Source organism: Chenopodium album, chromosome 8 (assembly GCF_948465745.1).
Source record: "Chenopodium album chromosome 8, dcCheAlbu1.1, whole genome shotgun sequence".
NCBI lineage: Eukaryota > Viridiplantae > Streptophyta > Magnoliopsida > Caryophyllales > Amaranthaceae > Chenopodium > Chenopodium album.
In genome coordinates this window covers 69,328,737-69,451,389 of record NC_137841.1, presented here as the reverse complement: position 1 = coordinate 69,451,389, position 122,653 = coordinate 69,328,737, and the positions used below count along the sequence as shown (strand labels likewise).

The 122,653-nt window shown below is 33.5% G+C and overlaps 9 protein-coding genes across 14 annotated transcripts in view; 4 read left to right on the top strand and 5 right to left on the bottom strand.

The window, feature by feature from the left end:
• Positions 1-23,206: 23,206 nt before the first annotated feature.
• LOC145642135 (uncharacterized) lies at positions 23,207-30,801 on the top strand. 2 transcript variants are annotated; one of them, XM_081693230.1, is made up of 6 exons: positions 23,207-23,492; positions 25,038-25,251; positions 25,668-26,041; positions 26,366-26,458; positions 26,582-27,996; positions 28,740-30,801. In XM_081693230.1, the coding sequence occupies exons 2-6, from the start codon at positions 25,094-25,096 to the stop codon at positions 30,354-30,356; spliced, it is 3,657 nt and encodes a 1,218-aa protein (XP_081549356.1). In that variant the 5' UTR covers positions 23,207-23,492; positions 25,038-25,093; the 3' UTR covers positions 30,357-30,801. The 2 variants fall into 2 exon arrangements, with proteins under 2 accessions (XP_081549356.1, XP_081549355.1); XM_081693229.1 differs by having other exon boundaries at positions 26,579-27,996.
• Positions 30,802-33,371: 2,570 nt separating this feature from the next.
• Positions 33,372-37,752, bottom strand: LOC145556430 (L-gulonolactone oxidase 3-like). Its single transcript, XM_081618085.1, has 4 exons — positions 37,454-37,752; positions 36,512-36,946; positions 35,424-35,679; positions 33,372-34,668 (listed from the first exon to the last, which is right to left on the bottom strand). Exons 1-4 carry the CDS (start codon positions 37,718-37,720, stop codon positions 33,818-33,820), a joined length of 1,809 nt encoding a protein of 602 aa, XP_081474211.1. The 5' UTR covers positions 37,721-37,752; the 3' UTR covers positions 33,372-33,817.
• A 14,006-nt stretch (positions 37,753-51,758) lies between these two features.
• Positions 51,759-53,225, bottom strand: LOC145556429 (uncharacterized). Its single transcript, XM_081618084.1, has one exon. It carries the CDS (start codon positions 52,921-52,923, stop codon positions 51,850-51,852), a length of 1,074 nt encoding a protein of 357 aa, XP_081474210.1. The 5' UTR covers positions 52,924-53,225; the 3' UTR covers positions 51,759-51,849.
• A 929-nt stretch (positions 53,226-54,154) lies between these two features.
• On the bottom strand, positions 54,155-60,343 carry LOC145642134 (uncharacterized). Its single transcript, XM_081693228.1, has 12 exons — positions 60,116-60,343; positions 59,896-60,023; positions 59,739-59,801; positions 59,027-59,148; positions 58,646-58,755; positions 57,744-58,551; positions 56,188-56,919; positions 55,802-56,023; positions 55,604-55,699; positions 55,319-55,513; positions 55,121-55,234; positions 54,155-54,710 (listed from the first exon to the last, which is right to left on the bottom strand). The coding sequence occupies exons 1-12, from the start codon at positions 60,214-60,216 to the stop codon at positions 54,450-54,452; spliced, it is 2,952 nt and encodes a 983-aa protein (XP_081549354.1). The 5' UTR covers positions 60,217-60,343; the 3' UTR covers positions 54,155-54,449.
• Positions 60,344-63,268: 2,925 nt separating this feature from the next.
• On the top strand, positions 63,269-68,620 carry LOC145556428 (putative beta-1,4-xylosyltransferase IRX9H). Of its 2 annotated transcripts, XM_081618083.1 has the most exons (5): positions 63,269-63,320; positions 63,435-65,041; positions 66,288-66,528; positions 66,933-67,126; positions 68,054-68,620. In XM_081618083.1, the coding sequence occupies exons 2-4, from the start codon at positions 64,095-64,097 to the stop codon at positions 67,101-67,103; spliced, it is 1,359 nt and encodes a 452-aa protein (XP_081474209.1). In that variant the 5' UTR covers positions 63,269-63,320; positions 63,435-64,094; the 3' UTR covers positions 67,104-67,126; positions 68,054-68,620. The 2 variants fall into 2 exon arrangements, with proteins under 2 accessions (XP_081474209.1, XP_081474208.1); XM_081618082.1 differs by lacking the exon at positions 63,269-63,320 and having other exon boundaries at positions 63,341-65,041.
• A 2,584-nt stretch (positions 68,621-71,204) lies between these two features.
• On the top strand, positions 71,205-78,585 carry LOC145642133 (tocopherol cyclase, chloroplastic-like). Its single transcript, XM_081693227.1, has 10 exons — positions 71,205-71,768; positions 72,859-73,103; positions 73,569-73,648; positions 73,922-73,998; positions 74,662-74,831; positions 75,374-75,471; positions 76,419-76,520; positions 77,246-77,362; positions 77,586-77,735; positions 78,243-78,585. Exons 1-10 carry the CDS (start codon positions 71,467-71,469, stop codon positions 78,417-78,419), a joined length of 1,518 nt encoding a protein of 505 aa, XP_081549353.1. The 5' UTR covers positions 71,205-71,466; the 3' UTR covers positions 78,420-78,585.
• Positions 78,586-83,902: 5,317 nt separating this feature from the next.
• LOC145556427 (bark storage protein A-like) lies at positions 83,903-87,240 on the top strand. Its single transcript, XM_081618081.1, has 5 exons — positions 83,903-84,134; positions 84,346-84,413; positions 84,582-84,737; positions 85,152-85,394; positions 86,842-87,240. The coding sequence occupies exons 1-5, from the start codon at positions 83,921-83,923 to the stop codon at positions 87,196-87,198; spliced, it is 1,038 nt and encodes a 345-aa protein (XP_081474207.1). The 5' UTR covers positions 83,903-83,920; the 3' UTR covers positions 87,199-87,240.
• A 5,120-nt stretch (positions 87,241-92,360) lies between these two features.
• On the bottom strand, positions 92,361-95,441 carry LOC145556426 (protein NRT1/ PTR FAMILY 1.1-like). The gene is made up of 4 exons (XM_081618080.1): positions 95,128-95,441; positions 94,628-94,845; positions 93,861-94,417; positions 92,361-93,372 (listed from the first exon to the last, which is right to left on the bottom strand). The coding sequence occupies exons 1-4, from the start codon at positions 95,273-95,275 to the stop codon at positions 92,493-92,495; spliced, it is 1,803 nt and encodes a 600-aa protein (XP_081474206.1). The 5' UTR covers positions 95,276-95,441; the 3' UTR covers positions 92,361-92,492.
• A 21,959-nt stretch (positions 95,442-117,400) lies between these two features.
• The window catches only part of LOC145642132 (protein NRT1/ PTR FAMILY 1.2-like), a 6,196-nt gene continuing 943 nt past the window's right edge, over positions 117,401-122,653 (bottom strand). For 2 of the 4 annotated variants that reach the window (XM_081693224.1, XM_081693223.1), the window contains 3 exons: positions 119,946-120,163; positions 118,932-119,503; positions 117,401-118,483 (listed from right to left, as the gene is read on the bottom strand). In XM_081693224.1, the coding sequence (XP_081549350.1) occupies positions 117,613-118,483; positions 118,932-119,503; positions 119,946-120,116 (1,614 nt within the window). In that variant the 5' untranslated portion in view covers positions 120,117-120,163 and the 3' untranslated portion in view covers positions 117,401-117,612. The remainder of the gene's footprint in view (positions 118,484-118,931; positions 119,504-119,945; positions 120,164-122,653) is intronic. The other 2 variants (XM_081693222.1, XM_081693221.1) reach the window with 1 other exon arrangement.

Genomic DNA, 122,653 nt, shown 5'->3' with positions numbered 1-122,653 from the left:
TTATGAAAGAAAAAATTGAATTGAATAATTATACAATTTAATATTTGAATTTAATAATTATTAAATTTTTTATGGAGTTAAGTTATATTAAATATTGTTTAAATTATATTAATATTTATTGTTCATTCATAATTTACTATATATCATATTATTCATATAACTATATAAGTATTAGACAAAAATTAAATAACAATATAACATATTCCATAAAATTAAAAGTTGAAAAAATTCATTCATAAAAATTTATTAAGTAAAAGATAATATGAAGTACAAGGGTACAACTAACAATAATTGATGAATAACTTATTTTGTTATTTTATTATACGGCTAATGTTAATAGAGTACATAGCCAACATAGGAAATACTAACATATTCACTAATTAATAGAGTACATAGGAAATACTAGAATTTTCGCTAATTAATATTAATTCTCGAGTTGTTGGTAATCTTCAATCAAGGTCTTCATTATCTTCTTCGTCTTCATCTTCGGCTTCATGTTCACTAGCTAATGCGGAGGAGCTAGTTGAACCAGAACGATCGGAACCATCGATGTTGTCGTTGGCCGTAAAAGTACGATCTTGGATGCGTTCTTGGGCATCCATCCAATCCTTCAAGCAAACACACATTTCTAGTGTTTCGGGCTTCAAACTTGTTCTTCTATCGTCTAGAACCCTTCCCGAAGCACTAAAAGCTCGTTCCGAGGCAACGGAGGAGGCTTGGATGCTGAAAATATCACGTGCCATTGCCGCCAAAATTGGATGCTTTGTGCTTTGGGATTTCCACCAATCTAGGATGTCCATCCCCAACCTCGAATCTTCGTCCAAGCCTTTCATGAAGTCGTAGTTTAAGTACATTTGCAACTCCGAAACATCGCTTTGTGTTCGCCTTGATGATGATCCACTACCTGAAAACTTAGATAACATGTTAGCAGCTTGGGCCGCCAAACTTTTGCCCGTTTTACTTACGCTTTTGGATGTTTGAGAAGGGGCAAAATGAGTGACGGTTCCATATTTAGATTCATAAACTCTATATAACTCAAAAAATTTATCTTTCACATGATTTTTATATTGTTCGACACCATCACCGAGTTGCATGCATTCATAGTAAATATCAATTAGCATAAATGTGCCATCATACTTTGATCTAGGATCTAAAATAGAAGCAAACATATAAACCATAGGAAGCTTAGTGTAATATTTACGCCATTTAGCCTCCATTTGTGGAACATAATCATTGTAATCTTGTTGTGATCGATGTTCATAAAGAAGTTGAGCAAATAAACATGCATTTTGAAGGAAAGAATGAATGCAAGGAACATAAACAGAAGAAAAACAGTGAGTCATACTATATAATAATTGTAAAAATTGCATATATTTTTCACAATTATCCCAATCGGAGTCTGCTATCATGAATTGTGGATACTTATTATTGTAAAACAATGAAAATGGAACTCTATACGAAAGTGCCTGACTCAACATGTCATAGGTGGAGTTCCACCTAGTTGGACAATCCGTTTTAATTCTAATAGGCTTTATCTTATTTTGCTTAAGATATCGCCTCCATTCCTGATACCTACTGCTAGAAGACATAATAGACAAAACAGCATTTCGAATTTTGGAATAGTATGGACCAATTGCTTCTTGTCCATCCTTAACACACAAGTTTAAAACATGACAAATGCATCTAATATGTAATGCATCTCCATCCATTATGACATTATGCAAGTTTGGTTTAATTAGATTAGCACTAGCTGTCATGGATGTTGCATTATCAAACGTCATGGACATGATTTTGTCCCTAAGACAATATTCATCAAGAGCACTCATAATACAATTAGAAATATTAAAGGCCGTATGGGGGTATTCAAGCAATTTGAAATAAATAATACGTTTTTGCAATAACCATTCACTATCAACCCAATGACAAGTAACACACAAATAATGTAAACCATAACCACCATCCCATGCATCAGAAGTTATAGAAACTCTTGAAGTAAGAGTTTTAAGTTCTTCAATTAATTTCATTTTGTATTCTAAGTAAGTTTTCATGGCAGCTGTTTTAACGGTTTTTCGGGAGATTTTTTTGTGTTGGGGTTGTAGTGCTCGTTTAATGTAATTGTTAAACGGATCACTTTCAGCAAAAAGAAAAGGTTGTTCGGCTTGGACTATCATTCTCCCAAGTTCATCCCTATCCCTCTCATAATTGTAAGTGAAGCCATAAGGATGGAATTGAGAAATTTTTGGTTGAGTTGGGTCAGTACTAGGGGCACCACATTTTTCACTGTGTCGGTTTAGGTGCCCCGTACCGCCTTTGGCTGGAGCCGAATAAATATTACCACAAGTTTTACACTTGGCTTTTTCACCATCTCTACTTAACAAGAAATATTGCCAACATTTACTCTTTCGGTTTTTCAAAAGGGTCATTTCTTCTTCGGTGTACCATTCAATGAATGGGTTATCAGATGGGGGAATAGTATTTTGGACGGATGGGTCACTAGAGCCGGCAGGTTGTGTGTTGCTTGCTTGAGTTGTCTGATAGTTAAATTCAAAAGGCATATCATGTGCGGAGGCATAATAAGGTGGAGATTGGGTGCTTTGCCATGGTTGGAATGTCCCTTGTTGATCTAATCCGGTGGGAAAACCGGTAGAAAACCCGGGGTGGGTGGGATTGGCCATTGTAGGGATTTGCATAGTAGGGATTTGCATTGTAGGGGGGGGCATAGAAGAGTCTTCCAATGGTCGTTTAGATTTGGCTTTTTTAGAGGAGGATTGGTTCGGGTTTGATGCCATGATTAATTAAGATTATTAACTAATAAATAATAATTAACAACAATATTAACAATTATAACAAATTAACAATTATAAGTTTATAACACTAACAAAGTAACAAATTATAACAAATTATAACAATTAACAAGTATAAGTAAGTTTTTTTTCTAAATTATTACTTAATTAGTAAGTTAATAAATTTTCAAAAATAATTATAATAATAGTAGATTATCTAAATCAATGAGATCCCAGGTAGGTTATGGTTAGGATCGACGTTGTCCAGAGCCCAAATCCCGCCTTAGACAGATTTCAACAATCCAAATAACCCACAATTAAAATAGAAAGTAGTTTTTATGTAATTAAGTAGTTCCAAGTATACAACAACAATAATAATAATAATAATAATAATAATAATAATAATAATAATAATAATAATAATAATAATAATAATAATAATAATAATAATAATAACAATAATAATAACAATAACAATAACAATAACAATAACAAATTAAAATAAAGTTGAGTTAGATCTTACAATGACGCTTCAATGCTTTCCCAAATTTATAATTTCTCGAATTTATAATTTCCCGAAATTATAATCTCCCGAATGTAAATATAACAATTTTTTTTTTTTTTTGGTAGTAGACTAATAATATTAAAAATGTAAAATTTATAATAGAATAAGAGATTAAGAAATATTAAGAGATTATAATTTATAAATTATAATATATGAGAATAAGAGAGTAAGAGAATGAGATGAGAAGATGAGTATTGAGTTGTGGAAAGAATTGGAAGTTGAGGGTGGTATTTATAGGTGAAAATAGAGCCGTTTATAGCCGTTTATAGCCGTTTATGGCCGTTGGAGGGAAAAAACAAGAGCAGCGCCAGTTAGCCGTTAGCCCGCGGGCCGTGCCTGCGGGCCGTGCCTGTGGGCCGTGCCTGCGGGCCGTGCCTGCGGGCTATTGGCCGGGCTCGTGCCGTGCCGGGCCACTTTTTGGGTTTTTTTCACCGCAGCCCGCACGAGGCACGAGGGGCGTGCCATCGTGCCGGGCCGGGCCTGCCGTCGGGCCGGGCCGTGCCGGGCCATCCTCGTGCCGTGCCCGGGCCGCCCGCGTGCTGACCCGGCCCATGCCCAGCTCTATACGGACATGCTTCACTTTCTTCTTGCTAGTGCCACCTGGAGTTTTTTTTTTTATTATTATTTTTTTTTTTTAAATTATATATATTTAAAAAAAAAAAAAAAAAAAAAAAAGAAAAAGGTTGTCTTTATTTGTTAGGGTTCTTTTGTCCCATTGCTGAATTATAATGCTAGGGTATCCTAAATCATCGTACTTAAATTAGACAACCTTTATTTTTAAAAACTTTCCGGTTTATAATATTTGTAAATCGGATCTTCAGCAAGCATTTTGAGAGTGAGATTTAAAATGGTAAATGAATATGGAGTATATAATTAGTCTAGATAATTTTAGCACTGATAAGAGGAGTTTATTGGGTACGAGTAGTATAAACTTATTTATAGTTAATGTATTCATTTATTTCTCTCTTTTAATCTCTATATGTTAAAATGTGTGTCAAAAAGATTGATTGCAAGCCTTGTAATTTTTACAAGTACTTTAAATGGATAACGGAAACAAAACATATTTTAACATGGATCATAGCTTTATCATTATTGTTTCTCTATTTTTACTAATCTCTTTCAATTTACACCAATTTTTTTGTTATTTGTAATTTGCATTTAAAAAAAAAATAGTTTTATCATTATTGTTTCTCTATTTTTACTAATCCTTTCAATTTACACCAATTTTTTTTGTTATTTGTAACTCCCACAACCAATTGTAAATATACTCATTATTAACTTCATTTGTGCCTTACATTATATCCATTCCCATGTACTATAGAGTATTTACTACGTACATGTTTTTCTAAAACTACGGGTAAATACAACTGCTATAAAGTTTTTAAAATAGATACTTCCTCCGTTCTTTATTACTTGACCCACTTTGACTTTTACACTATTCACCACCTCTCCTTTGATCGTCTTTTGTGAATAATATGTAAAAAAAAATATATTCATGTATGATCTTTTTGGATTCGTCTCAATAAGTACTATCATAATATATAACATTTATAATTTTTACTTATGGAGAATTTAAGTTATTGATCGTTAAAATTTTGAATTGGCAAGCGTGATAAAAGAAACAGGTCAAGTAAAAAAGAATAGAGGAAGTATGATAAATATTAAAAGTTTTTTTTTTCCTACCATTTTTGACACATGACCCACGTTATTTTATAACTTCATTCTTTTCTCATCATTTTTGCCCCACTTTACCTTATTTTATTAATATTTTTTACAACATGACATCACTATACATTATTATATTATTCTTTTCAAAACATTTATTCCACAATTTCTATTACTTTAAACATTCCTCAATTTATATTACTTTACTCGCTCGTATTATTCTTCCTTATACAAGTAACATTTAACTTTTTTTTTTCTCTTGCCTTCCAATCATTAAAAATAAATGTAATCATTACACCGAAATGGATTGAGTATATGGTATGAATAAGTATGATGTGTCTAACAACATTTACAAATGATGTATTGACTTAAGGTTTTTTTTAAAAAAAATTATTATTAAATTTAATGTTAAGAAGGGGATAAAAGTTATAGGGTAAATAAGATGACATGTGACATTGTCAAGAAGATGATTTGTATTTTTAAATACTAAATATAGATAGATAGATAGATATGTCGAATTGGTAAGAATAAAAGTAACCCGACCCACAAAGAAATCGGGTTGGTTACTCCTTTTTACTAACCCAATGACCACCTTTCCGTAATTTAATTTACTTAAAGTTGTAACAAAAATGTATGTCAGTATTCATGAGTAAGTAAACAACATTTTTACCGATCTTGAAATAAGAACAAATAAGAACAAACCAACTCATAAAGTTGAAATACTTAAGCCTTAATGTGTTTCACTTGGTTACATAACATAAACATCTTAATAAAACTACTATATTGGAAATCTAGAAATATCATTAACGCAACGTAATTTAAAATTTAAAAAACCCAAGCCCTAAAATACATACTTCGTAGAAAGAGTATTGATAAACTATCAATAAAAATTTGATAAATTTCTCGGGAAACCAAAATCATAATTTCGAAATCCGTTTGGCTAGATTGAATACATCTACTCAAAATATTGGCATGTATAGATGTCGGCAGGTACTTCTACAATCATTATAATTAGAGCTGTCAATTTGGGTAAATGGGTCGGGTTTGAGTCGGGTTTGTGTGGGTCGGGTCATCTCGGGTCGGGTCAATACGGGTTAATGTTAGGACCTATGTGGGTCGGGTTCGGGTTGGGTCATGCTTGAGTCGGGTCACGTGGGGTCATATATCTTTTCGGGTTCGGGTCGGGTTTAGGTCGGGTCAATAAAAGGTCGGGTTACATTCGGGTCGGGTGAAAAACAAGTCGGGTTAAATTCGGGTTTTTACGGGTTTGAATGAGTTAGGGTCGTGTTCGGGTTCGAGTCGGGTTCGGTTCAAGTCAATTATTTTCGGTTTATAATCAGGTCGGGTCATTATCGGGTTTGAGTCGGGTTCGGTTCAAGTCAATAATTTGCGGGTCATAATCAAGTCGGGTCATTATCGGGTTTGAGTCGGGCTCTATTCAAGTCAATAATTTGTGGGTTATAATTAAGTCGGGTCATTCTCGGGTTCGGGTCGGGTTCGGTTCAAGTCAAAAACTTGCGGGATATAATCTGGTCATTTCCAAGTCGGGTCATTCTTGGGTTCAAGTCGGGTTTAGTTAATAATTTGCGGGTTACAATCAAGTTGGGTCATTTAAACTTGTCTGGTCATTCTCGAGTTCAAATTGGTAAGTCAATAATTTGCGGGTTATAATCATGTCGGGTCATTTCCAAGTCGGTCTCGAGTGTGGTTCAAGTCAAAAATTTTCGAGTTATAATTAGATTGGTCCTTTTCAAGTCTTTTTATTCTCGTATTATAATAATCAAGTCGGGTCATGTTCGTATTCGGGTATCAAATATTGGATTAATAGGGTTTAAGTTTGATATCAGGTCGGTCATATTGGGTCCAGTTACATTTTTTTTAATTTTTTTTAATTTATTTAAAACTCCAAATTAAATTACGTAATTTAAAAAATTTCCAAAAAAAAAAAAATTAAATAGACATGTGAATAATAAAATTTGAATTCCCTTTAAAAAAATAATAATAATAAAAAAGGCCACTTTTGTTTTTTTTTTTTTATTTTTTATTTTTTTGTTTAATTTTTTTTTTCTTTGGCTGCTGTCCAGTTTAGTTTTTCTTTGACGAGGATTATGTAAGAGATAAGTCAAGTAAGATGAGAAAGGCCACTTTTGTTTTATAATTGGAATCCATGTTAATAAATTGAAAAAAAGCCTGAAACTCAATAGTCAATACGGAGTACTCTTTTTATCCTAAAAATTCGAAAATCCTAAAATTCGGGTTAGTAATAGGTCGAGTTTAAATTCGGGTCGGGTCAATAACAAGTCGGGTTGAATTAACAAGTCGAGTTGATTTCGGGTCGGGTTTGTAACAGGTCGGGTTTAAATTCGAGTCGGGTAAGGAACGGGTCGGGTTGAACTCGGGTCGGGTTAGTAACAGGTCGGGTTGAATTCGGGTTTTGACGGGTTAAATCGGGTTTGGGTCATTCTCGGGTTCGAGTCGGGTTCGGTTCAGGTCAATAATTTACGGGTCACATTCGGGTCGGGTCCTCTTTAGGTCGGTTCATGGTCGGGTTCGGGTCTCAAATACTCGGGTCAACTCGGGTCTAGGGTTGGTTTCAGGTCGGGTTAGGTCGGGTTCGGGTCACCATTTTTTTCGAGTTCAGACGGGTTAGGGTTAGGGTCGGGTTAGGGTCGGTATTTCGGGTCGGGTCAACTTTTGACAGCTCTAATTATAATGTACGTAGTATGATGTTTTAGATTAATTATAAGACTTTTTTTTTTTTTTGAAAGCATATTAATTATAAGACATACATTACTCAAAATTAATTTTTTTTATATGAAATTACTTGTAACTTTGTATATCCTTCACTTTTGTTTTTCTTAAAAGTAATTAATTTGATAACTATATTACATTATTAATCAATCCAAATCAAATTAGAACTCTTAATGAGATGGTACTAAAGGACGGAACACATCACATTATGAGCAATTTATTGTCAAACTAAACCAAACATGCATGTATGGCTCAAATTATTAAAGTGTGTACCTCTCCAATTTACATTTGAAAATAAGCTATAAATCATAAAAAGACCATTTCCTTATTACGAATTGATTTAGACATGTTGAATAGTTGAAGATATAGGTATGTAAAAGTATCTTATCCAAAGTTGAAAACTGATTGCAGAATAGTATTGTATGTATGAATTATTAATATGTACTACGTATCTTACTAACTTTGTATGGAAATTTAAAGTTAGTATAAGTTTGCGAAGTAAACTTTTTATGATCAAATTACATGTTTTAGAAGATGGTTTCTTGTGAGAGGGCCGGAGTTGAGGTTCTTTACAAATTAAAGAAAGGTTGTTGATACTTTTGGGAATCTCACGAAACTTATTGGATTGTTGAAGTTGTCATAGTCAATTACGAAAGCAAAAATAGAAATCTTAAAGCATAGTACAACTATATTCGTGTACGTATCACTAATAAACTAAACAAGACCCATCGAAAAACATAGTGGAAAGTTGTATGGCTTGATATATAAAAAGTACATAGGATAGAGATTGCTAACTACAAAGTAAAAGTATTATAAATTACAACTTCTATAACAAAACGTACGCTCTTCTATGGAAAAAGCTCCAAAAACAAGGCATCATAAAATTCTAATGGTAGACAATTCTTAAACGGAAGAATTACATATATAGTATACAAATATATAACATAATACGGAATATTAATTTTAAAATAACTCTCTCTGCTTTTTAAAGCGTTTTATCGGTAGTTTTGACACTATTTATATAACCTTCTTTGACCAATAGTTACAAATTATATATGAGAAAAAAATATACGAGTAGTTTTGTGAGTACGCAGGGCCTGTTCTCATTGACTGAACTTAGCTGAACTGAACTGAATATTTTATAAGAGAAGGAAATTTGGAGCTGAACTGAACTGAACTGAGCTGAGCTGAGCTGAACTGAATTTCAACGTAAAAGAACATGCCCGTACTTGTTAAAATCGTCTCAATGAGTATTAACATTAAACTGTAAAGTATAATTTTTAATTATAGATAATTAAAGATATTATTAGCCAAAATTTTACATCATTATATAAAATATAATCTACTTTCACTGTCCTATAAGATATAATATACGGAGTATTATGAGTTTATGACCATTGAGTTCTCGTTATTCTATAAGATATAATATAATCATATGAAATTTTGCTTGATTTATCTCATTATATATTTTATTAATATTACTTTTTTATAATATTTACGTGTAGGAAAATAAAAATACAAACATTTTAATATGTAACTTGTACACATATTAATGTAACGAATTGCTAATGCTTACGAAGTATATTTTATTTTTTATTGAACAAATGGCAACAAATAAACAAATGCGTCCTACTTGGCTACTTGCTGACCTATGCCTCTGCCATGTGTCTTTTACTATTTACGCACTATAGGATATCATAAACAGTGGATTTGACTCCAATTTTTTTTTTGTTTTCCCCTTTATTTCAAGTATTGTGGGAAAAACAAAATCGGAGAATTTATTAATTCCAAGCAAATCAAAATAGTGATAGAAATTTCCACTTATAGTATGAAATTAAATTTCACTGAGTAAAGTTATGTTAGTTTCTCTAAATCTATGGTTATTTATTATTATTATTATTATTATTATTATTATAGATGTTGTATGACTATAAGGGGTTATTCATATTTATTGAACAGACTGGAAGTGAAATCAAAATTTCATGAGAGAAAGAAATAAGAAGCTGAAGAGAATTGATTGGAGTTGAATTAAAATTAAGCTGAAATGAACAGGCCCTTAATATTCTTCTTTATGTCAAAAAAAAATTCTATAGAGTTGTCGACCACGAATTCACGATCAATTCTATGCTAGGTCAATTTTTGAAATTTAATTGACTAAGAATTGTCAAAATTTTACAAAACATGAAAATTTAAGCAAATCCTTAATCGATGTATGTTTGGGGTTTGTTTACCTTATTTTCACTTATTTCAGATGTAATAAGTTCAAATCAGTTCAAATAAGTTTTAGAAAAAATAAGTTCTAATAATGGTATTCAATTACAAATTATAACTAAAATAAGTTTTAAAAAGTTCTGATAAGTTCAAATAAGTAAAAAAATCAAGTGAATAGAACACAACAATAAAAAAATGTTTCGTAGTTGTTTGAAATGATTGATGTTTGAAACGTATGCATATCCTCTTGATTAGATAATGACCTTTTAGCGAGCACACTTAATAATACATCTTACTCTTATGAATTGTGAAGTTATTGTCATAAATGTATAATTAGTCGTTGTGGTCGTGTGGAGATGAGGATGTATAAGCGTTTTCAAGGTGAGGGGAAAAACCGGAGAAGGAAATGACAAATGGGGAAGGGCGAGTGTTCAAGGGTTTTGATGAGGGGATAAATGTGGGAGGTATCTATATTCTATAGTATGTACATTACTCGTATTATTTATTTTGACATGCGTCACTTGTATTAAACCTCTAATTCTAGAATATTTTTTAAAAAATCTGTTCAATACTTGAACTTGAACCAACAAACAGGTGAACCTCGCCCTCAAGTGTTTTTAGGAGGGTGCGTCTCTTATTCCCAAAGCCCTAAGGAGAAAAAGAACTATACCAATTGATTAATTGAGGCAACACCGACCTTAGGTGCTAGCTAGCTAGCCAATTCAATTAAACCAACGTTTAAAACATACTCTTAATTTGGCCTATAAAAACTACCAAATTTTATTACTTCCTCTATTACATATTATGTGCAACATTTATCAAAAAGGGAAACTACACATTATGTCCAACAAATTTTTTCTTTACTTTTTTTATAAGGCTTTTAAAAATGAAATTACTATAAGACTCCCTGTTTACCTTACTACAAAAAAGGCCTTAGAGAACTGTTATAATAGGCCTTATAGAACGCCTTAGAGGCGTTCTTCTGCTAAGCGATGTGTAAAGTTTACAGAACGGGTGCAAGAGGCGTTCTATATGCAAGAGAAGAGAACGGTTACAAGAGGCGTTCTATATCCAAGAGATAACCGTTCTCTAGCCTATTTTATATGTTTATATAAAATGAATAAAAGAGAACGGTTAGCTAAGATAACCGTTCTCTTTGTCAATTTTTCTTTTTTAAAAAAATTATTAATTTTGCATCACAAAGGTTTCATATAGAGCTAATAGCACTAGTTTACTTACTAATTTAAATTAATTAGATTACTTAATATTGATAATTAAAAACCCCTTCTCTCCCCTACCACCACCATCATTGACCACCACCATCATCGCCGACTACCCATGAGAACACTTCGACACCAAACCACCAACACCAGTTCGAAACCAGACCACCGACGCCAAATCAAAACTAGACCATCGACACCAGACCACCAACACCAGTTCTAAAGCTAGGGATTTCGCAGGTACGGTTTCCCGTTTTCGTGGTGGATTTCGCTACTGGTGGAGGGTTTCGGAATAGTTTTATTATGAACTGAGCTGAACTTATTAGAGCCGAACTGAACTAAATATTTTACGAGAGAAGGATATTAAGATAAGAACTGAACTTATTAACTATTTTTACTATTCCTCTTAAAATTCCATGTCTGAAGAAGCAAATCAATTAATCAAATACGAAGGGAATAACTTTTCTTTAATACAAAAATAACAAATAAGATCATATTCTTTCGAGCTTTGTGGGCAGAACAGGACAAATTTCAGCAGAGCATAATAGGTGTCAACAAAACAACAGATTGAATTAGTAAAATAAAGTACAATTGAGCAAATCAGCTCTAAAAAACCAAGACTTTAACTTTGAAAATGAAATTTTACCGTAATTGGTTAACAAAAGTGATTCAAACAAGATTTAACCATGGGAATGTTTTTTTTCACCTAACCTGAAAAAAAAAACAGGGCCCACTGAGAAGTGGGATAAAGTAGTTCTTTACTTCGGGATGCGCACTAGGATGAACCAATTCATTTTTAAATATTAATTAATTCAAGATTATAAAGTTAATTAAAGTGAAATCAGGACTACCAGTTTTCTGCGTCAAATTACAACTTAACTTTTAACCTTTTCTTCATTATTTATTTAATTATTACGTACATTTTTTTTTAAACTCCGTAACCTATTCCATATATTTTACAGAGTATTTTTATAATCTGTACTAGATGGTAATTAATGAGTACTCGTATAATATATTTGACACAAAATAATTAATTACGAAATACTTTGTAATAATTAAATAAGGATAAAAAATTCTTTCAAAAAAAAAAAAAAATTTAAATAAGGATAATTATCTTATTAAATTATTTCCCACCGTTCTTGTTTCACTCTCTGTCCTTAATCACACCACATCTCACCACAATTCTTTTCCTTCGCCCAAAAAATATAATTATAATTTCTAATCATAAGAAGTATAAAATAATTAATAATAAAATTAAATTTTTTTTTTTTTGACATTTTATTTATTTTAATATTTGTATTAGACGAGAACTGGTGGTTGACGGTGGTCAGGTGGTGCGTGACTTGAAAATTGATGAAAGATCTCAGATTTTTTTTTTTTTCCCCAAAAAATAAAAGTCAGATTAATGTGTTTGGTTGGACCAAATTAACCCTTAATTTGTGATTATTTGAAAGTTAGGAGGATGTTTTGTTAATTAATACTTGTAAATGTTAAAATTTCTAGCATTTGCAGTATGTGTTTATTGTTGGAGGATGGTGTTGGTGATATTTGGGATGTTGTTTTCAATATTTTTTTTTTGAAGAAATGTCGTTTTCAATATAATTTATAATTTATCATAACAAAATTGTAGAAGCTACTACAGATTTGGAACAATATTGGTGAGATTTGGGTATCACCCATTTCAGATCTCATTTTTGTGCTTAAGTTTTTTTTTTTTTTTTTTTTTTTTTTTTTTTTTTTTTAAATTGTAAGAAATTATTCATACTTAGTTTGATTTTTTTTTTTTTTTTTTGTTTTTCACATTTCGTGATTGGTTTCTTCTTCTCCTTTTTCATTAGTTGATCTTTGATAATTTTCTCGATTTTATATTCGATCGAGTTAATTAAAATCTAAGAATTTGAAATGACACGAATCTAATAAAATCAAATCTGAAAGAAAAATTACATTGGTAAGCCGTGGAAAAAAGTGTTGTTGTTGATGATGATAAAAACTTTCCTCATAATTTAAAAGTAGGGTAGATTATTGTAGATTCTCATCCTCTTAAGACCAAATACAACGGTATAATTCCCTCAAAAAAAAAATAAAAATAAAATACAACGGTATAATAATCAAAGAAAAAATGAACCAACCTAGCTACTTAATGATGCTTTCTAATATAATATACCAAATAATTACCAATCCATAGTTAATTAATTAGGTTTAAAATAAAGTAGATTTAGTGTATTATGCTAATCCATCGTCAATTTCATGTTCAAAAGTTTAGATTTTCGTCCAACCCTAGTGAGAGCTATTATTATTGTTTGCCTTTATATAGTTTAGTCAAGTTTTAGGATGTTATTGAAATGTGATGAAGTCCTTCCTCGTAATTATATAGTCCTAACTTAGCTTGTTAAAAATTTGTAATTTATGTCCAGCCCTAATGAGAATTAAATCAATTAATTAACGTTTACTCAATGTTCTTGTGTTTACAAGTTATGTACATGTTGGGTCGAGTGGGTATTGCTTCGTATTTATTATTTATGCCCACATAATTTAAGTATTCTCACATTCAATTCAAATTAAAATAATGATGAATAAGAATGACCCTTCTTACTTGTTTATATTTTAATGATATCTTTGACGAAAGCTAGAATAATTGAGTATGATCGGGCATGTTCTCTTACGTTGAAATTCAGTTCAGCCCAGTTCAGTCCAGTTCAGCTCCTAATTTCCTTCTCTTACAAAATATTCATTTCATTTCAGTTCAGCTCAGTTCAGTTAAGTTCAGCTCAGTTCAGTCAACAAGAACAGGCCTGAAATTAAACCAAAATTAATTACATTTGGCGTTATTTTGAGATTGCAAAACACAAGTTAGTATAAGTACGAATAATTCTAAGTTCATTGTTATGTATGTAATATGTATTCTGCATAATGCAAACCAAAAACAAATTAAAAACCAAAAACATTGAATTGTTTTATATTTAAGACATAAATCATAATGATGCAATCTATTATCTATCATTCTATCCTCTCAACACAATTAAGAACTTCTTAATTAGATAATATTCTCACACTTTTATAATTGTAATGTTTAATTAGATGATATTCTCACACTTTTATTATTGTAATGTTTAACAATCGAGCATCTATTCCACATGGTTTAACCTAATACCTTCGTTACGGAGTAATTTTTAGTTGTAACAAATTAAAGGGATATTATTTGTGAAACATAAAAAATTATTTGTTGCAACTAAATTTAACGAAGGTAGTATATTCAATAAGGTTGAATGAGAAATGCTAAAAACTTTATATTTTGAATACATATTTCAAGTTCAATATAACAAGATCCCACGTAATATTATGGTTTTCATATTCATAACAATGAGTTTATGTAGTCAAAGTTTAATAACTAACCATCAAAGTCAATTAAAAATTACTTCTAATAAGGTGTAAATAAATAAATAAGTACTAGTTAAATAAAAATCAAGTGAATATAACACACATTTACTAATAATTTTTTATAGTAAAGAGATACACGCTCTATTCTGCTTTCATAATTTTCAATTTGTTTTTCGTAGAGAAAAAGCTTTGATATGAATTACTAAGAGTAATCCAAGTTTAGTTTACAACTAATAAATTTTATAAGCTCGTCTTTCAAAAAAAGAAAAGTGTTTTATAAACTCAAGTAACTTCATTCAAGTTTTAATACGTTTATGTTAGTGATGTTTAGGCAAATAGTTTTCACCATCCATCACTTCATATGAAGCTTTGTGATCAACCATATCGCACTTTATAAGTGATAGCATGATCTATGAAGGTTGTTTAGACCATCCTAGTGGTTCAACTTGAACCTTATAAATTAATTTAAACTAGAGTGTATCCGTGCTAGCGCATGATATACATGTAACATGTATATTTAGAAAGGAAAAATAATAGGAAAGATGGAAGTTATTTCAAAATAAATAATGAAAGTTACTCAACTAATGGGAGGTTATTAATATATATATATATATATATATATATATATATATATATATATATATATATATATATATATATATATATAATTCTGAACTCATGAGAGTTGAGGATTGGAGTTTTGGAGAAACCTCATTAAATGACTCTGTAATTATAATATAGATGTGCTAGGTTATTTTGATATTTTCTTAATTTGTCCCAAATAATCTACACACATTCTAATAAAATTGATTAAATTCTCAAAATGAAATTTAGGTTTCCATTTTAAGTTATAGATGACCCTTTTAAAATTACTCCATAAGGATCTTCTTTACTCAATTCATCCCAACAATTTTTTCTCTCTACTCACTTCTAATTATGTCATTCTGTTTTCTTACAAACATCACTTAACCTCAAATGTCTTATCAAATTACCAAAAAATAAAGAAAATTAAAGTAATAAAAATTAAGTACAAAAGAAGAAATAAGTAACACAAAAATGAGGTGACAAAATAAGAGTAATAATTTTCTGACGGACTTTTGATACTTGACATTCACTTTCTCTAATTAGTAGCAGATGCCCTTTACTTTCTGACAACCTATTACTGAACTACCTCACGTCCTCACCCTTAAATCCTAAATCTAATTCGCTTTTCCATAATAGTAATAATAAGATTAATTTACAATAACACGGAATACAAATTTTTATATGTGGCCTGACAGACTACACCGTATGGTCGGAGTTACTTAATCAGAGTTTATTTATCTAGGGGTTTTGTATTTAAGGGATACTCGGTAAGTCAGGAATTACTCGGGCAGGAGTTACTCAATCGGTCAAGTGTTACTTAATTTGGGGTTACTCAATTGATAAGGAAATACATGTTAAGTGTTTTGTTATGTATCATTCGGTCAGATGGTGTGTCTAGGCATACAAAAACGCACTAATCGATAAAGTGAGCCCAGAATATATATGTATTAACTGACGGTAATCTTTGAATAAGTAATCACTAAATAAATAACTCCGGCAACACTAACCACACAGAAAATGCACTAATACAATGCGCAGTAATGATACTCCATAAAGATTAAAAATAAAAATAAGAAAAAAAAAATGGAAGGATTTATGCAGATGCCAAGTGTCCAATTGGAGAAAAGGACTGACAAAAGAGGGCCCCCCAAAATTTTAAGGATGACAGCGTGACTTTTATTATGTGCGACAGATTCACTGTGAGACCACTGTTACAGAATCCACTGTACTGTTGTCATTTTACGGACTCATTTTTATTTTATTTTATTTTATTTTATTTTATCCTGTGATTTTAGGTGAAAGTCATTACAGTGTAATAATTTTTACTAGCCTACTAAACGACTTCTTAAATTTATTAACTTGTTTAATCTAATCCGAATTGACTCAGTCCGAATCCGAATCCGAATCCGATTCAAGCCCGACCCAATTCAGTTAATGTACCGTAGAATTTACGGTTTACCAATTAGCAATTTAGCAGTGAGTAATGGTGGGTGGGTTGGTCAAGATCGGGTCAAAGTTACGGACTCGGCACAATTGATCGACTCGGTCTTGGGCAAAGTAAACTCATGGGTATATGATGTACTGTATAACTGGATCCAAGTCGGAACATTATATGGATCAATCCAAGTGCATGAATGGTTTTTTTTAGTGTTAAGAGAGTTATAAGGGCCGGGTGAGAATCGATCTCAGAATCTTCTGGATCCGAGAAGAAGGGAATAGTTGTATTGGTACGTTGTTGATCAAGTTATATGTAATACTTAAACTAGAAATTAAAAAACATCCGATCTTTAAAGTAAATCCGTCTTATATATTATATGCCAGTTAAAAAGTCATCACTTTATATAAATGCTTTATTAATGAATTTATGATTGATAATTTTGTTCATAGTAAAGAACGAAAGATGTTTTAAGAGGGAAATGAGTAGAATGACAATCGCATAAAGAAAAAGTAACACATGAAGTTTTTCTAAGGAGTATATAATAATAAACCCATATCTAACACAAATGATACAATAATTTTTAATAATTTTTTTTTTTTTTTTTTTTTTTTTGATTGACATATTGGCCGAAACACAACTTTGACCATTATTTATCTTTAATTGGATATTAGTAAAAATTTTAACAAAATTGTATTATGAAACTAAACATTATGACTAATCCAATGATATATTATATAATAAAATTTATTAATTTGTATAAAGGTGAAAAAACTAAGTCAACCATGGTATGTGAATTGTGCAAAAGGCTAAAAGTCAAAATGATGCATTTGAATGAAAAAAAAAGGTAGTACTACTTATATATAGTTGTATGCTTGTATCTAAGGGAGTATTTCTACCAAAAATATTTATAGGTTAGATCAACATAGGAGTACAATTTAAAGTGACTTTTTTATTTGTTACTCCAATGGCTATTCAAATCAATGAGTCTCAAGAAAAGAGAAAGAATGTTGAAATTGGAGCCTCTCTTTGGAGATGTTGCTAAAAATTAAAGGAAATAGGTTGGCAAATATGGGATCAATCTCAAGGGCACATAATTAAGAAGTGAGCGTGTGTGGTCCATTAATAACGTTATAGTTGATTTTTTGTAATATTTCACTAACACTTTAGAGGAAGTTATGGGTCGGGTTGAGATAGTTTCGGATTAGAGTAAATCATGGATCAGGTTGAGGCAGCTTCTGGTTATGTTTTGAGAATCTACTCTATTAAAAAATAAAAATAAAAAGGCATTGATAGGTCTCAATTAGAACCAACTTGTTAGTTAATCTAAATTAATTGAAAATTTCAACTCTTTCATGCTTTATATAGGTTAAAATTTGATGGAAACTTTCAAATTTTTTTTTTTTTTTTTGTTTGTATATTTAAGCCAGAAATTGCAAATATGGTCAATTAGTATTATTTTTTTTGTTAGTTAAATTTTTGACTTGCAAGAAAATATAAACGAGTTGAGTACATAAAAGTAACCTCTAATTATATCAGTGAGTTAGACGAGTTACTTTCAATTTGAAATTCAAACATAACCAAACCCGTTTAATTAACGAGGTTTGTGGTAAAATTGATCCATTTAATTAAACAAGTTGAAAAATACAATTTATTAGTATTAGGTCAAATTAGGGAGGTAGTCCCGGTTGATCAATTTGATGAACATAATATGTTTCTCAATTGGCAATATGGTAAATAAAACAACATATATGTCTAGTCATCTATCATGGCATTTTCGTAAATATGTCAGCAATAGTGCGTGGGACCCATATTTAATACTAAATTGTTGATTAATTTACATTTTGTCATTTGATAAAAAAAATAAAATTGTTTATCAAATTTATTAACTGGTATTTTATGTCAAATTAGTTTATTTGGCCAACTTTGATGAACACATGCATGCATGTCATTGAGAGAGTAAAAAAATAAGGGGTTTGTTTAAGTTTTAAACACCCCCCCAAACCAAAAAAAAAAAAGTTCTAGGGTATCACCATCTAGTTTTGACTCTCAAATTGAATTTTTTATTACAAATATTAATGTGTGTCTTATTATAATTATAATTATAATTATATAAAGAATCGGCCGGTTTGGAGACCTAAATCCAGTCTCACAAATAATGATGTTATTTTTAATAGAGTTACGATGATTGATGATGCACAAGCTTATATAATGCAACATGGTTTGGATCTCACATTTATACTCAAATAAATCAATTGAAATTCATATAGATTATGAGATACTAGTAAGAAAATAAAATAAACTAAAAGGTACTATAATATTGTCGTTTTTAGGGCATCAAGAGAAAATTATTATTCAAGTATTACGGAATAATCCGAGCAAGACTTTTAATTCTACTACACAATCTGGGTAATATGTATGATCATAATTGTAGGGTTAATTGACCCCGTTTATTTTTTTTGTTTATTATTTAAATTCGAAAAAATTATTCAAATTATATACGAGCGAGCATAAAAATAACTATAAAACATCAACAAAAATATTTCAATTGTAAATTGACAACCGCACTAATTTTTATTTATTTATTTATTTTTCAAAATCGCCCACAAATCCTCAACCAATCTCATCCTTAGATCAATATTCACTTGACTCTCTAGACAAATTATCGAGTTATATTTTGCAAAAATAAATTAAGTGGACTACGTTCCATAATTACAGAAGCTAAGGTTCATATTTTAATCTCTATCTATACCTCTAACCTAAATCACTTAGATCACCGTATACCAATCAATATATGGGGACAGAAATAAGTTATATAGTATATACTTGTATATATTTAGTCTATATACTGTGGTCCAACTGTTTATGAAATTTTCTTTTATTTCTATGTTGGATTTATGATCCTACTTTAATTCGTTTCAGTTAGTTAGCAAATTAGGTAACTTCTGACTAGATTACAGGAACTTATTAGCGAAACAAAATCTATGAAGCATATCGAACAATGTAATATGCACGGTGATTTCGCCTTTACATTTATACATGTAGTAAACTTACATTCATACATGTAGTAAAATTAAATTTTTATCTAATTATTATTAATAATTTAATTTATACATGTAGTAAACTTACATTCATACGTATAGTTAAATTAAATTTTCATCTAATTATTATTATTAATAATTTATTATCGCGTGGTAATGCTCATGGTTGAATTTAATTGTCGTGTTACTAGTTTGATTTAAAATTTACATTATCAATGTTAGCAAACAAAGTAAATTAGCATAAATATGATGCAATTGAATTAATTAAAGTAGCTACAGTAGCAAGTAGCAATTTAGTTTAGTTTTGCATGCACGACTGAGTTGTACTCCGTAGTTCGTTCATAATTGGAATACAATTCACTTGTATATTTAACGACAATTTCGGAGTATATTACGTGCCTTCAGATTTGGTTCATCTTATAAACTTTATTAATCTTAACCAATTATATTTTCTTTCATTTAGTAGTAATAATAAGAAAAAGAAAGAAAAGAATAGTTACAGTTGACTTCTCTAACAAGACCAAGGTATAAAATAATACCCCAATACACATATACGAATATTTTATTCTTTTTTTATTAAATACGGAATTTTCCTTTAAAGTTGGGATCCACACTTATCCATCGATCTACTTTTATACCTCAGAAATCATAATTTTCGTGTAATATTTACTAAAAGAACAAATCTAAAGAGAAGGTTTGTGTGAGGCGAGGCGGATATATAAGAGGATGTATGATTAAATGTTTGTCACAATATACGTACAACCCTGAATAATGAACTTGATTCTAAGAAGTATAAACTCGTACGTCCATTATTATCAGTCTTAGTTCACATTTAAACTCGTAGAACTTAGGCTGATCTCTGGGTTAATGCTATAGTTGTGAAAAAGGAATATTCATGATGATATTAAAATATTACATTAATAATTACATAACATAATACTACTAGCTAGATCTACGATCCTACCATATATATATATATGAAGCCGGTGATAAAGATCATCGTGCGTGTTTATTATATGATCTACGTATCTATCAATCAAGTTATCTATTATTAATCTACGTATTATTCATTTATGCATGGAAGTATTTTGTAAAGTTTGTGTACAACTTAACACGTAAAAGAGTTGTAATTACGAGACTAACTATAGTCTATAGATGACCTTTATTAAAATTGTTATTAAAAATAAGTTAACATAATCTACACTTCATTTTAAATTACTAGGTTGTATAAAACTCAAATTATTGCATGCATTAAACGTATAGGTTAGTAGTGCTTTCTTTTTCTTTTCTTTTTTTTTTTTTCTTTTTTTCTTTTTTATTTTTTGAAAGATATTATATATTAGTATCTAGATTGATCTTAACTTTTGTGTAACTATCTTGCAATTCAAATCAAGGATGGATGGTATAATAAACGCAATATTTTTTGTTAGGATGAGGTGGGGGCACAGCAGGAGTTACCGTGCAATATATGCTGATTTTGGGGATGGTGGTTACCATATATGCAGTTTATGCCATGCTGACCTGGAAGAGCGGGGGTGGGGGTTAGCTTGCAGTATATATATGTTGACTTGTGGTGGGCCAGTACATGGTTTTTCATGCAGTGTATATACCTGATTTGGGGGTGGGGGTTATCATGCAATGTATGCTATGCTGACCTGGAAGGGGCAGAGATATGGCTTAACATGCAGTGTATGTTGACCAGATGGTGGGGCCAGAGTTTAATTACCCTACAATAATGTGTGCTGAGCTGTTGAATTATAATTTACAGCTCAAATTAATAGAGGTTTAATTGTATTTGATTTATTTCTCATCTTCTTGATATATTACCATACATAATTCATTTTTTGGGATTCCGAATCATATCAATTGTGATTATATTAAAGTTTCCAAAAACAAAAAACACGTCATAATTGTGTGTCAAATACAACTTATAATGAAATCTGCAATAATTAAATATTACAGCATAAATATTGGCTGTCATATCATAATACAGATGATTTGTATCTGTACAGATAGGTGATTATCTCGTGATCTTATCCCCTATCAGTTACAGTATCCAGAAGTTTCTATCCAATTCAAAAAAAAAAGATACGTGTATCACGATAGTAAATACCTTTTTATTTAATTTTCTTACTCATATCAATGTACCCATCCAAAGTTCATGTCCACCCAAAATATCTCTATTAATTAACCTTGTTAGTTCACATAAAAATGACTATATACAAGTATATGACCAAGTTCTCATATCTCATAAAATGACCATAGACTAGCATATATTGTACATGTAACTAGTTATCCACCTAAAATAAAAACCTTATAAGAATACAATAATAACAATGCACAAAAAGAAACCCACATACGTACATCATTACCACATTTGTAATTAAGAGTTCCAAATTACTATGCACTTAGCACATGCAAATATATAGTTGGCCGACCTTACCTTATACTTCTCCCCACTTTTTTGTTTTTCAAAATATATTTTTTCACCCACACCCAAAATATATTTACCACCTTTTTAAAAATCTACAAGTAATTTTTTTAACCCCAATAAATTCAACAGTAAAAAATTAACATCTACCCTATTTAAAGGCCCCAGGTTTTAGGGTTAGATTTCACTTGCCACAAATTTAGGGTTTTTTTACCTTAAATATCTAGGGTTGGTGGGACAAACCAACCCAACTTTTTTTTCTCGCACCCTTATTTCTTCTCCCCAAAAGCACGTGCCTCTCACGCTCCAATCATGTACCTGATTTGTGGGGATGTGTGGCATCTGATGCCAAAACTCTGACAAGATGGCGCGTGAAATGCACTTTCTAGGGTTTTTTTTTTCTCATTTCTTCCCTCAATTAAATTTATTTTTTAAATAAATAAATAAATATATTATATTATTATTTTTAAAAATTAAAATTAAAATTAAATGGATTGTGATAAGAACGCACTAGCTAAGGGTAGCACAGTAGTAGCCAGATAGAGAGAGAAAATTGAATAGTTGACACCTTTTCTTTTCTTTTTTCCTTTTCTTCTCTTTTCTCTTTCTCTCTCTTAAAAACATGTATGGTATGATCCATTAAACATGACATGTCCTATCAATTTTTTTAATAATAAAAAAATACATCAAAACATAACATTTTTTTTTCATTACTTACCCCTTCATTTATTAAATGATGATACGTCATTTTTATTTTTAGTCATTTTTGAGGGAAAAAAAAAATTAGTTTATGGCACACAAAGGGTATATACGTAGTCAGAAACCGTAATCCATAGATGAGACGGACTTACAATAATATCCGACCCGGTAATAAATTTTCGAGTATAAATAAATGGAAAAAGGAGGGTTAGATGGGGACATAGAGATGTGTGTAGTTCAATACAACAAAACCACCTTTCAAGGACAAACAACATCAACTAGACTTAAAAAATAAAAAAATAACAAAAAAAAAAAATAAAAAAAAAAGGATAGAAGCCTCTTTCTTTCTTTTCTTTATTTTCTCTCTCTTACCCCCATTTTCTCTCTCTTTATCTCATTTTCAGTCTCTCCATTTCTCTCACTATACTTTCTCTCTCTCTTTCTCATTTTCTCTCTCCTCTTTGGAGAATCGAAACCTCATCTCTAAATTAAAACCCAACAAAAATAAAATTAAACCCATAAAAAAGTTAGGGTTTTTAGCAATAATTTCTCTCTCAAATTCAGAAAAACACCTTGTAATAATCTCATCTCGTCTTAATTAATTAATTAAAGCTCTCACCTTTGAGTCAGTAGATGATGGAACAACTCTAAACGGCGCCGTTTCAGATCCAAGTCAAGCCTGACAACCCGACCCGATTGATTTTTGCCTCATTTCTCAGCTGACCCAGGTCAGATTTTCTCTCTCCTCTTTTGGGTTTTTGTTCATTTGATTTTCAATTTTGTTAATTTAGCTAAACTCATTTTTCATATATTTTTTTTCATGTTTTTTGGGGATTAAAGATTGTAACTTTACTAATTTTATTTTGTTTGGTAGTTTGTACTATTTTTCTTTGCTATTAAACTTTTATTTTTCCTATTGAAAATGTAAATTCAGTAAATTTATTGATGATGATGATAAAAATAATTATTATTTTGGACCAACATTTTTTTTTTGTGGGAAACCCTAGATTTTATTATATTTTCTGGGTAATTGGGTTATAACCCTAAGTTTTTGATAATCTAGTATTAAAGTTGACACCTTTCTCTGACTAATGAGGCTAAAACTTTGTTGTGTGAACTGGGTTTTTGGGGTGTTCTCAATTTTGGATAATTCAATGGTTTTTATATTTTATGTGCAAAATGGCTCCTTTTTTATTTCAATAAAACCCTAAATACCTTATCGAATCGAAATCGATAAGATTTTCAATTCATTTCACTTGTTGGTTGCTTGATTAGTCACTTACATTAATTTGATAATCATCGGAGAATTTGTTAGGATTTTGTGGTGGTTGGTATCAATTTTGCCTATCATTTGAGATCTAGGGTTTGTACTTTTCATTGTTGAATTCATTTGATTGGGTTCATCATATAGTTTTAAGCTTCTTTTAATTGCTTTAAATCTATTAAACTTGATTTAGTCCCTCAATTGAAGGCTCTATTTGTTAGCGTCGCGCTCCGCTGTCATATCATATGTGCTATTCATAGGTCAAGCCACTAATTGAGGGGGTCGGGCCACACATTTTATTTCATTTTCAAACTTGTAATGTTTATGGCTCTTTTCTAAGATTTTTCAACATTCACATCGTGTTAGCTTTTGATTTTAATTTACTTTTCTAGGATAGGGCCTTTTCCTTTTAATTTTTCGTCTATGATTTCATGTGGGGATTTCTTTGATATTCTTGATTGATACCGAATTTGATCATAGAGGATCATAGAGGATGTCTTTGATTGTTAACACTACTATTGTCGCGAATGTAAAAATTAATCTTATTTACCGAAGTTTATAATTTCATAGTCTATGAGTCATGTATATATCAATGGTCCAATATGATTCAAGTTCACATGTAATCAAATGATGGTCCAAGATGTTGTTTTGATTTCCATATAAGAGAGAAAAGGAAGTAATTTTTTTCTACCATATTTGTTTGATTATGTGATCTTCTTCAATTAATGTCAATTATTGTTAAACCCTTTGACTACATTATTGACTTAGAGACTAATAATTCAAACTCAATTAATACCAATGAATTCCTTTGATATCTTGGATTACCAAACAATTGTTGTATCTTTATGATACAATTTAAAACTTGTGTATGTTTCTGGGTGCAAATAACCTCTTCGACATACTTCTTTCTTCACGAGTTCATGACAATGGAGTCGTAGTAAACTTACTGTTTAATACTTTCCTGGTGAATCTTCAATATCTAAGGCTTTGTTTTCTTACTTGGTTATAGGAATCTCATCAGGAAACTTCTGAAGGTTCAGCTTATGTAAGTTTGGACAATTCGACATGGCTAGTGCTGTCGGGGAGTTAAATCAGCTAAGTGACTCTAGTCTTGCTACCAAATCCACAAAACCGCCTGCTCGAATGAATGTGTTACCTCTAAATAGACCTACTGCTGAGAAAAAGGACGAGGTTACAGCAAAGTGCAGCCATTTTTCCATACGGTAAAATTCAAGCAGTTCAGGCTTTTAGTTATCTTTTGGCCTTCAACTGTGGTTTTCTTCAGTAATGACTTTATGATCTATTATACTTCTTTTGCTCTTCCAAATAAAATTCGAGTACTATTATATTGCAGAAGGTTGCATAAGTTACGGATTAGGTTATTTATTGCTTTGCAGCATGAAATCAGCATGTTTTCTGGTGCCTTGTCTGCATGTAACTGATGCCTACTGAAAAACCGACGAAACTAATGATAACAAGCTACATATTTGTTCTACTCAATTTTCTGTTAGTCATTATTGTATAAAGATTGTATGTGTCTTCTAGCACACGCCAGCTCGTTTACATTTATAGTTTCAGTTGGCTGCATTTTGTTTTAAAAATATTACTGGTCTAAAGTTTCTTATATTGTTTTCTGCAGTGGATATGTATCAGAAGTACGCAAAAGGGATCCAAAACTTTGCTATCCATTTTCTCTGAAGGACTCCACCGAACCACTGTCTATGGAGTTGCCACCTATGGTAGTTCCCAAGTTTAAGTGGTGGAAGTGTGTGAGTTGTGTCCCAGAAACTCGTGTTGCTAATAAAAAAGCTCATGAGACTGAAGAAAATGCTGATGCTTCAGTGTCTCTAGTAGGGAAATTCTCAAAGGTCAATTCTTCTAGCTTACAAAATGCTGAAGCTAATACCTCTATTAATTCAAACGACAACAGAAATTATTCTCCATTCAATGTGTGTGCTGATCCAAAAGGAAAAGGCAAAGCTCATGTTGAAGACGAGCCTACATTCCCCTCAGGTTTCCTGAATGCTCGACTCTTCCTTTCTTTAATATTTTTACAAGCAATCTACTACCTCCGTTTCATATTATTTGCAACGATTAGACATTTTTCCTTTCTACTTTATGTCAAATTGTTGCAATATGAAACGGAGGTAGTATATATTTTCAAAATACACTCCCTGTACCATACCATTGTGTTATAGCGGTTAATTTATATAGTCCAATTGTATGTTAAAATGAAAGGCAGACTGTGAAAGGAGAGTTACGTAACTCCTAATTATTACACCTTGCTATTACAAGAAAGGGAATTTAAAATAGATTGTATGCTTTTTTTTTTCTCAGCCTGGAAAAATGGCTTTCTCAAGGATTCAAGCCAAGCGATTTTGCGGAGAACTAATGGTGAATTTGAAGTTAGGCTAGCTACCAGTAGGAAAGGTAGTACACATTACATAATTACGTATTCTTTGAGGATTTGTATGCGGCTGTTAGTTGTATCTATTTGTCTCTTTGTTATTTGGTTGCTGGTGATAATGATGATAGTATTGTCTTTTGTAGCAGTTGAACTTGGACCAAGATGCAATGGAGATGCAGTCATCAATGATCTTCAGAAGGACAATAGAGTGGAGGGATTTGAAGCCGGACCTTCTCAAGGATATGCGAACCACAATGGAAAGTGTGCCATTGAAAACTGTCAAGTAAAACCACAGGCTTCTTCAGAGGACAGGCGTGCAGAATTACCAACCAATGATATGGGAGTACAGGTAGCTGGTTTAGCTAACGGACCTATTAATGACAGAAGAGTTCGTGTAGTGAACTTGCCAGATTTAAACGAGTGTAGTGGAGAGCCTCTGTGTGATGAAAATATTGAGCCCATGATAACAAATAGTGGTGGAGAACCTCTCCATGATGAAAATATCGAGCCCATGGTTACTAATAGTGGTGGAGAACCTCCAAATGATGAAAATATCGAGCCCATGATTACTAATAGTAATGATGATGTGTTGTGTGAAGATGATGACGATTATTTGGGGGCTGAGCGCCGCAAAAATCCTAAGGTACGATTTCTGGTCGATTTATTGGGTTTAAATAAAACCCAAAGCCCTCCCAATCCTCCCATGGGGAGAAGGAAAAACCCTTCTCTGACTAGTTCTCTGGATGAGAATGGTAAAAGAATGAAGGTGGGTTCTCAGGATGAGGGATCAAAATCTATAGACATCAAGGTTTTGAATAATGGAACCAAGAAGGTGACTGAAACTACTGAAATATCTGATTCGGATGATGTATCAATGGATACAATGTCGAAGGCTATGGGAAAAAGGCAGAGCAAGTCTAGAACTCCTTTGCAGGAGAAGATGAACAAGAAGAGTAAAATCGACCATGATGGTTCTTCTTCATTATCTCGGCAAAAGACCATGTCCAGATCCGCAGGTAATGAAAAAGGAAAATCTACTGAGATTCTGCCTCAAAAAAGTGATGTTTCTGACAAGCTAGTTGAGAGAAGTTCAGTTGTGACCAAGAAGAGAGGCAAACTCCATCATCCAAGAAAGGAGGCAGGCAGGAATACCAAAGACTCTGCAGACACCCAAAAAAATGTTGATGCAGAGAAAGTCTCTGTCCAGAAGGATCAAATTTCTTCTGAAAGCGTTTACCCCCTCTCCAGAAACTATCCTATTAAGAGGAACAGTCAGGTGCGTGATCTTCCAGGGGAAAATGGGTCTCTTTCATCATCTCAGGCAGAACCTATGCATGTTGACGGCAGCAGTGTGAGGAAACATCAAGATAACAGAAATAATGTTGGAGAGGCTAGTGTAGATTCTAGGACTACTGCTGTTGGCCGTACTCCTGATACAGGAACTCCATTTGATGGAAATGGTGAGAGAAGCACTGTTGCAAAGGCGAATTTGAAGGGGAAGCAAGCCATGACCCCTGAAGCCGAAGAGGGCAGTTCTCTGGCACGGGATATGCGTTTGCAGGTTTGTGTGCCTTCTTTTTTACCACTTGCTTTTTTTTTTTTTTTTTTTTTAATTTATTTATTTATTTTTATTTTTTATTTTTTTTATAAATCTTCTGCATTTTTGTTATGCTATTTCTTTGTTGGCTGTTGCAAGCTCAATTAATCATGTCTGGAATCTATGCTGCAGAATAACTGCAGTGAATTTTGATGTGTAATTTATCTATGGCATGAAATACAGTTAGTACATTTACTGCTTTAAATCTGTTGTTTTTTGAACGTATCGTATGATTTATATTTGTTGAAAAGAAATGAGTTGATAATCAGTTGATATCCTAGCTCAATTTTCACAGTTAACTTTCCTACAGATATCCCCTCTGTTGTAGATTCTGTATATCACTTTACTATAATTGTAAGTAGAGCTGGAAATATAGGTACATGGATTGGGTTCGTGTTTATATTTGGGTTTCGGGTCAAGCTTTATATATTTTTAAAATTATGCAAACCATTATATACTAACTACAAAATATTATAATATAAGTACAAATGGGAAAAATCAGATAGTGCATGTTTGTATTGTTTTGGTTTTGGGTTACTCTCAATAACTTTGGATCGGGTTGGAGCCCTTAGAGGTTGCCAGCTCAAAGTTTTGAGTGTTCCAGATTCATTCCTATTTGTTTTGTTGATTTTCAATGAAATTTATGACTAGTATCTCTGCACTCTCATTAGTCTGTCAATGATGATATTTTGTTTATGTATCTTTAGGTGACTAGCTCAGATGTTAATCAGAGGGCACCGACCAATGAAGTTCGAGGGCGCGTACATGATATTGATATCAATAGTATCCCAACAGATGACAAAGTAACAGAACAAGGTGATACTGATGAAATACCCATGGATATTGTTTTGCTGTTGGCTCAGAATCAACATGAGAGAGAACTGGGAAAACTGGATGACCGTAAAGAGGAGCAACGTAATCCATCACCTTCTGGTAGTTCTGGAAGATGCATTAGGGATAACGGAACCAATGGTTCATATGGAGAAAGCAGGCAATTCAGACAACCCCATTTTCTCAGCATGCAAGCGCCACTAGCTACTGATGCTAGAAACAACATGGCTAATGGAAATGCAGGTCATATTCCAGACTTAAACAGGAATTCTCAGAGTGTTCCAAGCAGTCTTCCCAGAGAAAACCCAATTTCTGCTAGGTTTCTTTCCCTTTCTCAGGGCCGAGAGCACGGTCCCCCTTACCCTGGCTATGATCTGACTCTAAACAATTGGAATGGGACTATCAATGTGGGAACAACACAAAGGTACCCTTCGAGTTTTCTCCAAGCAGTGGAGTCATATAGACTTGGACTGAGTGCACCGAGACAGAATACTACTGATGCCTCCAGTGTATGGCCTTCTGTGGTGACAAGAAGCATGCCTTTAGGAAGTGCAAACCCGCAGATGATCCCCCAAGGCTCCAATGCTCTAAATAAAGGGAAACTCCATCATCAGACATCTGGCAGCATTTTGAATTTCAATGCCTCTGCTGCTGCTAGCCGCGGAAAACAGCAGAGCCTTAATTTCTCAAATGGCTATAGCGTTGGAGAGAGTTCTGGCGGGTCAACTGATAAGTATACCAGTGATGCTGTTTCTGCAATGCATTTACTGACCCTAATGCAAAATGCAGCAAAAATGCATACAACGAAAATGCAAAATGCAACCCTGTCCTTGGGCCCTCAAAACATGGTGCGGCCTGCAAGCTCAAGGCAGCCCTTCATGGAGAATGGTAGAACTCCGGGTGTGCAAGACAACTCTCGTCATCCCTGTTATCCTGCTGCCATTCCCACAGGCCGTCCTTTTTCACCACCATTTCAGAGTGATGGGTCCGGCATTAGCAGGAATAATAATGCAGGCTTTGCAGGGCACATTCCATTGACATTGCGTGGGCAGCGGAACATGGAGAGCTCCCATTTTGCCCTTCAAAGTGGAGACCACCGACCTCAAAGACAACAAATGGGTTCTCCCCTGCAGAATGGGAGGGATATCTCTGTCATTTCGCGCCCCTCCTATGTCAACCCTTTGCAAGGTATGCCGGATGCTGCACCTAATTTTCTGAGAAGAGGTAATGTCAGGCGTGAAGAGAATGTCAGGCGTGAAGAGAGGGCTGTTGCTCCTGTCCCTGAGACATTAGTTTGCAGATTGAACCAGAACCCAAGTGAGCTAAGCGCGGAGGTGATGAATGATTATATGATCGGGCCAAGTGAGCTGAGGCCAAGGGGAACACATCGTGAAAGACCAGCCAAGCCTAGAGGAGACGCCAAGAGGCAAGTCATTCGGCAGAACAGGCATAACCCTTCTGGCAAAGAGCGCGAAAGGCAGAGGAAGCTCTGACTATCGGCGCATTTTGGAGGACAGTGGATGGAGCTTAAGGCCTTCTGATTATAAATAAATTAGTCAAGCAGTTCCATCAAGATAGTTGCATTTCAGGAAGGAGAAGAATTAGCATAAAGTTGTTTTTGTTGGATAAATTAGGGTGAGGCTATTTGTAGGACAGCAACCCTTTTGGAGAAAAAAGAGTGGGTTGGATTTAAATTTAAATTTAAATTACTGTTTTAATTAATTAAAATGTTTTGTTGAACCTTTTGAATAAAACCTGAAATGTAGTAACTTTATGTAACAGAAGTATAGAAACTTTACTTTTGTAACAATGGTCATGTAATTTACAAATATAGGTTTTATTCATGCATCAAAGGTCTGTAAAGCTTATATTGGAACCTTCAATTGGCTGTTTTCTAATGGTAATTGAAATGGTCCTGTCAATTTACTGGCCATATTTGGAATTTTGGACTGTGTTGTAGATTTTTTTCTCATTAGCAAGGTTTATTTATTTATTATTTTTAATGGTAAGGAGGACCTTGACTAGACCTCAACTTTCATGGTTTTTTTGGTCTAGTATTTACGGGCCAAGTACTTAGGAGTTGAGGGAGATTAAGGGAATCCCTATCCCTAATTACCCTTACTTGGTAGGATTCGAACTCCATACCTCTAGAATATGAGATAAGAAGTTTACCAAGTGAGCCTACACTTTGTTGGTTTTCATTAGCAAGGATTGTTTCTACAATAATTAGCGGATAGAAGATTTATAGTGATGAATTTTTATGTATGTCATTGATTTTTTAATGTTCATATTGAGAATTTTGACACTTATTATTTGCACAAATAATTTTAGAATTTTGACATACACTTACGGTTTGCACAAATTGCGCGAGAATTTACTCAAAGGGACAAAGTATAAAGGTAGGGCAACAAAGAAAATGATGAATATGAGTATTAATTATCCAATAATTAAGTGTGAAATTCAGAAAATTAGTTTTAGGGGACCAAGATTTTGATTACATCGACTTTTTGGAGAGACTAGGTAAAAAATTACCCTTAAACAAGGTAAAAAGTTATCCTTCCAAATAACTTTTAAACATTTTTACCTTGAATAAAAATTTGGGGGTGTCGAGGATTCCATATAAACCCTATGTTTTGCCCCTAACAAGTCCGAGTAACAATAATGCAAGTGAGTTATATTATATCATATGAAGTATTGCAATTATGTTAACAAGAATGGAGAGTTGGATAAGAATAAATTGGGCATGTATTCCTTGCCAAAATGGAATTGATCAAAAGGGAAAACAACTTTATGAATAGAGGTAAAAATATTAAATTAAGATTAATGTCATAAAATGAGATTAATGTTAATTAATTACTCCGTAGTCCGTAACTGGATAATTATTACTCTAATGCAATCGATCTACACTATAAAGGACAAAGGAAAAAAGGGCTTACATACTACTCCATTAGTATGATTAAATTAGAAGAAAAAAAATAGTGAAAAAAAGCAACAACCTAAGTATACGAATATGCAAATTTACAAAACACAGTAAATAATGTTTTTACTTTCAAATGATTCACAATTCTGTTCATGTGCACATCACCAAAATAGAAGTAAGCATCTTCTCTCTCCTTGTTTTTTTAGTATCCCAACACTTTATCGTTATATTCGCTTTGAACCATATAAATATGTTGTACAACTACTAAAATAAATTAAAAGTGAAAGGGTGCCCTAAGCGGCTAAGCATACGAATTTTATGTTTTCCTTTTTCGCTTATTTTATAATACTCTGGAATTTATATAAAGTCACCAACAACAATGATGTAAACGAGATAGTTATATTTTATGATGATTGCCCGTGCAAAATATCTAGTTCTTTACATGAAATACACCACGGAACAACTCTTTAAGCACCCCCTACAAGGCTACAATAATGTTTGTACAATTGTACTCTTGGCTTTCAAATTCTTCTTTCCCTTTCTTGCCAGCTATCTATCACCAATGTATTATTTCAGGTATGAGGACCATTCATACTGTTTTAAGACAAGTAAGAAAAAAATGTACTATGTATATTGGGAAAAGAGTTGGAAAGTACGAAGTATAAATGTATGTTTTGCTAGATGTAATTAACTATGTTTAAAGACTAACCAATATGATAGTAATGATACAATAATAGTTAAGACAATGTATATATAGTATTGTTAATATATTGTAAGTTAAATACTCATAATGTCGAAACATAAGGCTAAATAAATGAGGACCATTTTACAGGACTAAAAATGGTGAAAACCTTTAATAATTTAGGTTATAAATAAAATTTGGCTAAATTGTTCAAGTTAACTAGTAGTTCGGTTTAAACCCGACGCAGCTAATATGAAAATGTTTTAAACCTTCAATAATATACTCGTAGTTCTATTAATCTTTTTTTTTTTTTTTCCTCATAATAATTTAATATTCAACTTTTATTTAACCGAATTTGTGTTGTGGTTTGATTTTATACATATAGGCTTAGATATGATCATAATTTCCTAACTCGATTAGGGTTCATCCTTGATTGTACGATACAACGGCCGAACCTAGAATGGTTAAATTAGTTAGTTAGTCCTGTAATTTAGTATTAAGCTTAATTAACCAAATCTAACTTGGTACCTAAACAATCCATGCAGACATACATTGTTAGTGTTACCATATTACAGTTAAATGTTCAACATTATGGAAAATAAGGAAATGTCGCAATCTATAAAGTCAATACCATAAATTAAATAGTCAAGGACCATCATATTTCCCTTTCATAATCTATTATAGTAAAAAAAAGAAAAAGGACTGGTATAACATGATATTTGTAGTCACACAAAATCACATTATTTATAAATCGAGGCATTTATATTCTACCGACTTTACAATAATTAGTGGCTTTAATCGCTTGATTTTTTTAAAGACATAATTAGAATTTACAATGTTAAACCCTAGCTATAGAATGTACCTTAAATTTAGTGTAGTCAAATAGTTTAAATGTTCACATGGTATACAGTAATAAGATGACGGAGAAATAAAAATTGTATCAAGTACATTGCTGGTTCCCAAAAAAATGAGAACAATGTAAACCAAAAATACAATTTTAATAGATGAAAGTTATACCCATGAATCTTTTGTCCACACATTATCATGGATTGCTTTAGTATTGGACATGAAATTTGCTAGACGGCGACGAGCAAGAGAGATATCGACATTTCAATAGCTTAAAATTTAGGCTATTTATCAAGATATGAAATTAAGTCACGTCTACAGAAACTCTTTGTAACTCTCTTAAAAAGAAATTAAATCTCATAAAGCAAATAAATACCGATTAACATAAAAAAAAAAAAAAAAAAAAATCCAGAAAATAAAAGAATAAATTGTAGCATTGCCAATATCATACATATTATGAAATAATAATTAAATTAAAACTAAGAATTTACACAATTCATAAATAATCATGATATAACTCCTAAATCTAGGTTAGAACTTAAAATTTTAGCATGTGAAAACCTACAAACTCTAGCATTAGAATACAAAAAACCAGGTTTACAAAAATAACCTTTAGATGGACTACAATGTCTATCTTCTGAACAAATACACAACCCTTCCAAAGCACAACCATCCCCATTTTCTCTATTTTCTCCATACAATATTTCATCTGACCATTCACTAGAAAACATACCTTGAGGATCAACTTGTTTCTTTACCTCAACAAACTTATTCCAATTTAGGAATTTTTTCGGCACACCTAAGAATGCCAACTTTCTATTTTTAGCCCAATGTGGCTTAGCTCCATACTTAAAGAACGCGATTTGTTCAATCTCTTCAAGAATGTCTTGGTTTAGTCTAGGGACTTTAGGATCATCACCGCGATAATAATTGAAATCAACAACGACGGAGTCCTCATGTTGCCCTAGGTATGCATCCGAGGCCTTAATGTAACGAATTAAGAAGCCGTTGTAGATGTCCATGCCACAAAGTTTTTGTGGAGTGATTAGGTCTCTTAGTTTCTTGACATCCCTAACAAAGTCTCCAAACTTTGTAGCAGGGAAAATCGCGGTTGTTTCATAGAAGGAGAGACCATTGATTGTAGGGTCCCAACCACAAGTAAGGTCTAGTCTTAGAGGAGAAGAGTATAAACACGAACCGGATGCTTGTATGTTGGCTTGAGTGCCTATAACTGGATAATTTGTGAAGAATAATTTGTTGTTCTTTAATCCATTTGCTATGGTTTTCTTGTATGCCATGAATGTTGTTGCCATTGTACACTTGCCTTTCTCATCTTTGCTATTTTCAAATGCTTTTTCTACATAAATCACGAAATTCGAAAAAAAAAAAAATATTAGCATAATAATAATAATAATAATAATAATAATAATAATAATAATAATAATAATAATAATAATAATAATAATAATAATAATAATAATAATAATAATGTACAAGTAAGACGTGAACTGATACAATTACATTAAATGTTTAGAACATAAACAATTCAACGATAATGCATGTTAGACCCTTGTGGTAAGGAGAAGGATAAATAAAATTTCTACCCCAAAAACCACATGCATACAAGTGATAAAGGTCGAACCCTTGAACCCAATTAGGTTACGAGGTGAAACCCCTAGAACTACAAGTACTACTTGTTACTCCAAATGTTAAAATGGCTCCACAAAGTTAACATCTAAGTGGTTGTTTGGTTTGCATAAAATCACATATGGATGAGTTTTATTTCAAGACAAAACATAAGATCGAATAGCATGAAAGCTCTAACATGAACCTAAAACTTCCTATAAAAAAGTCAAATTTTAAATAATCTACTAGTCAAATGTTTAACACTTCATGAAAATTCTTATTTATAACGCAATTAAGGTAACGAGCTGAGGTACCATCCTATAGCTAGTCTTGTAAAAAAAAAAGGTATCATCCTATAGAACAAATGTTGTTCAAGAAAGGTCGTAATACTTTATGAAAATTCTAATGTATCTTTAAAATTACAAATTCTTAAATCAACTAAACGGCCACTTAATTATAATTATTACGATAGAGTAAGAAAATTACCCGTTGATCGAGTAGCCATGGAGACTAAAACAGATTGCGATTGAAACCCAAGAAAATCATTGATTCCATCTCCAGAAGTATTAAAATGAACTCGATTATCATATCTATAAACAGCCGTATACTTTGAAGGATACCACGTTATGTCACCAAATTCAAATTTCTTGGCGTGGTTTACGTACATTTGTTCGATGTCATCATCTTTTGTAAAATCATAGGTTATACTTCTCTTGAAAGCTGGTTCCAATGATAACTTCACCTATATTAATCATCAATCAAACAAACTTTGTTTAAATTTATGCTATTCCTACTTTCTTTATTATCATTATTGTAGAGATCGAGTACTTTATTAATTTATTATTATTGTAAAGGTTAAAACTTTAAAGTACTTCTAACGTTATGTATGAGTTGGCATTCTCATCTTTCGTTGTTGGTGGGTCTAATGCATGCTATCATGTTAAATGATTTTTTTAGTGAGAGATAGTATCAATGTAAACGGAATTTGATTTATGTTCTTAGGTATTAGCTGTATGACTTTATCATGACGGTCAATAGACTATCATGAAATTAATTTAATAATTGTTTTGATGACCTATATATCACAAAATGGCATATTCCATAATTTATTATTTTTTTAACGGCTTGATGACCTACATATCACAAAATGACCTAGGTATCGCAAAACACAAAGTCTTATGTGGCTGGTCACACCGTGTGGCAGGAGTTACTTTATTAGTGTAATAGGGGTTACTTGTTCAGTGTTGAAAGTGTTACTTCGTCAGTGCTAAAGGGTTAATCAGTTAGTGTTATAAGGGTTACTCAATTAATATTACAAGGGTTACTTGGTCAGGGCTACTTTGTTCTTATAAATAACCACAAATAAGACAAGCTGATCACAAAATGATACTTATTCATTATTTTATTTGGATGTGTAATGAATTGGCCCTAACCGTAAAAATATGCAATAATTAATTGTTTGTTGACAAACATAATATACCTAAAATGTGATCAATATATATAATAAAAAGGTGGTTGAACTTAATAATTATTAAAAAATTAATTAAGTAAACAAGTGAAAGAAGTTGACATACCTTAGAGATAACCCCAAGAACACCCAAAGAAACCTTAGCAGCCTTAAAAAGAGGGTCATTGCCTTCCAACCAAAGAACTTTAGCAAACCCTTCGGACTCCTTCCCAGGAACCACTAGGCTAACACCCACAACATGGTCGTGGACCGCCCCGCCCTTACCCCACCACGAGCTCCCGTGGGCTCCGGTACTTATTAGGCCACCCACGGTCACCCCTTCCCAGTAGGGTGCCGCGACTAAACTCAACGCGGCACCCTCCACCTTGTTGATCAAGTCTCTTAGACTCACCCCTGCATCGACTGTTACGACCATGTTTTTCGTATCGATTTCGATATGGGAATTGTATCGTTCTGTGCTGATTAGCGTTGTCTTGTTTGTTTTGCTACTAGGACATGCTAATTTTGGTATACTGTGTGAAAATTTAGTCACCACTTTCACCTGTTACAAAAAATCTCACAATTCTATAAAAAAAAATGTACTAAAAAAAAATGTACATAATATAGTTCAAAACTTTAAAATATATGGAAATATTATGCAGTAAAATTAAAGTGTTAACTATGTGATGTCAAATATGTTGTACCTCAAAGGCACCATATAATATCTGTGGATTAAAAAGTCAAACGTAAATATATATTGAAATTATAGTAAATCAGAAAATCATGAATTTTCTTTGTTGATTAGACAAAATCATGAATTCATGATTCCCTGCATTAACTTCAATTTTTTAAAAAAATAAAATTAAATAAGTATTTTTTTTTACAAGTTGAACACTAGCAAATCAATAAAATTTGATTAAATAAGTTCAAATCAGTAAAAATAAGGAGAACGACAACAAATTATACTAAACAGAAAATACAAAGTTTCATTGTTTCAAGTCTAGCTAGATATATAACGACCTAAGATTACTATACGAAAGCAAATTAAATGGTATAGATGTTAAATAACCTTGAGTTTATTACGATTAGCATTCGCGACGGCTAATCGAAGCTCTTCTTCAGTAGTTGGATAGCTTATGGTTGGAGAGGTGCAATCTCTTCTATCACCCCAAACACCATAACCATTTTTGAGTGTGCATACTTTACCATTACATTGGACTGGGTTTGGTGGAGGTTTGGCATTAACATTTTGGGGTAAAAATGATAAGAAAATGATTAGGGAGATAATTGTTGTTATTAGGGTTAGAAAGTTTAAGATAATTTTTATCTTTCCCATTTTTATTTAGCTTGCTGAATTTTGATCTTGAAATTGTGGAAGAAACTTTGTTTCTTGGAGTCATATGGATGATATTAGTAATTTATAATTTGAATTATTGTTGTTATGGTGGGTCCAATTACAATGTCTTCACATGTTATTTGCTTAAATTAGAAAGTAAGGATATTGGAAATTTGAATCTTTTAATATTTTCCCTTAAAATATGGGATTGTAAATGGATTGCTTTGTCTTTTGGCGTAATGGATATATTGCCATAGGAGAAAGGTTACACAAAGACAATGCTCCACCACTTTTCTATTTTAGTCAATTTTTTTAAATTGAAGTTTCTTCCATGTATTTGACCTACTCCAACTTTTTTTTTCCCTTTTTTCGTAGATAAGAATAAGGTTTGCCACGCTTAAATATCTCACGAGTTAACTTTATTTATTCGGATTCGTAGGTTAAGCTTTTTAATTAAGAGTGGAGGGGTGGCTTGGAAGAGGGGGAAGAATTAGAGAATCTCCACCCTAAAGTACCTCTGATAAGGTTTAATTACACAACCATATTTGGGACGCAAATCTTTCCACTAAAGCTAAGTTCTATTTGATATTCACGCTAATCGATTATGCAGGTGAAATATGGAATAACTATCAATTTTTTACTTTTCCTTCTAGCTTCTATTTTTTTTCAAAACATCCTCCATTAGCACAAACCCTTCTCTACTGTACTAAATAAATAAAAAAATATATTCGGGTGTACTTATAACATGATGCACACAAAAGTTTCTTCACTGGTTAGGAAAAATTGCCTTCAACACACAATCTTCTAAAATTGAAATAGGAAAGAAAATTCTATCTTTTTTTTTTAATTAGTAGTTGAGACTTGAGAGTGGCCTGGTAGCAAAATAAAAATTCGTATTTATATTAAAATAGTCCAGAGTGGTAGCAAAATAAAAATTTGTGGGTTTAGAATCATTGTAAAGATATGAGATATTAACTGTAAAAAAAAATAATAATAATAATAAAAATTGATATGAGATATTATGAAAATAAATAGCTATCAATCTATCATACTTGTATTTACTAGTCGTTGGAGCACGCGCGATGCGCGTGCTCCCCCAACGGTAAGATAAGTGAAATTCGTGGTTGTGTTCGGTTATTGTGATATTCGTAATTGTGTTCGGTTATTGTGATATTCGTGGTGTGTTCGAATTTTATAATAGCAATGATACACATGAATTTATAGTATTAACAAGCTAGGATTAGTGATAAAGTTTTTAGGGGAAATATCTATGGAAAGTGATACAAATTAGTGCTACAAATTAGCTAACACTTCCTCTCGACATTGCCTTCTCTATCTATCTACATATCTCGTTCTCCCTCTGGTCCCTTTTCCTCTCTTGACTCTACTCTATCTCTCTCCTAGCCCTTTTCTTTATTTCCCAAAACTCTCCTTCTCCTTGCTCTTTTTAGTGGATTCATAGCTTTAAACTCTCTCTCTCTGTCATGTAAATCCAAAAAAGAATTTAAGTTAAACAATTTCCTAGCTACAATAATTGAAAAATAAATTTCTGGGATATAGAGGAGATACTAACCACGTTCACCAATATTGGAAAGACTCCAAATTTTACAAATGTAAGGTTTGCAAATTTGAGAATATCTAAGTTTAAAAAAATTATCCTTGCAAAATACTTTGATGGTTTTACAAATTTTAGTCAACATCTGCTTTTTAATGTCAAATCCTCTTCTCTATATGTAGAAGAATTGTACAATATTTATGACTTGTCAAAATTTAAAAAGTTTTATTTATATATTCCACAATTACATTAAAGATGATTTCTTGTATATCTTCCTTCTATAAGGATGGTTTCCTCCGTCTTTGTCTAGAATCTCCCCTTTTAATATTCTTCTAATCTCTGTATGTAAATATTGTTGATCTTACAGCAACCACGGTTTAATTAACAATAGAAATTGTATTAACACTAATTCATTTAATAATATGCAAAACAATAATTATCGAAATGTTGGGCGTGTATATATTCTAATAATGCAGAGTACATATATGCGCCAAGTATAGATGAAATGTTGAAAACTAAGAATCTCATGATATATTGATATCTGTACATACAATGATACAAGTAATCTAATGAACAAAATTGAGTTAAAAAAAAATAAAAAAATGAAGAGTACCTAGAAGATGAAAACCCAAAGAAATCAAAAGGACAAAAAAAGTATCAGTATACCAATGAAACAAAGAGTTCTAAGTTTGTGAGCAGAAAGTGATGAAAAATTGAGCTTGTACATGTAATCCAGAGCTGAGGAGCATGGTCGTGACCTTTGAATGGGGCTTATCTTTGGCTCTTTGCTGACTGTTGCCTCTCAACTCCAATTGTGTTCAGTTGATAAGTTATAGTTCCTCAAGTGATGTTAGTGGCATCATAATCTTCCTTTATGGCTGTAACACCCCTAAATCTCCCTCTACGGAAATACCAATATAATACGTATAATTATACTGTAGAGATAGACTTGGGCGTATTGCCGCCGCGTGATTACGCAAGGCTACTCAAAATACTTAACTCAATACCAAAAACTTGCAGCGGAAACTCAACTTTCTTTTATTAATACTTATGAAAATAGTAACATTGTTATGAGTACTCTAAATAAAGACAAGACCAACATTTCTAAACTAGGTGAAGCAAATCCCGGGACTCCCATATGCTCATTCATGACTCCACCTGAAAATAGTCAACACTGCTTACCATTACGGTAAACAGGGCGAACCAAAACAAATAGAAAATACAGATTAGCAAAATATGCTAAGTACGATAAGTGCAAGATAATGTAAACTCAATTTATTTGCAAACATGCTTTTAAAATCGATTCCAATAAATAATCCACTAATTCCAAAACTCATGATTCAAAACCAATTCCAATGATTCAACATTCAAAATAATTGATAAACCAATTCCTTTAAAAATCCAATTCCTTTTTGAACCAATTTCTTTAAATCCAATTCCTCACCCAAGTGTGCACACCCCCCAAGCTAGTCTCCTTATATTACAAGGTTATTCTTGAGGAAAGACCCGGTCATACAAAGTCCAAGGCCTTATCAATAAACCAAATCCGCATAGTGGGATTACCAACCTGCTTATAAAGCATTAATAATAATAATAATAATTCAATGGTTCAATAAATCCTTTTAAGATCCAACAAATCCAATATAATTCAAACTCCTTTTTTATGAGTCCACATACTTTCAAAATCAAAACATTTTAAATAAATACTTGAGGATAAAATCTCATATTAATAGCTTTCCAAAATCAATAACTCTTCCTTGAAAAACCTTTTATTTAATTCAACAAACCTTTTAAAAATCAAATTATTTAAACACAATAAGTAATTCAAACCATTTAAAACATGATTTAAAAACCAAAATACTTTTATCAATACCTCCAAACATGATTTATTTCAAAATCATAATTCAAATCAATTTAATTCAATCACCAATCAAATCAAATAAAACATGTTATTCAAACCAATCACTTTCAAAGGTATCTAGCCACCTAACGTACCTTGATCCTTGCTTAGCTATACACACCAAAAGAACCTCAAGAATCTTGGTCGAACACACCCTACAAATAAATATAACCTTAATCAATATAAGGTTAACAAATAATTAAAAACCCCCAACTATATGTACATGAACCTTTTAATTAATTTCTCATAAACATCATAAAAATATGATTTTATATAATTAAAACTACTCATAATAATTTTTATAAATCCCCCATAATAAAAATAATAATAATTGAATAAGAGAAGGGAAGAAGAAAAGATAAGAGACCAAGGAAAAGAGAAGAATTGGATTTGCATAGGAAATAATAGACAGAACTTTCAGAGGCTATAAATCCTTTGATATAGCTCGGAATTGGGTGATTTTTGAGCCTAACCTCAAGGACTTTTCGATAGGAACAACTTTCTGTGAAACATTCATACCCCAAAAACTGAGCAGAAGTGCCCGAAAATTGGCTTCAAAGATAAACGGGATGATTTGTGTAAAATTGAGGAGAAGAAAAGAAGAGAATTGGTGTGAAGAATGTGAGAGGTATGAAGGGGTATTTATAGGCTAGGATGTAGAAAGGATAGAGTTTAAGGTGTGATATGATTACTAGAAAATGTGATAAGTTTTTGGGGTTGTTAAGGTACTTGAATCAAATTAAGTCTAGATTAATAGTTGGGTTAAAAGATAAGAAAATTTAAATGGATATACATATGGTTGGGAGAAGAAAGATAGGAACAAAATGAGATAATGAAGAAGAAAATTAGAGGATAATTTAAAATATAATAATTAACAAACTAAAGTGATAACAATCAATAATAATAAAATAATTGAATAAATAAATATTTTAGATAATATCAAAATTAGTTAAATACATAATGTATATTAAATATTTCTCTTGAAATAGTTAGTAAAATATGGACCGACCTTAAAAAGATAATTAAACCTATATTATTAATTTAGAAATCCAAAAATAATTAATTATTCAAATGATTAAATACTTATATTTGGCGCTAAAATTCAAATATTATTTTGGCCCCAAATAATGAAATTACTAAAATACCCTTTTTATAAAATAATTCTTAATTAATTAATTATAAAATACGTATGAAAATACGGGGTATTACAATGGCTGACCATTGATAAGCAAAATATTTGTGGACGATTTGAAGATGATAAAAACAAAGGTTGTAAATACTTTGATTATCAGATCATCATTTCTACTGCATTCAAACACTAATAACAGCATATATAAGCAAACTTCAAAAGTCAAATGAAGTAAAATTAGACACTAATAACAACTGCAGTTCATTGCAAACAAGTTGTTAACACTAACATCATCATATGTATAACAACAGGTAACACGCTATAAGCCTCTTATGATGAAATTTCAATGCAAAATAGGCCCTCAAACTCAACAAGAACACGCCGTAAGTTGATGAAAATGCACAAAGTGACTGCACAACACAAGGTGCTTTCCTCATACTTCACATCAGTTCTCTAATTTCAAAGGGAGACAAACTCATTTATCAAAGACGTACACAAACAACACAATTCCAAAAACGGGTAGCAAACTCTCAACCCCTACAATCTAAAATAAGTATTTCTTCAATAAATTATAGGAATGATCACAAAAGTAACCCAAAAAAAAACATCAATCAATACATATAATGATAAAATAAGAGCAAATATATCAGAAACCGCTCTGATAAATAGAGAAACACATACGAATTTGTAAAATGGTGAAAGGCGAGAAATTCTGCAAAATAAGAGACAGAACAAAATTAATTACTTAAGTAATACTCAGAAGCAATATATAATGATCTATTGAAGTAATAATAAACAAAAAGAACAATATTTCTGCACCTGAGGGACTGTCTTCCTTTGCTTTCGGTCCTGCAGCAATAACATTCTCGACAGGTAGAGGGGCAAAGGATGACCAATATTCGAGTTTAGCTTCTGTGATGTCTGGATAGATACCTTAGAAATGCATAGAGCCATAAATCAACTTTCATTATTTGCATTATAAGGGAAAAAAAATTAAAAACATTAATCTATGAACCGTAGACCGAAAAGATCTTAATTCGGACTCGGACTCCTGGAGCTAATCAAGTGCACAAATTGCCTCATCCCTAGCAGACTATTCAAAATAAAGTGTCATTTTATCTATTAAGAAGCATGAAAATAAAATCTAGCATCTGAAAGATCGGTAGCCAGAGAAGTAAAATTGGACACCTCTGCCTCTATCCTAAGTGCCAACTATCATAGTTAACTAATTGAAAAATAATTGATCACCCACCCTCTAATACGGATGATAAATAGGAGCTTTGGCTCTGGCTCGACGTAGAATCCACCCATCAATTTAGTCTCCCTTGTGAGACAGATCAATTCCCTCTCCCGATTAACAATAAACAAGTTTAATCAGAAACTTAATTAAATAACCATACACCAAGAATAGACGCCACAAATAACATACTCAGACTTGGTTTGTGTATTCCTTAGTGTACTGCTCAGCCCTCTTAAAGACCAGCTTCCTGATTTCAACTCTTCTTCTTCTTCTGAACATCCTGATCCTCCTTGGCCAAAGCCCATTCTTCCTCCCTCTTCTGCTTTTTCAAAACCGACTCCAGTACTACAACTTAAACATTCAAACTATCAGTTTCTTCATCTAACATCTAAGAAAATTGAGTTGGTCCATGGTTTAAGGCACCAAGGTAGGTCAAACATGAAACTTGTTATTCTGTCTCTGCATACACTTATAAAGTATTAAGGTGATTTTTTTATACCTAAAACCTTCTTAAGATAACTTTCACTATAAAACATCACGTCTAAATCTAGAAAGCTTTATAGGGTATCATAACCTTTATTCTTATATTAGATTGTTGAAGTATCAACTCCAAGAGGCCAAGATCAAAGGCCTCGACTAATCTTACAATTTCCATTCCAAGATTAAAGAAAATCAGTTAAAATCCAAACAAATATTGAAGAGAAAAAGGAGAATTTCGGTGGAAAAATGATAGACATAACAAAAAAAGCACCAATACCAGCAAAGTTCAATCCCCATGCCCCACCCCACCCCGACACTCAGACTGATCTAGTTACCTATGAAAGGAAAAAAATACAACCATCATATATGACACACCACTCCATGTACATATGCAATTACCTCAGCATTTGAACCATAACCCCTCATAACAAGCCAGCCTTCGAATGAGCTTTATCACTTATATTGACCTTTAGAACCTCTATCTGCATTTTGGCACAAATTAACAAAAGAAGTAATATGAAAACAAATTTTAAATGTCAAAGAACTCAATATCAATACTAATTTATCCGTACCTATTTAAAGAACTTGATAAATTTTGTAGTTCAAATGATCAGCTATGCAAAAAAGGCACAATAACGATTTGGTTTGCATTTTTATAAAGGTTAAGGACTTGAAGTAAAGTTTCATATCAAGCCATCAAGGATCTTTTTTTGGAGACCAGTTTATTAGCTGTTTTAATTAGTCAGCTTATGGTAAAAACAACAAATTTTAGGCAAAACAAAGCCAATGAGAAAAAGCCATTCCAGATTTTCACCCAATTGAAAAATCATTAACCATAATCTAATACTAATTAATCAAGTTAGTAAGATAATTGCCAAAACCAATCAAGTACCTAAAGCCATGTCAGAGTAATAAAACAAAAAAGTACCTAAAGCCATATAAGCCAAATTGAACGTCAAAATAATTAGTCAGAATCTTTTAGGACATGCAATTGGTACGCAAGGATCTAGGGGAGCTATGGTATTGGAGAAAAAGTTCATTGAGCAGCAAGTATCACCCCTTAAAACGCAATAATTCTGAAGGAGAGCAAAAAATCCAACTCACTCCTATTCAAGGAAATAAAAAATACTGAAGACTAAATTATAGAATTGAGAAGCAAAAGAATACAACTTGTCCCAAATGTTGCATATAAAAGTACCATATAAAGTAGCACTGCAAGGTCCATATGCCTCTGCTTTAATGTTGACCTAGCCCTGCTTTTCAGCATGCTGAAACTTGCAAAAGCTTGAAAACTTAAAATCAAATTCCAAAATCTCAAAAAGCCTTTCAAATAAGATAATATAGATGGTGAATTGTCTATGCATGACATTAGTAACTCCTTGAACTCTCATGCTTTTAATGACTCTAGGTCATCCGGAACAATTCCCAATTGACCTGTGTTCAAGCAGTTGACATGTTTATCAATTATCACTATATATTTACGTGTTCCTTCCATCCTACCATGGCATTCATTATAAATCCTAGTTGTGCCTGAAAAAATAAATAACACCCAAACTGCCTCATATATCAAATCTAACCATTGGTTAATACACAAGTGCAACAAATGGTACAAAATTACTAACTGCTAGAGTGAATTAGAAAAACCAAGCAAAAAATCTTTTGTAACCCAGGAGATACTATGAAAACTAAAATCTGGCAGTGGGACAGTAGGATCGGAACTCATAAGATATGAAATTATAAGCTACTGACGGCAGGCTTACAGGTTATAAGTAATAGACTCAAGCTTTCGCTGAATTACAAAATTCCCTTAGTCCGACACACCAAACTTCTAAGGTCTAAATTAGTAAGAGTGGAGTAGATACCTCTTTTCCATCAATCCAGAGTTCTGTCTAACCTCCAAATTCAGGTCTTCCAGCTTGGAACAGGGTTCAAAAGCCTTTCCTTCTTCGCAGGAAAGGAAGCTAAATCAGTCAACATTCAAATAAAAGGAAAAATTTAATCAAAGAGCTGAACATTCAAACAATTAGAACACGACAGTGAAAGAAGAGAGAATCAAACCTGGAGATCAGAGAATCTTCAAATAACCTCTCAAGCTTTTTCAATGGAGAGGAAAGTCCAGGAGTTTCAGTGGAGGGTTATTGGAGAAAGCTTAGAAGAGAAAGGAGAGAGAGAATTGTACCTAGAGATCAACAATTTAACTACAAATCAGACAATTCAACCCAAAAGAACGATAACTCACTCAAATTCAACCCAAAAAACGAAAACCAAAAACCAAGAACAAATCGATCAAATAAACCCCAAAATAATCGAAAATCAATCGAACAAATAAAGACAACAAATCAAAAGCAAATCAATCAAATAAACCCCAAAATAATCGGAAACCAATCGAACAAATAAAGCCAAAAAATCGAAAATAAATCGATCATATAAACCCCAATAAAAACGAAGCGATTTCGCATAAATCGAGAAAGAGAAACGAGATCGAACCTGATGAATATGACGATCCGAAAAGTGTCTTCCACAACCTTAAACTCGAAGAATTCGAAGCACCATCATCGGTGGTCTTGAGTTGCTGAAGTTTTCTCTCTCTAGGTTTCTCTCTCCTTGTTTCACCTAAGAAATGCTCTGACCCTTTCCTTTTGAGATGAAAACAGAGAGGGAAGTCGATGAGAAGCAAGAGCAATTACAGCTGTGATACATAATGCAATTGGCTAAGAAAGGGCAATTTCGGCAGTTCCTTAAAATTAAGGGCAACTATGTCATAACACCAAAAAATACTATTCATAAGGAATAGTAGCAAATTTTGCACTTTTATAATGGTTAAGGATATTTCTAACAATCATTTAAGTCCCACGCCGTACGTTATTGGATATCTCCACCCCAAGCTACATTGTAGTCGTCACCAAATTTGACCGTACTGTACGTTTGTACCCTAATATAATTGAGCTACTTAATTAACATTAGCTACTTGGCTAGCTAGGGTGACTATTTGTGTTGGTCATTTATTTTATCTCAATACTTTCTTACTAAATTTCGATCGTTCAAAAACATTCCTTTCCACCTCAAGTTCAATTTTTTTGTAGTCTCCTTATTCTTATTTTTATTTTATTTATCTCAATCCTAACTTATATTTACATACACGTCATTAAAGGGTTGATGCCTGCCGGTGGTAGTAATAGCCGGAGGGAGGTTGGGTTCAGTGGGGGAAGGTTAGGTTTAGTGGTGGAAGGTGAGTAGCTAATGGTGTAAGAGACATTAAAGATAATAAGATAAGAAATGTGAAAGGGGGGATGAGAATCGAGTTAGGAATGAGAAATGTGAGGGAAATAGGGAGGAAAGGGAAAGAATGAGCCCAAAATGATGTCATGTGGTAGTTGGGAGGCAAGAAGGTGGTAACTTTTGATGTTTTTGAAAATAGAAGGTGGTAATTTTCAAAAAAAAAAAATAGAAGGTGGTAATTGCTAAAATGGACATAACAGAAGGTGGTAATTGTCAAAATTTTCTTAAAAATTACTTTCGAAGTTTTTTTTTTTTTTTTTTTTTTTTTTTTTTTTTTTTTTTTTGACAGGAATTAAATATGCTAGGTATGTACACTTGATGACCTATAGACTCATTAGATTATTCAAATTTAATACTTCATGTTCGAAAATCATTTTTCAACCTTTTAATCCTTTACTTGATATGAGAATTGTGACTTACTATGTTTTTCAAAAAATAAAGGATTGTGACTTACTATAGAAAAGGTAAATGAGGGACAAGTTTGAATGAATTTGTAATTTTTCCATTTTATTCCAACCAAATAAGAAGTTGAATAGGCAATTATTAGAAATTGCTCACGGCCCCTTTATTTGGTTCCAACTAAACCAGCATTTTGTGTACACCACAATACCAGTCATCTCAGCATGCTCAATTGGCAAGCCCAAAACATGACCCATTAGGTGGTTATATGTCTGCTTGGGCTTTTGGTCGCCAATGGGCCCACTTAATCATTACTGAAATTTATAGTCTAAATATATATCAATGAATTAATTAATTACTTGTATTACATTAACAACATTTAATATCAAAATAATGCATTAAAAAAAAAAAAAAACTGTTATACACAAATTCTTATACTTCGTATGTAGTTGGCTACACTGTGTGGCCAACCATAATGAGAGTTATTTCGTTACTGTTATTGAGGTTACTCGATCAGTTTTACAGGAGTTAATCTGTCAGTATTATAGGGGTTACTCGGCGAGTGTTATAGGGGATACTCAATTTGTATTATAGGAATTACACATATATTATTATTATTATTATTATTATTATTATTATTTGGAAACGAGGGGCAAGCCCCAAAAACGCATACAATATTATAGGAGTTACTTTATTCATTCACAACTGGCTACATGATGTGGCAAGACGAGCAGGAATTAATTCAAAATAAATAATTTTTTTTTTAAAAAAATAATAGTAACTTTAATAACAATCCCTTATTTGGGCTGGGCCCTTAATTAAAGAGTATTAAACTTAGATCCATACCGTACATTAATTGGGCCTACCGCCTTAAGTCGTACGAGCTAAAAAAAGCAGATGCCCAATTATTCTTCCGTATTTATAAACATCATTCATAAATGCCTGAAATGACATCCATGTCGGTCATTTATTACTCTTCAATTGCCAAGTACTTCATTCATTTTTAATTTTTTGAAGGGAAAGTACTTCATTCATTTGTATAATCTTCTTCTCATTTTCTATCAAATTATCAAAGTTTTACCTCTGATTTGGGTTATGTGGCTGGCCATTCTTCATGATTCTTGAGGTTACTCTAGTAGGGACTTAGGGTTATAGGGCTTACTTAATAATATAAGGTGTTAATTTGTTGTTCCAAGCGTTATTCAATAAGAGGTAAAACTTTGATAGAAAATGAGAAGAAGATATACAAATGAATAAGGAGTTACTCGGTTAGCATTATAGAAGCTATTTTGTCATTGTTATGTGAGTTACTCTATTAGTATAACATGGGTTATATGCAGGGATAGAGTCAGATTTTTCATTGGGGGGCCAAACATAATATATGTATTATTATCTTGTGCACACATATAATATTGAAAATAATTGTGAGGAGATAAATTACATAAAAACTAAAAAGGAAAAAAAATTGTTAGGAGCCAAACTTAATACCTCTAATCTAACTAGATGAAGCCAGTGTGATGCACGGTTTATTTGAACTTTTTAAAATAATTTTTATATAAATATATTTTATGTGCTAAAACTAGTTATATATTTTGATAAAATTCCTAATATTAAAAGATAATATTTTATATTCCTACAGACCTGTTCAATTCATCTTATTTCACTTATCAAACACTGTTAAACTTAATTATTTGGATCCGTATTACATAGTAGAATTTATTTGTATGAACTTATATTACAAAGTACGGAGTAGTACGTATGTAGCCGTAAATTTAGTTGAGTAGTTATTATCAACCTTTATACTTGTACTGATTTTTTCTTATCTAAACTCATTAAACATACTACCTCCGTTTCATATTATTTGCAACGATTAAACATTTTTCCTTTCTATTTATGTCAAATCGTTGCTAATAATATGAAACGGAGGTAGAACAGGCCCTTGTTCTCATACGTTTATTTTCAGTTCAGTTCAGCTCCTAATTTTCTTCTCTTATAAAATATTCATTTCAGTTCAGTTCAATTCAGTTCAGTTCAATTCAGTTCAGTTCAGTCTATGAGAACAGGTAAGTGGATTTAAGGTAAATAGACCACCTTAGCTAGACAAATACCCTTTCCTAGCATGAATGAAACAAAAAGTGCAAGTATTTTGTAAGAGTTGGAGGTGATTTCTAAGAAATTTACCCAAAAAGAAGTGAGCATTAAATTCAATTTCCCAGTTAACAAATAGGAACAAAAGATGTGAAGATTGGGAGACAAATGTAGTCCAGAGCTTACTCTAAGCTTTCAAAAAAGTTGTGTACTGAAGGAATCTTGTGTGAGCTTTCATAAATTTGTAGGGCTTTGAACTGTAATTGTCATCTTTTTGGCTTTATGTCACCCTAATTCTGACATATGCTCACTACTACAGTACTGCCAGTAGTCCAGACTCACTACATAATCTTTCCTGTGATTAACCCTAACTCAGTCCCACCACATGTGATTTCATATCTAACATTCATTGTAAATGTTATGTTCATGTAATGGTTGTTGATGAAGAGACTACTTCATCCTAGTGATGGTGAGTTTGTTGTGATGGGATTTTTTTTAGCGTCCCGAGCAATTTCTCAGGTTAATATATGGATAATAACAATACAGTGAATTTAAGTATGAATTAGAATTGCGCAAAAAATTATAAGACAAGTTTCAACACGATATATCGTTATTAAACTCTAATAATATTATTGAGCGTGAAACACGTATCAATAATATGACATTATGACGGGTATCTTTTTGTATTATTGAGCTTAATCTAATACGCAAGTCGCCAAATCGCAACCTATAAGTTTTTAAATAGGGACCAATATCAATTGTCATTACTGTTCTTTTGTCAAACACTACTCTCATTCATCTATACAACATGAGGAAACTTCTTGTACATATAATTACTTATTTAAGGATTAGAGTAGATGATTGCAACTTCGCATGTAGCTCCAAATAAAACTGTAGCTTGATTTTTTTTTTTTTTGTGGGGAGCTTTTGGCATCCATCATCAAAGACAATTTCCAATTTGCTATCGTTTCATTAAAAAAGTAGGGTATCATTTTATTTTTGTTTGACAAAGGATTTAACATGATATTTATCGACTCATATGCCATGCTCAACCTTGAATATGAAACACGAACTATTAAGAAAATGATGTAGGGATTTAAAGAACGACAAATGACTACTCTGTCATGGCCATCATAATTCATAATCACAACTACTTGATTCTTTTTTTTTTTAAAAAAAAAAAATCAAATATTTCGCATTCCAAACTTATTTTTAATAATATAGATAATAATGACGTAATCAAAATTACTTATGACTCATAAATTATGACGTATACCCCCTACTACTCATCCTATTTGTTTCTTTATTACAAATCATATACGAAGTATATATATCCTATTAATCAATAATGGCTCTAATAATTGATTCTTTTGAAGTTTTGAAGCCAACGCTTATATAGTTCACTTGGATTCTACTCTGTCCACTTCATTACTAGGTCCCAAATGACATGTTACAAATTTACAATACCCAAAAATCTATCCTCTACTAGCTTTATGTTATTGTCATTCTTTCATCATAATCCTTAGTACTAACTCATATTAGACCTAAACTTTGACTTGCCCAAATTTATTGATTTTGAAGTAAATTTTAAAAAATATTAGGTCTGAATCTATCCAATCTTATTCTCCGTACAATAATAAAGCGAAGAACTCAACATAAAATGATGAGAACATATAGCCTTTATTTGGAATCCGCCCTTACTTTACTTTTATTGAATTCATGAACAATACATGCAATATAAAGATATATAACATGATTAACATCTTATATATATATATATCAAAAATTCAAAAGCAAGCACACTTGATCTATATTTTTCCTTACATGCAGGCTTAGTTAACTATACAAAGATCATGAAAAGAAAATTAACATGGACTGCTATAATCAGGAACTAAACCAGATAATAATTTCGAAATTCGATGAAGATTCTGCTTGTAAAGAGAATTATCAGAGTGAATCAGGCCTTCAGGGAATAAGGGGTGCATAATTGATACTCATCAAATCATATAAATCAAACCATACACTACTATATTATCATAACATATAACTTGCATCACAATTACTGAGTCAAATCAACCCTTCCATTTTCTTGAAGAACCTTAAGAAGCTGAGAACCTTTCCTCTTTCCCCTAGCACTACAGTCCCCCTGCTGCATGGCCAGGACAACCGCCCGTGCTACCTCTTCGGGCGGTGCCGCCTCCCATACCTGGTGAACCTCATCACCACCACCATACACCGCCGTGAGAACACTAATTGCATATTCCCGCCCTCGGCCCTCCATTCGCCCCATGGTTGCCACCAGCATTGGCACCGCGAGTGCATGGGCCCGCACTTCGGCTGCTCCCTCGGGAATTGTGCACATGAGCTCAAGTGCCGCCAATGCCCGCTCTGCCACCGACCCTTCAAGGTCTGGCAGAGCGTCCACCACGCGCAATGGGGCCCCACACTCCACTGCCACCAGCCGGTTCCCCTCTGCCAGGCAGAGCGCCAGCAGGACCTTTGTAGCCGACTTTGCCGAGACTTTTTGGCTCATGTGCTGTAACACTTCATCCACCACCACCGCCGGAACCACCACTGAAGCCCCGCTCTCAGGGACAGCATCCGAGGGCGGGTTTGGGACAAGAGACTGCTCCAACATCTGGAGAGCCGCAACACGATCCGAATCCGACCCTGAAGCAAAATGGAGCTCTGCCATATGATACAGCTCAATAAGGTCAGGAAACTGAAACCCTTGTTTCCCTGCAGCCGTCGGTGACGGCAGCATGGGAGAAGAGTGTTCAGGTGGAGGATGAGGAAAAGTAGAAGGAAAACGCCACTGAGTGAAACTCTGAGAAGTAGAAGAAGAGGATGATTCAGAATCAGAAGGCTTAGCAGGGTGGTGAGGCAAAGTAGGAGGTGGTGCAGAATGAGTAGCAGAAGAAAGAATCCTGCTAGTCACCTGTGGTGGCGGAAGAGGAGGAGGAAGCGGCAAAGACGACGAAAAGTGTGGCGGTGAAGAGTGAGGGGTATTAGGACTAAGAGGGGAATCAGTACAATGGCGAAAGAAAGCGCAGGAGAAGATTGAAGCACTGCTTCTCTTCTGAGAAGCTTGATGATTATGATTATGGTGGTGGTTTGGATGAGTAGCTCTCATATTGGAAGATTGAGAAGAGAGAGAAAGTAGTGAGAGAAAGATGTTTAGTTAGAAATGGTAGAGAATATGAGATTCCTAACTCCAAGAAAGCTAAGAAAAGAAAGGTAAAAGAGGGGGGAAGAAGAGTACGGAAGGAGTGTGGAGATTAGCAGGATATGTCAGTATCAGTCTGTTGTGATAATGTGAGTTGGGATTGGTGTAATATTTGAAGCAGTTTCCTATCAAAGAGATTTGGGAAGGTGGGGATTAATCCTTATTATGGGAGGGTACCTACCCCATAAATTTAAGGCTCTTTTGAGTTATAAGGGTAGGAAAAGGGAGGGTCTTTATATAGGAGGGTCTTTATATAGGAGGGTCTGTAAAAATTATACAGGGAAAGGGAGAAAGTAGCAGTAGAAAGACAGACAGTTGCTGAAGCTAATTCTGTAATTTATTAAGGTTATCTCTTGCATAACAAAAAAAAAAGTGCTAGTTTTGTTTCTGCTCATATTATGTGGGTGGCTAGTTCACAATAGTACAATACTACTAGTCCTCCTCCATGTGCAAGCTCGACATGAATTTTCGATGTATACGACTGTACTGCTAGCTAATCAGTTAAGATCAATAAGCTATTTTAACAGATTCCTAGACTCGTGCTGACGGGAATTTTGTAAAATCTTACCAACTCTAGCATGATGCTTATAGTGTCTTTGGTTAGTTCACTTAATTGAAATTGTACACTATAAATCGCCACAGAAGATGTACCGCCTTTGAATAAGACATACATCTTCCTGCCCTTTTCATAAGGTCCCATTCTAAGCTCGTGCTTGATAAAGAGAGACGGGACGCACTGGACCAGACAGTTCAAAGGTTGAGAATTGGGATGGTAATGGAGGAGAGTTTTGGGTAAATGGTATGGAATTTTACCAAGGGATGGTAATTTTGGGAATTGATCGGAGCTCGCATTAGACTAGTCAAAGTTGCAAAAACAAATAAAGATACTCCGCACAAAAAATCATGTTATGAAAATATGAAATGTCATTTTACAGCCAATTAACAAATCCAAACAAACGTTTTATAGAATGACATTGACTGGACAAAACATATACTCTGTATTAGCAAATAAATTCACAATTAAGTCATCCTTCAATAGCTAATAAAATCATGTACGAAGTACTCCGAATCATAATTGCTAGACAGCCTTGAACTAGAAGATTGGCCGACTATTAAGCAAATTGCTCAAACAAGATCATGGCAACCAAAACGAGAGCATTCCACATTCATCATTGCAAACTGTTAACATAGGATAAACTCTAGCTAGTGTCAACTAATGAATTTTGATGTCAAAAAACAAGATAGTGATTCTAACTACAACTTGGTTCAACTGTGTGAGTAAAATCTTATAATGTGAAAATACCCTCCGGTGCTTCTAGATTTACAACGACAATGGGCTACCTCGAGAAGATAATGCTACAAAATTTGTTAAAAGTTACAAGAGAAAATGCTGTTTAAAGAATGCAAAATGTAAAAAGTGTGACATGGGGAAATCACCTCCACTTATCTCTCAAGTCTTTTCGCTCAGACATGATCCAGGTAACAAAGATTGCGGCCACAAGCACAACTATGGTTAAGAGAAGTAATGCATAGCTGAACTCGTCTGTCAGGGAGTCGTAAGTTTTTGAGGGAGCAAGTCGTGTTAAATATAAATCAGCTCCATACGCAAAGACGAGGGTAGTGGACTCTAGCTTGGCAGGTACAGAAATTATGCCTCTAAGACCTTCCACTTTGAGTGCATGTGTCACATAAGACTGCAAAACAGCATTATAAGATACATTATATATATTCATAGTAAATGACTAGCAAAAAATGGGACAGATACAGTACAAAAGGCTCCTACATGTCTGCAATTAAATCCTAAAAGTTATACGAGTTTGAGCATCAGCAAAGTGAGGGAGGGGAAGGAATGGACTTGTATTATCTTTCGAGTATTTGGTTTATTAAATGGGAGAAATATGGCCCCCTTCAATTTTCTTCCCCTTTTCTGTATCCAAAGTGGGAAAATGAAGTTCTTGTCTATTGCCTTCTTCATTTCCCCAGCCCCTTCCCTCCAAATTCTCAATCCAAACACACATCTATAGGGATTTGGAGCTTCATTCATCAATGTGGTATACTATATGCAAAAATAAAAAAAGCAATCAACCAATTGCCTATGATATACCTGTGGATTGATTGGCAACGCATCTGTAAGAGGTATAATTCCATCTTCCAATTCAGTAGCGGTTGGTTTTATAGATCGACGAGGGTCAAGAAAGCGCTTGTCAAGAGCCAAAACCTATTGAAGATATAGCACAAAATTATCATAATTAGCCACACAGCAGATGACAAAGCCTTAATGACACATAAGACTGAGCCTAACCTGATCGCCAACAGTTCCTATTAGAAGCTGTTTTGCTGTTATTCCTTTTGCAGTCAATGTTACGGATACTGTCTTCACAGAATGGGTGAAAAAATAAGTTTGCGATTTTGTCATAACTTCTGGTCGAGAGTACGATGAAACTGGTGAGGTAAGATTATGCTTCCCAAGAATGAGCTTCCAAACATTCTTGATGTCCTGCATATGCAAAGAATATCAGAAAATCACTCATATAAGTCGATTGAAATTGCATATTAAATAAGTACATAAAAAAGTTCGAAATAATACCGCTCGGGATTGATCATAGATTTCAATCACTGACATTTCATATCGGTTGGCCCTGAGATTAAAGTAGTGGTAGACAACCCAGTTCTCACTAAAAACCTTCAAGAGGACACAGCAAAAAAAAAAAAGGCATATAAGAACAGAGGTTTAAAATTACTAAGAGAACTAATGTCATAGGGGAAGAATATGTAAACAACTTACTGCACGGACAGGACCCTGTGAACCATGATGCGTCACGCGGTGTAATATCCGCCCAGTCACGGTATCTATAAGGTACACAACCAACCATGACTCATCTGGGGTCACTGATCCAATTTCACCAGCACCTTTGGGTGCAACAGTAGCAACAAATAACAGATTTTTGGAAATATATTTGAACAGAACATTTCGATCTGCCATTACTTTAGCTTGAGTGTGTACCGCCTACAGAAGAGCAAACATTTTTTAGAATCCATATCAGACGAGCAACAAAATATACATTTACCAAAAAAAAAAAAAAAACCCACAAAGATCAAACCAACATTCAACCCCCTCCTCCATATCGAAAAAAAAAATAATGCTAGTAATATGCATAATTAAAACCATACCTCACTTGCTTTCCTAGCAACGGTAGCAATTATCTTTTCCGAGTCCGAAGGGAATACAATTGACCACAAATCCCTTGAGCTGAAGCAAAATTCATCAGCTATCTCGCTCATACATTTGCTCTTTAATCCATGTCCTCTCAACATGTTATTTTCAGCATCAACAGAATACCAGTACACATTAATATACTCACGCTCAAATATGGCAGCAGCTTCAGGAGTCTTAGGGTATAAATGCAGATTTCTATCTACATCTACTATTAAATGAAGACGCTTTTCTGTTGAATCAGCAAATGGCAATGGAATGACATCAACAACAGAATGAGTCAAGCTCAGAGAGCTAAGCTCCTTCCCTGAGTAGGTATCAACAATTGAAAGAATGCCTGGTGCATCAATTCCATTCCCACAGCGGCCAACAACAAGAACAGCTGGATTCTCATCCATAGCATGATGATGAGGAACCTGCCACTGGTACAGATTAAGTGCTACAGGATTTTCACATGTATCAGACTTGCGCATGTTAGGCAGAAAAGTAGACCAAACGACTCTTCCATCTCCAGTGTGCAATGCATAAACTTTTCCAGATTTAGTCAGCACTATTAGCAACTTCCTGAAACCATTATGATCTCGGGTCAATTTGCTTTTCTCGGAACTTTGTAACCTCAATGCCTGGATGGCAACCATATCTTCAGGGCTTGCAAGCATCAGAGTACCTTTAAGCTTCAATATGTGTCCCTGAGTCATGTAAGTTAATCAGCTGAATAGCACAAATGTAGAAAATTCCAAATAACACTTGCCTGCCGCAAGAATTTGGAACAGAAAGCCAATGTAGTCTCCTGGCAAGTTGGTTGATGAAACCAATAAATAGCATACTTATTTCTTAAAGTCCACTTTCAAATCAAAGATAAAAGGTTTTCATTCACAAGGGCTTCTCTTTAGGAGAGGAAGAAGATATATTAGACAATCATTTTCTCAAAAATACCGTCATTCATAATATATACAGTTTTTTGGTTGCCAAGAAGGGGGAGATAGGGGGAGGATCACTTTTTGAAATGGAAGTAGTAACCTTCCCACTATAATTGTCTGCAAGGGTGTGGATACTAGAACCATGTAAGAGAGAGCTGGCAAACAAGGAACAAGGCGTTCCTGTGTTTTTTTTTTAACCTTATCCCACAACTGTGCCAAGAAAAAAGAGAGAGAGAGAGAGAGAGAGAGAAAGTAGAGATCTGTAGAGCCAGCACCTTTCATGTAGACCACCCCCCCCAAAAAAAAAAAACAAACAAAATTTAGGAAGACAGTCTAACAGAAGTAAAACTAGTGAGATCTGATTACTGAGTGAATTAATGTCAAAAATAAGTCATTTAAAGCAAAGTAATTCAACCATGCAGCACAAGACACTTGTAGTATTGCAGAATTAACAGCAGTGCAAAAGCAATAAAGACTAAACCCTGGAATGATTTTATATGCAATGACATTTACAAGATTAAATCACACAGCTATTTATTTACTGCTGAGCCTAGCTCTCAATTATAATAATAAACCTACAATGAAATGCATACCTTCAGCCACTCAAGAAGACCCTGCTCGACTTTGGCAACTGACACACCTTTCTTTTCTAGGGGTAGTTCTGAAGTTGTGACATCTACAATTGAAGCAAGCCCATCTTCCCTACTCCAAACAATATTACCTTGTTGCAATAATGATATAGAGTGATCTTCCATAACAACTAATGCCCTAAACCCATAAGATCTGTCGGTACGGATATAATTATTAATGAAAACCTTCTGAACAGTCCCTCGATTAGGATCAATCTGGATGCTTTCTTTCAAAATATCGGTACTATAATCATTACCAAGCTTCACTGTGAGATGAATTTGACTACCTCCTTGTTGAACAATTCCAAAAGCTAGCTGATCTTCTTTGAATGAAAGAGCACCACTAACAGCAGAAGAATCCTCAATTTTGTCCACAACCTCAAGCTTGCTTTGCTCATTGACTCTCAAGAATACAATATAAGAATTGCACTTTACAGCAAATATCCCTTCCAGGTTAACGGGTAACAAAGCCGCTTCCCCAGAAAATTGAGGAACAAGCTCATGAATAATTGTCTTCTGGAAATTGATTTTCCCATCTTTTAAGCTTATTAGAACCAGTTCTGTGCGACTTGCATCCAGAGCTACTAAGATTTCACTAGAGACGAGAGATATTTCACCAGAGAGTCCACCAGGACAGTCTACAACATCTTGATTGAGTAACTCACCGGTCTTGATATTGATTCCATAGGCATGTAGCTTAGAGGAGCCTGAAATTCCTACAGCATACATGACATCGCCACTAACCGGCTTGATTAATTGTTGAAGCTCCACACTGGCAATAAAAAATGGCATATAAAATATAAAGTTAAGGACATAAGCTTTTGGACAGTTAAGGCATAGAAACTAAACTAGATAAACAATTCAACCTTTCAAGTTCAATATTCCAGAGGGCTGCACCATCTAAACTTGAAATTGCATGAAGGCAATCATTACTATAAACAAGGATTAAATTATCACGCTCCACCTTCAAATCAGTCTGCATGACAGAACCAAGTAAATGTTATTAGATGGCCATATAATGTTCATGTACAAAAATACCAAATTTTTTGGGGCAGTTAAGATAAACAAAACAAAATGAAATGCTACACGAAACGGAGAAACTTTGATGATACCGGAAATTCATATTTATTTAAGCCAAGATCATTAAGCTAGGAAATCAAGAACACAATGGACACAATTCAGCTGCTATAGCAGACAGCAGAAGTTAAATCTACAACATTATTTAATGAGGAAATGTTATGACCAACCACTGTCAACAATGAAGATTCTGAGGGTTTCTTGCCAACAAGGAATGATTCCCACACCATCTGCCCATCGGGAAGATTCCATGCTCTAATGATACTTCCCTTTGATGAGAGCGTAATCACATCTGAAACAGAATTACATATGTTAACGAATGTTGTTCCTGTTTGATATCAGCAACATAAATACAATCTTCCTAGCTTTATGTATTTTAATTTTTTACAGTGTATTACCAATAGAACATTCACTGGCACCCACCAGAAATAGTAAACACTCAGCCCATCTCAATGAATGGAGAGAGTCCACCCTCCAGAGTTCTTGCACCCATAAAAGATGGGCTTCTGTGTTTACTCTCTATGTGCCGATCATCTCTCGAATAATAAAAAAGGTTGCACAATCCGACCACTACAAATAACAAGCTAGGATTCTAAAATAATAAAACCCTAAAACTCAGCCCAAAAGACAGGAAGTTCAAAGTCAACATCAACAGCACAATAAATTCACGGTTCGATCACAAAACCACTAACTACAGGATTTAAGATATCTTCTAGTTAACTCAACGCATAGATACTATATTATAAATACAATAGTCAAAATCATAAAATGCACAATTTTCCCATTAAATTGCAATTCCAATCAACCTATCCACAACTAATAATCCAGAAATTGCATCACAAAAAAGCTCAACCAAATCGAATACAACGGCGAAACACTTACATTTCCCAAGGGCGATATCAATGTGATCAATTCGATCATTTTCCCCAAGCACATGCCTCCAAACTACACAAAATCACCAATCAAAATCAAAATCTAATTTTCCAGCATTCAATACAAAATCACAATTCAATCAATTCCAAACAATCAAACAACTTACAAATCTCGCCGCGGCGAAGATCAAGAGATGCGATAACACTCTCCTCAGTGGAAACCACAAGCCTCTTCCTCCCCGCTTTCGGAGTATGGAAAACTGCTTGCTTAACTTTCCCTAAGTATTGCTGATGCCTGCGATTGATTCGAAGAAAACACCATGAAATTCAGCAAAATTGAAACAAGATGAAAACTGAGTTGAATTAGGAAAGAGAAATCACAATTACCAGTCAGCGAGACCTGCTTGATCTTCGTAGAGAGAGAAAACGAGTAAGGAAGAAGAAAGGAAGAGGAAGAAGAGAAGAGAAACCCTAATCGCCATTGCCATGGCGAGTAGCTGAGCGTTGAAAGCTCTCGAGGAGAGAGAAAATAGAGGTGGAGATCTGATTGGGGTTCAACACTCTGAAGGAGAGATGTTTTTCAGCTGGTATGGTTTATACTGAGCATCAAATTATGATGTTTTTATCGGATGCACATGAGATAAAAGGGACACCGATAAACCGATTCTCAAACTCTCAAAGTGTCGAGCCTGCTATCCCGAGCTGTGTTGATCGTTAAATTATTTGACCTAGTATAGTAATGAGGATACATCAATACATCAAGTGTTAAGGTGCATTATCTTGTTTTACTTGTGTTTAACTTGATAAGCTATCTCGAATATAAAAGTTATTCATTTGTGAAATAGGTTTTTAGTTATGGGTTGACAAGCAATAAGTTCAACTCACTCAATATTTTGTGTTTTAGGAGCATAAAATATTATTATCGTACTTTAGTTCTTAATATTTGATGTTCTTCAAATAAAGGTTCATTAGATAGAAAAGGTGGATAAGGGAGGTTGGAGGTGGTGGACGGTTGCGGGCATAAAACTCCGTTATAAGAGAGATTGTTATATACTCCCGGGTGTACCGTACACTCAACTAATTCAAGGTTAGTTTTTGCTTTTTATTTAATGATTAAATGAAAAACAATAATTAAATGAGAACAAAATACTTATAGGTGTATGGTACACCTAGGTGTATACAACAAATTCCACCGTTATAATAATTTCTTTTAACTACGAGAAAAGGGGTGGGGATCTTAAAATTAGTTGGATTGGTTCCCAAACTCGAAACTAAAGTTGGAAGTTTTGACCCATCGATTACGAGTTTCGATTCTAAGTACCCTGCTATATATATGTATATATATGTATATTCTTCGTAGTAGGTAAAATTAAAAATTTATATACTTTGGTCTATATCATTTTTAAGCTAGTTGGCATGATTCATAAATATCGTTATTCTATAATTTACGTTTAATTTGTTTTTCTATATCATATTTCATAACAATTGAAAATACGAATTCTAATACCTTGTTATTATATACTTTGTATTAAATTTGTTTTTCTATATTCTACTAACTTTTCCTTTTCATTCATTATTCTTAGTTTTTGTATTCGCCATGTCTTTACTTTAAATTCACAAAAACAAATACTCTATATGCCCATAGGTATGGTTTCCCGATTAAGTTTTTTTTATAGGTTTTGTTGTTATTAATTGATAATTGTTCATTCTATGCGAGAGAATTGATGTCAAAGTAGATGCTCAATGAAAGTCATGTTAAAGTAGATGTTCAATGAAATTGATATGCACAAACTAGCTTGAGAAGTGAGATTTAATTCGATCATGTTCTTTTAAATTGAATTGAGTTGCACTAAACTAAAGTAAAATAATTAACTTATTTAAGCTAAATTGAATTAAATTGAGCTTACATGTGCTGAACTGAACTTAAAGTAGTTCAATAAAAATAAGTCTATTGTCTAATAAGTGTTTGCTTAGACATAGTCAAAGTAAATTTGATGGCTAATGGGCATTCTCCTATACATTTGAATTTGAATTATTTAAGATATCCTGTTGTAAAATTCCTCCATATAAAACTTTGAGGAAAACAGTAAACTCTTAATTTACAGTGAAATAGCAATGATGCAACATATTTCCCTTGTTTAAAACATGTGGATTAGACTTCTGTTTCGAGTAATGTAGCATAAATTGGCGAGTCAAGGTGAAAAGTGAAATTTGTGGTACATGTTATATTGAGCTACATAACTAATTGTGTTCAAGCATATTTTTCGAGTCTTCACATTTTTGTTATGGAGCTTAGCAAATAAAACTCTTCATTCCTTAATCTATCTAAATTCCTCAACGAGGTTTCTGCAAAATTAATGTATGAAACTCATTTCTTTTGCATGGTGGACCTAAATGAAAACATTGCAATGAACTACTTTGTATATTAAATATTTGTGTTCTTTTTGCTGTAATTCCTTGAATCCTTTCACATTTAAAGTCAAAATACGAAGAATACTCGATAAACATGTATCCACATCTATTAAAATCAAATTGATAGAGTATTAAACATATTTCTAGGCCTCGACCATTAGCTTAAGTTTTTAGTTGACTTGGTCCTTCAACACAGTATCGAAGTCAGCATGATTTTAAGGTCTAATTAAATCAAATCCATTTAAATTTCATTTTTCTTAACTAGGTCTAAAAGAGATTTGGAAACCACAAATCATCATAATTCAACAAAAGGAGAATAGTAAAGTACTCCATATTAAGTATACTTCGTATATGAGTAATATTCTTATACAAGTATACAACTAATACAAGTCAATATCACAAGAGATACTTGTGAAATCATGGCATTGAAAAAAAAAAAAACAAAAAAACATGCACATCTCTTCAAAACTGTGTTGACCATTTTATGTCATCACACCCACAAACAAGTCTTTATTTCTTCATTCTTCAATCACAATCAACGGCTCCAAATCCACCATATTCCAACCCATAGACTTTTTTCATTTGATGGGAAATTTTTGATCTAAACCTTTGTTTCTTGGATAATCACTAATATAGTAAAATTATTATAGTATAAATTTCCTTCTTAAAAGTCTTATCCTTATTTTTCTTTTGGGTTTCCCCCCACTTGCTTTACAAAAGGATTTCCTATCAAACTAATAGATATGACAAAAGTTTTACGCACAATTTTGACTAGTAATGTCTATACTTAATTAGAGTCTGTTCTCTTCATTTCATTTTAGTTCAGCTCCAATCAATTCAGACCAATTCCTAATTTTATTATCTCATAAACAATTCATTTCAGATCTATTCAGTTTAGTTCATCAGAACATACCCTAATATAACGAGATCAATATAACAAAATTTTACCTAACTATAGTTTTCTATAATAGACTATGTAACTATGTTAGTTAAATATCACTTAAGTTCATTTATGTAGCATCGTACGGAGTATAATTTATAATCGACAGCCTATGACTACTTAGCCTTTAGTTAAAACCATATTACTGTTCAAAACCCAAAATTGAATTCCGATTATATTATTGTGCAGATCTATCGGCGCTAAAAAAAGAAAAAACCCAAAACGAATTACTCTATTTTGGTATGCTTCATTTACTCCCACAGTACCTCGCTGGAAAATTGCATTTCTAAAGATTCCCTGGGCTTATGAACATGAATGTGATATTATTTCTTACTTTCTCTCTCCTCTTTACAGGGTAATAGAGATCTTCAACACTTTCACCTTTCCACTTCCAATCATTTCCCCTCCAAAAATCATCTTCAAACCGCTTTGAATGAAGTAAAAAACAAAGGGTTACTCTCTACTCATTGTATTTTGGTGGAAAGCAGCTGATTTCAAGCACATTTTGTGGTAATTCTGATTCATATTTCTGCACTAATTTCATTTCCAAGTTGAAATCTTTGAATTTTCTGCTCATTTAAGATTCTGGGGGTTGCTTAATTTTTGGTGGGTTTTAATAGATATGAATTTCTGCTGATTTGGTTTTAGATTTTTCGATCTATTGCTTAGTTTTTCATGTAATCTGGGTTAGATCTTCATGGTATGATATTGGATGAGTTGGGCAAATTTGAAGTGTTAAATTGGAAATTTATGCTCCCAAAAGTTTGGAAATGGGGTTTGGGCATGGTTTATGCTGCTGTGGTTTCGAAAAGTATGCAAGAAGCTAGTGTTTGATGTGAATTGTAGATTGTTTTCTGCATTGGGGCTGTAGTTTTACTGATATTGTTTGAAGAAGAAGTTTTGGAGTGAGAATCTGATTATTTTCCTTTGAAAAATCAAGTGTTCCTAAAATTGGATTCTTAGGGATAAATAAGAAGTATCTGCCTGTGTATTGAGGGTGACTAGATTAGTTTAATGGCTTCGATTAGAAGAACACTTTCTCCAGTTCCACGACCAGGTTCGAGATCAAATGGTGAAGCCTGCTCGGTGGCTTCTCCATTATCCAAATCATCCTCAGCTGAGAAGAACCCTCTACAGCCTAGTGGATTATCGTATTCGTCTTATAACTCGTTGGAGTATGCATTGTATAGGGTGCATAATTTTGTTCTTGGTTTGTTCTCACATAGATCATCGCGCTCCCTAGATAGATCAAAATCGAAGGGGCATGTATGGAAGAAGGCTATCCTGCATTTCTCTGTCTTCTTTTTGGTTGGTGTCTTCATTGGATTGACTCCTTTTGGTACATCGAATTTTCCGGGAAGAATTATGCCCCAGCATCAGACTCTCTTCTTTGACATGATCCCTTCTGCAGTTAGATATCATTCTGTAAGTGCAAGAAATGTTTCTTCTATAGATGAGACCCAACTGGAAAATCATACATCAATAGGTGGGACACAGGATATTGAGAATGCTACTTTGCAAGAGCAACATCAAGAGTCAAAAGTGCAGATGGAAAGGATGGCAAGCGAAGCACTTACTGTTAAATCAGACATTGAGAATCCACCATTGGAAGCTCGTAAACTCTTGATAGTTGTCACCCCTACATATCCTCGGCCATTCCAAGCTTACTATCTCAATCGGTTGGCACAAACTTTGAAACTTGTCCCACCACCTTTGGTATGGATTGTCATTGAGATGAACTCTCAATCTGCAGAAACAACACAGATTTTGAGGAAGACTGGACTTATGTACAGACATCTGGTTTGCAATAAGAACATAACAGATGTGAGGGACAGATATGTTCACCAGAGAAATGTGGCTTTGGCACACATTGAAACACATCGTCTTGATGGAATTGTCTATTTTGCAGATGATGTGAATGTCTACTCTCTAGATCTTTTTGCAGAGTTGAGGCAGATAAGGTATTGTATTTCGTGGCTGTTGTTCAATTTCTTATATCCAATTAGTAGTTTAAAGTTGATCGTATGGATTTGTATTTGTATTTTTCTTCTAAACTCTTGTTTAATTTTGAGTTTGTCAAATGTAGGCAAAAGTACTTATGACCATTAGGCCATTATATTTTCGCTTATTTTCTAGTTTTCTCTTGATTTTCCATGGAAATTCTCATTTTGAGATCTTGGTCAAATCAAGAAGAATGTTGACTGCTTCATTATAAAATCATAATCATCCTAAGCTCCCTTTTTTATGTGTTTATTATATACTATGTCTGTTTGTGTCCTGGGTCATGCAGCTTTAACAAATTTACAAAGGGAAAACAACTGACTAGTCTTGCAGCAGAAATTGTTTATCACATCCTATTTTAGTTTATGCACCTGCCTTGGAGGTCAAAACTGCTATAAATTACTCCATATAAGTATATTTTTAGGAGACTGAAAAAGGATAAATAAGTTTTTCTTTTGGTTGATACCCCATGCACCTTAGTGGCTCTGCTACTGAGTTGATGTCTACCATCTCAACATGTATTCATCTTCATATTAAGTTTATATGTATTGTTGGGTCATGCTTTGATCAGTTTCTTTGAGTATGAGCACAATAAATTATTGTTTGCCACTGGTGGTTTCACAATAGAAGAGCTATTAAACTACCTAACTTGCTAAGCGTTATTCACCGCACTGGAAAGATAGATATAGTTATTTATTTATTTTCTCATAATAAACTAGTTTCAGTTGGTTGACCACTTGACCCAATGACGTGCTTCCATATGGATCAATTAATTGGGTTTTGGTGAGAATTTCGATGTTTCTTTGGAGGTATAGGATTCAACTCTGCATTTTTTCCTCTTGAAAAGCACATAAGAATGGAAATATTGGGCTTCTGAACTTTTACCCTTCTGGGTATATATGAATGTCTGTCTCCTGGCAGTGGCCTAGTAATTTACTAAATGAGCAATGATTTTAGTTTTTTGGAGAATCCTCTTAGAAAGCATTTCTCTGTCAATTAGATTTATGCCAACTAGTTTTATGGTGGAAGGGGTTCGCTATTTTTTTTTTTTTGCCAAAGCCCTTTGTAGTTGGTCCCACATTAACAAGGGGTTCTTTAAGACTGAATAGGAGTGTAATAGATAGTACATTTTAATATCTATAACTTGTCAGTCTCTATCTATTGCCTTTCCTCTAATGCTTTTTGGTTCGTTGCATATGATTCCAGGAGATTTGGGACTTGGAAATTGGCCAAACTTTCAGTGATTCGTGGTGCAACTTTTCATGATGGTCCTGTATGTAATGGGAGTCAAATTATTGGTTGGAAGACTGATGAAATGACTCGAAGATTTCATGTGGATAATTCCGGATTTGCTTTCAATAGTACCATACTATGGGATCCAAAGAGATGGCATCGTCCTATCCTTGAGCCTATACGGCAGCTTGACACGGTGGAAGAGAAATTCCAAGTTGGTTTCTTAATTTTTTTTTTGTGCAATTATTGTCTTGGCAAAGTGTGCAATTTCTATCCTTCTAGCTGGCAGAGTTAGGTTATCAAATTTGTGCAGTTTTGTGCTTGCAAGGATACTTAACATTGATCTAAATGATAATGATATTCCATTTCCGTTAACCCATGTCTCTGCTCAAATGGGATTATCTTTGAAAAGAAAACTATTACAGAAATGTGGTCCATGTATCTCTTACTTCTCAGTTCATACTATATTTGGTTTCAAATGAGCGTCTTATAGAAACAAAACTCAAGATTATATTTTTGCCAATCATATTGGTGTATGACAGATGCATTTGGCATTTTGTGTGCTGTCTTCATATTGGTGTTAGAGCTAATGGATTTTCCATTTATTATGCCTTACAGGTGAGTACATTTGTTGAGCAAGTTGTCGAAGATGAAAGCCAAATGGAAGGGTTGCTAGGGAATTGCTCGAGCATCATGGTGTGGCGCCTTCCACTTGAATCATCTTCCTCATCTTACCCTCACCAGTGGGTCATAAGCAGGAATGTGGAGAAGCAATTAACATCTAAATAGTCTGATTGATCTAAAGTGAGAAGGTATAAGAATTCCTCTGTTTATCAATTTATTTTTTTAATTAGTTTAACAATGCTCTAAAAAGACATTGGCTTTATGAATGCGTTGTTGTCTTGTTGACCTAAGTTAACTATGCCATACTCATATACGGAGTATTTCAATTAGATTGGCAATGTTTTAGCTACTCGGGCTTTACCTGAAACCTCGATGACCAGGGAGAGATTTCTTGATGACCACGGGCTTTACAAGGATTTTTCTCCAAAATTAGCATTAACCCCATCATGGTATCTCTGACCTTTTAAAATTCTCACCTTACAATCATTATAACCACATGATCCCTAAGGATTTCGGTTCCTATGCTTAGTTGCTCAACCCAGACAAAGACCATGAGTGACTATTCTTCCAAATTGCCTGAAAGCCAACTTCCTAATCATGATCCCTAAGGATTTCGTTTCCTATGCTTAGTTGCTCAACCCAGAGAAAGACCATGAGTGACTATTCTTCCAAATTGCCTGAAAGCCAACTTCCTAATCATGTGAAACCTTATTACTATGAGTTTATGGCAGTTGAAGTGATGTCTTTATGGACTAGCTATTTGGAGAAATAGTTTTTTGAGATACTAATATATAGTAGTCCATATATAATATTATATATGTCTTCCCCCTCTCATAGAATTTTTTTCTCCCTATCCATTTTCGTGTATATATATTTTTGTAATAACAATTTACCGCTTTATGTTTATGCTTCACCCTCAACTATAATTCTAAATAGTTAATAATTGAAATATCGAAAATTTGTGAATTCCGTGGCATCTTAACTTTCTTAAGCATTTGTTCAATGTGTTGGGCACAATCCCCCTTCTAAGTAGCTGTAAAGCTAGTGATGCTTTGATGAGTTGACTTCTATCTAATTTCCTTTTGTACTGATTATCTTGTTCATTTGAAATGCAGAAAGAAAAGTAGCTATAAGCATATAACAACTGCACAATCTACCTTTGGCAGCAGAATCAAGGATTCTTGTGCTGCGATCATGAAATCAAGACACCAACTGCAGGTTATACTAAGATTAACGCCCCCCACAAGAAGAAGAGGGAGTGTATCTAGGATTTTAAAATTTCCCCCGTAAGGTTAGGCATTGTTTTTGTACAGATCTTCAGTTATGTTCTGCCCTTCGAGTTGGCTGACTTACCTTATATTGATTTTTGCCTTTGTAAAGATGCAAAAGTGCGTTGAAATTTTAATGCTAGGATGGTAAAATTGTTCAAACTAGATTGAGTGATCGAAGGAGTTGATGCCCATTTTTGCATTTATTCTTTACTAGTCTCAGGCTCGTGAAAAAGTGTAACTCATGTTGTTGGTTGTGAGGAGGTTCATTGATACATCTCTGCGCCTACAAGCTTTATGCTTATCAGTTATATCTTTCATATATACCGTAGATATGAAATTATTCTGTAATTTCTTGAAATTCTTTGTTCCTTTTTGAAGTGTTTGAGAATAAACAGCAAACTTGGAAGATCAGTATAATAATGTGTAAGCTTATTATATGTATGGTCCACTTGTTCCTTTCTATAAAGCAAAATGAAGAGAATAGCAAGCAATGTAAAAGTTCAGAAGAGTCAGATTTGGTTATGTTTAACTTGTTAATACTGCAATCAGACTAATCTCATCAGTCAGTCAGGTTAGTCATAATTTGGGCTACCACAGCTCGGTTTTCTTTTGTGTCGAACCATTTTTCAATTACTTTTATCGCTTTGTTTTGCCTTTCCGACAGAAAAACTGTGTTCAAAACTCCTTTGGGCGGATTCTAATCGAGCTTTAGGATCTGATAAAATATTGTCGAAAATGTTATCACAATCATTAATTAATCAACAAGGGCTGATTAGTGATAGTGATGAATTGCAGGTAAGAATAACTTAACACCTGCAATTCCTTTATGCTCTTCCTAGTAAAAAAAAACATCCAAAAGATGGTGATGGGGCCAGATTATTTGAAATGGTATGAGTGCATTTCACTCCATCTTTCTTCTTTGCTTCATAAATTGAAGTACCACACCTCTCTTCTGTTTCCTTCTTTCCTCCATAGCTCTGATTTCTTGCCCATGATCGATCTCATCCTCCTCGCATTCCTTTATGGTACCTTCTTTTCGTGTATTATTCTTCTAGCTGTCTTTGCTATCGTACTTTGCCTCTTACTCGCGTTTCTAATTTCTCTCTTCTTGCTCGCCCTTGTAGACGTTTATGAAACCTTCTTGCTGTCATCCTCCTATTTCGAAACACTAAGAGCTGATTTCATGTTGGGCGTAATTTTGGCACTTTACACTGCACTACATCATGCAGTTTGTGTTGCTTTGTCCTTCAAGCCATGGGTTCAACGCGTATTTTTTCGGCGTAAATTGGTTCGTCACAAAGGCTGTCATTCATTCTGATGCACATTGCTTTGTATGTTCAGTACTCGTCTCTAGATTTATCGATGATCGATGGGCGACTTTGCACATTTTTGGGGGTGACAATGACCCCCATTTTATAGATAAAGGTTATTTTTGGAAATTTTTTTATGATGGTTACAACTTCATTTTAACCATTTTTGCAATAAATATTTTAACCCTATTGATAGTAAGTATGCTAATCAATACATTGAGTTTGAAGTCAAAATTATTTGTATTTAAGTGGATGATCGACTATAAGTTGATTAAAGTTTTGAGGGGTGATACTCAAAACCTGAGATTAAATCTCGTCTACATCATTTGCCATTGTAGCTCTCTCTTTAAAAAAAAAAAAAACATTTTAATAGCCATTATAAAACTTTCTTTGAATAAAAAATGATTGATTTTTGAATTAGATTTACCTCTAATAATTGCTTTCATTGTATTACACATACATTGTTTTTGTAAATATATTGATCATTAATGAATAAAATTAAAGCAATTGATTGAAGATAAGTTTGTCCCTTGTTGATTTAAAATTGTTGATTTGTACTTGTATGTTGCAAAGAGTTACTAGTATAATAACTTGTTGGATTGAACCTTTAAATTGAACTTTTTATGAGACATGTAAAATCCGTTGTTTCTTTTTGTTAGTCTGGTCGAAGATTTTGTTACCTTTATAATTTATGAGTTTGTGGACTTGAAAAGAGATATGATTAGTGAAATGTAGGGACGTGATTTTTAAGTTATAGTTCCTCATTTTATATCCTTGTAGTCGTTTACAAACTCAAAGTGAAAAAATGAAAAATAAAAATGGTGCTACAGTACAAAAGGGATGGGAAATGAAGAAATGCTTGTTTTATGGCTAATTAATCATCTCACTTAACGATAACTTTTTATCATTTATTAAAGCATGTATGTCAAAGTCAAAGAGAGGGTGAAACTAATTACATCAACTACTTGTGGCTTATGGCTTATAGATAGATGCACAATGAGCTTATTGTAAACATGATCCATGTAAAAAAATTTAAAGTCATATTTGATTTTAATCTTTCTCCACCTAATACTTCTATTTATAAATCTATAATGATATTTTCTTTTGTTAAATTCAATTAAAATGGATATGGCCCATAATCTTAATCAAATTGAAACAGGTGTCCAATAAAGATTTGAGAAAGATTATATCTAATAATGTCTTGAGCAATTCTAGATCTTGAAACAATCCATTCTCGAATCATAGTTAGGAAAAAAAAAAAAGTGATGCTATCAGTTGTTCAAATGGACTAAAAAATGTTTATATTGTGAAGCTAATCAATAACATACTCTATTGGACTTCACATAATTCGCTATTACACTAACCAAAATGGATGATTACAAGTTAACCTTGAGATCAAATGGATAAAAGTAAAACGACAAATAAATCAATAACTTTTTTTAACCACAATTAATATATTTGCGAAAATATGATCGAATATTTTGTTGATTTATTAACACTTTTATCATTTGATCAAAGAACAAATTAATAAAGCGGGATATGGGCTTTCTCACCAAAAATTAGCGTAAGTTGCTACTCAAAATGATACAATCTTACTCGAGTAAGAAGGACGTAATTAGAAATTACTCAGTACATTACTAATTTTACTCCGTACCATGCATAAATTATCCTAAATACAATACGAACAATCCATTTGTCTTTAGTCAATCCGTTGGCCTCTAATCAGGCCATTCAATCCTCACTCGTTACAAAATTGCCTATTCCATCGATATTGAACAATTCATTAACAATATTTTTCCTAAACCCAGTTCCTCCACATAATCACCCTAAAACTTGGCTGCATATTTGACACAATTTCACTCTTTACATTTCATTTTATATACACTTTTCTTCTCTCAATAGTCAATTCTATTGCATTGAATTAATTTATTTCAAGTATCATAAAGAATGAGTTTTTCAGCAACTGATCTTTCTTTTGGACTATCATCATCTTCAATCACTTTACAATCAATAAAACCCCACAAAATTTCCAACCCATTTGACAGTTTACCCTTTTCCAATTTTCAAATACCCTCAAATTTAAGGCTTCAAACTACTAGTAAAAGGAGTTTAATCCTTCATTCTTCAATGGCAGAAAGTGGGGTTTCTCCAGAATCTTCTGTAATGGCGGAGGAGAGAGAAAATGTTGCCATTAATCCTGTTTATGTTCCTACTCCCCCAAATCGTGAGCTTCGGCCTCCTCATAGTGGGTAATTTTCTTCATTTTTTTCCTTTTGGGTTTCAATTTCAATTTGCATGCGTTTGATTTGGATTGTTAGTATAAGAAATTAATTTGATTAATTCAGTCTTCTTTTGGTCTATATACTCCATGTTTGTGTGTTTTGCCGTTGTTTAATGCCATTATATTGCATAACCGAATAGGTCTTGTATACAACGAGTGTATAATTTGTAACATATTTAGTCACCCCGAATCATACAAGTGCCACTCCATTGTAAAAATTGACTTTTATGTGATTTGGGATGACGGAGTTTGATGTATGCAATGCACTCGAAATCAATTGATTAGACCTTTTAACCCCCAATTGTGCTAAAAGCAGGAATATACCTGAAAAAGGGAACCTTGAACAAAATTTTATACCCCACTAACCAAAGTTATGTGACCCAATTTGACTTGTATTAGCTAGTCTAACTTTGACTTTCCTTTAGGAGTGGCTAAATAGTGGTGTTTGTGCACATTATTCTTGAGTTCAAACAAAATATTATAGAAATTTATTTACAATTGGGTGGAATCTGTAATATTCACTTGTACTGCCTCTTTGGATATCCTGAAATCATTGATGACTAATGACATGGCTTATTCAATAATGTCTTACTGGGATATAGTTGCAATTAGAGTAGATTTGGGCTTTTCGATGACATTGTATCGTTGATCCATCTTGATCAATAGTAACTATAAGAACACCTGGTGGGAATAAAAACGCGTTAGTGAAGCATTGTCGATGTTGTTGATAGGTGTGATGTGCTAAGCCTTGTCCAAGGAAATACAAGTAGCTATTATGTTTTCATCTTTTAATGTTTACCTGCAGAAAGTTGTGTTTCACATGCTATTACCTTTTCTGAAAACATAGGATAGCTCCCATCTTGTTTAAAAGATTGAATTTATCAATCTATTCGAGCTTGTGGCGTGCTTTCTTACAATTTAATATTCTGTGTGTTGTTTGCTGTTGAGACTGCACATTTGTAAAATGTAAAATCTTATGCTTAGTTTCTTTTGTGTCCTTTGTATTTGAGTGACTACTGAATTTTAAATGATGTCTATTCTGTTTTCTACTTTGGAAGGTATCATTTCGATGGAAGTCCTAGGCAATTTTTTGAGGGCTGGTATTTCAAGGTCTCTATTCCAGAAAAGAGGCAAAGCTTCTGCTTCATGTATTCAGTTGAGAATCCTGCATTCCGCAAGAAATTGACCCCTGTAGAAGAAGCAAAATATGGCCGTCGATTTACTGGAGTTGGAGCTCAGATTCTTGGTGCTGATGACAAGTACATTTGCCAGTATTCGGAAGAATCACAGAAATTCTGGGGTGGTAAGTTACTGGGTTATGCCATTTTATACATGTGTCCTTTGCAATGTCATTGCAGATGAGCTTATAGATTGGTAAGATTAGTGGATTTACATATGTTATTCAAGCGACTGGTGCTGCCTTTTTCTGTGAATGTTTTTCAGTATGTTAATTTATTATCCTAGAGTTATTTTATTTTAAAATATTATTCTTCAATCCATTGGAAAAAAAAGGGAAAATGAAAAGCTTGTATGTTACTGTAAGAAAGGCCCTTTGGCTTTTCCTTTGTGAGCTTTGTACTTTTAGATCTTTTTTCTAAGTTAGGCCTATAATATTTTTTGGCCTAATATCATAGCACACAGTAAGTTGTGCCCATATAGTTTACTACAAAAAATTGCAAAAACGTTAAGCCATTATTTTCTATCTAGCATTACCGTTTAAAGTACTTCTTGTACCCCAACACTAAATTAAATCTTTTTTTACATATAGACAGGCATGAGCTAATGTTGGGACATACATTCAAATCTAGTGGAAGTTCACAGCCTCCCACCAAAGAGGTTCCTCCAGAGGTGCCATATACTTCAACTATATTTTGTATTTATAATTTTATATCTTTGCATTTATAAAAAGCAAGCTACTTGTTTTGACATTTGCTTGATTTTGTATTAGTATATAGTTTCTGGAATGACCTTTTATATAATTTTTGTCTGGTGATTTCTTTTTTAATCCTATATTAAAATACTATATGGATTATGGAGTTTTCAGTTTTCACAATTGTTATTTGTTAATAGAAGACTTTTAGTACCATTGCTGCTGATATTTTTGACGGTAATCTTTGATAGGAATTCAATAGAAGTGTGTCTGAGGGTTTCCAAGTGACCCCACTTTGGCATCAAGGGTTCATCTGTGACGATGGCAGGTGAAATCTTTTCCAGTTTCTCAGTATTGTCACCCTCTGGAGGCTCTTTTGTCATGTAATTGTTATATTATATTCCTGATTTTTTTTATGTGCATGTGTTACTGTATGACTTATTTCTGTGCATGTGTTACTATATGGCTTAAAGCTAGTTTGCTACGACATTTCTTCTCAAGACTTAAAAACCTCAAAATATTACAATAGCTGATTTTGATTATTAATGGTGTTCAGGATTGCTTGTTTGCTTCTAATATGCAGAATTTTTATTTTATTTTGGGGTTACTCTTGCATCATTGATGTTTTTGGTTATTTAAAGTATGTGTAATATTAGGCTTTTTTAGCAAGTCACCTGTCTGCAGTTTGACTCCCCTGAGTCCCCCCTCTGTTTTTATGTCAAGCACCCTTCTCCAATTTCAATGGGCAAATACTGTGAACATGGAAAGAATTATTAGTTACATTATGGGTCTTCTGTTTGAAGCTCTTACTCTGAGCATCTTTCTTTGGCTTAATATTTCCCTCATTAATAGCTTACTTGCTTTCTTGGGAGATTTTTAACTTTATTTTAAATCAAATATGCACTTATTATTTCTGTGCAAGTTAGTGTTCTTGGACTTGGTATTATACTTTTTGTTGACTCACATTACACATTATGTCTTTTGCTGACAGGTCAGACTATGTTGAAACAGTGAAAACAGCTCGCTGGGAGTATAGTACTCGTCCTGTATATGGCTGGGGCAATGTCAGTTCAAAACAAAAATCCACTGCGGGCTGGCTTGCTGCTTTTCCTGTTTTTGAACCTCACTGGCAAGTATGCATGGCAGGGGGACTGTCAACAGGTACAATTCTATGTTCTCAATAGATCTCTGGCTTAATGAGTGTTTCATTGGTACTTGTGTAGTTGAAAGGCATGAAATGTCGCTTACGTAAAATGTGTCGGTAAGGGTTACTTTGATAGTCTTGAGATGTATTATATCTTTTTCTCCCTTTTATTACTATGTTGTTACCGTCATACTAATTTTAATTCTCTTTTGTACTCTTTTATGAATCAAGGTTTTACATCCTGTGCTCATTACAAATTCATTGCAAAAGTATGAAATGAATTTTAATATGATGTTATTAAGAGTATTAATAAAAAAACACGAGAAGCTATACTCACTAGACTATCAGTAGTCTTATTGTGTCTCGATTGTACATTTGAAGTTGAAACATATTCTCATGCTTTCAAAACTGGTCTGATTGTTGTGGGCATGGCAATAAATTATTTCTTAGAGGCAGTTCTGTACCTTATGCACTTAAACATAATATTTAGAGCTGAAGTATCTTGCTGGGTTTTACTCTATTCTGTTGTATTTAAGCCTGATCATGATTTTGATTTCAGGATGGATAGAGTGGGATGGTGAAAGATTTGAGTTTGAAAATGCTCCTTCATATTCAGAAAAGAATTGGGGTGCAGGTTTCCCCAAAAGATGGTTTTGGGTAAATGCAATACTCCCCATCTCTGATTTGTGTACTTATTTTTATGGTTGTAAGCTCTTAGACACAAATTCAAGAAGAAACATTGTTGAATGATCACCTCAAAATTGGATATTTTGTGCTATATGTGAAACACTGAGTTGGCTGTATTTTCCTGGGTGCTAAATGTGATAGTCATGCAGTTCTTGGCCTCTTGGGTTAGTTGGCAATGCTAAGTTGTTTCTTCTATATTCTAAGGATGAATAGACTCTTTGCCTACAATTTCTATTCCAAATTTGAGCTTTACATATTGCCATGACTTTAAAAAACTCTCACACAAGATTTAAGGACTTATGGTCAATATAGCATTTTGATAAACAAGATCTTCTGCTTGAAAAAATTCCTTTTTTTTTGTTTTTTGTTTTTTGTTTCCCTTATAAACAGACTGTTGGGGTTATCTTTCCCATAATTTCAAAATCCTTCAAGAAGGCAACAATTTTTGAAGTAAATTTGATTTTGCAAATGTAATCTTTGCCTATATGCTGTTTACTAAATGATTTTGCCTTTGTGTGGGCATATGTTCCTATCTTCTGCTTGTCATTTTATTTTGCCTCTTTCTCTGAATAATTTATAAAATTGATGGCTATTGGTTTATTTAGTTGATCCATATGACTTGTCAACTTGGCTTGGGTAGGCTGTTGAAGATATCCACCATTTCATGAACTATGAATTTATGAATAGATGCATTAGATAATTATTATTTTGCTGTATGATTTAGCATTGTAGGAATTTCTAAACTTTTGTTGTTGCCTTGTCCTTGCTGCTCAAGGTGCTTCCTGGATTTGAGGCTTTTTCTATCTGTGTTGACAGTGTCTAGTGACTAGCTACTGGAGTAGTGGAGTCTCAATGCAGAATGTTATGTTTTTGTCTAATCTGTGGACAACACTAAATATGTTCACTTCCTTTTCCAGGTCCAGTGTAATGTCTTTGAGGGTGCTAAAGGAGAAGTCGCTTTGACTTCTGCAGGAGGGTTGAGAGAGCTTCCTGGTGGAAGAATTGAGAACGCAGCTTTGGTATGATTTTCCAATTTTATCTTCTGTAATCTCTACTCTTCATTTCTCTCTTTGAAGTCATTTTTTATGCTTCCATGTTAGGGTTTTTTAGTTGACTGATATGCAATTAATTGGTCATTGACACGACACCTGTATGGATAGTGTTCTTGAGCCCTAGTTTAGCAATAGTGTCTGAATATGTTGCTGAGCCTACTTTACAGAGCTTGTTATTTATTTATCACAAAAGTTGAAAGTTGATTGGCTATTTCACCATCTCTTGAAATTTAGCATTGAAATTCATAAAGAAGCTTGTTGTCATAGTTTTATGCTCTGCCTGCTGGCCAATTAAGCCATGACTGGTTAACACATGAAACATTGGAATAAAGTAGCAATTAAGGCATTATTAAGTTGTAGCTATAAAAACAGTGCACCATTTTAGAAGGTCAAGTAGCCAGACGGAATAGATGAAAAATATTAACACTAAATAAAAACTGCATTTAATGCACATAAGATCGCAAAAGTAATAATTCCATCTTTGTTCCCTGGGAAAATATATCTTTTGAGGAAAACTGCACCAGACCGGGCAAAAGCTCATGTGACCGGAGGTGAATTTTTTAGAGTTTCGACAGTGGGTGAAGTGGGGGGTGTTGGCTAAGATATATTGTGGTAATTTTGTTCTGTGGATTATGTTGCAAAATTAACTTCATAAGTTAAGGATTTGCTAATACCCCAAGAGTTTTTTACAGGTTGGTGTGCATCATGCTGGAATTTTCTATGAATTTGTACCATGGAATGGGTTTGTTGAGTGGGAGATTGCACCATGGGGCTACTGGAAAATTTCGGCTGATAATGGATCATACCTGGTAAGGACACCAGCATCTGAGAATTACCTCAAGTTGATATATTTATATATTCTATTTGAGAAATTTTTTAACAATACCTCATGTTGAACCAAGAACAAACAAATTTATTAATTTAAGATGAGTTCCTTTCTTATGCAAATTCAACACAAAAGAAAAAAAAAATAGTAAAATCTCTTTTATTTTCTGGAAATTACCTACTTAAATTTTTCCTCACCACGTGTAGGTGGAATTAGAGGCGAGAACAGAGGATCCAGGAACGCCCTTGCGTGCTCCTACCCCAGAACATGGCCTTGCTGTTGCATGCAGAGACACCTGTTTTGGTCAACTGAAATTGCAACTGTGGGAACGAAGATCTGATGGTAGCAAGGGAAAGGTTCTTATTTTTCTGGCACTTTGTTCATTTTCTCAATATTGCTTTGAATTTTTTATCATCAGTGCATAACTAGGCTGGCGAGTTTCTGATTCAAGTAGAATAATTACTTATAAGTAATACCATAAAATATCCATATATGAGAGTAAGGCTACAAAATAAATTAACATTACTGAACCGATTTTTACTTGATAAAACTAAGTTTTGCTGATTAAAGCTATCTTATTGCTAGTTAAAATTGTTTATCATTGATCAAATTATTTGACACTGATTCTATTGGAATTTTATTAGTGTGCTGAAAGTGAGCAAGGCCAATCACAAAACAAGTATTTGTTCTACTGATTGATGTTAAACTAACATGGCTTCATTTAATTTCCCCCTTTCCCATCTCCTTCCGAAGAGTGCTTGGGGGATGAGGAATGGGAGCCATGGGGCTATTAATGTTGCTCTTTTATTGGGGGGTAAGGGCTTTGCGAAATTCTGATTTGCTAAAATGGTTAATTGTTCAAGGTTATCTTGGAGGTTACCAGTAACATGGCGGCTGTGGAGGTAGGTGGCGGACCATGGTTTGAGGCATGGAAAGGAAGAACGACAACCCCGGAGATCCTAAGCGCTGCTCTCAGGGTTCCGATAGATATGGAGTCAGTTTTTGGTTGGGTTCCATTTTTGAAACCTCCTGGCCTTTGAAGCCACAGGACATTAGTTCTGTCTAGTGCAGTGGCTGATCTATACAATGTCTTGAGAATTAGTGTATGATTTCCGACTTTTTGTATAGGTACAAGTACAAGGTAACTCCTTTGTTATTATTCTTCAAATTTTAAACTCTAATAAATATATAAATAAATAAAGGCGAGATTGAGATTTTAAAGGTAAAAAAAGGCGATATCAATTTACTTTGTTCTTGAAAGCATTTTAGTAGCAGTATTTTCAAACCAATGTTAATTTTTTTGGAAAACATCTTGCATTAATTTTCATCCACTGTTATATTATTTTCAAAATCATGTGGTTTTTATTCATTGCCATGTAATGTTATTTTCTATGCTTCGTCATCCTATTTATTTCAGGAATTCAGGAGCACCTGTGTAAAATGTGTAACAAAGTGTACCCTAAAAATTGCGGATGAATGAGGGTTTGCAACAGTAGAAATGTTCTTTTCAACCCATTTAATTGCGGATGATTATGGGTTTGCTCGAAATCTTCATTTTCAACTCATTTATTTTTCTTTAAACATTAACTACAATTATGACCCACATACATGTACGCGTCATCAATAGAATAATTTGATGATTTGATAACTACACAAGAACACAACAGTATGTTATTGGTAGGCTAGGGTTTTTTTTTTAGGATGCCCACTCGGTTCCTCGGAGTCTAGTTCCAACTACAACCGGAATTGATCTGGGTTGCAGACCTAGCTTATGGTGGGTGAGTCTCCTAATAATAATTTTTGCATACGGTAAGACTTGAACCATGACCTCCCTTAAGTGACATCAAGTTGCTTATTACTTAAACCAACTCTTGTTGATTGATAGGGTTAGTTACACAAGTAAGCTTGTCAATCCGTGAAGTTTCCATAGTAAGCATACATATTTTTTGTCACCTAGCTAGTTCAATTTCGTTAAGTATATAAGTGAACTCATGCCACATACAGAGTAGATTTTTTAGAATATATTTGACTCCATATTTGAGATTAAGACTTCAATTGTTATTGTTAACAATTGTTATTTCAATTGTTATTTCATTTTTGTTTCCAATAGACATGTAATATTTTACACACAAAAAATATAAAATATATTACAACTATTGATAAATTTCAAAACAATATGAAATGGGCATGGGCAACCCGAACAAGGAGGAGGAGAGTTTGGTCCACAAACAAGGCTTTGGAGCTTCCATGCTAAAACCAATTGGCAATAGTAGGAGTAACTCCTCTACCTTATAAAGTGGAACTATCTCTCCTCTTTCTCCAATGTGGGACACTCACAAGTGGGTTACAATGGATTTCAACAACTATAACTTTCAATACTCATCTTATACTCGTATCTTACTCGTATATAGTATTGTTTCCAATGGCCACCTGTTAATTAAAAAAAATTATTAAGAAAAAGGGTTTATTACTAAATAGGTAATTCAATTGCCTCAATAATTGGTCAATGATTTGCTAGTTTCCTACAATAAATCATAATCATCAACGATCTAATCAGACACATATAAAAATCATAAAAAAATAAACAAATATATATAATCGAAAAAGTCCATTACCCCGTGATAATGCCAGGGATGGTATTAATCCCAATTATTTGACATCACATTAATAACTTACTATATTTCATACTTCATTTTCAGTTTTCACGTCTGTCGGCAATATTATCTATATAGTTGGTACAAAAATAGTTGGCAATCAATTTTAGAAATAGTAACACATTATAAATTGTACCAATTTTAACATGAGACTATGAGAGGTTTATGTAAGATTAACCGTCCAAATTAAATAATAAAAAGTGTAACGCTACTTTGAGATTACTCACGTGAGCGGAGCTGGTTATATTTAAAAAAAAAAGTAAAAAAAATATAATTATATAAAACAAAGTCGGAAAAAAATAATAATTTACTCCTAAGCAAATATGTGTGCATAATTAATTGTATTTAAAATAACTTTTAACTTAATTTTAATCTTCTCTTTATAGTAGCGGTTTGTAACCGGTTCGATTTATAAGCGGCCATCCGGTTCATAAATAGTTTGATTTATGACCCGTTCGGTTTGTAAATGGTTCAATTTATAATCAGTTCGATCGGTTTATAACGATTCGGTGCAAACGGGTCGCGGTTTGTTAACGGTTCGGTGTAAATAGTATTTATCTCAGATCAAACGGTTTCGGGTTGGAAACGGGTTCGGGTTAGAAATATTTTGGTTCTTTTACGGTTTGGTTTTATTTCAATTCGGTTTAGAATTAGTTCGGTTCGTTAATTAGTTCGGTTCTTATACGGTTTAACATTATTCGAATCGGTTTGGTTTCAGGTTCACTAAAATACGCTTCGGATCAGTTTTCGATTTCAAAAAATCGGTTTTTATTTGGTTCGATTCTCATTGGAGTCAGTTTGATTCGGGCAGTTAAATGATTTAGGTTTGCAATTTGATCGCACTATTCACGAGACATTGAATTATTACATTCCAGAAGTAGTTAAAAATCATGAAATTGTTCTATGAGAGAAAAGTAAACAATCACTCCAATGTTTTTTTGTGAGGAGTTTGAATATTAGACAAGTTTTGATATGATCAATGAGTCAAATATAGTAAGGAGAATATTCCTCGGATAGAATGGGTAAGCAACCACACAGGCACACAGGCACACAGCAGAAACGTCAAACACATGCATGGCTGAGTTATTGGCGTTATTGTAGTGTATAGTTTTATTAGGAGTACCAATTAGGAAACAACTATGAAATTTATAGCATTTTAGTTTCCTTTAATCAAATTAATGAGTCATTTTTTAGCATAAAATAATAATAATAATGAGTCATTTCACTTACGTTTTTATTTTTTTATTTTTTATGGAGTATTCTTTTTAGGAAAGTCACTTCACTTACGTATAACAAAATGATACGGAGTACTGTATTTACAAGGACGGGTGAAAATCGATTGAGAAGAAAGCTCTAATTCCTACCAAAATTGCCAAAGGTACTTGCTAGGAAAAGGAATAAGGGATGGTCCTAAATTATCTTAAATGATTCTACCATTACTAATTTACAACAAAAACTTTAATTTTATACTCCATTTTCTCTTACGTATGTCGGCAATGAAATATGGGTTCATCGTTTAAGAACTAGAAAATTGTTTTATTTGTTTTCGTATGTCATCATTTTATTTGTTTCCGTTTTTAGTTTTCTTTGTTAAAAAAAAAAAATCCTAGAAAATTGTTGGGGACCTTTGCGAATTAGGTCCTCCTATCTTTAAGATCGGCCTATATGGAACTCAAGGGAAGCAAGCCCTATCGATAATTGAGATAAGATTGATTCCGTTATGGAACACCTTAAAAGAAAAATTATGATCGGTAATTGAAATAAAATCGATTTTATTTTGAAACACAAAAAAAAAAAAAAATTAAATAAATAAATAAATAAATAAACATATATACTCAATACGAGTGCATCTTTTAGTCTCTCCGTTTTTTTTAGAATATATAATTGTACAATTAAATTGTCTTTTGAATCCCCTAAATAGATTAATTATTTGTGTTTGTTTCATATTTAAAGCATCTTTTAGCGTCTCCATTTTTTTTTATTTGAGTATATAATTGTATGATGACTTGTTTAATAGAGATATGCAAATAGATATAATAAAATATTATATAAATATGTATAATGCATAAATGCCAATTTAGGGTTGGCAACACCTAACCCAACTCGATAACCCGACTCGAAGTTACTGAGAGAAACCCGAATTCGACCCGACCCGAACAACCAGGATTCGACCGATTTGACCCAAATTTCATATTATTTCATAATAATATTAATTAGTTTTACACTATTTATGATAGTTTCTAAGTATAATTCGAAATCGACCCGAAATCTGACTTGAACCCGACCTTGTTAAACTCAAGGAAATATTAAAGACCTGCTGACCCGAATTGCCACCCCTAAATACCATAAGTAATAATTCTCTTCTAAGCTAAGGGCTAGCCACTGCGCGCATCACGCACATAATAATCCCTAGTTTCTAAATAATGACAAGGTTGATACAAAAACAAAATTCAAATAATAATAAAAAAAAAGAAAAGAAAAAAAACCCCAAAAAGATTGACACTCAATGAATAGTAAGATAAGGGTTCGTTTGGCATTGCTGTGATTTTCTGTTTTTTGGTTTTTTGTTTCAAAAAGTATATGATTGATATGAGTCCCATAATGAATCAAAAATTATATAAACTTATTAAAATTATGATAATTTTGAAAACTGACAACAGAAAAGTGGAAACACCTTTTTCTTGTTTCCTATTTTTGGTTTTTGGTTTTAAAAAAAACAGGAAACTGAAAACCAAAACTGATGCCAAAAAAGCCCTAAATTAGTTAATTTGTTAGGACTAGAGAAATAATTTAATTATTTTCTTTATATATTATTAAACAACATTAAAAAAATGCGCACTATGCATGCACAATTAAAAACTAAGGTGCCAAATTGTTATAAAATATAATATAATGACAGAGTCTAATTTTTCACACCAACTATATTACTCATAAAAAATAGAAATGGTGAAACTAAAAGTGTCATTCGTCTAATTAAATACGAAGTATATTAATCAGAGCATTTTACATAAAAAAAAAAAAAAGAAAAAAAACTTTAATTTGAGTTTTTTAAAGATTATTGTCAAGGTTTTCAAAAAAGGTGAATATTGGTAAATACAAAAAAAAAAAAAAAAAAAATAAAAAACTTTAATTTGAGGTGAATATATTAATCAGAGCATTTACATAAAAACCTTTAATTTGGGGTTTTTAAAGATTGTTGTCAAGGTTTTCAAAAAAGGTGAATATTGGTGAATTAAAAAAAAAAATCGTAGAAGATTTTTTATTTTATCTATTTGGAAAACATAGGGATGTACGTAGTTAGTCAATTTTTAAGAATATATCTTGAAGAATGTTTTTTATATTAGCAATGCTATTCAAAATACTAATAAAATATTAAGGGTATGTTCACATTTACTAAAATGAGTTGAATTGAACTGAACTGATTGAAGCTAAACTGAACTGAACTGAACTGAAATTAAGATGAAATGAAAAGGCCCTAAGTGAGGATTTGGTAAAAAAAAGGCTACTTAAAATTTATTACCCAACAACCCTTCTTCTCTTTATATACTCTATTCATTCTATAATTATTGACACACACTTGACTTTTTATTTTATTTTTATTCTCAACTCTTACAATAAGCATCATTAATTATGTATAAATAAATCAACTAACAACTTATTTAATTACTTATTAATATTTTATTTTATATTGATATTCAGCTAGTTAAAAAAATGAATGGACAAGATTGTTTCTTGTAAAATAATTACAATGGGTACAATCGTACCATGTTTAGGTTTGCCACATACAACCTTCAATAAAAATGTCCTAGCAAAGTTCTATATATACGTGTGCTCTCCAACCCTAAAACTTACACCCTCCATATCATCAATATCTTGTAAGAGAAAAAATGGGTTCTCTAACGACTATTATTTTTTTCCTCTTTGTGATTTATGCTCAAAATGGAGCACAAGGTGAAATACCCAAAAACATCATGCATCATATTAAAGTAGCCAACAAAAATGGCCCTTATATTGGTGTTGTAATACCAAACTTATTTGAGCTCAACCCTCTTCTTCAATCTCCTAGCTTCTCTGCTAGCAAGTTTATCATTGATTTTTCAGGTATATATATTTTCAAATACGTAAATTAGTCCGTTACTAATTAAAATAACCAACTAATTAATTACGGAGTATTATTACACGTACTCCTTATCCTTTTTTAAATGTTTTTTTTCATAATTATGAAAAATTATATAAACTCCATACATAACTAATATTACGCGATTTTCCTTTCTAAATCTGTCATATTATATATGATGGACTCTTAATTAAGGTAGGAGATTTCGATTTGGAACCATAGCTGATAAGAAAGTGATCTTGGTCATGACAGGACTTGGAATGGTACGTACGTAACAAATAAAAGTCATCTTCTCTTATTCTCTACTTTTAGATTTTTATAAATTTTTATAATTAAAAATGAAAAGTACGAAGAATAAAGTTGAATGATTATTTCTTAAATTTCAAAGAGAAAAGTAAAAGTATATGTTAAAAGGAAGAAATTTTTTGCAGGTAAATGCAGCAACAACAACTCAATTGTTGCTAAATTTATTTAGAGTAGAAGGAGTTGTACACTATGGTATTGCTGGAAATGCTGATCCTTCTCTTCATATTGGAGATGTTGCTATTCCTCAATATTGGGCTCACCTTGGTCTTTTGAATTGGCAGGTTAAGTATTTCATGTTTTCTACGAAATTACTTAGACTATATATTACGCAGTATGATCATGTACAAAAAATGATAAAGTAGGAATAAAAACTTACTTTGCATATCATCATTTTCATGTGAAAGGTCGCATAAATATATGTAATATATATTCTTCAATATCTAATACTCTGTATGTCATATCTCTAACATTCACTATAAAACATAACAAGACAAAAACTAACATCAATTAAAAAAAGTAGTAAAAAATCTCTACAAGGCAAACAATTGATTTTAACTTGACTGACTCTTGTTATATGAAGTACAAATTGAAAAATATTAATATGTTTATTTATATATTATCACTATTAATATAATGTCATCACAAATTATATTACATATAATCTTAATTATAAAATAATGTTTTGATGGGTGTAGAGATTTGGACATGGACCAGAAGATGAATTAGCCCTAGAAGCAGCAGGAGATTACTCAAGGGAATACGGCAATTTAAGATTTGCTGATTACACAGCAAATGTTACTGAAGCTGATAATCTATTGAACAGAATTTGGTATCAAGCTGAAGAAATTTTCCCAATTGATGGAGTTCCTGAGGAAAGACAACATGCCTTTTGGGTTCCTGTTGATCCTCATTACTTCGCCGTTGCCAAGAAACTTCAGGTACTTAACAAAACCTAATCGTCGCAATAGTCAATATAGGTAGGTTTACATAATATGTACGTAATAAATTACACATTCAAATGGAATCCAACCATTCAAAATTGATCTCTGAATCCGAATTAGCCCAAAGAGTTAATCGGGTGGAACAAAAAAAAAAAAAAAAAAAAAAAAAAAAACCGGACTTAAAAATCAGTGTTTAATATGTCCTCATGTCAAGTTATAGTAATTGCTATAATAATTAATAGTACAGATCGACTAGAATACTCAACTTGACTTGAAATAGAACATATAATCTTTGAATGTAGCCCTACATGGATCGAATGACTCATATCCTATATTTACAACAATTCAAGGATCTAATCTAATAAAAAGATTGATTTAAAAAATATATACTACAATTAATAATTACATCATACTATTATTTAATTAAAGGTTGGACGATTTCCTATTCTACAAAATCAATTATAACACAATAATTGGAGACCAAGGCTAGACACAAGAATTAATATATATATAAGTAACACCCTATAAGTAACCCCGACCAAAACCAGTAACACCCATACAAGTAACCCTAGAATACAAGTAACACCTACAAGTAACCCCTTACACAACCAGTAACACCCTACAAGTAACCCTTGCCCCACCATGTGGCTAGCCACATACAAAAATTTGTATATATATATATATATATATATATATATATATATATATATATATATATATATATATATATATAATGGTCATTTTAAGCTATACACCAATCTTTAATTCATTCATTATATATTAGTCACGATCAAAGATCATGACCTAGCTTAGCTATATCCTTGATTAATTAATCAGCAAATTCATACAAAAAGGTTAAAAATTAATAAAATAATTATTCATTGATCATGATGCTACATCAATTAGGTCACTTTTTTGACAAACTAATAGCTGATTTCTTGTTAATGTTAACCACTGTACCCCCTCCATCCTTTAAAAAAATGCCTATTTATTATTCATGATTTCAAAATTAAATAATGTTAAGCCCGTACATATTGTATTTAGTTTGTTAACGGGCTATGTTTAGGCCCTTTGTTTAGGTTGTATATATAAATACCTTGTTTACACATCAATACAAACTAAGAATTCACAGTATTCTTGACAAAGAAGAAAATATCGATAGAATTCTAAAAGTTGTAAATGGTAAAATCTTCAATTATGTATGAAAGTCATTTATTACGAAGTACGGGCTATATATAAGTTAAATTTTGAAAATTAACACTGAGTCGAATCCAACATAATCCCACGTGTAAACAAAGTTTCTAACAATCAGTGATCAATATGTCACCATATATAACACAAATCAAATCGAAAGATCGATCCTTAAGAAGGGTATACTATAAATATATTTTGTATTATATTTCTAATGTTGAAAATTCAATTCTATGAAATTTTATATTTTCAGACTTTAGAATTGGAGAAATGTGTGAATGCAACCACATGCTTAGAAACAACACCCAAAGTGACCACGGTATTAAGAGGAGCAAGTGCAAGTATTTACGTAGACAATGCAGCTTATAGAAGCTTTCTCTTTGACACTTTCAAGCTAAGTCCGGTCGAGATGGAGAGTGCCGGTGTGGCACTCGTATGCCACCAGCAAAGGGTTCCCCACATCACCATTCGCGCTCTCTCCGATTTAGCCGGTGGTGGTTCTGCTGAGTCTAATGAGGCTGATACTTTCTTACCGGTTGCTGCAACTAATTCTGTTCTTGTTCTTGTTGAATTTATTAAGCAGTTGTCACTTTCTAAAGCTTCTTTTTGAAATGTACGTTAAATGATTTATGCATGAAACTTAACTACTTAAGTAAGAATGTTGTTCCTTCTTATTGGATTTATGGAATAAATTTGAATTATGAATAAGATGGTGTTTGGTGCATTGATTTGATTTTGAAAATGAACTTAAAGAAAACTAAGAAACATTAGAAAAGGACAATAAAGTTGATGTTCGATGCTTTTTTGTGTCTAAAGAATGTAGATATTACCCACCTAATAAATTATAATGTTGTACTAAAGGATACATTGATACAATAAAGATATGGTCAACTAAATTAGTTACATGTTAGTGATTGATTTGTAATTTGTCCGTGCCATATAGTGACTTGGAAAATAAATAGGTACATGTCTGGTTATATTTGAATTGAATTATGTAATTCATGGATCCAATACTGAAATCCAAGACCTCTTGTTATGAACTTATGATACTTGAATTTTAATTTTACCAAGTAATAATCTCAAAGATTTATAGCTTTTAAGAGGAAATTAATATAATACAAGTATAGAGTGTGATGTATTAGAATCTAAGAAGTAAGGATTTTATTTATGTGCATTATCATTGTGTCTAAAGATGTAGACATTATATCACTAAAAATTTATATGAGTATTGTATGTATATGGTAATCGCCCCAACGGTTTTTTTTTCTTTTTCTTCAGAGAACCACTTACTTCTCCTTTAAATAAAAAGACCTGGCTTCCTTTATTGCTTTCAAAAAATAATTGTTTGTGTCACAATCAGTCACATGGTTTATACTATCATCAGTAAACTTTAATTTGTTCAACCACCGATGTTGTATAATTTGGTACGGAGTCGAATGAATGCTAACTGCTTTTTATAAGTTAGTAAAGAGCGATGATAATGGAAATATCTAAATCTATACGTAAATTTGTGAAAAAAAATACGAGTATTATCTTTGATCAATGTATATCTACTATGTTAATGCAAATTCATTATTAATTATTTCATGCATGCATGACTTGTACGAAGTACATTGTCAAGTTATAATAGACCCTTGGCGAGCGGACCTATAAAGCCTAGGTGGGGAGCAGCTGCATCCCCATTTTGTGAAAAATAAATCAGGTCCATTAGGCTCATATAGCAGTGGCGGATCTAGGATTTTCGAACTTATGAGTCACCATCAATAATTGATCACTTGTTTCAATCTAAAAATTATATATAAAAAAATATATATATTTCACCAAAATGATTTCAATCCAAAAATAGGATATAAAAATACATACTATAAAATTATTACATTAAACTAACTTTTATTAAACAAGAATTATTTTAAAAAAAAAGTAAGATAACTTAAGAGACCGATTATTAAATATAACAGGTCTCTTTAATGAAATATAAAAGCAGACAAAAAGAGACTTGTTATCTAGAGAACAGGTCTCTAATGACGTGGTGACAATAGCAGCAACAAAGAGACCATCTATCTGATATTTTAATACGCGGTCTCTTTGATATTTAAAAAACTGACATTGGGCAAATCTAGAAGCAAAAAAGAGACCGCCTATCTGTAATAGGCGGTCTCTAAGTTTTTTTTTTTTTTTTTTTTTTGTGTGTGTGTGCTGGTGAGTCACGTGACCCACTGTGCCCGCCCCTGTCATATAGATTAAAATTAAAGAAGAAAAACCCATAAATTTGGACCTCCATTTCTAATGTCATCACTTAAAGACCGATTAACCAAGAGTCCAAGACAACTAAATACTCTCTCCGTCCCTAAATTACATTCCTCTTTCTCTCTATTATGTGAGGAATATAAAGATTAGGGCCCATATTCTAATTTTGGCTCCAACTGCAGGAACCCACAAATACAAAGAGACACCTATATTTGCTACTCTTACATCTGATCTACCGCTGCCCAACCCGACTTTGCCACCGTGGCACCGTCCACCGGACACCAATAGTGCCCCTTTATAAATTTATTTTGGACTCCTATTCATTATTTTCTGGATGTGTTTAGCTTGTACGAGTATTCTCTTAAAAAAGAAGGAAAAAAAAAACCTTAAATCAAAGTTTGTTTAACTGCAACTACCACGTCCACACTCCACCAGTCAATCAGTAATATAAGTATTGATCAATTTCTTTTTTCTTCGTATAATTAGGCAGTGATCACGAGACATTTTAGATCGTATTTAATGACATGCAAAGACATTATCGTTCGTTGGTAAAAGGGACATGTTAATATGTTATAAGTCATGAAACACGTTGATTAATATACAAATACGAATAAATGTTAAAGCTATTGCAATTATTAGCATGATTACATTTTGAGTATTTATTTATTTTTGTGGGGCCTGATTTGCATGATACATAGACGTCCTAACGCCAAGAGGACGCACAGTAACGCCAAAAGCTTAAAATAATTCTTAGAAAATCCAAATTAGTTGATTTGATATCTTATTATGCTAAAAGTAGTTGATTAATAGATTATACTATTATAATTTTACGTTAATCTATGAGAGAGAAGACTTTAAATTTATTCCCGTTACTTCATTAGGTTAGATGACTATGACCACATGCTCGCCAGACCAATTGTCATATGTGTTATGCCCACACAAGTCTACAACAATTTTAATCAATTTTATTGAACTTACATCTTGCACTTTGTATATATTAAATTAAGAGGGAAAAAAAAACGCTTTTTTGGTGTGACTAGTCCCATCGTGTGATAAGCTGATGCACATCAAAGTATTGATTGAGTAATACCTCCTGATTGAGTAAACCTGATCGAGTAAACTATGACCGAGAAATTTCATGTGACAAGAGTACAAGACATATATGAAAATTTGTGAAAAGGAAATTTAATAGAGAATAAAGATTTGGAAAAATAATCTACATTATTGCTATTTATAAATTATATGTATTGAAAAAATTAGAAGGTATAACTTATGTACATTACAAAAATAGAGAGATAAGTATGTTTCATATAATGTTCTTGAAATTTTTTTTCAAAAATATAATGTTCTTGAATGGTATAGAATTGCAAATAAAATTAAAACTTTAGGGTTTGTTTGGTTTTTCGAAATCATATGATATATTTTATATAATGAATAAAAAATTGGTCAAAGTTAATTTTGAAAACTGAAAACAAAAAAGTGGAAGCATTTTTTTTTGGTTTCCTGTTTATGGTTTTTTGTTTTAAAAAAAAACTGAAATCTGAAAACAAAAAACAAAAAACGATGCCAACCAATCCCTTATTTATTAGTGGCACTTGTAGATTAAACTTAAATAGGAGCAGTATATTTTATTTTGCTGATGGGCCGATGGTCCGCCAAAACACTTCATTCAATCACTTTAACTAGTGGGCCTACTTCTAAGCAAGTTAATCAATTTATGCTAGGAATTTTTCATGAACCACTCAAATTATAGTTTTAATTCAATATTTCCATGAACCAAATTCTTTTATGGAAATTTTTTCTCCATGAACTGATGTTAGTTCATATGTGACAAAGCTCTTAGCATTCTTTGCGGTTCCTTTGTTATGATAAATAAAATGGAGGAGAGACGACAGCAATAGTAAAGAACCATATACGTGAAACCTAGTTATGCACTTGTCTTTAGTGACGAAACCTATAGTTGTCAAACATGCGTTACCTTTCATAAGCCTGGGCCACAGCTGTCACAACTGTCCACTTTACACGACTAAAGAGGTTCCACCTCAAAACCATATCTCAATGAGGAAAGTAGCCTCTTAGCCTTATAAAGACACAATTATCTTCTTTTTTCAATGTGGGATACACATCTCAATACAAACTCTCACTTGTACACTCAACTAATGTCTTTTTTTTTTTGTGTTTAGAGAGCCACAAGATCTCTTGGAATCGGGAGGGGAGCTCTAACCACTTGAGCTATCCCTCACTCTCTACACTCAACTAATGTGGGACAACACACTACTCACTTATGAGTTTTCTTATGGGCTCAACAGTTATCATTTACTGAATTGTATATAAATACTTGTGTTAACATTTTTGGTTGTATGGGGAACTCTTTCAGTCTCTTTAGCACAATCGATCATTGTTTATTGCTTAATGTTTGTTGTAATTTAAAGGCTCCATACATGTATGATATTTAGTTGAGTCTACAATGTAAGCAAATTAAAGCAAGAGTAGAAGCAGAGGGTTGTCTCTTAATATCTAAAACCAAGTTACAGAGGTATAGAACTGAACGTTCCAGCAGTTCGCGTCTTCTGTTAAACCCAACTTCATCGCTCTGCTAGTCTGCTGTGCTGGGAACAACAAAGACCGAACACATCAGTTTGCTGGTGCTGTTCAGAGCTGTAAATCCCCTGCAGCATTCCATGTGAAAGGTATAATTTACGTCGTAATGTGGATGAAGTCATAGGGTTGAAGTCAGCTTCATCTCCAGATAGATGTTACTACATCTTAGATCCAAACAGTTAAAATTTTTTTTTAAAAAACACTGTATGACAGATAAGCTATTATTCCCTTTTCCTGAATCAGAATTTTAGTTTATTAAACAGTCTGACTAAATTAATGCAATATGAAATACGAAGTATGTATTATACTATCACAGATTAAAAATTCTTTACATTTGTTAAAGAAATAACTTGTCAGAAACCTTGTAATTAACATGATATAATATCATGTTAATGCAATATATATGTATCATGATTTAATGTCATGTTAACCCAAATAGCTTTTAGAATTTTAGTTTATTAGAGTCAGACTAAATTAATGCAATATGTATTATACTTGTATCATGTTAATTACATGGTTTCTGACAAGCTATTTCTTTAACAAATTTAGCAGAAATCTATAAGGATTTTTAATCCAATATGCAATTCTAGGGTTATACTTGCCTCCTCCATTACCAACTCATATACATGCTTAAGACCACTAGCTCAAGCTAAACATTTAGACCGCGCTTTCATCTACCAAGATCGAGTTACTCGTATTGTACAAGTGCTGATTATTCCTGATGCATACATATTCTATCAGAATTTGTCACTAGCTAATCAGCATACTTTCAAGTGTACTAAATTATTTAGTACATTGGATGGTTTGGTTTATTCTACCAATATAAGTTGCTGTTAGAATTGCAGATTGTACTAATGTAAGATCAAACTCGAAAAATGAGAACAAATAAGCATAAATTTTGTTGTTGATCTGAAGAGGTTCCAAGGAAAGAAATAAATATATAAGTGTAATATAATATCAGTATCTCTATAATGTTACAATAGGATTATATCAGTATAACATAAGGTATACAAAAACAACTACAAAAATTGAAAGAACTAGAAAGGAAACATGTAATCAAACCGATTCGTGCTCTACAATGTCATCATCAGACTTCTTGTGACTTGTGTGACTCCCAGAGGATCCAAATAATCGACAACACACAAGAAAGTACACAAAATTTATAAAACACATAAGTGCAACCAACCAATAATAGTAGTCTACATGACCCTTATTAAGGTTGCTTGATAACCAACTGATCTTCCCACCAGTACTAGTGATAGTATCAACAAGCTCAACCAAGAGCGTGCCCACGATACTAGATACCGCCATTCCTAGAGTAAATATAGCCATTGCAATACTTGACATACTCTTGGAAAGATGAGAATAATAGAACTCTATCTGCCCTACCGCGTTTAACCCCTCAGCAAGTCCTAGCAGCACAAGCTGTGGGACTAACCACATAGCCGACATGTCGAGTACTCCCCTAGGATTATCTTGCAGGCCGTGGTTGATTGCAGCTTTTCGTCTAACTGATTCAACAATAGCAGCAACTATCAGTGCCACACATGATAACAATAACCCGAGTCCCATACGAACCTTGGGTGTTAGCCCTCGCGGCATGCCACAGAACTTGGACATTAAAGGTACAACAGCGCGGTCATAGAATGCTACCCAGAATGTGATGGTTACAACTGAAAAGACAGTGAAAGAACCAGCAGGGATTTCGAATTTTGGAGTAATATGTCGATTCATGGATTTCGCTTGAAGGGTTGTGTAGCTGTTGTTCATGGCTACTAGCATCATGATTCCAGTAGTCCACATTGGCATGATTCTTAGAATTGATTTCAGATTTTCTACTCGCTCTACTGTGCATAGGCTCCATGGTTTCGATGCTGATCCGTCTGGTTTCAAGTCATTTACAGGATCCACAATTACACAAGCTTTGTTCAAACACCTACAAGATGCAAAAGACACTAACACAATCAACTACACAAAGTAGACTTATTGAACTATACAAAGTAGACTAGTTGAGTACAAACATAGACTCTTGATTTCGCCTATTACAAGTGATAAGAGTATAAAACATATTCCTGGACCTCAATCATCAGTTTAAGCTTGTGTGAGGTTCAGGAATAGTGGCCAGTGATTAGCCACTTTAACATGAATGGTCAGAATGAGCCACAAGAGCAATACAAATTGAAGTAGGAGGGGATTTGAATCAACGACCTAATGAAATCAGACTCACAGTCTTAATTAACCACTAGGTCAAGACCTCATTGAAACTTAACCATGAACATTAGCACTTAAAATTAGCCTTAACATAGGTGAATATCATCACTTACTAAACAATCAAGTCATAAACACGAACATGTATCAAGCAATAAGGTTGGATATGTATCGATTTCGAGTTCTGAAGAAGACATGAGAGTATAAGAAGAGTACCTTAAACTGTCACTAGGAACTTTTTTCTCAGAACCATTATTTCCACCAAAGTAAAGCTCTTCAGCATCAATAGGAGGAAGACTAACATTCCGTTTCCGAAAGGCGGCAACCGGAACTTGAAACATACCAATAAACAAGCTGTCCTTAGCCTTGACATGAACATACAACGGTGACCCGAAAAAGAAGGCTACAAGAGAAAGGATCATAAGACAAACAGGCACCCCGAACCCGATCGGCCACCCGAATTTATCTTGAATGAACACAATAACTGTCAATGCAATGATAGTTGCCAACCCTGTTGATGCATAATACCAGTTGAAGAAACTATCTAGAACCCTTTCGTTGTTGGGATTGTCTTTGTTGCTCACTTGATCAGCTCCGAAGGCTAACGAACACGGCCTCACGCAACCGGCCCCGATTGAGATCAGGCCGAAAGAGCCGAACAAGACCAGGAATTGGATCGGTGTTGCTGATGAACAACTCTCAGAACTTGACCTTGCACAAGGTGCTGGTTTTAGTGCTGGGACTACGGAAGTCAACCATAGTAAACTTGTTCCCTATTAAAAATGATCATGATTGATTACTACGTGTTGTTAGTAATCAAATACGACATGCTTGGATTGGGGGTAATGTATGATTAGACATACCAGGGTAATAAGAGAAAATAAAAAGGAATTTATTTTTATTTTCTCTTATTATCTCCGATCCAAGCATGTCGTAAGTTAAAGTTAACTTAAAAAAAAACTCGATCTAAAAGTTAAACTTACAAGAAGACTGCAGAAGGTCCCGAAAGCAATGACTCGAAATCGACCAAAGTAAGAATCAGAGAGAAAACCTCCAACAATGGCTAACGCATTCGAAATTCCGGACCATAATGATAATACAATAACCCCCTTTGCAGCTTCCAAGTGATAAACATTCATCAAGTAAAATATCATGTTTGGCAACAAACCATAACTTGCTACTTTCTCAAATGCCTCATTCACTGCTCACCAAATGAAAAAAACATAAGTTAAATCAAAGGACCCCCTTTATCATATAACAACTAGTTTTTAAATAATTCATGCTCATTAAAATGAGTATAAGTATATGTTGATATCGAGATTGAGCAATCTGACACACATGAACTAGCAACTCTAGCTAGCACTTGCTATGAACTAAGATTGACCAATCTCGGATATTAACATAAAAAAGTCTAGCACTTGGTATGAGCTAAGATCGATCAATCTCAGATATAAACACGAAAAGGCGGTGAATTCGTACTTACCAATAATAAAAGGCATGGTAATTATACCACCTTTTTTCTTAGACTTAGGAGTAGTTTCATGCTGATCTGAGTTATTATTATCAGGTAAAATCGCCATTTTTTCCATCTTCTCTTCTGTCAATTCTACACTGCTTTCTTCTAAAGCCATTTGTAAAATCCTCTATTTATATATATTGAATTAAAGTATTTTTGTGGTATACTATATGATATGATCTTCTAGGAAATGAGAAATTTGGGACAAATTATTTGGAGAGTGTGACTTTTTATAACATATGGAGTTTGAAAAGCTGTACACGCTAGTTGATTTAATGCTTTCATAGTGTTTGAGTCAATAGCCAAATACTTTACCACCTCTTTTAAATGATAATATAATTTACTTTAAACAAAAATTAAAATATTGTTTTTTTTTCCTCCAAAAAAAATAAAAAATAAAATATGGTTTTGTTTATCATTAAATTGAGCGCGTGACCCTCGTGGGTAACCCTTAGGAAATATCCTAAAAAGGTAATAATACAAATACAATAGAGATATTCCTGTGTTCCATTTTTGTCTCTTTTATTAGCTATACTAGTGGGTGTTATAGTGATTTTATTGCTTTGATGTTGGCATTCAACGGTGATAAGAGTAATTAATTAATCTTGAATTTCATCATCAGCTTAAATTTTTGGTTAAGAATATGATATCAAGAGTTAGTATGATTAAAAAAAAGACGCGAGTTTAAATCTTATTTATCCCTTATTTGAATTATAATTAAGTTAATGCATGCATGATTTTAATATCAAGATTGGTTTACATACAATACATACTCATTTAGATGATTGAGTTTTGAGTGATATCCATGGATCGAATTTTGACTATTACTTGGTGAATGCCTTTGATGTATAGTTTACTCGACGGAGTAAATTCTGTATTAATCATTTTATTTTGTTATTCAATATGAATACTCTCTTTCAAGTTTCAACTACCATCTTTTCCTATGGTCCTCAATCCTATTGTGCTTGTTGTTTTGTATTGTGAAAACATGTGTGTACATTAAATTGACTATATGTTAGCATGGACAATGTACAAGTGATGGTTTTGAAAATTTTCTAACTTATGATTTAGACGTTCTGTGAATATTACGCGTTTTTATAGAGATTATTCATAAAAAGGTATATGGCATAAAACTGCTCTAAACTAAGAAAAATATGGACAATATACAAGTGATATGGTTTGAAAATTTTCTACTTTAATTTATGATTTAGACATTCTGTGGATATTACGCGTTTTTATAGAGATTATTCATCGGAAAATTATATAGTAGAGGAATAATCGGTTGTTGGACAATCACCCTAAACCAAACAATATTTCTACCTAAACAAACCTAAGACAAGTCTAGGGTATATATGTAGAGAATCGTATCTACTGGGAATGGATAAAGAACATCAAGAGTATGAACAGTTGTAAGCTAATTTGATCACAAATTGGGGTTTGATTAGTTAACTACTATAGAGATGAACGCTAGGGGAGACGGGATTCAACACCAATCAAACCAAATAATCAATAGGATAAATCATGAGCATACATGGGTAATAAATTAAAAACTTAACATTGTCTTCTTCAAATTCACAATATAAGTATTTCCTAGATCAAACACTAACATAACAAGGATTAAGCATCAAGGATATGAAGTGGGTTTCTAGTTCACGTTTGTCTCTCGATCGCTCTAAACTAGCATGAAGCACAAATAATTGAGATTTCTCACCTAATTACCACACTAAAGCATCCTATTCAATGGAACCAAACATCCATAATCATGAAATTAGTATAATCTAATTGCACAAGAAAGGACTCACTCATACTCTTAAACCCCATCTTTCAATTTAAGTAGGGGAATAAACACATGAGCATAAAGTGGTCACCAAAATACACATGCAACAATCATTTCAAGCACAAACAACTATCAATCCAAAGTAGAACATGAATAAATTCAAATCAATCAACCACGGCTTGGTTGGGTGAACATGAATAAATCCAATCAATCAATCAACCATGGATTGGTTGGGTTTTCACCCAAGCTCTAACTAATTTACTCACTAAACATGGTGAAAAATAATCTAACAATTAAATCTAAGGTTAACATAAATTCAAATAAACTAGGAAAGAGATAAAACAAGAATGGATTGAACAAGCAAGAACAATTAAGCAAGATTAAGGAAGAAATTAACAATTCAAAGTAAATAAAAACAAATTTTAAAGGAGATATAGGAAAGAGATTACTTAAAATGCTTTAAAGTTGAGAAATACTTGAAATCAAGAGAATAATTAATCTTCAATTACTCCTTACAAATGATTGAGTTTGAAAAGATCTAAGCTAATTAATGAGAGTTCTAAGAAACTAAGGGCCTAAGAAGACTAAAGGGAAGAAGGTCCGTAAAAAATGGAAGTCAATGGTCGTATTTATACTCCCAAAAATTACATCGTAGAATCCGTCAAAATCGGCTTCCAAAACGAGAGGAGCGCCCGCTTCTGCTGTAATAGGTTGAAAAATATGGAGGAGCTCGGCTAGGAGCACCTGCTCCTCCCACTAGGTGAAAAAAGGCATTTGGCAGCGGTTCAAACCCGGTCTAAGGCACCGGTTTGAACCGCTGCCTATGTGAGGGGTGCCAAAAACCAAGTTTTTGGCACCGGTTCAAAACCGGTGCCATAGGGTGGAATAGGCACCGGTTAACCGGTGCCATAGGATAAAATAGGCACCGGTTAACCGGTGCCTAAAACTGCTCTCCCGCCAAATTTTTTTTTTGGTGGTAGATATTTTAGGCACCGGTTGCTGCCTAACCGGTGCCTATTCACCAATTTTTTTTTTTTGTTTTTTTTTTCCATCGTGCAATAATATTTAAAAAAAAAAACCTGTTTCCAGCAATAATAATAACCTGTAATTCCAGCAATTATATTAAATATAATAATTAATAATATTATTATTATAATAACTAATAATAATATTATTAATTATTACAATAAGATACAAAAATAATATTAAAAACAAGAATTCAATAATATATATAGATATAAATATTCCCAAACGCAATACAAAAAAAAAAAAAAAGTTGCTTACATATACAAATAATAGTAAGTACATATATAATGAATAATAAGTTATATAGTTCAAAAGTTAACATAAATAATTTACAATTACAATGCCATTTACATGTTGAAGGTGATAAAAGACGCCAACATGTCACGAACTTCATTAAGCTCCTTGATTGTCAACGGACCATCCTTTTGGACCTTGCAAAACTTGAAATACAAAAACATTATTTTAAAAATAATTAATTAGGCAAAACAATATGTATTTTATCAAATATTACCTATATGACTTCTATATAGCCCATTTCCTACATTACTTATCAAATGAACTATTTCTTTCTCATAACATGTCAATATTGGATAGTTGTATGTGTGTAAGCCCTAAAATTGTATAGGAGAGCATTTTATTAAGGTTCGTGACGCTTTTTACTCAAAATGGCCCGAATATGGCCTATATGACTTTACTTTGCCCATTTACTACATTTCTTATTAAATGAACTTTATTTATCTCATAACATGTCAACATTATCTAGTTATAGGTGTATGAGGAAAGAAATCACATCAAAATAGCATATTAACACAAAATGGCCCTAATATGGCCCATATGACTTCTATTCAGCCCATTTTCTACCTTTCTTGTGAAATAGCCTTTTTGTTTCCATAACATGTCATTGTTGGATAATATTAGGTGTCTAAGGCTAGAAATCACATCAATATAGCATTTCAATAAGTTTAACAACGCATTTTACTCAACATGGCCCAAATAGGGCTTATATGACTTCTATGTAGCCCATTTTCTACATTACTTATCAAATGAACTATTTATTTCTCATAACATGTCAATGTTGGGTAGTTGTATGTGTGTAAGCCCTAAAATTGTATAGGAGAGCATTTTATTAAGGTTTATGACGCTTTTAACTCAAAATGGCCCGAATATGGCCTATATGACTTTACTTTGCCCATTTCCTACATTTCTTATTAAATGGACTTTATTTATCTCATAACATGTCAATATTATCTAGTTATAGGTGTATAAGGAAAGAAATCACATCAAAAGAGCATATTAACACAAAATGGCCCTAATATGGCCCATATGACTTCTATTCAGCCCATTTTCTACCTTTCTTGTGAAATAGCCTTTTTGTTTCTCATAACATGTCATTGTTGGGTAATATTAGGTGTCTAAGGCTAGAAATCACATCAATATAGCATTTCAATAAGTTTTAGGACTTACCTCATCAAGCTGTTGAGTGTCCGTACAATGAGTCACAATGTCAAGCATGAATCTCATCACATACAAAGCACAATCAAGTCCATTCTCTTATTGTGCGCACTAGCATATGACAAACAAATCACATCAGTGAAACATGCAAAGGAAATGAGCAAATATTTACTAACATAGATTTTCAAGATAATCACAATATCATGTAAATTACCAACGATGTCTTCCATGTTGGACCCTTTGGAGCACGACAATGTAGCTTCTTCATAACACTGTAGTAAAAAAAAGTACATTCAAATTTGATTAGTCGTATGATTACTAAATTATTTATTATTAGCAATAATCATCACTAGGTTGCTATATATATTTACTTTTGCAATATAGACTTCACGAGCCACTTCTCCGATGATCGAGCTGAATCAAGGTGATAAATTGTGTTAGTGGAATTACAAATCACCATGAGGCTCCAATCTCCCTACATAAGTTCACAATAGACAAGGTAATTAATATTTAGGAGTCAACATATAATGAGGCCAAATCGATTGAATTTGACATGGTTAGACTTACTCTCTATAACATGGGGCGAATATGAACTTGTCTCCCGCACGCGCTGTTTCCCTTATACTCTGTTCAACATAGTACAACACGTCATGGGGGTTGCCTATGATTCTAGTAGTGGATAACTGCTCGGGGCATAACCACCCAACTTTACAAGGAGAATCAGTGTCAGTTAAGTGCTCCTGTAGTGCTCTGCGTGCATGAACATTGAATAATTTATCAGATGTAGGATAATCACCATCAATTTGAATAACTTGAAAAAAGTATAGATTATGTGGGCATTGAAGTACCTCATGAATGTTTAAATGAGGGAAATGTTAAGCTTTGCACCACGTAGAAATTCCTTCACATCTTCTTTGCTGATCCATGCAATTGCATCCTCATCATAGTGGAACATTGTCTTAGGAAGTGCAACTTCCATGGGATCGACCAAATGACAAGCACGGTTGTGAAGAAAGGTCATGTCAGCAGAGAGCGATTGAAGAACAATGTCTTCAACAAGTGGAGTAGGTGGCATGGGTGAACCTTTCGAAGAGTGCAACTTCGACGCTTGTTCACTCTTGGACCGTTGTTCACTTAGCTTCTTCTTAGGTTGATCAATTCTTTTAGGCTTCTCCACCCTCTTTCTCTTTGAAGTTTTTATTCCATTTGAAATCTGAAATAGTTTGAGAAATAATAAGTTTCAACTCACAATCACTTATACATATGTAATTATGATATGGGTTGAGAATGTATAAGTTTATTAGTTGATAAATGAAGAAAATAGGCAAGTGAGTAGCCATTTCGGCTCAAATGACCTTGATTTTGATGAATTGGACCCAAAACCTTAGAACTTAGCGATTTTAATGTAATTTCAAATGACAAACACTTTTAAATATGTGATTATGAGTTGTTTTGAGATGCAAGGAGTTTATAAGTTGAGAAATGAAGAAAATAAGCAAGTAAGTAGCCATTTCGGCTCGAAGTGTCTTTATTTTGATGAAATGTGGCAAAAAAATTAGAACTTTGCTTCTTTTATGCAATTTCAACTCATAATCACTTATAAATATGTAATTATGATATGGTTTGAGAATGTATAAGTTTATTAGTTGAGAAATGAAGAAAATAGGCAAGTGAGTAGCCATTTCGGCTCAAAATGGCTTTATTATGATGAATTGGACCCAAAAACTTAGAACTTGGCGATTTTTATGTAATTTCAAATGACAAACACTTATAAATATGTGATTATAAGTTTTTTTGAGATGCAAGGAGTTTATAAGTTGAGAAATGAAGAAAATAGGCAAGTAAGTAGCCATTTCGGCTCGAATTGGCTTTATTTTGATGAAATGCGCCAAAAAAATTAGAACTTTGCTTCTTTTATGCAATTTCAACTCACAATCACTTATACATATGTAATTATGATATGGTTTGAGAATTTATAAGTTTATTTGTTGAGAAATGAAGAAAATAGGCAAGTGAGTAGCCATTTTGGCTCAAAATCAACTTGGCGGACCTTGCATATTGTAAAAAAAAAAAAAAAATATTTGGCGGTTTTATTTTAAGAGTGTCTAACGGTTTAACACTGACAAAAATTGAGAACTAAATAATTTACCTCCTTATTAATCAACTTCACCCATGCACGTGGCCAATCAACGAAGCTACCTACAGCTTGCCAAAGCGTTGTTATCTCAACCTCCTCTATCGGTACGGGTAGTGGGATGTCTTCGAACCCCACAACCACTGAATTGATCCCAACCGAGTAATGATGTGGCCCCGCCGTAGCACCCGTCGTCGGTTGGGCACTACCATACGCCACCAAACTCAACGCCGTACTATTTGCATGCCCCGGGGCTAGAAGTGCACACCGGGTGTCTTCCTACACAAGTATATATATAAAAAGAATATAGTTAAATAGGACTTTTACAACAGCATTGATAGGTTGTCGTACACCTGTCAAAAATAAATTCCTAACAAAACCAACTAACAATGTAGTAGGGTAAGTAGGGTCGAATCCACAGAGAGATGGCTATTCAATCTAGCTTTCAAGGTATGGAGAAACTAAACTATGTCACGAAATTGGGATAGAAAAATAGTCTAAATTAAAAGAGGGATAAAATAATTAATAAAAAGACCTAGGGTTATGGTTCACCATGCTTATAGTTCTAAATCTATCAAATATCAATAACAATTCAATCAATCAATTATCTAGAGCAATTGCTAAGCCTACGGTCGGGTCTTAACGCTCTCAATTCAACATATGTAGTTCGGTCGCTAACATAATCAGAATTGCTAATTGTAGGTAAGCCTCTAAAAGTAAGATCTTTCGATTCAAACTCTTATTAACATGAATTAATCAAACAATTGATCAGGTTGCAAGATTAATAAGAAAACACTATCAATTAGAGAAATCAATAATCAAAATATTAAAAATACCAATCACGATTCATAGTATAAACATGGATTCCCAAACCCTAGAAATAAACTACTCTAGCATGAAACAAATAATTAAAACTAAAACTAATAAAGAAAGAATAATCAAAATTAAAGAAATAATATTACCTCTATAAATTAAAGTAATAAATTCAAGGACAAATCCATGGAGGAATCCATGGAGTTGTCCATGAAAAACTAGGGCTAAAGAGAAAGCTAAAACGAACGTAAAATAAAAAGTATAAAAAGGCATAAAAAAGCATAAGGGAAAAATAATATCCCTTGGAGTATTTATATTATCCTAAAACTAATCTAAAAATAATTAAAGAAAAGTAAAATATAAATTACACAAGTTGTCAAACGATTGGACGATAGAACTCGATGGAATCGAGGGCCAAGCAAAAGACGTGCTACGATGCCCCTTGCTTGCTGCTTTCGTGGGTAAACTGGAGCTATAGCTCCCTGGTCAAGTGAGCTCTCGCTCGGGGCTGCTATTGCTCGAGGCCTATGCGAGCTACCTTGCGAGCTTTCGCTCGGGGCTACTGGGCATTGTGTCAACTTCACAGGCTTGTAACTTCTGATTTATACGTTTTATATAGGCGTGTGACCTACTGTTGGAAAGCTCTTCAAGTCTAGTTTCTAACGCAACTTGAATCACTTCAATCCAATTTGTATAACTCAAGTTATGATCAAAAGAGTGAGCAAAGGTCAGTTTTGCCACTTTGTAAAACATCGTTTTACTTCGTTTCTAGCTCAAATTCATTTCCGAAAGATGCATAGCAACCCTTGTGGATATTATATTAATTCCTTATGCATATAAATCTCAAAATAATATTTCACAAATATATATACTTCATTGAACAACCTCGATTCATCGACTTTTCATCCTTTCATTGTCCTATTCAACTCCAAACACTACGAAAGCGTCCAAATGTCTATCAAATCACCTGAAACATTAAGATAAACACAAACGGAGCGTAATAGAGTAAAAAATAAACAACTTATGTATTTACGACCTAAAAAGCAACAAAAGACCTAAAAGCTACTATAAACTTAGCATAAACGTGCCTATAAACTCTATATAAATATGACTCATCAAGCATAGATAATATAACAAAATTCATTAAGGTAGTAAAGGGTTACAAATCACCTGTAACTCTGGAAATTCATGTGGTGTTTGATTTTCAAGCTCCCTCGAGTCCGCATGTGTAGGAGTAGGAACCTGCAACAGTACATCAATCATTGCACCTCAAATCTCAAATAACTCAGTATTTTAAAACTTTTAATAACCCAATTGATTTTACCTCAGGTGGCACATCTTCACCACGTATCTCATCTCCTCCATGTCTATCACCTTCTCCTTGTCCTTTTGGTTCAGAACATGAGTCGACCGGGGTACTCGTGAGGAACGGCAAAGTCGGTAAGTTCATCAGCTTCGCCCAAGCATTCAATTCACCAACTAACTCGTTGCGTACTTGTTCCTTAATTGATGCCACCTTGGCATCGATGCCACCTTGGCATCCAACTCCCCCGGTGAGTTAACACTGGCTCGAGATTTACCCGATTTTGTGTATTCGGGACCCATCACCTTATTCCATCCAAGAAATGACCCTCCCGAACCTACTACTCGTCCTGGATGGTATGGCCTTCCCAAAGCCATGGTGAAAGGGTCATTCTCCACACTTGGTTCAAATTTTCCCTCCACCATCTCTTGAGTGTGCTCAAGTTATAGCATAAGGAAAAATAAGGTCAGTAAAACAGTTAATGGTTTGTACAGTGATTTAGATGCAAAAGTGACTTAATTTCAACAATTCATAGGTAACTTACAAGCTTATCCGCCAGTTTTTTGGCTTCCGGACCCTTGATGACCCATTTTCCGGTTTTCTTATCAAACGAATGGAGAGAACAAAAGAAATCACTGGCACGACTCACCAATGTAGTGATCGTGGAACTAGAGGGTTCCTTCGATGCCACTAGAAGCGCTTTAGGGTATAAACCCGAACCGACCCACTCAGGTCTCTTTTCACCAAAAGTCTTAGGACCCATACGATGGACGTATTCCTTCTTTTCTGCATTCGCTTGATTTTTCTCTCGAAGTTCCTACAAAACAAAAAATGTTAGTCTCATTACTACAAAAAGTGTCAAGCTATTATTCAATTGAGATCAGATTTACACAAACTTACAATGGCTTTCTTTTGACTCTTCATTCTAACGAACTCTTCTCAATCATCTTTTGACACGGTCGGCCATATTTGCCACGGGAGACGGTTATCCTCTTTGGCATTCTTCTTCTTTGTTTGCACCTTCTTCTTCTTGTAGATCCACCGATTAGTCAACTTGGTCTTAAAGCCTCTGAATCTTTCCCCTAATAAAGATTCAAACACCCTTCTCTTCTCGGGATCATTAGGAATAGAAAACAGCCTCTGCAAGCACAAATTAAAACCGATTATTAGTTTCTATTTAGTAACAACCATAAGGTTAAGGTATCTTAAATTGTCTAAATGTGCCAAAAACACACTTACCCTTGTATCATCCCAAAATGCTTGAATCAAACCCGGAGGTACTTGCCGCATTACAAGTGTAATGGGGATTTTCCGCGAACATAAGCCAACTTGATTAGCATATTGTCGACGCCATTTGGGCCCGGGTTGGCCTTTGTTGTCATACTCCAAGATCATAGGACCGTCCGGTTTCTTAAAGCTTCTCGTCGGACCCCTTGTTTTTCTTTCAGTCGGTGCCTTTCCCCCCCCCCTCCACCACCTGTGTTGTTTTCATCTTGTCCTTGGCCTTGACTTTCAGGAGTCGGGTTCTCACCAACAATCTCACGTGCTGTATTTACAATGGCCGGTGCACGTTCAGCTGCAATTTCAAAAATCGTCAAGCCTACGCTCGAACTCATCTTGAGCTTGATCCTCTGGCTCACCCAAGTCATCCTCCTTATTCACATCATAAGGCACATCACTATCATCGGAGTCGTCACCCTCGTACTCGTCCTCATACTCATCATCGTCAATGTCCTCTACCAAAGGAGGATCATGATCGTCCGCCATGAGATATAAGCACCTGTCAAAGCAATCATAAAACAATATTAGTGTATAGTAAAGTATATGCATGATAGTTATTATGGTTATGTAGAAGCTATTTAAGCCATTTTCACCTACTTATTATAGTCCTATAACCTTGTATATGCATGATAATAAGTACAAAATGCCAATTTCAATCTACATATGGAAAATAGGTTGTTAGAATGAATAAATGTTAGTTCATACACAAAACAAAGGAGTTGGGTTAAGTAGAAGCTATTTATGCCAGTTTCACCTACTTATGGTCCTATAACCTTGTATATGCATGATAATGAGTACACTTAGGCAATTTCAAACTACAAACATGTTAAATATATTGAATGTAGGTTGTTAGAATGAATAAATGTTAGTTCATACACAAAACAAAAGAAGTGGGTTAAGTAGAAGCTATTTAAGCCAATTTCACCTACTTATGGTCCTATAACCTTGTATATGCATGATAATGAGTACACTTAGGCAATTTCAAACTACAAATATATCATTTTAGCCTACTTATGCTCCTATATACATGATAACTAAACTATATTTGCAATGAAACCATTACTAAATTTAAATCAAACTACCTCATTCTGAAATTCCTTCGTTGTGGTCTGATCGCATATAACCTGCTTCGTTGTCTATGTCATTTAGTACAACAGGTCTAGGAACAGTGAAAGGTGTTGAATCATCAAACGCATCATATTCTTCCTCATCCTCAACATCTCCAATGCCTAGGATTGTTCTTTTGCCAGCTAGCACTATAGACCATTTTGAATCCATTGGGTCAGTTACGTAGAACACTTGCTTAGCTTGAGATGCAAGGATAAATGGTTCTGCACTATCATTCAAGTGGCCAAGATCTACAAGAGTAAAGTCCTCATGTTTGACGTTACGCCTGATATTATCAACCCACTTACACTTGAAAAGAGCAACCGTGAAGTCACAATAATCAAGCTCCCATATTTCTTGAATTCGACCATAGTATGACAACTCTGCATCGACAGGTGATTTATCCTTAGAACTTGCAAACTCCCTTGACGATGCCACAAGAGTTACACCACTGTTTTGGGTGGAGGAAGATTTCAAATCACGAGCCTCGGTCCAAAAAGTGTACCCATTGATGTCATATCCCTCAAATGAACGGACATCATCCCTAGGACCATACGCAAGCCACCGTACTGTATCGGTCACATTAGTATCATTCAATCCACTCATTACTCGTTCACGAAACCAATCAACAAATTTCTTATTATGCAACTGCATAAGTGCCCTTTCACCTTTGGATGGAAATTCGGCACGCAAACAAGCCATGTGCTCATCTAAATATGGGTGCACATCTGAAACATGGTGCAACACATAAAGGTGTGCTTGTAAGAACTGATCTCGGTCTGGTGACATTCGTTTCGACCCAATTGTGCCATGACCATCAAGTCTACCTTCATGTCGAGAAGTAGGAAGACCAATAGGTTGAGCAAGGGCTATGTAGTCCGCCACAAAGTTACCTATCTCCTCACCCACTGTCCCTTGCATTATACTTCCTTCAGGGTGAGCTCGGTTCCGTACTTTATCTTGTAATGTACCCATGTGTCTTTCAAAAGGGTAGCACCACCTCATGAACACTGGACCGCACAACTTAATCTCACGCACCAAATGAAGAACCAGATGAACCATTATGTCAAAAAATGAGGGTGAGAAATACATCTCAAATTTGCACAAAGTCACAACCACATCTGCTTGCAAAGCATCTAGTGTACAAGGATCAAGAACTTTGCTACAAATTGTATTGAAAAACGAACAAAGGCTTGTAATCGCTTCCCTCACGTGTTTCGGTAGAATACCACGGATTGCAATCGGTAGGAATACTTGCATCATAATGTGACAATCATGGGATTTCATACTTGTCAGCTTCAATTCTCCCTTTAAGGTTACAAATCTTTTCATGTTAGATGAGTACCCTGATGGAACCTTAATGCCGTACAAACATGCACAAAACATACGTTTCTCTACCCTTGACAATGTATAGCAAGCCGGGGGTAAATAATTCTTTTCATCCTTCCCTTTACCCTTAACTTTCTTCTTTGACGCATATTTGGCTTTTCCCTTTCCCTTGCTCTTCTCCTTCCCTTTTTTCGAAACATTTTCATCTTCTATTCTCGGCTCCTTCCCCTTTCTAACCTTTTCTTGAGGCCACAATTCTGGACGAATCCCCATCTCTTTCAAATCTAACAGTGCACCCTTTCCGTCCTTTGTTTTGCCTGGGATATTCATAAGCGTCCCCAAAAGAGCATCACACACATTCTTCTCTATATGCATCACATCAAGACAATGCCTAACGTCATGTTCTCTCCAGTACGGCAGCTTCCAAAAGATTGATTCTTTCTTAAACAGAGCAGCTGAGACCACAGTTTTTTCTGATTTTCCAACACCGTTCGTATCCCTTTAACCCGAGCACTAATCTCAGCACCAGTCAATGGTCTAGGCGCAGTATCCTCTTCCACGGTTCCATAGAAAGCCTTTTTCTGCCTACGGTACGGGTGATCACGCCTAAGGAACCTTCGAGTCCGTAGGTAGACATCTTTGTGAGAATGAGTCAGGTATACGCTTGATGTGTCATCAATACATATGGGGCATGCTTTTTTCCCTTTGACCTTGTACCCACACAAGTTGCCATATGCAGGGAAGTCATTCATGGTCCACATAAGGGTTGCACGCAATGTGAACATCTCGTTCTGATGAGCATCGAAAACGGAAACCCCTTCGTCCCACATCTTTCTCAAGTCGTCAATAAGCGGCGCAAGGTAAACATCTATGTCGTTTCCAGGTTGCTTAGGACCAGTTATTAGCAATGAAAGCATTACTGTAATACCCGAATATTTTATGATTTCATATTTATAAAATTATTTATTTATTAAATAGCTTTTCTAATCTCATATTTTTTATTTAGAGTTAGTAAAGTTTTAAAACCCTATTTTAATTTAAATAGGACTCCTTTTATCAACAACTATAAATTATCTTAAACCCTATTAACCATAAAACGATATTTTATCAAAAAAAAAGTGGTTGCCGATTCCTTTTGTGCGTAGGATTCATTAGCCAAACCCAAAAATTGATTCTTGTTAAAAGTTAATGTTTCATGACTTTTATCATTCTCCATTATCTTATTTATTGATTTGTAAAGAATCCCACGACATGTTTGTATAATGAAGGCTGCGATTTGCGACGTTGCTCAATCTATTTCTTGGTTTGAATATCGTAGTTGATAGTATTTTGTTCGTATGGTAATCACACGAATCTTATTTCTTGATTTTGTTTGGTTATAAATTGTTAGTATTGATTGTACTTCGTATTGTTATATGTAAATTTTATTATTTGTGAATTATATGTGATCATGATTTATATGTATGTGGTTAGTGTGTGGTATTGTATGATTTAAATGTCGCATTGATTGATTGTATTATTTCTAGGGGTTTTAATGTTGTTGTTATAGGGAGTATTGTTTTATCGAGGTTTAGGGTTATTAATGCAGAGTGTTATTATTGGGTTGAGAATTGATTATATTTTGGTATTAGTTTAATAGCCCTATAAGAGTTGAGATATATTATATATTGAGTTGATCATGTAATATTATTTGGGAATTTGTGCCATTATTGAGAAATTATCAATTAATTTGTGAATGGTTATTTGATCGATATATTAGATCAAAAGGTTGAGAAATTATTATTTTGTTCTTGGTTTGAGGCTCGGCGTTATAGACCTTAGTCCTTGGCATGTTGGTAAGGAGATAATGATCATGAGTTAAGAATGAGGTACAATCTTTATTATTTATTTTTCTATGGTCCCCTACAGTGGGAATTGGCCCGTATGTGGTCTGGTTCAAGGTGTTTTCTAATTATTGGGAGTATTCAAGTTTTTATACTTGTTGGTTTTATTCGAATTACCCATGTCCAAGGCTAGGTATAGAACAAAGAGCATGGCACACTTATTGGGTATGATCAGTTAATTGAGTAAAGGTTCGTATTATTATTCAAGGTTATTTTCAGAGTACAATGTGTTATGTAGTTTTGAACTACATTATTTAATTGAGCTAGTAATGTTAATTATTCTATTATACTCTGTATTCTTATATATGGTGATTACTCAGCTTTTTGCTGACGTGTGTGTTATTTTGTTGTGCTACTTGTGTTTGCGGCCATGTCTTTTTCTTATGGTGGCCCTGCGACGATCTATTTTGGAATTTGTCCTTAATGGTGAGCAGACAAGACTGTCTTAGCAGGTTGATCAAGTGATCGTAGCTAAAGGAGCTCAAGTGATCGATTAGTATGCTATAATGAGTTTATAAAGTTGTATAAATAGCTCACCTAGTTTATTGGGTTGTAATTATTGGGATTTTGTAAGCCTTAGCACTTGACAGATTGTCGAGTGTGGCGGTAATACCTCCGATTTAGGTGTATGCTTCCGCAATTTTATTTAAAGGTTGTTTATTTTCCTTTATTTATTGTTTATTATTAGCTAGTAAATCGGGGGTGTTACAATTACATACTTACGTTTCATGCACAGCCAAGGAGGCAAATTATAAATCACTAAAAGTACCGGCCATGTGCTGTGTTGGGTACTAAGAGTGCCAAATGGATTCATCCCGTCCGTGCACAACCCAAGCCTTAAATTTCTGACTTCTCTACCAAATTCCTCAAACTTCAAATCAATGTTCTTCCACTGTGGAGAGTCAGCTGGATGCTTCAGCATTCTGTTTTTCTTTCTTCCCTCTGCATGCCACCTCAAGTTTTTAGCGTCTTTTGGTATTGAGAACAGACGCTTAAACCTTGGAATAATGGGAAGATACCACAACACCTTAGCAGGAGGTCCCTCCGTGCCAGGATTGCAACTCATGCGCTTGTACCGCGACCGCTTGCATCGTGGACACTCCTGCAGTTTTTCATACTCATTTCGATACAAAATACAGTCATTAGGACATGCATGTATCTTCTTATACTCCAAACCAAAGGGACACATGAGCTTCTTTGCGTAATAATAAGACTTAGGAATTTCATTCCCATCAGGCAACGTATCACTTAATGCGGTCAACAAAGAAGTAAAACTGATGTCCATCCACCCATGCTTCGACTTAATGTTGAAAAGTGTTAGCACGGCCGATAGTTTGGAGTATTTTTTGCACCCGGGATACAAAGGCTTTTTGGAAGCCTCATAATAATTCAAACACTTTACCTTCAACACCATGCAACATCTCATCCACTTGTTCATCCTCGACCTCATCCGCCTGATCTTCATCGGCTCCATTCTCACCATTATCAACAATATACTCATCATTCTCGTATTCCTCGTCCACATGAATCTCATTGCTTCTGACATGCACATCATTCCGATCAAGATCCCCACTGTACTCTCCACTTTCTCCGTGCCAAATCCACACATGGTATAATTGCCTAAACCCACGACATAATACATGATCTCTAATGATTTCAACACTATCGACCACATTCACATTATTACAATCAACACAAGGACAATAAAGGCCTTTGCCTCCCAGTGTGCGTTGATAAGCTAAAGCCCTCTCGCAAAACTCTTGAACCCCATTCCAAAATTCCAATGTATCGCGTCTACCATACATCCAACCACGATCCTTCTCCATTTAGTAAATTGTCTCTAAACATATATAGCACCATATAATTATAATGTGTAAGTGCTACATATTTTATGTAAATCAAATTCAAGTACAAAACGTGAATATACCATTCATATAGTGAAAAAATGCATGTTTCCAAAGGGTCCTTATCACTCCAACCTAACCCATCCTTGAATGTCTACTCTCACTAGTGAATGTATGTCAACTTTCCAATTTTAAGGAAAATCCGGCAGCATTTCCCCCTAGTTCTCCAAGTACACGATGTAGATAATTAATTACCCACATATGTACCCAGAGAACATAGTGAGAAAATGGAAAGCCAAGATGTTCCTTAAAATCGAAAAGAAAATATACATTCACCACCTAAGTGAGAGTACACATTCAAGAACAGTCCCAACCGGGGACTATTCAAGACTTTCTCCTAATGAGAAAGCCTTGAACGGGTATCTAGGCATATGATGATGCAATTCAAGTATTCTATATATTGTTGTATTTATTTGCAATTAAACAATACACAAGTTGCAATTTCATGAATAAACTTTTATTAAATGGATAAATATAAAGAAATATAGCTAAGTAAAGTTTATAAGTCATACCAATATAGCAACTACCCACTTGAGCTCAATATGTAGTCCTCAAGCTAATTAAACTCGTGCTTCAATTCACAAATCTGTTAAAAAAAACAATATACAAAAATTAGGTTAAATATAAGGTATGTACTATTTCTTTCTCATAACATGTCAATTCACTAATTTATTTATAAGCTAAAACACATCATTGATTGAACTAACAATTGCTAAACTAACAAGGTTACTAATCTCTAATTTTTTCAAAATTACCCATCAAAACAACTTAAAAGTAACCATTCACCCATTCCAAAATTCATCTACTTTAGTAACAAGCAAGGTTACTAATCTCTAATTAATTCAAATATACCCATCAAAACAACTTAATATTAACCATTTAAACATTCCAAAATTCAACTTATTTAATAACAAAGTTAACTAATCTCTAACTTATTCAAAATAATCCATCAAAACAATTTAAAATAAACATTAAAAGTAAAATACCAAATTTCACCTATTTAATTAAGTACCAAGGTTAATATATTTTCTATAATTATTTCAAAATTATCCACCAAAACACATTAAATTAACCATTAAAACATAATAAAATCCAACTAATTGAGTAACAAGGTTACTAATCTCTAATATTTTCACAATTTCCCAATTATATTCAAACCTAAAATTGAGAAAAATCATATTCAAACCTAAATTTTAATTTACTAACAATGGTTCAAAATGCAAAACAAATTAATATATATAATTATATAATTGGAAAATAATGTAAAAAAAAAAATTAAAAATAAACCTTAAGACAATTAGGGCAGCAGCTAGGAGGAGACTCGGTGGTGACCCTCAGACCGGTGGCGTGGCTCGGTGGTGGAGGAGCCTCAGGGGGGTGGCGCAGCTAGGTGGTGGAGGAGAAAATTAGGGCAGCAGCTAGCTGGCACTCACGGCAAATGGAGGAGGACCCTGGCTGGTGGCGCGACTCGGTGGTGGAGGAGCCTCAAGGGGGTGGCGCGGCTAGGTGGTGGAGCAACCTCAGGGCAGTGGAAGGATTTTTCGAACTATGTAGGTGGTTTTCGAAAGAGAAAGAAAGGGAAAACAGAGAGAGGAAGGATTGAAGGCGGCCAGTTTTCGAAACCTCTGGTGGCCGCCGGTGAAGGTGACGGCTGTGGTGGAGGGAGAGAGAGGAAGGATTGAAGGATGTTCTTTTCCCAGCTCTAATGAAACAGTAAGCTAAGGAATGAAGGAATGAAAGAGAAAGAGAGGAAGGAGAAGAAGTTTAAGCCGCAAAATTTTTTTTTTGAATTGGGTCCGGTTCAATTGGCACCGGTTCAAACCGGTGCCTTTTTTAATTTTAGGCACCGGTTCAGGCCAAACCGGTGCCTTTTCTCTTCTTCTAAAATCCCGCCCATTTTTGGACCGGTTTTGGCCACCGGTTTGGCTTGAACCGGTGTCATATAGGGGGTGCCTATTACTATTTTTCTACTAGTGTCCTTCAGTGCACGACCGCTCCACTAAGATCAATCCCAAGGCAGTTTGTGAAGATGCATGAAGGAGCGCCCGCTCCTCTCGAGGTCCACGCCCGCTCCTAAGCTTGCTGTGAACTCTTAGGTGTGTTTTGGAGTTTAAGGAAAACCTTAACCTTGCCTTTGTACCTTTAGGCACGAGCATACACACAAGAGGAGTAGAAATACCAAAAGCTACAATTATGTACAAAAATGAGATAGAAAGAGGGATTGAAGTAGGGGAAAGAATACAAAATCATGTTTAAAATGCCATGATAAGTGGACAAATAAAACACTTATCAGTATATAGCACAAAACTGTTCTAAATTAAACTAAGCAAAATTAACCAACATTTTAGAGTTTACATACCACATAAATATCCTCTTATCCATCCTAGGGTCTTCATATATTGAGGCTAAATTAAAGATTCTCACTATCCACATAAAAGCATGGTAAGACATACCCAAGCTAGCATGGGGCAAGTGTAACATGCACGACACATGACTAGCTAGTAGGTTAGTAGGTTATGTTGTGGCGCTTGTGGGTCAAGACTAACAAATTTCATGCACGGAGAGATACAAATTACTAGCAAGTAGATAGACATAGAACTTAGAGATTGGATTTTAAGTCAATGATAGTAAGTTGACATTTTCCACTTATTTCTGATTGAATACAATGTTGAAAGAACTAACTTAATCAAAAGCTTAATCTAATAATTGAGACCTAGGAATATGATTTTATACTCTATCGGATAATGTTATGCTGAACAACCATAAGCATGATAAAAGCTAGGCATTAAAGATGATTTTCCAGTTGAACAACCATTAACATATTGAATGTTGGTGACATCATCGAAAATTTATCCTCCCATTAAAACCCCAATGTGAGTATTAAGTAGCAAATATCTAATTAGCATCTCAAAGATAAACCTTTAGTATTGGCAATCAAAAAGATCTTCCATTAGGGAAACACTACTTATTTGTTCATCTTGTATGTCTTGATTTTTTTTATTTTTTTAAATGGGATAAGGGAAGGGTGATTTCATTGAATAGAAGTACAACGACACCTACCAATTACCACATAATTGACTACACTTACTATGATATTGAGCTTCTGATCTGCTCTCGAAAATTTTATTTTAAAAGTCTTTTCATATATCGTTCTTCATAGTGTATTGAAGCTTACCATCGATAATTTATTAATGTATATATACAATTAGACTCTTGATTCAAATAAATTTAAACCACAAACCTTCCAAATTTAGTTTGCATCCTTGCACACACTAAAAACAAACAACACTAACAATATCCCACCATGACTAACAATAAATATGAGAGAGTCAACTATACCCGAAAAGAAATATTGTAAGTGATCTATACTAACTAAAGAACTAGAAAAAGAAAAAGAATTTAAAGCTTACCATCGATAATTTATAAATGACAACCCTAGATTAAACAATGATAGGTACATTTGAAAAGAGAGAACAAAGAATTTAGGGTAGAGTTGATCAAGTGCGTACGTATTTTATATTTTACTCTAACCTTCTTTAATAGGAAGTATTTCAAAGAAACAATACTTCATACATACTACATAAATTAGGGTTATGTACGAAAGGGAAACCTATCTTTTTTATATATATGTTTTTTTTTTTTTTTTAACAATTTATATGATTTTAATATTCATAACAGTAGATTTTATGTGTAGTACTTGTATTAAAAGTCTATAAAAGTTGATCATAAGAATCAAAGTGTAAAAATTAAGACACTAGTACCCTATTATTATTATTATTATTATAAAATATCAAAAAACTTACAAACTCAATCAATTTACAAGAAATTGGTGGGGAGCCGAGATACAATCTAGGGCCCCACCCCTCCAGCTATAGCGAATCCGATCATGCTGAAGATGTAAGCAACTGCACAAGCACTAATATCATGAGTCTTAACGAACGCCTGAACCCGCTTCAGCAACGCAACGACATCATTCTCTAATTCACCTAACGAATTATTATTATTATTATTATTATTATTATTATTATTATTATTAGAGTAGACAATCAAATTTGGTTTACGTTATAATGACAAATATAATTTTATTAAATGTACATGCATCATAAATTGTGGAGTTGTGGGGGATATTCCCTCATATGTATGTTGACTTTTAATACGTGTTGTATTTAGCTTGACATGTTTCCTCATCATTCTTGTACGGGACTAAGGAAGTGCTTTGACCAATACAATGTGAACACTTGCATTGATCACCTTTGACCGCCGCAAAAATTCTATACTTGTTTTTTATTTCTCAAATTTTTTTATTAGTGTTCCGTACTATGGATTGAATTTGATATGTACCGATACAATGTTAGTTTTCCCTCCCTAATAATATATGCACTAATACTATTACTATTAATCTACTATGGATAATGACCTTTTGTCTACAAAGAAAGGCATAATTCGGGTGATCTATTAACAATAATTATGTACTCAATTCAAATTAGATGACAACTTTCACAACTTGCCAATTTGCATAACGCAATAATTTATTTATGCTGATTTCGACATGTTTAGAAGACAAGTAGTTAACAATGTTATTGCCAGTAAAATATGTTATTAGATCATGTAAACATTATATAATATCAATAAAAATCCAACTTCAGAGTGAGGGATAGCTCAAGCGGTTAGAGCTCCTCCCAATTTCAAGTGATCCTAGCTAGAATCGATTCTTATCACTCACCTGTTGGTTCTCAAAACACACACAAAATATCCAACTTTGTTGCTAAATTATGTTTTTTTACTTAATACAAGATTGAAATCATAAATGAAATAATGATGTCATGGCCTGGGTTTAAACCTTGATTAGTTTCATATTTTTTATTTCAAACCTGAAATTATTGATATGAGACTCTGAGTCAAACTCCCCACTTCTTTAAGTTTCAGTCAAACTCCCCACTTCTTTAAGTTTCTAAATTCTATACCTTGGATTAGGGTTAGGATTTAAACTTCTTAAAATCATCAACCAAACATATAAACTGGTTTGAATTTCAGCTCTAAACTCACACCTCATACATCAAACCTAAATTTTGTGAGTCAAACCAAGTAACCATGCTTATAGTTATAATTTATGTCTTGATTTGCATATCCGAAGTCGTATCAATTTGTGTGTGGGAAAATTGGTCGATTTTAAAAAAAATTTGGGTCATTTTAGCTCTTAAAAATCCAATTTGAGGTCAAATTGGCAAAGAATTATCATATTTGCTTCATTGTGCATGCCAACAATGTCGAAGAAAGTGCATTTTAATCATAGCAAAACCAAAGTGTTCGAGGTATTTTTCGCCAATTCTCAAATTTAATCGTTAAGAACCAAACCACCCCCAAAATTTTAATTGAATAATTTAGTTGGCTAGATTAGGTCCTCTTAGTCAACTTTTTTTAATAGGCCGTTTTTGACAAAAGTATTACCATAAATAGCTCTTTGTGACAATTAAATTAGCCTAAATTTTTAAAATTGAACATATTGAATTGCTTAGAAATGTGAAAGCAATAAGTGATTAGGCAAAAGGGAGAGAAACTTAGGCAAACACAAAGCATGAGGCCATGTAGGAGTCAAAACTAACTTCTTAATATTGTCATAATCCCGGTATATAATAAAATTTACTTTGCCAACCCCTTTGTTATTTATCACCGCCTTTCACTGTTCTTGATCACAACACTACCAACTTGATTGATACTATGGACAGATATAATAATACTTTAATTTTGCTAAGTTTCGTTGAAGATACATGTGAGATAATTCAATTCTACATGAAATTCAATTTTAATTATTTACCATATCATCAAAAGAGCAAAACCATAACAACCTTTGAGAATGAGGTCATCAATAACAAAACGATAGTTAAATAGAAAAATAGAAGAAAATAGATCGAATTATAGATAGTACAGTTATCAAGGCATTCACTATGATCATGGATAATTCGAACCATTATTTGCCTTTTTTTTTTTTAACAAAAGAGCTATCAAATAAAGGCAAAAACAAAATAACAACGGTCAACAAACCACTAAAACAGAAAATACAATAATTGAAGACGCCTAGCACAACCAGCTAACCAGTGAGCAGGAGTCACCCACAAACAAGGAACCTTTTAAACTTGGCAAACCAAAAGAGATTAAAGTGAAGCGTGCAAATGAGCCACCAAGCAGAAATGTCCATTGTATGAAAAACATAGCAAGTCTTATCTTAATAGCGACAAAGAAGTCCATGATTTATGTCACATACATTTAGGAATAAATATTATCAACAACTTAATTAGACCTACCAAAACATAGAAGTACATACATACATATATATATATATATAGGCATATGTACATTTTTCTTTTATGAAAATTAATTCTACATTAATTTCACTAAACAAAGTTCTATTCAAATTATCTATATAAAGAGTATGTACTATGTAGTCATGCATCACTAATCCCCTTTGTATCTAGTAAATCCCTTTTTCCTTGCTCATATGCCTTACTACAAAACAAAAAATATATGTAGTTAAGCAAACTCAAACCAGCAAGGATCCAATAATAGTAATCATAGTGACCCTTATTAACGTCACTAGATACCCAACTCTCCTTCCCAATTCTTTTAGTAACATTATCAACAACAATTATGATAAAACTTGCAAATAAGCTTGCAATACCCATGCTTAGCCCTTGAAGGTTTGATGCTATGCTAGACATACTCTTAGGGAATTCCGAGTAAAAGAGCTCGATTTGAGCGATAGCTGTTAAGGCTTCGGCCAAGCCAAAGAGGCAAACTTGTGGCACTAGCCACAATGCCGACATAGGCACCGTGGAAGAGGTGTTATCTTGTATGATCCCTCCTTTAGTTGCCATATCTCGACGGATACTCTCCACAACTCCGGACACCAACAAGGACACAAATAAGAGTAGCAAACCAATTCCCATTCGTGTCATAACGTGCAAACGTACAGGTTTGCCCATGACCTTAGATGCCATAGGGATGATAACGCGGTCATAAAGGATGAGCCAAAATATCAATGTGATTAGGGCAAAGGTACCAAAGGAACCTGGAGGAATTTCGAAGGTTGGGGTTAGGACATGTCGATCCATCGAGAATGCTTGAAGAACTCGAAATGAAGTTGTGTTAGCATTCACACCCATCATGATTCCGGTTGACCATAACGGGATTAAGTTGATGATTGATTTGAAGTCTTCAACTTGATCTATTGTGAATAAACGCCATGGATCGACCGCCATTCCATCTTGGTTGAGGTCTTGTCTAGGGTCCATCACAATACACGCCTTGTTTAGAGACCTATCAAAATGTAATCAATGAGCCATAATTTTTCATGTCCTTAGTTTTACCATCACATAATAAAATATGCACCTAGACTAGAAAAGTTGTGTATAAATTGGATTTAATGTTACTTCAAATTTTAACATTTTACGTAACATTTAACTTTTTCTTTTATCACGGAGTCATCAAAATTATCGACATTTCACCCAAGCAATTTTTTCTAATTGTATTTAAATATGTTCACAGAAATGCAAAAGTTCAAATTTCAACTTTACAAATATAGTCAGAAACGTAACTAACATATTATTGTGAAAGTTAGGACTAAACATAAAAATAAATATTCATGTGGACACATATTATTTAGGGACGGGATAAGTTATTTTTTCTCCCTTTTAACGATTGCACAATCATGCTTGAAACAAATAATCAGAAACAAATTAACTCAAGAAAAAGGCAAGGACATCACCTTAGTTTCTCACTTGGAAATTCTAGCGTAGATCCTTTCACAACATGATAAACTTTGTCCACATTCAACTCGCTAGGAAACTCATAATGCCTATTCCTCCAAGAGGCAACGATGACTTGAGCGAAGCCGGTAAGCAAGCTAGCCTTAGGAGGCTTCACCTTAACATAGAATGAAGAAGCCAAGAAGAACGAAACAACCGAAAGTAACATAAGCAAGGTAGGAACCCCAAAGCCATATTGCCACCCTGCATGATCTTGGATGTACACAACACATGTAAGACCAAAGAGAACCGATATTGAGACCGAAAAATAGTACCAATTGAAGAAGCTCTCTAATATTCCAACGCAATTCGGTTTTGCATTTTCGTCTTCTCCATTTCTTGCTATTTGATCTGCCCCAAAGGCTAATGTAGAAGACCTTATTCCACCTGTGCCAATTGACATTAGGCCGAAAGAAGAGAAAAGAAGGATGAGTTGATATGGTGTTGGAGAAGTGTTGGTGTTAGCGGCAGATTCGAATTTGTATGGTGTTGCTCCTGGGATCATAGTTGTTAACCATAGTAGCATCGTCCCCTGGGATATAGCGAGTATCAGTGTCATGCATTTAGTTAATTAATCAACAAAATAAATTTCATCTTTAAAGGTTATTGGATGCAAGCATGGAACTTTTTAAATTCGATACACGTTTATTACTTCTTCTGTCCAGAATTAGTTGTCATATTATGTCAATCTCTCGTGATCATACAAAAAGAACTTTTAATATGTTTCCACGTTTACCTATCACTTAAATCGTATATAATGGAATATTATGACTTGCATACTCGTAATATGTGACAGTTTTTTTTGGACATCCTAAAACATTACATAGACGAGTAATTCCAACCAAACTAAACCTAAAATCATGCATGTAGAATAATGGAAACAGATAAATTACGTATTAGAAAACATATACGAGTAGTTAAAAAAAAAATTAAAAAAAAAAAAAAACCTTGTAAAGTATGAGAGTAATGGTTACCAAGAGACTGAAAATGGAGCCAAATGCAATCATTGGGAAGCGGCCCACATAAGAATCGGCAAGAAAAGCGCCCAAAATAGGAGTGAAGTTGGTAGCAGCAGCCCACAAGAAAAGAATGTTGGACCCAGTTGCCATTTCCAGTCCATAATTTCCCATTAGATAAACTATCATATTGGGCTCCAGTCCATAAAATGCAGCTCTCTCAAATCCCTCATTTGCTGCAATTTCAAATTTAAATAAATTAACAACTTCATACTTAAATTAGCAATCTCAAATTTATGAATTCATAATAACAACTTTATTTTAATTTAAGTATAAAATATAGTACTCACAATCAATTTTAGGAACATGTTATTAATTCAGAATGAATTAATCTAACCAATCAGAATTTAATATGTATAAAATAGGATATAAAAACTAAGTTAAAAGTGGAATATATTCAATATGGGTAGATACTCGTGTTCGATCCCCTGCAACAACAATTGGGAGGGGACTGGAACCTAACCACCCAGAACTGATCCCCGAATCCGGATTAGCCCAAAGGGTGAATCGGGTAGAACACCAAAAAAAAAAAAAGGGGTAGATCTTTTTAAAACACCCAAAATAATATATGGAACTTACAAATTGAAACGAAGGGCATAGTACTTTTAAATTACGTAGAAAGTTCATTAGTTCAATGGTATTCTTTCCTAAATTGTATCACAATAAAGTCCTGCACGTCTCTAACATTTGAGACAAGTTTGATTACATTAGAAGTTATAACTTATAAGCTATCATAAAACTACCCGACAATGTGTCAAAGTCATCCTTGCCTCTTTGTCCCAAATATGACGACTTATATGTGGATTTTTCTTGCAACGGACTAGTGGCTATAACAAGGAACTTTTTGGCCTAAGTTGTCATTCACAAAATCACAAGTCACTTTTTAAAATTTTCTCCATTCTTATGCGTCAATAATTCTTCATGTTATCCCCTCCTTCCTTGAGTGTTTTGTGTAATCAAATTGTATGGTGCACAAAAAATGAGGGGTAGATATAGCGTTTGAATAACTTTTTTCATACATTAAAAATAGGTGTTTCAAATATAGCAAGTTGAGTTAATTTTTTTTTTTTTTTTTCCCCTAACAATACTTGTGAATTTTTCTTCAAAGAAACTAAGAAAAAATACGTAATCAATGTTTGGATTTTATTGTCTATAATAAATATATTCAATTGTTATCTTGATAGAAAAACTCTACCTATTTCTAACTGATAGCTACTCATTACTTTAATAGATACCCATTTATCAACCGTTAAAAACGATATCCTACCACTAGTTTTGCCAAATAGAGTCACTGAGTCATAGTCATTTCTCATACCTTTTTTTATGATTATTATTAATCTCCTATAGCATCTCTTTATTTGGATACACGTTTTTTAATTTCAAAACAAACTACAACCCTCATTCAATTTACTTTTTAAAAACTTAGTACTCCATATTGGTCAATTGAAAATATCTTTACATACCTGTTGGGTGCATGGTGTATCGAGGATATTTTGAGCTCATTTAATACTCTTTTCATGTTTTAATAAGTGTTACAGTTAGACTTTTTTCACTATTAACATAATAGTTTTGGCTTGATTAATTAACTAATATATAAAAAAAAAAAAAAAAAAAAAAACAAATGATATTGTATAATAAATTTTTGGATTCGTTATAATGTATACTTTCATAATATGAATTTTCCTATAATTTTATTAACAAATGATTAGATAAATTAAAGGTCAAAATTGTGTCTCGACATATGTGTTTGATCAAACTGTAATACGTACTTATTAAAACACGGGGGTGTATATAATTTTCTTTTCTAAAATGAGCTAGAAAAAATATCAAAAGAGCAAACAAATTACTCTGTCCCATATACCGACCTCTATGTAGACCCGAATATATACACTACGTAAAATATCCAACTACTTCAAGTGGGATACTTCAAAAACTAATAAAGAGAGTGTATTACTTTATTTTTTAAAGAAATTCTTTTACACGAAAAAGTACAAAACTTTTGGGAAACGGAAATTTGGAGATCATGGTTAGTAACGCAAAATAAGTTTATTGATACGAAACTTACACTTCATACTTCCAATTTCATCGGAGTAGTTATAACTTATAAAGTTTGTGAAGTGTTAGGTGAAGTGGTGAACTATAGTTGTAGTACTACGTGTTGCTTACTCATGAAATCATATACAGATTATTATATTCATATACCGCAATAGAATTTTTTTTATTTATTTTTTTTTTTTTTTAAGTTTCTCTTTATTAATTTTTCATAAAAAAATATAAAATATTAATCCATCTTGCTTAATTTATTCATCTTTAAACACATGAATTGAAATAGTAATGCTTCAGATAATCCATATGAAAATTAATGTTGGCCAAGTTAGTTAGAGATTTGAGGTCTTCCTTCCACCCTTGTGATAGGGGTTCGAAACAAATGGAATCCCCTAATAAATACGAAGTAGGATTTAGACACTTTATAATACGGAGTACTACCTCGATCAATAATCCACTTACTTTATCAGTTTACACCACTCAACGATGAAAAACATAAAAATAACAATGAAAACGTAATTTTTTTTTCATCAAATTAACCTTAAAAAAACATAAACCTTATGTTCATATTTAGTAGTTTCACACATATGTATGAAAGACTAGGATTAGATAAAAACAAA

Coding starts and splice junctions, on each gene's coding strand:
- LOC145642135 (XM_081693229.1), top strand. CDS start 25,094: ATGGCTAGTGCTGTCGGGGAGTTAAATCAGCTAAGTGACTCTAGTCTT. Junction 25,252..25,667: donor TGCAGCCATTTTTCCATACG/GTAAAATTCAAG, acceptor TGTTTTCTGCAG/TGGATATGTATCAGAAGTAC. Junction 26,459..26,578: donor GCTAGCTACCAGTAGGAAAG/GTAGTACACATT, acceptor TGTCTTTTGTAG/CAGTTGAACTTGGACCAAGA.
- LOC145556430 (XM_081618085.1), bottom strand. CDS start 37,720: ATGGGAAAGATAAAAATTATCTTAAACTTTCTAACCCTAATAACAACA. Junction 35,680..36,511: donor TTCTTGGGGTTATCTCTAAG/GTATGTCAACTT, acceptor TGATTAATATAG/GTGAAGTTATCATTGGAACC. Junction 34,669..35,423: donor CATGGCTACTCGATCAACGG/GTAATTTTCTTA, acceptor TGATTTATGTAG/AAAAAGCATTTGAAAATAGC.
- LOC145556429 (XM_081618084.1), bottom strand. CDS start 52,923: ATGAGAGCTACTCATCCAAACCACCACCATAATCATAATCATCAAGCT.
- LOC145642134 (XM_081693228.1), bottom strand. CDS start 60,216: ATGGCAATGGCGATTAGGGTTTCTCTTCTCTTCTTCCTCTTCCTTTCT. Junction 60,024..60,115: donor CAAGCAGGTCTCGCTGACTG/GTAATTGTGATT, acceptor AATCAATCGCAG/GCATCAGCAATACTTAGGGA. Junction 56,920..57,743: donor GTCTTCTTGAGTGGCTGAAG/GTATGCATTTCA, acceptor TACATGACTCAG/GGACACATATTGAAGCTTAA.
- LOC145556428 (XM_081618083.1), top strand. CDS start 64,095: ATGGCTTCGATTAGAAGAACACTTTCTCCAGTTCCACGACCAGGTTCG. Junction 65,042..66,287: donor GCAGAGTTGAGGCAGATAAG/GTATTGTATTTC, acceptor ATATGATTCCAG/GAGATTTGGGACTTGGAAAT. Junction 66,529..66,932: donor CGGTGGAAGAGAAATTCCAA/GTTGGTTTCTTA, acceptor TATGCCTTACAG/GTGAGTACATTTGTTGAGCA.
- LOC145642133 (XM_081693227.1), top strand. CDS start 71,467: ATGAGTTTTTCAGCAACTGATCTTTCTTTTGGACTATCATCATCTTCA. Junction 73,104..73,568: donor ATCACAGAAATTCTGGGGTG/GTAAGTTACTGG, acceptor TTTTACATATAG/ACAGGCATGAGCTAATGTTG. Junction 74,832..75,373: donor GGCAGGGGGACTGTCAACAG/GTACAATTCTAT, acceptor TTTTGATTTCAG/GATGGATAGAGTGGGATGGT.
- LOC145556427 (XM_081618081.1), top strand. CDS start 83,921: ATGGGTTCTCTAACGACTATTATTTTTTTCCTCTTTGTGATTTATGCT. Junction 84,135..84,345: donor GTTTATCATTGATTTTTCAG/GTATATATATTT, acceptor CTCTTAATTAAG/GTAGGAGATTTCGATTTGGA. Junction 85,395..86,841: donor CCGTTGCCAAGAAACTTCAG/GTACTTAACAAA, acceptor TTATATTTTCAG/ACTTTAGAATTGGAGAAATG.
- LOC145556426 (XM_081618080.1), bottom strand. CDS start 95,275: ATGGCTTTAGAAGAAAGCAGTGTAGAATTGACAGAAGAGAAGATGGAA. Junction 94,846..95,127: donor TACCATGCCTTTTATTATTG/GTAAGTACGAAT, acceptor TTTGGTGAGCAG/TGAATGAGGCATTTGAGAAA. Junction 94,418..94,627: donor GGACCTTCTGCAGTCTTCTT/GTAAGTTTAACT, acceptor CATTTTTAATAG/GGAACAAGTTTACTATGGTT.